This window comes from Mobula birostris, chromosome 10, assembly GCF_030028105.1.
Source record: "Mobula birostris isolate sMobBir1 chromosome 10, sMobBir1.hap1, whole genome shotgun sequence".
NCBI classification, from domain to species: Eukaryota; Metazoa; Chordata; class Chondrichthyes; order Myliobatiformes; family Myliobatidae; genus Mobula; species Mobula birostris.
In genome coordinates, this window is record NC_092379.1 from 109,551,429 (window position 1) to 109,695,607 (window position 144,179).

The 144,179-nt window shown below is 40.9% G+C and overlaps 1 protein-coding gene and 1 pseudogene across 1 annotated transcript; both read right to left on the reverse strand.

Annotated features, from left to right (window-relative positions):
- Window positions 1–10,800: 10,800 nt before the first annotated feature.
- Window positions 10,801–94,642, reverse strand: msna (moesin a). Its single transcript, XM_072270816.1, has 13 exons — window positions 94,336–94,642; window positions 59,489–59,572; window positions 43,132–43,227; window positions 36,059–36,333; window positions 32,571–32,654; window positions 28,783–28,929; window positions 23,858–23,954; window positions 22,764–22,927; window positions 22,312–22,442; window positions 21,199–21,359; window positions 20,293–20,385; window positions 14,407–14,631; window positions 10,801–12,571 (listed from the first exon to the last, which is right to left on the reverse strand). Exons 1-13 carry the CDS (start codon window positions 94,345–94,347, stop codon window positions 12,407–12,409), a joined length of 1,734 nt encoding a protein of 577 aa, XP_072126917.1. The 5' UTR covers window positions 94,348–94,642; the 3' UTR covers window positions 10,801–12,406.
- A 37,306-nt stretch (window positions 94,643–131,948) lies between these two features.
- On the reverse strand, window positions 131,949–136,152 carry LOC140203731 (craniofacial development protein 2-like; annotated as a pseudogene).
- Between the last annotated feature and the right edge of the window lie 8,027 nt (window positions 136,153–144,179).

Here is a 144,179-nt window from a genome sequence, read left to right on the forward strand (position 1 = left end):
CAAGACTCCTGACTTTCTGAGTAAGTCTATCATGAGAATACTTGTTGAAAGCCTTGCCAAAATCAATATAAACCACTCTTAGTCAATTTGTTTTGTCATTTCCCTGAAAAGCAAATCAGGTTCATGGAGAACAACCTGCCCCTTGTAAAACCATGCTGGCTATCCATAATCAGATTATATTTCTCCAAATGCTCGTAAATCCTGTGTCTAAAAATCTTCTACAGTAGCTTGTCCACTACTGAAGTAAGACTTACTAGTCTATGATTCCCCGTGTTATCCTCACTATATTTCCTGAAGAAAGATTGCCATCCTCCAATCTTCCGCTGCTACTCCTGTGACCAGTGAAGTTGCAAAGATCATCACTATTCTTTCAATTCCATAGTAACCTGGGGTATATCCTGCCCAGAACATGGACAAGTCTACCCTAACATTATTTAAAAGTTTCAGCACATCTCTTTCCTACATCGGCATGTTCCAGCATATCAACTTTTTCTATGTAGACCTCACGTTCATCAGGCTCCCTCTCACAGGTGAATATGGGAGCAAGGTATTCATTAAGGACCTCCCCTACCTTCTCCAGCTCCAGGCACATTTCCTCCATGATGTCCTCCCCTTCTGCAGCTGTGGTACTATACTTAATTAGCAATGCCACTCCCTCACCTCTTTCACCTCCATCCCTGTCCCTTTTGGAACATCCAGCAGCCATTCCTTCCCTTCTGACAATCAGGTCTCTGTAATGGCCACTGATATACCTTTGCTACAATGTGTATCATTTACAAGACACAATATAGAAACTTGCTTCAGTGGAATGTTACAACCCAACCAACTGCAACAATTAAGAATGAGGGTTACAATTTCACAGGAAATCCACAATCTACAAGCTGCCCTCCTAACCATGTTTCATTTGGAGACCACTTATTTAGAAGGACAGCACAACAGACAGATAACTTAACTCACAACCTAAGGGTTACTACTCTGAGAAGCAGGAAGCAGCAATCTGTTGACAGCGAATAGCAACAGCCGGGCTATGTGTATGTCTGAGTGTGTTTGATTAGAGGCATAGATCAGAAAGAATCTGGGAAGAAGGTGAAGGGATATGTGAGCACTGATGAAGAAAGGTTTAGGGACTAAAGTATTGAGAGTTTAATTATCCATGGGAGGTGTTGGAGGGTAAGCAAAGATGAAGCAATGTGCAAAAGCAACTCTGCCTGACCCTATATGATGGATATTCACTGTCCAGGAGAACCAGGGGCCTTTTTGCCAAGCGCAAGTCTCTAACACAGCAGCTGGCACTTCTAGAGATCGAAGAATTTTTTTGAGTAAGTTAAACTTCCAACCAATATTCTTTGTTCAGCTTCCTGTCATAACAAGGACCAGTCTTCAGCTCTTAATGTAAATATTTAGCAATAATCAGTCTGAAGTTAAAAGGAGAGCTTTGTAAACAAACAGCACAGACTGCTGGCTCAGAGCATGGTGCTGACTGTTCAAGAGGTGCAGCGTAAAACAATGGGATTATGTTAATTGGCCTGTATCAAACCAGACAACACTGTGTTACAACCTTGGCTCTCAGGAAGTAGCACAAAGGAGTCAGGCCACAACAGGATTTACAAACAAAATATATTTATTGAATTAAAGTTAAGGTGAAGGGGAAAAGGGTGATGTGTGATGTGGTAGTGCTTGCTGCAGAATGGGAGATAAAGACAGGGAGCGGCCTTGTTCTTAAGCAGTCCCCAGCAGGTGCTGGCAGTGAAAGGGTAATTGCAGGTGTCCCAGGGAACTGCAACACAGGTTAAGGAGGAACCACAGACCAGGAAATATACAGGATGTAACAACTGGCTGAGATATTTATTTCAAGGAAGCTTGCAGACTAAACTGATACTATTATTTAGCATGTCAAATAGCTGATCTATCTGTAATTGGGAGATTTGTGTACTGTAGTGAGTTAGCTTTCACAGCATTTTTGGATGTTTGCGATTTCTGTTGCCAGAAGCTTTTAGACTATCTGTGTGAAAAGGTAGCTGAAAAAAACATCACATGCTTGCGAAGTCAGCAAGTGGTGAGAAAAATTGTATAAAAACAGCAAATACAATACCTACTTGTGTTTGAATATGCTAAGCACATGTCACCTTTGTGTGTGTGTGTCAACATCCATGCAATAGTTCCTTGTTCCCTGTCACCTTGAACCTCCTTGCCACTGGATTTTAAAATCCACTCTGCTAAGTTTATGTAATTGGTGTGCAACATCTATTCAATGTTGAAAGGGAAAACGCAGGAAATTTGCTTTTCGCAATATTGAGACAGGTAATAAGACAGATATATTCCAAATAAGAGGAAAGTTTCAAAGGGAAGAAGGACCCTACTATGGCTGACAAGTGAAGTCAGAGCCAAAGTAAAAGCAAACGAGAGGGCATATAAGAAAGCCAGAGCTAGTGGGAAGATAGAGGATTGGGGAGCTTTTAAAAACTTGCAGAAGGAAACTAAGAAGGTCATTCGGAAGGAAAAGATGAACTGAGAGGAAGCTGGTGGCTAATATCAAAGAAGATACTAAAAGCTTTTTTAAGTATATAAAGGATAAAAGAGAGTCAAGGGTAAATATCGGACCAATACAAAATGATGCTAGATATATTGTAATGAGAGATGCAGAGATGACAGCGTAACTGAATGTGTATTTTGCCTTAGTCTTCACAGTGGAAGACATCTGCAGTATACTGGGCATTCAAGAGTGTCAGGGAAGTGAAGTTTGTGCAGTGGAAACTATGACTGAGAAGGTGCTCAGGAAGCTTAATGGTCTGAGGCTGGATAAATATCCTGGACCTGATAGAATGCACCCTCGGGTTCTGAAGGAAGTAGCTGGAGAGATAGTCATAGTCATACTTTATTGATCCCGGGGGATATTGGTTTTCGTTACAGTTGCACCATAAATAATAAATAGTAATAGAACCATAAATAGTTAAATAGTAATATGTAAATTATGCCAGTAAATTATGAAGTAAGTCCAGGACCAGCCTATTGGCTCAGGGTATCTGACCCTCCGAGGGAGGAGTTGTAAAGTTTGATGGCCACAGGCAGGAATGACTTCCTATGACGCTGTGTGTTGCATCTCGGAGGAATGAGTCTCTGGCTGAATGTACTCCTGTGCCCAACCAGTACATTATGTAGTGGATGGGAGACATTGACCAAGATGGCATGCAACTTGGACAGCATCCTCTTTTCAGACACCACCATGAGAAAGTCCAGTTCCATCCCCACAACATCACTGGCCTTACGAATGAGTCTGTTGATTCTGTTGGTGTCTGCTACCCTCAGCCTGCTGCTCCAGCACACTACAGCAAACATGATAGCACTGGCCACCACAGACTCGTAGAACATCCTCAGCATCGTCTGGCAGATGTTAAGGGACCTCAGTCTCCTCAGGAAATAGAGACAGCTCTGTCCCTTCTTGTAGACAGCCTCAGTGTTCTTTGACCATTCCAGTTGATTGTCAATTTGTATCCCCAGGTATTTGTAATCCTCCACCATGTCCACACTGACCCCCTGGATGGAAACAGGGGTCACCGGTACCTTAGCTCTCCTCAGGTCTACCACCAGCTTCTTAGTCTTTTTCATATTAAGCTGCAGATAATTCTGTCACACCATGTGACAAAGTTTCCTACCGTAGCCCAGTACTCAGCCTCATCTCCCTTGCTGATGCACCCAACTATGGCAGAGTCATCCGAAAACTTTGAAGATGACAATCAAGCACCTTCTGTCCCTCCTGTGGCAGAGACTGTGAATTACACATGAGCCTTGTCAGCCATTTCGGAGCCCAGAAAACTGAGGCTGCAACAATTCTTTTCAAATTTATCACTGGAAAATCTAACCTCTAGTTTTAGAGGATTCAATGATACAAGCACTTTCATACACATTTATTGAGACAATGAAGTCAGTATTCTGATTGCTGTAATGCGACTATGTTTTGTGTTGCTTGGCAACCCATTCATGCTCCCCACAAGATGGTGATACACCACAGAATCCAACATGTGGACATCAGGCTCCCCACATTTTTATTTATTTCTTTTTAGTCAGGGGTACAGTGTGGACCAGGCCCAATGAGCCACAGCACCCAGCAACCCACCTATTTAACCCTAGCTGGATCACACGGCAATTTACAATGACCAATTTGCCTACTACCTGGTACGTCTTTGGACTGTGGGAGGAAACCAGAGCACCCAGAGGAAACCCACATGCACAAGGGGAATTCTGAGTTCTGACACCACCGGCTGTAACAGCATCATGCTAAATATTGTGCTACCGTGGTGCCTCAAAATGATTCCTCAGTTACCTGGAGGGAACTTGAACTAAAGGTTTAGAAATGACAATATTCAATACAGTTTACTCCGACCCTCCAGTCAGGGTACCGAACTACTGAAGTCCGCAGGACCCATTTTGCTGAGTTTGTGCCTAACAGGAGAAGCTTTCTAATATGTACCACTTACAAAAACAAATGGATGAAAATTGATATCTGAGTGATGAATGTGACATGCTGCATGCAGAACGGAGGATGGTACAGCTGTAACAGAGCTGGCAAGTGGCAGGAGGGTGACAGGTATCTGGTGACAAGTCCAAGATTTCCCTTTGAAATATTTGGCATGAGCTCAGATATTTTCAAGAAAAAAAGCCTAGTTAGAACAATTTTCACTACTTAAAAGAAAGGGCCTGATCTGCAAAACCTTTCATCATCTTTTACAGCTATTTTGATATCTCTGCAGTTCTGTTAAGATCTTCCTTAAAACCTCTCTGAACAAGTTGTTAGTCACCTACCCAAATAATTTCTTGATGTGTTGAAGAGAGGATAATTTGATGGGGGGGCTGCAAGAACATGCTGTACAAAACTTGAAAGATAAGAGTACAAACAACAGGAATTCTGCAGATGCTGGAAATTCAAGCAACACACATAAAAGTTGCTGGTGAACGCAGCAGGCCAGGCAGCAGACCCGACGCAGACTGGGAGACCGCTTTGCTGAACACCTACGCTCTGTCCGCCAGAGAAAGCAGGATCTCCCAGTGACCACACATTTTAATTCCACATCCCATTCCCATTCTGACATGTCTATCCACGGCCTCCTCTACTGTAAAGATGAAGCCACACTCAGGTTGGAGGAACAACACCTTATATTCCGTCTGGGTAGCGTCCAACCTGATGGCACGAACATCGACTTCTCTAACTTCCGCTAATGCCCCACCTCCCCCTCGTACCCCATCTGTGACTTATTTTTATACACACATTCTTTCTCTCACTCTCCTTTTTCTCCCTCTGAATATACCTCTTGCCCACCCTCTGGGTCCCCCCCCCCACTTGTCTTTCTTCCCGGACCTCCTGTCCCATGATCCTCTCGTATCCCCTTTTGCCAATCACCTGTCCAGCTCTTGGCTCCATCCCTCCCCCTCCTGTCTTCTCCTATCATTTTGGATCTCCCCCTCCCCCTCCAACTTTCAAATCCCTTACTCACTCTTCCTTCAGTTAGTCCTGACGAAGGGTCTCGGCCTGAAACGTCAACTGCATCTCTTCCTAGAGATGCCGCCTGGCCTGCTGCGTTCACCAGCAATTTTTGTATAAAGATAAGAGTATTTGGCTTATGGGCAGAGGTCAATGAATTCCCTTGCATGGAATTGGAAGCGGCTCACAGGTTAAATAGCATCCATTCAAGCTGCAAATACGCATGATTCTTTTTGCTGAATTCCTATTGGCTTTTATCAGCAACCAAGTAATATTTATGACTTATGGTTTCAGACAATTGAAGTGCAATTTGTTTCGAAGTTAGCCCTGACAACCTAGACGTCTATCTCAACTCCATTTTTCATTTCCCCAGGGGAATTGTCTCTGCCTGTTCAGTCTTTCTTGATGATATACTCTCAATAATAACATTTCCTGTAATGTGATATTGTTCATTTTAGGCTTGAACTGTTGAAATAGATGGTGTGGCCCAACTAAGGTACTGTAAGAGTTTAACATAAATTCTCTGCTTCCTGTTTTATTTAACCAGAAATAAACCGGTTGTTATTTTACGACTTTATTCAAACAAAACCTCTCTATGTTTGAGATTTTTGTCTCTATACCTAGATCAATGTTCTTTTGCATCATTGAGATTCTTGAGTTGATTTTAATTTTTTTTTTAAATCTAAGGCAAGTCCCCTTGAGAAAGATGCCACTTTGTTTTTCTAACGTAGAAATATGCCTAGGGGAAGCATCATTGTATCATTTCCTGTTTTGGGAGTAACCAATTTAAAATTGAATTTAAAAGAAACACTTTTTTTCTAACATTATTCTTAAGAGTGGATAAATGTGACATATTGCATAAGAAGCAAAAGGAAACAGTTGAGAGAGAACATTCTGTCCACCACGGTAACTATGTGCACTGCTTTTGTTTTTCTTTCTCTGTACTTTCCTGAAGGCGCAGATGAGTTAGAGCACTGAGATGCAGCAACCCTCCTAGACTCATCCGCTGTTCTCAAGGCTCTTCTCACGCAATCTTGAAGAGGAGAATCAGCAGGCTTTCAGGCATGGAGTAGCATCCCACCCCAATCCCAGAACTGAGCTCAACTAGTCCTCACATCAAAACACAGCCTTACCACTAGGGGACAATGGCAAACTATTAACTCATTTTCTCCTTCCTAATCCAATGCACTGATACCAGTAATGGTGCTTTTTGTCACCCCTATTATCAATCAACTCACCAAACACATGCACACAAGATCTCAGATATGAGAAGATGCTTGTGTAAAAGTATGCTACTCCTCATATAGTAGACACCAAAAACATGGCCATTAATTGGTTGAGGCTCCTTTTGCTCCAATGATCCAGTTACGGCTTGTCATAAATCACCTTTTACACTTGATATGTCATTAAACATGAAGACAGAGAAGTTGGATCTAGCAGACTTTGTCATCATGCGCCTTTTCACTGGATCATCTTGAGGACATAAAATTCCATTATATAAATGCCATGCCGAATATGGATTTTCCAGATTTTATCCATATCCAAGCTCCAATTCAGCCCACAGAGGTTGTTGGAAAGTTTTGAATAATGTTCTTATCTACCATCCCATGAGCCACTGCACCCAATACATCATCCTCCACAACCTCCGCCATCTCCAAAGGAAAGGGATCCTAACCCTAAACATATCTTTACACAAAATAATCTGCAGATGCTGGGATCAAAGCAACACTCACAACACGCTGGAGGAACTCAGCAGGTCGGGCAGCATCCGTGGAAACGATGAGACAACGTTTCGGGCTGGAACCCTTCGTCAGGACTGTAGAGGGAAGGGGCAGAGGCCCTATAAAGAAGGTGGGGGGAGGGTGGGAAGGAGAAGGCTGGTAGGTTCCAGGTGAAAAACCAGTAAGGGGAAAGATAAAGGGGTGGGGGAGGAGAGGCAGGGAAGTGATAGGCAGGAAAGGTGAAGAAGGAATAGGGGAAAACACAATGGGTAGTAGAAGGAGGTGGAACTATGAGGGAGGTGATAGGCAGCTTGGGGAGGGGGCAGAGTGAAATAGGGATAGAGGAAGGCAGGGGGAGGGAATTACCAGAAGTTGGAGAATCTCTCCCCACCCCCACTGCTTTCTGCAAGGGTCACTCCCTCTACAATTCCCTCATCTATTCGTCCCTCCCCACTAATCTCCCTCCTGGTACATCCCTGCAAGCAACCCAAGTGCTACACCTGCCCATTCACTTCCTCCCTCATCTCTATTTAGGAATCTAAACAGTATTTCCAGACGTGGAAACACTTCACCTGCATTATCTGCTGGGGTCATCTATTGCACCTGTGCTTCCGATGCAGCCTCCTCTACAGGTGAAATCTGTCAAACTGGGGGATAGCTTCACCAAGTGCCTCCACTCCATCTGCCAAAAGTGGAACTTCCTGATGGCTAAACATTATAATTCCAATTCCCATTCCAACATGCCAGTCCACGGCTTCCTCTTGTGCCGAGGTGAGGCCACTCTCAGGGTGGAGGAGCAACACCTTATATTCCATGGCATATCAATTTCTCTTTCCGTTAAAAAAAAATTCCCTCCCCTTCCCATCTTCATCGATTCCACACTTTCACCTCTTCTTATCACTTGCCCCAGATCCCCTCCTCCTATAGTCCACTCTCCTAACAGATTCCTTCTTCTCCAGCCCTTTACCTTTCCCACCCACTGGGCTTCACTCATCACCTTTAACAAGCATCCTTCCCTTCTCCCCACCTTTTTAAACTCTGGTGTCTTCCTCCTTCCTTTTCAAAGCATCACCTATCTATTCATTTCCATAGATGCTGCCCGACCCACAGAGTTCCTTCAGAATAGTGTGTGCGCTGCTTTGAATTAGGATGTTGTGTTGGTTGATAGGTAGAGTATTTAGAAAGAAAGGGTTCAACAGGAATGCCAGAGCTGGATGGTTTCACTCCTCTTCCCCCACACCCCCAGAGCAGGGGTTTCCAATTTTTTTTTTTTTTTTTTTTTTTTTTTTAAAAATGCCATAGACCCATACCATTAACTGAAGGGTTAATGGATCCCAGGTTAGGAACCCTGCCCAAGAGAATGTGTAGAAAACAGTGTGCCTATTTATTTACTATGGTCTCCAGTGATTATCAGAAGAGCACTGAGTAGCCTACTGCTGAAACACTGCAGCCCAACATCTTCTGAGTTGCTGCCCTATTTTGAGAGGTCATATACTAGGCATCAGAACCGCTGTGTATTAAGGCAAGGCAGCTAGTGCCCATTCCAGGCAGAAATCCTGCGCATGCAGAAAGGGCTGTCCTCTAGCTTGACAGCCTTTGTGACTCTGAGGAAACTGCTGGGGGGGCCGGTGGGGGCGGGAGTGAGACAGCAGGATTTTGATGGTTGTAAGCAAGGGAAGAAAGCCTAATGAACAGCATTGGCACCAGGCAACAATTGAATATATTTATCTTACAAATGGCCATCCAAACTTAAAGATAAATATTTAGCCTAAATTGTAAACATGATAGCATTGAAGGAGGGTTTAACACCAAGAAAATTAATGTTTCATTCCAGGACAAAGAATGATAACTGCTTCTGAAAGATCACTGGCTGTCAAATATTTCAAACATTACATGTTGGAATTCCATAGAATTGTTTTAACCATTGTGTCCCCAACAGATAATTCAGCCTCAAGATGATTAAAGTAGCCATCACATTTATTCAGCAGTAGTGAAAACTGATCTACAATTTCACCTTCTACCACAAGGCAGCAGTAGCAAACCAAGTTTTACTCCACACTTTAAGAACATTAAATTGAAAGTGCTACAGGAAAACAGGAACAATTAGATGAAAAATAACCCATGTATGTCTGGATATTCGTCTGCCAAGTAATCACCCAATAACAACAATGGAGTAAGTGCACTTTTGTTTTTGCATCAGGATTGGATGAGGGCCTCTGCCTGAAATGACCTGTTTCGTTCCCGCCATGAGTGCTGCCTGACCAGCTGAGTGCATCCAGCACTTTGTGCATTGCTCAAGACTTCCAGCATCTGCCAAACCACCACCACTACAACAACAGTCCTTTGTGCACTGCAAGTCATTGTCCAATCCATTGAGTCTGCTGCAGAAAGCGCCTATGATCTGGGACTTTGTCCCAGCAACTACTAAACAGGGAAAAGGCTCAAATGATGATACACCACTGCGGTAGAACCCTCACTGGGGAAACAGCAATTCTGCAAAATTAGTCCAGGAAGCCACTCTAGAAATATGCAAGAGGTTTTGCAACATTCTTCATAAAATATTTAACTCTGTTCATGTCAGATACCCTTTTAAAACAATACCCTTACATGCAAGTCATGGGCTGTTCTGCTCCATTCTACTGTGAAACAAATACAGCTGAAGCTTCCTCAAATATTACGAGTCCAGATCATCCTCAAAAGCTAATTTAAGAGGGCATGTCAACTTAGTTCCATTCTAGGCACCCAGTGTAAAGGATTCTACAAGCCAAGCCATTCAATTGAACTAGTTTAAGTGAAGCATACAACTGGCCATTCTTTGATGCTATTTAGGTCTATCTTTCAAAAAGATTTTTGATACACTTCTGTGAAGGGAACTGTGCCAAACTGCAAGAGGTTGATAGGGAGGAAAATGCATACTGAATCCTAACATGACCCCATTGATTACCCAGGCAGCAGGAAGAATGAAGTGTGGTTGCTTAACACAGCAAAATAGACATTCTGTAGGCATCACTGATTAAATCATGTATTTCAGGAAGTTATAAACTGCATTTCTACCTATCGATTTCCAGTTTCAAATTAACTTGACTTTGCTCCAAGGTCAAATTACTCAAGATGCATGAACTTTGCTGTAGAAAGATCCTGTTGGCTACCTGACATGATTGTACTTTGTTAAAGACAATGATGATCTTAAACACAGGTGAGGGAAGGCAGATTAGAGTGTAAATAGCATTCCCTACTCACCACCTACTGCACTACAAATAAGGAATTATACCCATCTTTTTAATCCAAGGTGATTGTGGATACAGAGTTTAGATAAAGCTAATAAAAAAACATCACAATGTACCAAATAGAATTTTGAAAAACTGGGGATCCCAAAGATTCCTGGGCATCCCCATGTCCCAACTCCTCTGGGAGACATTTATTTCATTTAATATACCAAAGGTAGTATTGTTTTGCACGTTATCACTCCTTGAAATTATCAGAATGTGTCAATATTAGCACAAATCTCCCCCCCCCCCCCACGCAATACAAATTCCTTTTTGGATCAAATCTAAGCTCCATTAACAATATTTAAGATCAAAAGAGAAAAAATAAAATAAAAACTGTGCAGAAAATGTGAAAATTTATTAGCGCAGAAAGGACAAATTGATACAAGCTCCCCAAAACCATATAGTTTGTTACCGAGATCCCTTTGATAATTGTTAAATAGGAAGCATAATTCAGAAATAAAATTTACACTGGCCAATTTTCAATGTACAGAAAATTCAGATCACTGAAGGAGATTAAGCAGCTTTTGTCAATGAGCTGAAGAGCCCTGTTAATATTTACCAAATGGCATTGCCTACTTTACAAAGTCATTGCTATATAATCCAAAACAAAAATCAACACTGGATTCTAAATGAACAGTTGGCTCCTTAACGTAATACTGCATATTCTTATAATTATCCTGTAAAATACAAAGGTTTCATGGTTGCAAACCAATAAACCAGTTACAGAGTAAAATCTCTTTTCCTACTTTGCATAGTTATTCCAAAGTAACTACATCAAGTACGTAACACTATTTAGGAAAAAAAAGTAACCAATAACACAAGGAATGATCTTGGCTGCAAGCACATGTATTGTAACACTGAAAAGACTTTTGGCACTTCTACGTATAAAATAAAAAAGAATAACAAATCAGCACCAAAATGGTAGCTCTTAGCAATAAATTTTCAATTAGGAATAGAAAGCTCAGAATTTTATGCCTTTATAATACTTCAATATACAACTTCAAAGATTTTACTTGCAGCAAATGGTATGTTAAACCCTGATACACACCTTGGAATCCATAAGTTAGCAGATTGTAAATTACAGCTCAATTAATTTTTTCCCCAAATTAACTCTTCCTATTAACAAAGTGGCATTGCACTTGAGTGGTAGCACCTCCAGGTACCACAGCGTTACAAATACGGACTCCTACAAATTTAGCAAATGTTTTTACAAGTTTAAAATTTTAGTGCAGAACAAGTTTACACAGCTGAATTCTATACAGATTCCTTTAAAAGCCACACAGCATTTAGCCAAAATATGTGCATGTACAATACCTCAAGGGGAATTACACAAGATAAATATCGCAAATATAGACAACCATTCATGTAGTCATTAGGTGGTTTTACATGAATGGAGCTACACTTCCACTTATGAATGATCTCTGCCAGAGTATAATCTAGTTAAGGATTAGAATATTCAGACAACACAAAATAAAAATGAAAACCAGCCACAAACGTGATGACAAAAGAAAAGGATCAATTTCAAATCCATCCTTTTCACAGCTCCCAACTTTGTGACAGGAAATGTTTGAATCAACTTCATACCTAATTGGAACTGTTTTAAAGTAGTTTAATTAAATATACAGTTCAGAATATGGACACTGTGGCTCAAAATATTAATTTTAGCTCAAGCACAAAATAACAGTTGGTTTACAAAAACAGACGAACAGAGCATGGCTTTTATAGAAATCTGGCTGGTGTAATCACAAATAGAATAAACAATTTTCCAAACTCATAATCAAAGACAATGTTTTGTGCTACACAGGAACAATTTAATACATCTCTATTGCCAATTTGCATAAGCTGTATATTAAATAGAAAAGTAAGGGTTTCTCGGTAACTCCTAATGAAACCAAATTCATTCCCTTATAGTGACTTTGCAGGTCACAGGAAATGAGATTTTACATGGATTCAAATTCATCTATCCGCTGCTTGGTGTTGCCTTGTCGAATCTGCCTCAGAGTTTTGTACTTGTCTCGTCCTGCCTTCAAGTTTTCTGCGTGTAACACATCATTCCGTGTCTTTTTGGTCTCATCCCGTGCCTGGGCTAGCTCAGAAGTTAACGCCTTCAAGGAAAAAAAAAAATTCATCAGCCATTATTAAATGCTTCCTGTTAACTTCCAAAATATATACTCAGTGGCCACTTGGTTAGGTACAACTGCTCGTTAATGCAAATATCTAATCAGACAATCATGTCGCAGCAACTCGATGCATAAAAGCATGCAGACATGTTTTTAATTGTTGTTCAGAGTGAACATCAGAATGGGGAAGAAATGTGATCCAAGTAATTTTGATCATGGAATGATTGTTAGTGCCAGATAGGGTGGTTTGAGCATCTTAGGAACTGCTGATCTCCTGGGATTTTCATGCACAGGTCTCAAGAGTTTACACAGAATAGCGTGAGAAACAAAAAAATCCAGTGAGTGGTGTTTTAGTGGGTGAAAAAATGCTTGTTAATGAAAGGTCAGACCATGGCTGGACTGGTTCAAGCTGACAGTAAGGCGATGGTAACTCAATTAACCATATACAGTCAGTAGAATTTGCTTCTCAAGTGCTAATTTACTAAAAATACTCTAAGGTGCTATCAAGACAGTACAATGCCGAAGGACTCAAATCACTGACTTCAAATACCATGTCCCAAATGTTAATCATTTTTGAATGATTATTTCAAAATGCATCTATCTCACTTTCATTAACCATACCCTTCTTTGTTCTCCCCTAACCCTTCACTTAATGGGAAGCAAGGTTTTCTGGTTTGAATAGGGTAGTGTAGGCACTGAAATCAGTAGAGCTGACCACTAAGTGAATATGTAAAGAAAATATCCTCTCCATGCTAGACCGTACAACCTTCCCACACAAGATCAAAACAAGAGTTCTCGTTCAATACCGACCTTGCAGAGCAGCACACTGTTGAAATGCCCTTTTCCTATTTTAGAATGAAAGACAAACTCCACTTCCAGGTTTTTTGCATCACCCTTTTACTGTAACACTTCCAATGAGCCAAATGCCAGTTGTTAACCCACCAACCACCCGGGATTTACAACTATTCAATCGCCAATCCTTTGCCACTATTTACCTGATCAGCACCTATTTCTCAGCCCCACAATCCGAGGTACATTGTCTTTCCCTATCCCAGGGAGTAGGGAATGCTCATCCTCCTTCCCCATACCTCACTCCACCTCCTTTGACAAGGTCCTCGTTATTCCTTACCACTTCCCCTCCCAGACCATAGCAGAGGACCCAAGTATGCCTCTGGTATCCCACCACCAGAGCCCAGCCTCTGTCATCAGTCATTTGACTGCAATGGAATTACCTTCTTTTAGGTACATAAAAAAAATCATGACACCCCTTAAATCAGTAGTAATTGACGGTTTCACACATGCCTGAAATTAAAAGGGATCACAGGGATCCCACTAACTGGGCCACGCCTTCTTCTTTCAAGCTAATATTAGGCAGCAAGTACAGATGCCTATAGCCCCACACCACCAGGTATTCAGGAACAGTAGTTCCTTATAACTATCAGGTTCTTGAACAAAACCTTCACAACACTAATCCTATCTCAGGAATGGAGCACAATGGACCACCTCTTGCACTACCAGTCTGATTGCTCTTTTTTATATAAACACCACCAATATCTTGATTTTGTCTGTATAATTTACAGTATGGTGCAATTTATCTGAATCTACACGCCCATAGTGCTGCTACAAGGTCTACACATTGTCCCCCTACCTCACTGTCTTGTGCATAATACACAACTTGAGAGCCGGCTGGTGGGAGACTTACAAGCTAACTTTAGGTTTGTCATTCAAATTTCCAGGCAGCCTATTGAAAAATAAATAAGGGGAGTGAAGCTAACCACATCGTATCAATAGGTCAGGCTGAGCTGAGAAAGCACGGTTACCTGCAGCTGCTTCTGAACACGGAGGTTCTTCTCTGCCTCGGTCAGTCGCTCCTCCTCACTGCGATCCTGAACGGTCCCTTCTGAGCTGAGCTCAGCACTCGCCTCAGCGTTATTCTCATCATGCTCGTCTGCGCGCTCATCTTCAGCTTGCAGAATGGGAGGGGTTGCTGTAGCTACTTTAAGCTCCTCTTTGGTCTTTTCCAGATCTTTCTGTGCTTGGGCAGCCTGCCAGCCAACAAGTTATTACAATTACAGCCACATAACCATAAATTTCATCTACATTGAAATAAACATGAAAGTTTCATACACAAGTTTTCTGAGAAATAGTGCACATGGCACATAGTGGTTGCATCACAACTGTTTTGGATTCTGTTTGGTAACAGAAGATATAACCTTCTGAGATTCTACTTAAAATCCATCCAACAGATTTAACAATACCAATCTGGACAGAATTACCCGATTACAAATAGTCCAGTATCCCTCCTGATGAACCAAATTGCTGACTACCCTATGGGAATCAAACCAAAATAACACACTGCTGATGGCCTCCAGACTAAAACAGAAACCAAGTGGCTCAGTTTGCCATCACTAACTAACCTGGAGCCAGTTACAGACGCAGAAGTATCACAGGAGCCAATGCTCACCGCAATATTTGCCAACGTAAGTTAAATTTGTTGGGAATGCATGGCAGTAAATGGAAAGAGTGGACGGTAAAAGAAAAAAAATCTGCGATTCCCTGTGAAGTGAAGATTGGTTTCCTTTCAGATTTCCCAGGTTTCTTAATTCTGACGTGCAAGGTCATGCACAGCAGCAATGACTTACTTCTGCATTTTTCAATTTAACTCTCGCATTTCCAAGCTAAGTGACCCAGATACATAAAAGAACATTAAAGTTAGTGTTCAAATGCTTCTTAATGCAAGATATTGAATGTGCCAATGAATGCAGTACTAAAACATTATTTTATTTGGAGATACAGACAGGAATAGGCACTTCCTCCCACACCACGCAGCAACTCCTGACAGCCTCCACATGACCATGGGACAATTTACAATGACCAATTAACCCAAAGGTGCATCTTTGGACTGCGCAAAGAATGTACATGCTCCCAGCAGAATGCGTGGATTTTCTCCGGGTCCTCAAGTGCGCACCCCCCCCCCCCCCCCCGTCGAGGATGCTGGGATTTAACTCTGAATTCCAATTCCTTCCCTCCCGAGCTGTAATAATGTGCTGCCTTCTGTGCTACCGTGGCACCTCAAACCATCCAGAACTGGGCCCAGCAACAGACTGCATTTATCCAACCTCTGGGCTTTTTTTGAATGCCCCTGAACTTTACAGTCAAAGTAGTAATTACTGTTGTGGTGGAGGATATTCAATAACCAATAAGTGTTTTAAAAAAAAAATCCCACAAACAGCAATGCGATCAGATAATCAGCATGGTATAATATGTTTATAAAATTATGAAAGGCCTAGACAGGATAAACAGTTTTAAAAATTTCCCCTGGGGTAGAAGTGTCAAATACTTGAGGGCATGCATTCAAAAGATAGAGAGGGCAATATGATAATGTTTTTAAATACACATGTTGGTAGATGTCTGGAACAGGATGCTAGGGGTGGTAATGAAAGCAGATGCAATAATGACATTTAAGAGCCTCTTTACATGGGAATAGACACAGGGAATAGACGGCTGTGGATCCTGTTCAGGCAGAAGAGACAATGTAGGAGCTACGTATTGTGCTGTGAGTTTATTATGCACATTAGGTGACTAGTCACATTGATAGGGGTGTGGTAAAAGTGAAGGGAATAAGTTCCCTATTCTTGCTTATTTCATGGCAGTTTGTAGCTTGGCCGTGGTGGTCATATCTTTGCTGACCACTGAAAAAGTAGAGGAGAAGATGGCAGCACGTGTGGCCACTTCGGTGGTGATGTCTGTTACCTGTCAAGTAGGGGACCGTGCACAATTCTCATTTGATGGAGATGGACGTGAGAGTATGGAGGAACATCTGGAAAACTTCTGAAGTGCCCACTTCGCTGCCACTGTGTGGTAACCGGAATCTCCGCAGCAGAAGGCCCCAAAATCCTTGGAATTGCGTGTTTCAGCGGCCGGGGCGAGGTCAAAGGCGCTCCGCAGAGGATGGCACTCAGGAGGCTGTATCGGAGGGGCTGGTTGGAAGCTTGAAGTTTTCGGACGGATGGACTCAATGTCGGCTGCTTCCAAGGCATCGGCAGTTGATGGTGCCTGGAGGTTTATGGCAGGGAGTTTCTCCCTTTTGCCGCCTGCTATCGGGGACTCGGGAGTCGATCGACTCGGGGACTTTTAAGACTTTATTTTCCATGCCCATGGTTTGTTCTTCATCAAATTATGGTATTGCTTTGCACTGCTATAACTATATGTTATAATTATGTGGTTCTGTCAGTGTTAGTCTTTGGCTTGACCTGTTTTCTGTGATATCACTCCAGAGAAACATTGTATTATTTCTTAAAACATGTATGCATTTCTAAATGACAATAAAAAGAGGACTGAGTGTTCTCATAATCTAAAAAATAAAATTTTAAAAAAAGCTTCAAAATTGTATGTTTGCTAAATGTTAATACAGGAATCGACTCTTTGAAACAGTCATTTCATTGGAGCTGAGGGCAAGTCACGCAAGAATAACAAGTCTATCTGAGATTGCAGGCTGGTAGCAATTGTCTTGTTTTGATTTGGGATCAATTTTCCTGCTGCTACACTTAGAATTACTTGGCATTGCATTCATGCAGACTGCAGGGGCTGGAGGGCGAGTACCTGTGCTGTACTGCCACAGATGAACGGTGGAGTATTCCGACTGGTTGTATCATGACCTGGTATGGAAACGCCAATGCTCAAGAACAGAAATCCCTGCAAAAGGTCGTTCCTCACAGGAAAATCCCTCCCCACCACTGAGCACATCTATGAAGAGCAGTGCCACAAAACAAAATTAAAGCAGCAGCATCCATCAAGGCCCCCACCATCCAGGCCATGCTCTCTTCTCACTGCTGTCATGAGAAAGGGTGTACAGGAGCCCAAGGTCCCACGCGTTTCAGGAACAGTTATTATCCTTCAACCAACAGGCTCCTGCACCAACCTCACTCAACAATGAACTTATTCCACAACCTATGGATTAATTTCCAAGGACTCTATATTCATGTTCTCACGTCACTGGTCTGAGTGCTATTGGTACATGTAACCCAGTACTACCTGTCGCATGGTCGGGTGGTTGGCGACTGAACCAGCTCCCCCACCAGGCTTGCCTGGTGAGGAGGGTGGCTAGACACCCTGCAGGACGAAAAACAAGACCTGTCAAAGGGTGGATGAACCCTCTCGTAGGGTCAACAGCCATCAAGCAAACACGAGCGGTGAAGCGCAGAAAGGGCATCCCTTGCATCGAAGCTTGGTCTGGCCATTCACTGCAACAGAACTTCCCCCAGCCGTCTTGGACCCCACCGTGCCGCTGGATCCGGGATGGGATGTCGAGAGGGTGGGACTAGACCAGTGCAACCCCCTACTGACCTAAAATCCATTCACGCACACGCTGTTCCTTTCTGAGTGGGGTATAAACCCCACTAACTGAATGAGAGGAACCATCATCATTCTATGGGATGGATGGCCGGAGAGATTCATGTTCTCAGTACCATTTATTTTTTCTTTATTTGTTTTTTATTTGCATAGTTTGTCTTTAGCACATTGATTGTCAGTATTTCTGTATGTAGTTTTCATTGATTCTGTTGTATTTCCTTGTTCTACTGTGAATGCCTACAAGAAAATTAATCTTAGGGTAGTAGATTGTGACAGAGATGCACTTTGATTATAAAAACACTTTGAACTTCCGTTCTAATCTTAAATTATGTGCAAATACTGACCAGAACACTGGCAGTACATTTACTGCACATCTTGTGAAACGATACAATCTTTTATAATCTCAAGACTCAGAATGGGGTCTTGACTTAATATCTTATTTGAAAGCGAGCAACTTTGTCCAGCACGAGGTTCCACTCTAAACTGGTGCAGCAGTAGTTAAAATGGGCCTTCCATCTGGATCTTTGATTCCTGATAAGAACATGATCCTAAGAACAGTAGAAACAATGAATGGCAGAGACCTAGAGAACACCAAAGAACAGGTGTTCTTTCGCTATACAGACTTTAAAGGTGCCACAGGGGGATGGAGGTACAGAAGCTGCAAGGCATCAGATCATAAAACCCTACTGAGGACAGTAAAAACCGTCGAGGGGATCACTGGGGTCCCCCTCAATCCTATTTGTGACTTCTACTGGGAGTGTAGCATTTCGGGTAGATGGAGCTCATCAGCCTGGGAAAGCAGTCCATCTTAGAGAGGGAAAACTGATTTCAAACCTCCACTGCCTTGTGGCCACACCCACTCATGGGAAAGGATTTGGGAGTAAACCCTGAGGACAAATCTGGAGCTGGAGTCCCTAAGGCAGTCTGATGTTGCCTCCAACCTCGTTCTGGCAACTCCTGCAACGACACTGGTGCCAAGCTGTATTGGCCCTTGTCCTTCCCTTGAACAACATCGGTGTCGTGGAGAGGGGAGACTTGCAGCTTGGGCAATTGCCCGTCTTCCATAAAACCTTGCCCAGGCCTGTGCCCTGGAGAAGACTTTCCAGGCACAGATCCATGGTCTCGCGAGACTAATGGATGCCACCTATTAGCAGACAAAGGACCCAAAGCATTGTTGAGGATCTCTACCACAAACTCTTTGACGCACTACCATCAGGAAGAAGACGCAGAATCAACAGGGCAAGGACTGCCAGACTAGGTAACAGTTTCTTCCCTCAGGCTGAGAGACTAACGAACCTTCCCACCACCGTCTCGTCACTAGGACAGCGAGCTGTTTACCTGTGCTACGCTTTACCATGTGCATTTTATTATTTATAGTATAATATTTTGATTTATGTGTTGCGTGTAATACATGTTGTATGGGTGTGCACTGTGGTCAGGAGGAACATTGTTTTGCTTGGTTGTACACACGTGCAGGTAGATGACAATAAACTTGGAGACTTTCTACCCAGAGGGTGACTGGAATCTGAAGTCCAGCGTGGTGGTGTAAGCAAGCATTCTCACACCATTTTAGTTTTTAAGACAAACATAGATTATCTGGACAAAGGCTAGTAAGTGGGACTCGACTGTATGTCAAAGTGGAGTGCTCAATGCAATGGTGAAATGAACCCATTTTATCACACCTTGATAAAGCTGCATTACAAAATAGACCATTTGGGCAACCAAAAGAAGAAGCACCACAGATCACAAAAGTAAATTTTTAGTAGTTGTGCAAAATTATGAGCAGAACAGAGAATCTTTCCTCCCGTCCCCCCGCCCACCACTCCTTCAAACAAGGTAACACCCCCAACTGCTCTGGGCATTTTTGCCACCTGTGACAGGCAAGAAAACTGCAAAGGAGACACACACACATGTTAAAAACAAAGAACATGATCTACATTAATGGACAGAAAGCTAAACAACTCAAAACTGGTGTTAATTCTTAAATACTTGTTTTAAAAATTCTCATTTTAAATTTTGTTTTGTTAGCAAATTACATTTCTAGCCATGATAAGCAATGAAGTGGCCAATAATGAAATTACTCACGTCAAAGCCTGCAATGGAAAAACTAATTTTTTTCAAAATTCCATGAGTGAGGGGAAAAAAACTACCTGCTGGAAAGTAGGCAATGTGTACAGATGGCAAAAGTGTTAAATTATTCAGTGATGTTGTCAACAATCTGATGGCATCTGGCACTCGCATTCATCAAGAACTATAGTACTTGAGCACATGATTTAGATGATGGAGATATGAATCCAGTTATCATTTAGGAGAGGAATGCTCTATCAAATAACTGGGACATTACAAAGTCTTACCTTCTGCTGCCACTCGGAAGCCTCGTCCTCTTTCTTTTTCTTTGTTTCCTCCAACAGATTTATTTTGGAAGTGAGCTCTGACAGCTCAGCAGCCTAGAAGGTAATGTTGAATGTTACTTTTCTTCCACTTGTTTCTATCCAGGAGTAAAGTCATGCAAAGGACTTAACTATTATCCCATACTTCATTAAAAGAAAAGCCGTAACCACAGCCAACAGATAATTGGGAAACTACATAGCAATGTTTAACACAGTTTCAGCTTTGCTTGGAGTGAGCAATTCAGTGAAAAAAAACATCACACTAGTGTTGAGGAGCAAATTTTTCTTTCAAAATCCCTTGTACTTTTCTCCATTTTCACATAAGAACACTGCTATGAACCAGTAAAATAACTTCAGCTTTGGTATGCAATTCTTTCCCCACTATTTGGATATGCTGCAATATAACCAAGAGGAGATATCGAGCCATGAACAAGTGTGCACAAAATTGATATTCATAACAACAGTAATCTATTGGCGATGGCCAGCTTATTGAAACTGGGGAGCAAAGTCATCAAGAACACAACAGAAAACTAGTGTACCCAATTACATAGAGACTAAAGAATGACTCATGTACGCTACATGAAAATTCAGAAGATCCACTATTCTTTTGAAGACTAGTGCTAAACTACACATCATGGCAATTTGGATTGTCAGATAGGGCTCCTTAAATGTACTTTCAAAAAAAAAAAAAAAAGTTGTAGGCCTTTTCGCTAATCTAATCCTACATTGTAGAAAAATTTAATTTGAAATATGGCAAAGTAAATGGCGCGTACAACTCACAGCCCTTCAACCATTGGGCTGAAATTCCTCAATACTATACCTAAAATAACCATAGAATGCAAAATTATTTTGATACAAAAAGCCACCTACCAGTTGTTCCTGATTTTTCAGCTGGTTTTTGGATTGCTCAATCAAAGCCTGTTTGGTCTCCTCTGCAGTCCTGCGCTCTTGTTCCAGTCGTTCTGCCTCCTCCTGGGCAGATTTCCTCTCTTGTTCAAGCTCCAGTGCTTTGCGAGTTTGTTCTTCCAGTTCTGGAAGGAAGCAAATTACTCTTGTGTTAGAATTGCTGCATCATGCATCATAACTTATGCACAGCAGGTAGAGACTATGGAGATTATTTACCGTGCTACACTTTCTAGGCACACTAAATGCTTGAAAGAACAAAAGAGCCATTTCTAGTTATTGCTCCATATATTAGATGGATTTTATCCTTCTCAGTCTCTCAATTGGTCAGTCATGATAATGCAAATTGCAGACGAGCAAATCTTATTGTGAGGCCACTTCATGAGCCTGTTTTAAAAATTCAAGCTCCTCCTCCGTAACCCTAAAGGCAACTGGTAACCTTTCCAGCTCCTGCTCACTTAAAAAAAAAAAAAAATAAAAGGTACAAATCTACCAGTATTCCACTTAAGTCACTAAAATGAAAATTAATATAAAAACAGAAAATACTTGGGTCAGGCCAGATCTGTGGGGGAGGAGGCGAAAGACCCTTTGCAGAACTGAGAAGAAAACAACCATAAGTTGCAGGGAGGGCAAGAGATTTATCTGAAAAGGACAAGGTCTCTGATGACTTCAGCTTACCACAACTTCTGCTGGTTTCACTAATTTTTTGGTACTAAATAGCAGACAGTAGAAACCCTCGTGGCCAATTACTTGCTACAAAAGAAATTCAACAGTAACTCTTCTTCTATAACATTGTATTAACCCATCATACTTAACTCAGCTGAATAAAGAATTCAATTGTGATTATTCTGTTATGTTGTTCAATATTATGTGGAAGAAATTGTTATTTCAGTTATGCTGAAGCAATGGAGGCCTAATAGTATTCATGTATAGGCATAGCGTACCATGTTGCATTGGCCTAGACTAGTTTTAAAATAAATTCTAAGAAACCCCAGTTGTTTCACAGGAGCCTCATACTGAAATTCAGTGAGGTATCTAAATATGCTTCTCACAAACATCAGTCCTGTCTCCCAGTATTACCTCTTTGAGCTTTTTGAGTCTGCTCTTCAATCTGTTTCAGCCTTTCCATCAATTCCTCCTTCTCCCGTTCAATATTTTCTTTGTCCTTCTCTGCTTGCTCTCTTTTCTTTCTCTCATTTTCCAGCTGTGCCCTAGAGACCACAAAAAAAACAACACAACTGGAAATCACTTCTTCAATATTAGCATTGGTGAAAATCAAGGAAACTGCTGGAAGAATTTGGCTGGTCAGCATCTGTGGAAGGAAACGAACAGGTGGCATTTTTGGTCTAGAGCCTTCACTGTGACTAGCAACAAAGATCATGCTCTGATGCATGATAAAGGATGTAGATATAAACCCACAGGAATGCCTTAGCAGGAACTGTCTCAAGGGCCTTATGGCCATTACAGATCATTTCACCAAGTCCGCAAGTCAAAAGCCATAAATTTTCATTAAATACCAAGATACTCCTTACCTTTCCAGCTGTTTCTGGTGCTTCTCTTCTCTAGCCTGGGCCTTCATCTGCTGGACTTCAATTGTATCAGGCTTACGCCTGCGCATATACAGTTCATGGTTCCCCATACACAGTGCCAAAATGCGCTTATTAATACGGAGACGAGGAGCATAGAATACAAAATCCTATGGAAGTCAGAAAGAGAACCTGGCTTGACACATTTAATATTAAAACTGTCTCTATTAAAGAACAGGTCCATTCTACAGGCAGCAACATGCAAAGGTAACCACATCATAACACAAATCGTCAACATTTTCTCTTCTGCCACCTATCCACAAGTTTTATTTATTGCTCTTCAAGGGACTCTTCAGTTAGCAAACTAGTATAAAGACAAGCCCAAGACTTTTGTTGAAGGTGCTCTGTATTCAGCACAGACTGGAGAAACTTGCACAGTTGAACAATGGATTTATGGATGCAGTCAAGCTTAAATTGCCAGAGGTTTCATGGGTGGGGAAGATTGGGAAATCAAAGATGATTGGGAATTCAAAGATGATTGCACCAAATTCATGATAGAGAAGGCTGGGTAAATGGTAGCACTGATTAATGTCCATTTGACAGTACACTAATACAGTTAAATTCACATGCAGCAGGGTAAATCCTGATGTAGGATCCAAAAAAAAAAACCCATCAGCTTCTGAAGCAAATTATTTAAGTGCAGTTTGCATGCTTGAAGTTTGAATCCTAGTCACAACTAGATTCAAGTTCATTGGGACATGTAATCATGTTCATTGTAAAGTACACTAACACACATCACCACCATGCTGACTGATTTGGAACAAAAGTTCCCATCCATTGTTAAGAATGCCAAGTACTGGGATTGCATTACCAAATCAAAAATGCTCATATCCTCAGCAGACACAGTAAGCCATAAAATGCTCTGGTCAGGCTGCATCTGGACTACTGGAATAGAGTGGTAGAGGCCAGGATACAGACTACATGCTGCGAAGAGATGGTAGGATTGGTATTTAGGCAAAGATCAACTAAGGCAGAGGTCTTCCCCATTCAAATTCATTTTTATGACAGAATTGTGGAACAATCCGTATACAAGTACTTACTGGTGCTTTCTTATCAATTGGTTTGATGATAAACTTTTTGTCATTAAATGAAATGTTTCTGATTTCACTCCATGGGAATCCAATCTTGGGTGTCAACCTTGAAAGAATGAGAGTGTTTTGAGCTAACAACTCCTTAAAAGTCCCCATTCTTCATCCAACAATTTTAAATAACTTATTCCATCCTTTTTCAGCTGACCCACTGGAATTAATCTGCTCCCAGGTTCAACACTAAATTCCAGGCTAGACAACTATGTGAGGCATCCCAAAACAAAGGATTAACAAAAGCTTTAGTTTCAAATCTAAAAAGGAAAATAAAAAGTTTCAAGGTTCTCCCTAAACAAATGAATTGCTGGTTTCCTCTTATGTGGGAGAACTCTAATCCCAGCGAGAAAGAGTAATTGGGAGTTTGGAACAAAGTGAAAGAATGAGAAGATAGGCATGTGTGGGGTGGGGTTTGGTAGGAAGAGGGAGGTTTACATTAGTGCCAGGTAAGGCCAAGAGTGGAGCTTGGTCATATATTATGCTTTAAAAGCCTAGCCATGCACCTCTAGGCTTCCTGTCTAGTAAAGGGTACTGACTATTACATTCAGTGTCAGCCACCCTGATATTGGAAAGATGCCATTAAGCTGGAATAAGTGCAGAGGAGATTTATGAGGATACCAAGTCTTGAGGGACTAAGTTATGGAGAGAGAGTGAGCAGGTTGGGACTTCTTTTCCCCAATGGAGCATAGACGCAGGAGAGGATATTTTATAGAGGTGTGGAAAATCATGAGGGGCATAGATCTGGACCATGGTAATAATCTCTGGATTGCTGCCTGTGCCACGTGCAGTGAGGGGAAGAATAGGATGATTTGGCAGGTGAACGTCTGGCTGAGGAACTGGTGCAGGAGGCAGGAGTTCAGATTTATGGAACATTGGCATCTCTTCTGGGGAAGGTATGACCTATACGAAGGGATTGGTTACACCCGAGTCGGAGGGGGTCCAATCTCCTCGTGGGCAGGTTTCCTAGAGTTGTTTGGGAGGGTTTAAACTAATTTGGCAGGGGGATGGGAACTGGAGTGATAGTGCCAAGGATGAGGTAGTAGGTTTACAAACAAAGGAAATCTGTACTCCTAGTGAGGAGAGGCTGATGATAGGGCAAAACTGCAGTCAACAGTATGAGTTGTAATGTAAAAGGCAGACAAAATCAAAAAGGATGAATACAGGACTGATGGTGTTATATCTGAATGCACGCAGTATAAGAACAAGGTAGATGTAGCACAGTTACAGATTGGCAAGTAGGCAGCATTGAATCATGGCTGAAAGGTATAGCTAGATGCTTAATGTCCAAGAATGCACATTGCCACAAAAGACAGGCAGGTAGACAGAAGGGGTGGTGTGGCTCTGTTGGTAAAACAATGAAATCAAATAATTAGAAAGAGGTGACGTAGGATTGGAAGGTATTGAACTGTTGTGGATAGAGCCAAGGAACTGTAAGTGTAAAAATACCATATTGGGAGTTATATACAGCCCCCCAAAAAGTAAGGATGTGGACTACAAGTTACAAAAGGGAGACAGAAAATGCATGCCAAAAGGGCAATGTTACCATAGCTGTGGGGGGGATTTCAATATGCAGGTAAACTGGGAAAATCAGGTTTGTGCTGGATCCCAAGAGGGGATATTTCTAGAATGCTTATGAGGTGGCGTTCTTAGGAGATGCTCATGGTTGTGCCCACTTGCAGACCAGCTATTCTGGATTGGGTGTTGTACAATGAACCAGAATTGACTCAAGAGCTGAAGGTAAAAGAATCCTTAGGGCCTAGTGATCACAATATGATCGCATTCACTCTGGAAACTGAGAAGGCGAAGCTAAAGTCAGATGTATCAGTATTACAGTAGAATAAAGGGAATTACAGAGGAATGGAGAAGAGTTGGCCAAAATTAATTGGAAAAGAACACTGGCAGGAATGACAGCCGAGCAGCAATGCCCGTAATTTCTGGAAGCACTTCGGAAGGCACAGGATATAAACATCCCAAAAAGGAAGTAGTATTCTAAAGGCAAGGTGACACAGCCATGGCTAACAAGGGAAGTCAAAGCCAACATAAAAGCCAAAAAGAGGGCATATAATGGAGGAAAAATTAGAGGATGAGGAAGCTTGTAAATACCAACAGAAGGCAACTAAAAATGTCATTAAGGTGGTAAAGATGGAATATGAAAGTAAGCCAACCAATAACATTAAAGAGGATACCAAAAGTTACTTCAGATACACAGTGTAAAAAGAGAGGCAAGAGTGGATTTAGACTGTTGGAAAACAATACTAGAGATATAGTACTCCATAAGGAAATGAAGGACAACTGAATAAGTATTCCGCATCAGTTTTCACTGTGTAAGACACTAGCAGTATGGTTGGAGTTCTAGAGTGTCAGGGGTCAGAACTGTATTATTAGGGAGAAATTTCTTGAAAAACTGGAAGGTTTGAAGGTAGGTAAGTCACCTGCACCAAATGGTGTACACCCCAGGGTTATGACAGAGATGGCTGAAGAAATTGTGGAGGAATTAGTAATTCTCCACAATTTCTTCAAGAATCACTAGATTCTGGAATGGTTCCGGAAGGCAGGAAAATTGCAAATGCCACTCCACTCTTCAAGAAGGGAGAGAGGCAGAAGAAAGCAAATTATAGGCCAATTAGTCTGACCTCAATGGTTGGGAAGATGTTGGAATTGATTAAGGATGTGGTTTAGGGGTATCTGGAGGCACATGACAAAGTAGGTCATAGTCAGCATGGTTTCTTCAAGAGACGAATCTGTTGGAATTATGTTAAGATATAACAAGCAGGATAGACAAAGAAGAATCAGTTGATGTCATGTACTTCGAATTTCAGAAGGCCTATGACAAGCAGCTACACGAGGTTGCATACAAGTTAAGAACCCATGGTATTACAGGAAAGATACTAGCATAGATAAGGTAGTGACTGATTGACTGGAGGCAAAGAGTGGCAACAAACAGAGCCTTTTCTGGTTGACTGCCAGTGACTAGTGGTGTTCCACAGGAGTCTGCTTGGGACAGCTTCTTTTATGTTATATTCAATGACTTGGATGATGGAATTGATGGCTTTGTTGCAAGGCTCGTGGATGATACAAAGATAGGTGGGGGAGCAGGCAGTTTTGAGGACAGAGGGGCTACAGAAGGGCTTAGACAGATTAGGAGAATGGGCAAAAATGTGGCAATGGAATACATGTTGGTAAGTGTACTTTGGTAGATGAAATAAAACAGTAGACCTTTTTTCTAAATGGAGAGAAAATCCAAAAAAAAAAGGCGCAAAGGTTCTTAGGAATCCACGTGCAGGCTTCCCTAAAGGTTAATTTGCAGGTTGAGTCAGTGACAAGGAAGGCAAATGCAATGTTAGCATTCATTTCTAAAGGATGTAATGTTGGGGCCACTTATTTTAGAAACGATGTACCGGTACTGAAGAGGGTTCAAAGGAGGTTCAACAAAAGTGATTCCAGGATTGAATGGCATGTTATATGAAGAGCATTTGATGGCTTTGGGCTGTATTCACTAGAATTCATAAGAGGGGTGGCCTGATTGAAACCTATTGAACAGCGAAAGGTCATAATAGAGTCGATATGATGATGTTTCCTATGGTGGTGAATCTGGAACCAGAGGACACAACCTCAGAACAGAGGGGCATCCTTTTAGATGAGGAAGAATTTCTGTAGCCAGAGACTGGTGAATCTGTGGAAGCTGTTGCTACAGGCAGCTGTTGAGGCTAAGTCTTTACAAATATTTAAGGCAGAGGTTGATAGATTTTTGACTGGTCAAACCATGAAGGGATACAGGGAGAAGGCAGGAGATTGGGGCCGAGAAAAAAAAACATGAATCAGCCATGATGAAATGGTGGAACAAACTCAATAGGCCAAATGGCCTAATCCTGCTCCCATGTCTCATGGCCTTACGGGTCAATCTTAGAACTGGGGAAAAGTTCTAGTGTTTTAGGATGGGGGGGGGGGTGGAGAAAGACATTTAATAGAAACTTGAGAAACTTTTTCCCCCACCGAGAGTTCAGTGTATATGTAACGAGCTGCAGAGGTTGGTAATAATCACTTAAAAGGAACTTGGATAGATATGTTGAGGTTAAAGACTTAGGAGAGATATAGTCCAAACATGGGCAAATGGGACTAACCTAAATGACCATCTTGTTGTGCCAGTTGGCTGAAAGGGCCTGTGTCAGCTCTGTTTTATTCTATGACTAACCACCGTGGCAAGCAAAGGTGGGGGGGGGGGGGGCCGGGGTGTACCTTAGTACAGCACACTAAGTATTCCATACAGGTAACATTCTCAAACATTTACCCAGCCCTTCAATACTGACATTGATTTTAAAACAGTAAGTACATCTTCATACAATGTTTGGCCTTTTGTCCCACAGTTACAAGTGCCACAAAATCAATTTTATTAGGCCAGTTGCTGCTTGCCCATTGCCATGACATGATCAGTCAGGGTTGACCTACATACCGATTGGATTTGCTTATGACAGCCCTGGATTTCTATTCCAGTCGAACTAACCACAATAAACGTCATGTTCAATGAAATGTTGCTGTCTGTTTTTCACCAGTTAAACAACAGCACATATTACTTATTCTGGTAGAATTGTAACATTTAAGAGCTGTTTGAATAGGCGCATGAATGAGGAGAGTTTGGAGGGATACACTTCAAGTGCAGGTTAAGTGGGACTAGACTGGAGATCAAATCAGCGTGGACCCAAGTGCTGTGGTACTCTATTCTAAATATGCAACCACATTTTGATTTTACAGTTAATCTCATATGGCTGCAGCTATTTCAGACACAAAGTAAATTACATCAACGGCAACAGGGAAGGGCAAGGTTGCAAAGAGGTCCTTCAAAATATCTTCCATACATTGCAGGAAGATTTCCTTAATGAAATTACCTGTCATCGTGTTCATATATGTTCAATCCCAGAGCATCAACTCCAAGCCAAAGCTCCGAACCCTTTTTGTTTTTGATATTGAAATAGTTGACTCCATACATTTCAAGATCTTGAGCTATTTTCAGATATTCCATCATGGCATCCTCTCTATTAATGAAAATGTTAATTTTAAACAATATTTAAAATATCAATAAACAATATCAAAAATCTTCAGATGCTGGAAATGAGAAACAAAAACCGAAAACACTGGAAGTAATCATCTTAGGCAACATCTGTTGAATGAGGAACAGCTGCTGTTTCTGGTCAAAGACCCTTAATCAAAATGGGCAAACAGAACAGCTTCTTTCATATTTTCTGCTACATATCTTTTTTTTTTAAAAAACTGTTTGAATTAGAAGTTAAAACAAATTACATGATCCATTTAAAGCAAAGTCATTTATATATTAAAAACTTGCCTCCCCCTTAAAAGCAAATTAGAAAATGGAAAATTATACTGTTAGCTCAAAAACCTCTGAATTACCAGGATTATTTTCAGCTTTAAAACTGGTTGGATCCATAGTCCTGGTACATAATCTATTCATACAGAATGTCAAAGTGCTTGGCACTTGGTTTAACTTTTCAACAGAACTCATTTGCAATAACAAATCTGGAAAAAGACCATTGTTGATACAAGAGTTTTAGTTCGGTACTGAGTAATAAAATTGGATTTGGGCAAAAAAAAAAAAAAAAAAAAATGAAAAAAACCCACATTTTCCACTAGCCTTTATTCTCAATTGATTCAGAGCCTGAATAAAAAAAACTCAAAACCATCACTTCAAACATCAAAACAAGCAAAACACATCATTGCAAATGCATTAAAAGTGTAGAACCATTTTTACTTCAAGTACAAATAGCTTTAATTACAAACTTGGGAAATATTAATTCATTAAATCCCATCACTAGAAGGACAGACCTATAGAACAGAGATGAGGAGGAAGTTTTTTACTAGAAGGTAGTGAATCTGTGGAATTTATTGCCACATACGGCCGCAGAGGCCAAGTCATTATGTATACTTAAAGTGGAGGAAGATAGGTTCTTGATTCAAAGGTTCATTTTATTATCAAAGATTTGTCTTCTCCAGAGACCCACAGAATACAGAAAACCATAGTAGTTGAAAGAATCTCCTCCCACACAAAAAGAAACAAAAACTTGCAAACTCCAAACCTCCCCAACCCTTCCTTTGCACAATACTAATACACCCACATGGAGAAACAAGGACACCAAACCCCAAACCTCAGCTCATCAATCAGCAACAAGAAAGAATGGGTGAGAACATGCCCAATCCACAAGTCTCAGAAGTTTAATAACATCTCCAAGAGCATCGGGAACCAGTGGCCCCTCCGAGGGAAGAGACTCAAACCCAGTAGTCCCTCCAAGGGCAATATTAATGGTTAAAGAAGGCAGGAGAATGGGGTTGGGAGGGATAATAAATCAGCCATGATGAAATGGCAGGGCAGACTCAATGGAATGAATGGCCTAATTCTGCTCCTGTCTTATGGTTTCTAACATTAGCATCAATATACACTGTGGCCATTTATTAGGTACTTCCTGTGGCGACTGAGTGAATGCTTGTGGTCTTCTGCTGCTGTAGCCCATCCACTACAAGATTCAACACGCGAGTTCAAAGATGCTCTTCTGCACACCACTGCTGAAACACGTGGTTATTTGAGTTATTATCACCTTCCTGTCAGCTTCAACCAGTCTGCCCATTCTCCTCAAACTCTCTCATTAACAAGATGCTTTCAACCACAGAAATGTTGCTTACTGGATTTTGTTTGTTTTTCACAGCATGCTCTGTAAGCTTGAGTGAAAATGCCAGCAGATCAGCAGTTTCTGAAAAACTCAAATCACGCCGTTTGTTACCAACAATCACTCCATGGTCAAAGTCACCTAGATCACATTTCTTCCCCATTCTGATGTTTGTTCTGAACCTCTTGACCATTTCTGCAGGCTTTCATGCGGTGAGTCGCTACACGATTGGCTGATTGTTGCTTTCAGATAAGATGGCAGTGTGGCCGGATGTAGCAACCTCTCCGGGGCCAACCAAAGGCGTTTTTCTCTTTTTTTTTTTTAAAATATAAGAAAGTCTTTTTTTTACAACTGTAAGGCACTGCTGGACATTAAGAACTTCAAATATTGCAGGTCTACCACAACAGTGAGTTACTCAGTGGCAGAGGAGCTGGACTTGGTGCAGATGATGTTAATGCCTGCCACAGAAAGTGTCGGGAGTCAGTGCACGAAGGTAGCTTTCAGTCTAACAGTCAAGCGGTTGCCTTGGATGTCTTTCTTGTAATCACAAGACCTTGTTGGACATTGGTAGCATAGAACAGCAGTCCCCAACCACCAGGGGGTAAAGCATGTGCTACTGGGCCGCGAGGAAACGATACGAGTCAGTTGCACCTTTCCTCATTCCCTGTCACGCCCACTATTGAACTTGAACATAGGGTTGCTAACTGTCCTGTATTTGCCGGGACATCCCATATATTGGGCTAAACTGGTTTGTCCCATACGGGACCGCCCTTGTCCCGCATTTCCTATGAAACCCTTCGTGCCGAAATGGTGTAAAGTGCATAAGTAATTACCATTAATTTATATAGGAAAAATTTTTGAGTGTTCCCAAACCCAAAAAATAACCTACCAAATAACACATAAAACCTAAAATAACACTAATGTATAGTAAAAGCAGGAATGATAATGATAAGTACACAGCCTATATAAAGTAGAAATAATGTACAGTATAGTCAGGAAGATTAAGCCAAAACAGATTTGTGGGGAAAAAAAATTGGCACACATGCGCATACAGGTGCCCGTGCAAGGCTTCATGGTCATGGTAGTCTTTCCTGGGGTAAACACAAGTGTCCCAGGATTTGACTGCTACTTTTGTCCCTTATTTGGGAGTGAGAAAGTTGGCATCCCTAACTGTAAAAGACATGCTGAGGTGAGTTTAACCCTACTTGAACACCCCTTACCGGTCAGCCGATCTGCAAGAATATTGTCGATATTAAACCAGTCCGCGGTGCAAAAAAAGGTTGGGGACCCCTGGCATAGAATACTGCAAGTCCAGTTCACTGGTGAGACCAACAGTCAGTAAGCTGCTTGGCCTCGGTTCCAGCAAGGACTAGGCTGCATGCCGCGGTGTTGCCTGTTGCAGCCGCCAGGAAGGGAGCTGGTGTGGCACAATGCTGGATTGGGGGCAGGCCCCTCCCATTGGTGCTGCCCTCCAGTGTTCATTCAGTGGAAGACCAGGTAGATTGTATGTGTGTGTTCACCTTTGGACTGTTGAGAGCTTGTTCTTGCCGACAACATTCATGCTCCATCAATCTACGGGACATGTCACTTAGGGATTTGGGCTATATTATAACTTTTTGTGTGACTACATGCTTATGCCATCTCATATGTGTTCCATGTCCCCTTGCTGGGTCTGACGGTTGGCACCTTGGCCCAGAGGAATGCAGTCTCATTTAGCTGTATTCATGGGGATTCATGTATGGTTGAATGACAATGAAACTGGAAATTTGAATGGATATTTGCACTAATGAGCATCTGTACAAGTGTACCTAATAAAGTGGCCACTGAGTATATGTGCTTACCATTTTAGAACTGAACAAGGTGTTCCAGATAGTGAAGGAAATGACTACAATAGAAATTATGATGAAAGGATTAGGGAGTGAAAACTGCAGTGATCCTGACTCTATATAAAACAACTCAAATTACAATTTCAGATTCACTGAAATAGTTAAAACTAAGACCTGATCATTCCTCGGTGCTCTTCATGCCAGATTTGGATTCGATCCTCCCACTGTTCTTTGTTCAACTTGTGCTGTTCCAGGACACTGAAAGGAGAAGCAAATGGTTCACACAATTATCAGACAAAAAAAGAAGTCCCACACAAAATGGAGAACAGCTTCTGTTGTCAGTCTGTATTGGGTTTTACGTGCATAAATAGATCACATTTGGAATAAACTTTAAATCAGCAAGAGCACCGTAATTTCGAAGGAGTGGGCAGTTGAAAAACCAGCTAGCAGTTTTCCTTTTCTTCCCATTTGAATTGTGCAACAATGCAGCAGCTGTTGACTGCTGATAATTGAACTACTAATTTACTCCACACAAATCCGCAATGACAAGTAAAAGACAATTCTGTTCAGTTCAGGATGCCAAAAATTTAAGAACAAACAGTCTAAACACCACCTATATTTTCAAAATTCTGTAAATGCAGGAGAAAGGACAGTTTTGCAGGAGTTCCCTGAAGGGATAGCTTTGAAAACCAGTGGGTGAGCCAGAGACAAACTTGAAAGGCTAATTTACCTTTGATCATTACTCTAAGAACTCTCAGTTTGCAAAACCAGATAAGGTTCTAACTGGCGAGGCTACACCTTTAATGGGAAAACTGATTGAAGTGTCTGGGCAGACAATGAAAGGGGGCATGTGCAGACACAAGGACAGGCAAAGTGATGAAAAAAATTTAAGGCGTGGTACAGCCCTTAATTACTCCCAATTAATTACAATAAATTATAACTCAAAAGATATCAAGATTATTACCAAGAGGAGACAATCAGCATCTTCAACACACCGCATTAGGAAAGTGCAACCATGTCCAATTTGTACAAGAAAATTTATTCATCTGTTCAAAATCAACATATCCTAATCACTGATTAAAAGAGCCTCAGATGAACCAGGTTTGTGAAATCTTAACTCCTAACGGTCATTAAGTTGACCTTAATGTAATTGTTCATTCCCTAGGCACTCTAGTTTTCCCCTAAGAACTGTGAAACAAACCAGGTTACTTGACTGCATTTCACTTTGGGCCACACATTGGTACACCAGCTATTCCCATTTCCTTGGTGAACAACTTTAGCCCAATTAGCTTCTATGAAGTCTCTCCTTGATACGTTGTTACCTACACGGTCCACAATTCCAACAAAAGTATGTCCAATTTCCTTCATTCCATCTCAATTTGAGATTACCCAAATCTGTTGCTCATGGTCAACAACTCATACCAAATCCATTTAGTCCATCCAACATTTTGCCATTTTAAAATCTTTTTTACTTGAACTAACACATTTTCCCTGAATTTTGTTCCACCTCTGGCCTATTGACCATCAGATATACATTTCTCCAATCCTGGCATCCAGAGCATCCAAAATTTCATCATTTATGGTGTCATCTATCAAATTTAGCAACTCTGAAACACTTCAAGTTTCTCTCTACCTCGAGGTGTACTACATTAAACCAGCTAATTTTTCAGAGGATCAACTTTTGCTTTGAGGGAATAGGTTACAAGGAATTCTATTCCAGTTCTTAGCAACTTAGGGTTCACATCACTAAAGAACATTGTATTAAATTCCACAACTCCTCACATGGATTCTATAGAAAGGTGTAGCACTGAACACCAAAATTGGGAGAGAAAACTCCTTATTTTGCACAGAATGTACAATACAGAGCTTTAGGGTACCAGTATCTGGGTCTTCCAGACTACAAAGCATCTTCACACAGAGAGTGGTGAATCTGTGGAATTCTCTGCCACAGGAAACAGTTGAGGCCAGTTCATTGGCTATATTTAAGAGGGAGTTAGATATGGTCCTTGTGGCTAAAGGGATCAGGGTATGGGGTGGGGGGGGGGGGAAGAAGGCTGGTACAGGGTTCTGAGTTGGATGATCAGCCATGATCGTACTGAATGGCGGTGCAGGCTTGAAGGGCCGAATGGCCTACTCCTGCACCTATTTTCTATACCTATTTTCTATGTTTCTATCCTTCTCTACTGTAATAGAATAAAAATTTAATATAAAATCACCTGTTCATCTTGACACTGAAAAAGAGTTAAGACGTAACTTACATTAAATTTCTAAACAATCTAGGTTTATAAAAATATAACTTGTTCAACAATTAACATACTAAACAAAATACAAAGGTAATAGATTAATTGTTACAAGCAGTTAGACCACAAGGCAGAGAACATTTTCCAACACAAAGATGAGCTAAAGAAGTTATTAACCAACACAAAATCAGGACATACATTGGGCACAAGTAGCAGGTAGTAATATAATATTACTGGTATTTAAAACCAGCCAACATCAATATTATATGAAAATAATTTCATTTTAGAACAATCCATAATGCACTTCAATGTAATGTATAAAAGTTTTCAAAAGATGGTCACTTGTGTATTTAAATCAATTTTCTCAACTCTTCTATAGCATAAACTGGATACCATCTGCTCAAATGGTACCTGCAATTCTTGCTACGGGCAGCAAGTTATCCTCCTGCATTAAAAACCAATCACACCAAGATCAAATCATGTGCCCAACTAACATCTGGACAGGAATATATTGGTATCTAGGTAGTGGTCAGGAGCAAAAAAACATTTCTGATCCTCTTACTAAATCTTGAAATGGTTGCCCCAATAGAAATTTTTCATTTTACACAGCCCCCGAATTTAAAATGTTACTCTTAGTCTGTTTGAGGTTATATACTCCACCTCTGTAATAAGACTGATCTTAAGGTAGAACTCTCATTTAGTCAGATTATCAACCATATTGTCATATCGATAACTAAGCAAATTCTCAGTCTTAAAAAACCTGAGAAATGTTTTTATATTTTGCCTCTCCAATGAAACCCAGAAAAATGGCTTCCATTCTACATTTGAATCATTTTGGAACTAGAAAAAATTGTGCCTACAAGTGATCAAACATTTCCTCTGTGAAAAAAAAATTCCATGTTTTAAAAATCTTCTAACACAACCTTACTATTTTGACAGAAGTGAACTAGATGGTACATACTGAAGAGGAACAAGTTTAAAATATGGTTACTTTGAAACTTTCATTCGTAAGGCCAGTGATGTTGTGGGGATGGAACTGGACTCTCTCAAGGTGGTATCTGAAAAGAAGATGCTGTCCAAGTTGCATGCCATCTTGGTCAATGTCTCCCATCCACTACATAATGTACTGGGTGGGCACAGGAGTACATTCAGCCAGAGACTCATTCCACCGAGATGCAACACAGAGCGTCATAGGAAGTCATTCCTGCCCGTGGCCATCAAACTTTACAACTCCCCCCTTGGAGGGTCAGACACCCTGAGCCAATAGGCTGGTCCTGGACTTATTTCATAATTTACTAGCATAATTTACATATTACTATTTAACTATTTATGATTCTATTACTATTATTTATGGTGCAACTGTAATGAAAACCAATTTCTCCTGGGATCAATAAAGTATGACTATGAAACAAAGATACTCACCGCTGAGGGAGGAGGCGATCATTTGACAGGTAACCAGTTTTATGGGTCTCTTTATTGAAATCCCCATATTTGACCTGTACAGCATAAGAAGCCAGCAGCACTGCAGTTTCTGGGGGACAGTAGATGTCATCATTCAGAATACCCTCTTTCACTTGTAGAAAGAAGAGGCGCTGGGTGATGTCCTGAATTAGTTCTTCAGATACATCTTCTGGAAAGAATTTTGCTCTGAACTTGAAAAGAAGTGGGCTTTCCTTACGGACATCCTGCTGGGTTACCTAAAAAGAGAAAAAAGGAAATTTAAAAGTAAAACACAAATATTATATCCCCTCTGATGAGAGTACACACAGATTAAGATGTTAACTGTCCTGTGCTGGCACCAGTGGGATCAGCAGTTGCTCTGCCACCTGTCTTCAGGAGAAAGAGAGATAAGGAAAACAATGGAGCAGCATTTGGAGATGTTAATGAAGGGACGAAAGGAGAGCTGTCAAGATCGGCTCCCCTTTGAACCCAGAACTGTTTGAAGTGATGGACAGGCGATACCCCAGCAGGGGGATAAGAAGGGACAGGTTCGCTAAGGCAAGACACACACGACACCACGAGGTAATGAGACCCTGGAAGCGGTGCACCTCCCACAAGTCGGTGGGAGTTTTGGAGGGCTGATCGTGGGACCAAGCCATAGGCGCACAGGCTGCAAAGGTACGATCGGCGGGAACCTGGTGTTTGTCCGCCCTTGCCTGGGTGCCAGGTTCACCGCAGAGAAACGATTGTATCTGGAAACGGAGGGGTCACAGTCGGTGACCTCAGAAGACATTACAAAGGGCTCGCCCGAAAGCTGACTGCGAAGAATATTGAACGTCTGTGTGGAAGCTGTTTGAATATTCATTTGTTTTTGCTCTCTCTCTCCTTCCCCCCACTGTCCATCACCACGGCAGTGATTACTGTGAACTGAACTGAACTCAATTGAACTGAACTTTGCGTCACTTTGAAACTGGTCATTTACCCCTAGACGACGATAGAGCTTGATTGATCCTGTTATCCTAATTCTGTGTACATGTGTGTTTATCATTGCTGAACTGTTGCATTTATTATCCTTTTGATTAGAGTACTGTGTTGCTTGTTTCCTTAATAAAACTTTCTTAGTTCCAGTAATCCAGACTCCAACTGAGTGATCCATTTCTGCTGGTTTGGCAACCCAGTTACGGGGTACGTAACACCCCCAACACAAATATTATATTCCTATTCGAGCATTGCCTCAATCATAATTTAAGTGCAATTGTTTGAGGATTATAATGACCTCAGTTCAGTTTTCTGACTCTATAGAAATTGTATTTATGCAAAATGCAAATCCTGCAGCTAGCTATTCTACCAGGAGCAGCTACATGCCCAAGTACAGACAGGCGTAAGCACTAGCTGTTAACAACCCAGCAGAGTGCAAATGCTATCATTTTAACCTGTTAGAAAAGAAAGATACAACTGTGTATAAGATTGAGCACTATGATCTAGAATATACCAAAGTCCCTTTTATGACAAAGTAACCAGGTGATGCTCAATTGAAAAAAACTTGTGCTTTTCATAGAATTATATCTCAGGACATGACCACTCAGCCTTTACAGATCATTTCAGTGAGTTGCTCTCTTAAATTACTTTTACCCCACCCAAAGCAATTCTGCATTTGTTTCCCCCACAACCTCAATGTTTACTTTTCTCTTCTGAAGACTACAACCATTTTCCATTACCCAATCATGAAGTGCACTCAATAACCTTGTCTATTATTACTCAAAACAATTTCCTCATATTGCACCCATTTTCTTCTTTTTGCCAATCAAATGTGCACATTTGGATTTTGATCAGATACTGGAAAAGAGTTTTGTTGTCCAGGACAAAGCCTTTATAGATTGTAAATCAGCTCGACTTTCCATGCACCAAGGATCACTCCAGTTTCAACAGTGTATTCACACAAGTATTTCTGGAGCTCTCTGTGCCCTCTCAAAAGTCTCCAGAACAGCAAAAGAGATCAAACTAGTATCTGACTACTTGTCCTACAGCATTTTAACAGCAACACAAAAATCATGTCACATACTCAGCACAATTCCTCCTCATTCTTCCCAAAGTATCACCTTAATTTTTATCCCCCCCAATTTCATTTGACCCACTCCACCATAAAGATATTGGAACAGAATTCAGCCATGTGGCCCATTGTGCCTGCTCTGTCATTTAATCATGGCTGACTTTTTTCAGCTCCAATCTCATGCCTTCTTCCTACAACTCTTTACCAATCAAGAACCTATTGATCACTGCCTTAAATACACAGTGACTTGACATCCATAGCCCTCCATGGCAACAAATTCCAGAGACTAATCACCCTCCGGCTGAAGAAATCCGTCCACATTTCAGAGCCACTGCTTCATTTAGGGGTAGTGCCCTCTGATTTTACACTCTCTCTTAAGCCTTTGATAAAGTTCCACATAGGAGATTAGTGGGCAAAATTAGGGCACATGGTATTGGGGGCAGAGTACTGACATGGATTGAAAATTGGCTGGCTGACAGAAAACAAAGAGTAGTGATTAATGGGTCCCTTTTGGAATGGCAGGCAGTGACTAGTGGGGTACCGCAGGGTTCAGTGCTGGGACCGCAGCTGTTTACAATATATATTAATGATTTAGATGAGGGAATTAAAAGTAACATTAGCAAATTTGCTGATGACACAAAGCTGGGTGGCAGTGTGAAATGTGAGGAGGATGTTATGAGAATGCAGGGTGACTTGGACAGGCTAGGTGAGTGGGCAGATGCATGGTAGTTGCAGTTTAATGTGGCTAAATGTGAGGTTATCCACTTTGGTGGTATGAACAGGAAGGCAGATTATTATCTAAATGGAGTCAAGTTAGGAAAAGAGGAAGTACAACGAGATCTAGGTGTTCTTGTACATCAATCACTGAAAGCAAGCATGCAAGTACAGCAGGCAGTGAAGAAAGCTAATGGCATGCTGGCGTTCATAACAAGGGGAATTGAGTATAAGAGCAAAGAGGTCCTTCTGCAGCTGTACAGGGCTCTGGTGAGACCACACCTGGAGTACTGTGTGCAGTTTTGGTCTCCAAATTTGAGGAAGGACATTCTTGCTATTGAGGGAGTGCAGCGTAGGTTCGTGAGGTTAATTCCCAGGGTGGCGGGACTGTCATATGTCAAAAGATTGGAGTGACTGGGCTTGTATACTCCGGAATTTAGAAGGCTGAGAGGGGATCTTATTGAAACATAAGATTATTAAGGGATTGGACACGCTGGAGGCAGGAAGCATGTTCCCACTGATGGGTGAGTCCAGAACCAGAGGCCACAGTTTAAGAATAAGGGGTAGGCCATTTAGAACGGAGTTGAGGAAAAACTTTTTCACCCAGAGAGTGGTGGATATATGGAATGCTCTGCCCCAGAAGGCTGTGGAGGCCAAGTCTCTGGATGCTTTCAAGAAAAAGATGGATAGAGCTCTTAAAGATAGTGGAATCAAAAGGTCATGGGGATAAGGCAGGAAGTGGATACTGATTGTGGATGATCAGCCATGATCACAGTGAATGGCGGTACTGGCTCAAAGGGCCAAATGGCCTACTCCTGCACCTATTGTCTATTAATGGAAACACCTTCTCCATGTCCACTCCAACCAGGCCTTTCAGTATCCAGTAGAGATCCCCACTCCCTTCCCTGCCCCCATCCTAAACTCCACTGAGTATAGGTCAGAGACACGAAACAGTCCTCATACATTAAGCATTTCAATAGGCTATTCTTTCACAATGGTGTTTGTACATGATTTCATTGCCAGGGCCCTGGCATTCAGCTGCTTACACACCCAGATAAATGACATAAGTGTTTGTAGTACATGACCAGATTTCAAAAAGTCCAAGAATGAAATTCTCAATGCGTATGAATTGTTTCTACAAATATAGCAACTGCTCTATGTGAGTAATATACCAAATATAACAACAGGGCAACCAAATGTTGGCCAAGATAAAGGGCGTATTTCCTGTTTTTCTTTAAAGACATCATGGAACCTTAACATCCACCCTAAATATACATGCCAGACCTTGGGCATCTCACCTAATGGACACTACTTAAAAAATATTACTCAACTATTATTTTGTCCACTTCAATACCAAATTCTCAGCACTACATAAAATTCAAGAGCACAAGAGAGAATGAGTACAAAAAAGGGGATTTCCACATACTTTAAAAACAACAGAATATCCTGTTAAGCGATTACTTTATATGCTCAAAATAGTCATTACTAATTCCGGTTATGATTAAAATGAACCACCTTTCTAAACGTTTGCCAGCCACTGCAGGACAATATGTCATTTCCAGTTTATTGAAGTATGGACATTTATTAGGTCATACCAAACGGCAGTGGATCTGACATTTACTGAAGGCAGAGAAAGTCACAGAAGAAATACTTCCAGATTGGTTCACAGCTCAAAGGGGTGACCTGCTTGGCAGTGAAGAAACCTTATCACTGTCAGCCCAGTGTACAATTTAACCTCTTAATAAACAAAAAGCAAAAGGGCATTCTGCCAACTATATTTGCCCCTCAGGCAATCTGAGTGGAAATGCTCATTTATTAATGTGATACATACAAACATTTGCATGATTCAAGGGGGAAGTTTTATCAAGTCTTTGTTCAAAGTCGACACATCTTATTTTGCCAGAGGTGGATTTTCAGGAAAAAAATTAATTAACTAATCAGACAGGCATAAACAGAACAGGCCTCATGCTCAGCAGACCATTGTGAAGAAACTCGAGAAATTGCCAATATCAATAGCTTAGGGGACAGAATGCCTAAAGAGCATTAACAACAGGGCAAATTTAAGTCAAAGCTGATTGGATAATTCAAGGTTTGGGAATTCTCCATTTCTAAACCACTGTCCAGCCCCCCTAAACGCATAGAGTATAACATTAGCTCAATCTCAGTACTTCTCCAGGGATAAGCGAAGTTCTGGAAATACACTAAATATAATGAATGAAAGCCCCCAGTGCTTTTCATAGTGAACTCAAATTCATATTATTGCAATGACAAACCTGGTGGTGCATCTAGTCTGTAGGACTTTTAGCACCGAAAGTCCTGAGGACACTGAGAAGTGCAGTAGAGCAAAGGGTTCTGGGAGTACAGATCCACAATTCCTTGCAAGTGGCATCACAGATAGAAAGGGTCGTAAAGAGAGCTTTTGGCACGTTAGCTTTCATAAATCAAAGTACTGAATACAGGAGTTTAAATGTCATGTTGAAGTTGGTGAAGCAAATATTGGAGTATTGTGTACAGTTTTGGTCACCTACCTACAAGATAGATATCAACAAGATTGATAGAGTACAGAAAAAATTGACAAGGATGTTTCCAGGACTTGAGGACCTGAGTTACGGCGAAAGGTTGAATTGATTTGGACTTTATTCCCTGGAGTATAAGAGAATGAGGGGAGATTTGATAGAGGTATACAAAATTGAAGGGTATAGATAGGGTAAGTCCAGGCTTTTTCCACTGCTGTTGGATGAGACTAGAACTAGAGGTTAAGGGTAAAGAGTGAAATATTTAATGGCAACCAGAGGGGGCACTTCTTCACTCAGAGGGTGGCAAGAGTGTGGGTGAGCTGTCAGCAGAAATGGTGGATGCAGGTTTGATTGAGACAATGGCGCCCAACGACGACTTCTTTGCTTGCATCTTCGGAAACAGCTCTATTCCCATCTGTAAAACCTCTACTTTTCCCTTTCAGGGTTCTTTTGAAGACCCTGACCTGGAGTTACATGTTGACTTTGGCTCTTTGGAGGAATGGGACCCACTCTCAAGGTTTCATGACTGGCCATTATTCAACATGCCAAGGGCATGGCCTAAGCGCTCAGCTCACCTTCAGAGGGCTGAGATTTCATGACTCTGCAGATGGGCGGATTTAAGGTCAGTGTCCCGGCAGATCGGTGTGTCATGGAAGTCAGAAGATCAGGCCTAGGGACCTGAGATCTTTGGGCACAGAGCTCAGAAAAAGTGACACAATGGACTTTTAACATTGAAAACCAGCAAATTATTTGTTATGTCTCCCCTCTCGCTGTGAAAAGGAGATGCCCTTCTCTCTTATTAGGGAAAGAGAGAGCCTGTGGTATGTCATATACTGGGTGAAGGAATAATCTTTGGGGTACTGCCAGTCTGTGTCTTTGCTGCACACGAGTGCTCAGTGGTGGGTGCTGATGGTTTTGTTTTGCCGGTGGGGGGAGGGGGATCGTTGCTTGCTGCCGCTTACGCACAGGAGGGAGAGGAGCTTGGGGGGGGGGGACTTTGGGGTTCTAACATTTAACTGGCATTCATTCTTTGGGGCACTCCTCTGTTTTTGTGGATGGTTGCAAAGAAAAATCATTTCAAGACGTATATTGTATACATTTCTCTGACTTTAAATGTACCTTTGAAACATTAGAAGTTTGGATAAGTACATGATAAATATGGTCCAGTATGGGTCATTGGAAATAACAGCTTGGTACGAACTAGATGGGCCCCTGTTTTGCTCTATAAGACTGCTGGATTACTGCTGAAAAGTGCTGGCTGACTTTCAGTACACACCACTGCAAGTACATTTCAGAAAGTATAATGAAAATATAGGGCCCTTCAAAACTTCTTCTTAGAATGTCCTTGCTAAAATCACCGAGCCAGGATAGGTTGGATAAAATTTATACCAAGCCTATCCCACAAGTTTTCTAAACATGCGTTTTGTGATGCTCAACTTCAAAACATTCATGTTAGTTCTGAATTTGATACACCCCAAGTATGCAATATCCACAGGTACAGGGGGGAAAGGATGGGGGGGGGGGGGGTTCTGGGACCAGAAAGCACCTACAGGGGCTCTAATACGTTGTGGATGGAGATTACTTAATTTGAAGCCACTGACTGTAAACAGTGTGAATCAATAAATATTGTAGCATTGATTTTGCTGTCATTGAGCAAACCTCCTTTGGAAAAAGGAAATTCAATTGATAAAGATGAGGGGCAGTGCAAACTTCTTCCCTCATGTTATCACAATACTGGCAAAGTGACAACTCATTAGTATGTTATTCCCACATACCTTTTTATTGAGTTTCAACCAGGTGGAGAAACCTTTCGTATCTTGGTACTGGAGCCCAAAAAACCAAACTTCACGCAGCCCAATGGTCTTCACAACCTGTGCGAATAAAAGATTATATTTTGTGATAAACAGCAAGAACAAATGTTTCAGACAAGCTGGAAAGAATGCAGCAAATAAATACTCAGGCAACATACAAATTAACATTTCAGGTAATTGCCTAAAGGAGACAAAGAAAATTATTTCCACAGGTGCTATTGGATTTGGGCATTTACAGCATTTGTACCTGGTTGGTTATTTCTGGGTGAAGGCAGCTCTTAGGAACTAAATTCACCACTATATCTGGTGCACTACCAGTGTGTGAACACACAGTCAAAAGCATAAATCTCATATTACGCCTATTGTCTAGTAAACAGAACAATTCCAATTTACCTAGAAAATTTAAACAAAGCTGCGGAGGAAATAAGACCATAAGAGATAGGAGCAGAATTAGGCCATTTGGCCCATCAAGTCTGCTCCACCATTTTATCATGGCTAATCCATTATCCCTCTTAATCACATTCTTCTGCTTCCTCTCCGTATTTTTGCATGCACTGACAAATCAAGAACGCATCAACCTCCAGCCAATGGCATGGCCTCCACAGCTGCCTGTGGCAATGAGTTCCACAGATTTACCACCCTCTGGTGAAAGAAGTCCCTCATCTGCATTCTAAATGAACATGCCTCTATTCTGACGCTGTGCCCTCTAGTGCAAGACTCCCCCACTATAGGAAACATCCTCCCCACATCCATTCTACCTAGGACTTTCAACATCTGATGGGTTTTAATGGAATCGTATCTCATTCTTTTAAATTGCAGAGAGTCCAGCCCAGTGCCATCAAATGCTCACTGCTCACACTACTCTAAATGAGGCCTCACCAGTGCCTTATAAAGCCCCAGCATTACATCCTTGTGTTTACATTCTAGTCCTCTCGAAAGAAATGCCAACATTGAATTCATCTTCCTCACCACCGAATCAACGTGCAAGTTAATCTTTAGGGAATCCTGCACGAGGACCCAAGTCCCGTTGCATCTCTGATTTTGAATTATCTGCCCATTCAGAAAATAGTCTACACTTTTATTCCTTCTACCAAAGAATGTGACCATACAATTCCCAACACTGTATTCCATTTGTCACTTCTTTGCCCAATCACTTAATCTGTCCAAATCCTTCTGCAGCCTCCATTACCTCAACACCAACTGCCCCACCATCTACCTTTGTAACATCTGCCAACTTTGTCACAAAGCTCTCAATTCCTTTATCCAAACTATTGACATGTAATGTAAAAAGCAGTAGCCCCATCACCTACCCCTGTGGAACATCACTGGAGCCCAACTAAAAAAGGCTCCACTCTTATTCCCACTCTTTGCCTCCTGCCAATCAGCCAATCCTTTATCCATACTAGTACATTTCCTGTAATATCATGGGCTCTCATCTTGTTAAGCAGCCTCATGTGCAGCACCTTATCAAAGACCCTCTGAAAATCCAAGTACACAACATCGACTGATTCTCCATTGTCTGTCTACCCTGCTTGTTACTTCTGCAAAGAATTCCAACAGATTAGTTGAGCAAGATTTTCCCTTAAGGAAACTATGCTGACTTAGGCTTATTTTATCACATGCCTCCAAGTACCCTGAGACCTCATTCTTAAAAAAAAAAAATCAACTCCAACATCTTCCCAACCATTGAGGTTAGGATAAGTGGCTTACAGTTTCCTTTCTCCTGCCTCCCTCCCTACTTGAAGAGTGGAGTGACATTTGCAATTTTCAGTCCTCTGGAACCTTGCTAGAAACCAGTGATTCATGAAAGATCATTATTAATGCCTCCACAATCTCTTCATCTACCTGCTTCAGAACCCTGGTCTGTAGTCCATCTGGCCAGGTCACCTATCGACCTTCAGACCTTTCAGCTTCCCAAGCATCTTCGCCCTAGCGATAGCAACTGCGCTCACTTCTAACCCCCAAACACTCTTGAAATGGCGGATGAACTAAGTATTTTGCATTTATCTTCATTGTACTAGAGATTTACACAATGAAGATGGATGCCAAATACTTATTTTAGTTCATCCGCCATTTCCTTTTCCCCCATTACTCCAGGGTCATTTTCCACCTGTCTGATGTGTACTCTCACTCTCTTATTCTTTATACAACATCTGAAAACAAACATTTGGTATTCTCTGATATTATTGGGTAGTTTACCTTATCTTTCACCTTTTTCCTCCGTATGGCTTTTTTTTTTAAATAAATAAAGTTGCCTTATGTTTCCCCCCCTCCCAAAAAAAGCTTCTCAATCCTCTTTCTACTAATTTTTGTTCTATTACTTAGTTTTTAATGTTGTTTTTGACTTCCCTCATCAGCCACGATTGTATCATCCTGACTTTAGAATATTCTTTGGGATGTCTCTAACCTGTGCCTTCTGTATTTCTCCTAAAATCTCCATTCATTGCTGTTCTACCATCATCCCTTCTAACGTCCCCTTCCAATCAACTTTGGTCAGCTCCTTTCTAATGCCTCTATAATTTCCTTTACTCCACTGTAATACTGATACGTCCAGTTTTAGTTTCTCCATCTCGAACGGTAGGGTGAATTTTATTATATTATGATCACTGCCTCTTAAGCACTTTTTTTTTTTTTTTTTTTTTTTTTTTTTTTAAATATAAATAAAAACCTTAAAGGTCCCTAATCAAATCTGGTTCATGACAACATCCAATCCAGCACAGCCTTTCCCCTAGCAGGCTCAACCACAAGCTTACCTAAAAAGTCATCTTGGAGGCATTCTCCAATTTTCTCTTAGAATCCAGTACCAACCTGATTTTCCCCAATCTATCTGCATATTGAAATCCCCCACAATTATCCCAACACTGCCCTGTTGACATGTGTTTCCTACCTCTCACTGTAATTTGTACCCCAAGTTCTGGCTACTGTTCAGAAGTCTGTATACAGCTCCCATCAGGTCTTTTCACCCTTTAAATTATCAAGAACTTTGCTGGCAAAGGATGGTTAACATTTCACATCCTGACCCTACATCAGGGCAGATGCTGCTCGACTTGACAAGCTATTCCAGCAGTCTGATTTGTCTAGAATCCAAACTTCATCTGCAGCCTCTTGGATCCTCATCCGCCTGTATGCTTCAGAGACAATCTGTAGCTGACACCTCAAAGCATTAGAAAATTAGCACCAATCTTAAAATCCTCCAAGTCCAACAGGTGAATAGATGAAATAAAGAAAATTTCCGCTCCCAGGAAAACTAAAAGTTGTGGCCATGCTCAAGTAGTTCTAGTAGTCAGGTTGCATCATTCACCATCTGAATGCTGCTCTGGCAAGATTCAGACTTTAAAAAAAAACAAACACCTGGAGAATACCCTCAATCTCTTCAAAAGATGCAACACCTTCACCAACCCATGGAATTTCTGGCCGGCAACTGTTCATACTTGAATTGTAATAGCAAGAGACGGCACCAAGCTCAAGGTCTCTGATAGGACTATGCACAAATATTAAAAATACAGGGGATTCCAGTTGATTGGGACACATCAGGACACGTACATTCTGTCCCAATTAGGCAGCTGCCCCAACTAGACAAAGTTTCATGGAAATAGTTTAAAATGGTATAAAAAAGCACAAACTACCATTTAATTATATTTGTAGAACAAATTAGAACACTACCAATACCACTACAGTACTATAAAACTATCAGTTCATAATAAGGTGACATGGTAGTGTAGTGGTTAGCACAATGCTTTACAGTATAGGTGACTTGGGTTCAATTCCCACTGCTGCCTTTGTTGTACCCAGCAACATCTTTAAAAACCTTTGCAGGTATTCTATATGCACAATACACTCGAGTCTCTTTTTAAGCGCTCATCGTATCAATCTCTTATCTACTTGTATACCACCCACACACCCATTGATCTATTTTCCCATCACGTTATTTGCCACCTACCACAATCTCACCCTTTAAGTTTATAATTCTCCTAAAGCCTTTCTGCATCCTCCTTCCAGCCCACACTACCATTCAGCTTCGTATCAAAGCACCAAAACAAATGTTTGATAACGTAGAATAACATTAAAGGTCCCAGCAGGAATCCCTGCAGTACCCACTAATCATAGCCTTCATAACTAAAAATGATCCATTTTTCCCTTCTGTTCTGCATAGTAGTCAATCATCAACACATGGTATATTACACCCAATTCCATGTGCTCTAATTTCATTTAGAGACCTCACCACCTTAAAGGCCTTCTGAAAGTTAAAATTACTATAATCATTGGATCTCCCTTACTCATTTTGCTAATTACACCCTTAAAAACTTTATTTGTCAAACATAATTTGATTTAATAGAGCCATGTTAACTCTAGCCAATTCCAAGTGTCTGTCGAGTTGCTGGTGTAGAAGCCTGAAGACCTTCAGTCCATGATTCAAAAACAGCTTCTTCCCCTCCATCAGATTTTTGAACTGCAATTCATCTGATTACTCCTCCTCTCATCTTCAGCCCTCCTCTTCCTTTTTGACCTTCTGCCTGCTCTGGATTTTTTCATCTCTAACTGCTGACGGGGCATTCCCCTCAGCCCCACTGAATGCACTGGTTTCCCCATCTCCCTCTCCGCACTAATCCCAACTTTACATCAAACATGCAGACAAGTGTGGTGTGACTGTAGTGTGGCAGACTGACTTTCACTTTGCTGAGACTAAATCACCTCCTCTTACCTGAGCCAAGACCCACGGAGAAGCTTCAGGCCACTGTCTCCTGCACTTTCACTGACATTATCTCTCAAGTCCGCTCTCTACAACCTCCAGCCTCAGTTCCCCTACCCCACACTTCCTGTTTCTACTTCCTACCCATGATCCATAAACCCAAGTGGCCTGGTTTCTGCTTGCTCCCGCCCAACTGAACGTGTGTCTCTGCTTTTCAACTCCCTTGGTTCAGTCCCTTCTCAACTATATCCATGAAACATCACATGCTTTCTGCAGCTTCAACAACTTTCAGTTCCCTGGCTTTGGCTACCTCAGTTCCACCATGTCCAGTCCCTTGTACAGCTCCATACCCTATCAGGAAGTCCTTAAGGTTTTTTGATTCTTTCTTGATAAACAACTTAATCTCTTCTCCTCCTCCACCACCCTCCTCTTCTATCTGGCCTTTAACATCTCTTTTGGCTTCTTCTGCATTCTCCAAAAAGGTGTAACCATGGGCTGGGACAATCCACGTTCCAAATCTACACTGTTAACGCTCCTAAACTCTCCCTCCATGGCACTTATGACTACACTGGTGCAGCTTCCCGCACCAACGTGGAGCTCAATTTTATCAACTTCGCCACCAACTTCCAACCTGCCCTCAAATTCACTTGGTCCATCTCTGACCCTTCTCCCCCTTTACTTGATGTCTCCATTACAATCTCTGGAAACAGGTGACCTACTACCACCTTTTTACAAACCCACTAACACCCACAGTTACCTTGACCTACACCTCTTCCCACCCCTGTCACTTGTAAGAATGCTTTTCCCTTCTCCAAGTTCCTTTGTCTCTGCGCCTATTCTCATGAAGGTTTCCAGGATATCAGAGATGTCCTTTTTATTTCTTGAGAAAGGGTTTCCCCTCAAATATTATAAATGCAGCCCTCGCCCACATCTCTTCCAATTCCCTCATTTGTTCTCACCTCACCTTCCCAACTTAACAGGGAAAGGGTTCCCTTTGTCCTAGCTTACCACTCCACAAGCCTTTACATTCAACATATCATTCTCTGCAACTATGCTGTACTTCTCTACGACTCTACAACTTCTACAGTCTCCAGCAGGATCCCAGCACCATCTTTACCTCCCCTCTCTACAGGGACAGATTTCTCATGCCTCATCACTCCCCGATTCCCTCCAATTACTTATTCCTGAAATTCTGCTAAGTGTTATACTTGTTCCTATTATCTTCTCTCACACCAGTATTCAGGACCTTGAACAGTACTTCTAGGTGAGGCAGTGCTTCACTTGAGAGTCCATTGGGGTCACTTAATTCATCCAGTGTGACCACCTCTACAACAGTGAACGTGAAGCAAATGGTGTGTGGGCAAGAGCAGGACACTTGACCAAGCATCCTTGCTCCATCTGCAGTAACACCACAACCTTCCAGTAGCCAATTTTAATTCCACTTCCCATTCCCACACTGACTTGTCTGTGCATGGCTTCCTCTGTTACACTGACATGAATCACAGTTTGGAGGAGAAACTCATTATTTATCAACATTAAGTATTGTCTTCCTTTAATCTAATCTTTAACTTCTCATTTACCACAGCTAGACCACTGTTCCTCTTGGGATTTTGTATCTTATTGGATATTTACATTTGTACAAGATTATGGTATTAACCCTTCAAATGACAGCAATTGGGCAAGTGAGCAATCTGCCACAGCTAATGCCCAAGATCATAAGAGAATAGAGAAGTAGGACACTCAAACCTGCTCAGCAACTCAGTATCATGGCTGATCAGCACTGGGCCTCATCTCCACTTCTGTGCCAATTCTTCGTAGTTCTCAATTCTCCGACCTTTCAATAAAGTAATCTACTTCCTCTTTGAGTACCCTCACTGACTGAGTCTTCACAACCCTAAGACAGAATTCCAGAGATTCACCATCTTCTGAGAATTACTTATACACCTCAGTTTTAAATAACTGCACTTCATTCTCCCATAATTGGAAACACCTCAACATCTAGCCTCTTGTGCTCGCTTGGAATCATCTATTTTATTAAGAGCACCTTCACTCTTCCAAACTCCCAAGATTATGGATCTGTTTTTTACTGTTTCTGATAGAACAATCTCTCATCCCAGGAAGTAATCTCCTGAATCTCTATTGGACTACATCCAACAGTTTTATAGTCTTAGAGGGCCAAAACTGTCTCCTCATGAGTACTTTTTACCATAACATTTCATCTGAACAGCTGATTATTCAAAAAATATAAAACTGATGCAACAGTAAACTAAAAATCTAAAAAAAAATACTGAAACACAATGCACCTGTGTCTACAGACGTATTAATGTTAAAAAAACAGCACTGATGAGAAAGCCATGCTCCAAACTCTTCCTCTCTACAACTGCCAACTGATCTGCAGAATATTTGCAGCATCGTCTTTATCTTGAATATTGTACCTACCTCATGATGCTCCCCTTGCACTGTACCCTTGAGCACATTCACTGGCTAGGCTCATAAAAGAGCATAGTTGGGTGGGGTCTAGTATCCACAGAAAATACATCCAAGTGCCTCCAAAAAAACTAAAAATTAACCAGTTACTGAACATAGGTTTTGATCTACAGTTTTCACAGTAGGCACCAGAAAGTGTTAAATGCACTATTGTTTTGAATGATCTCCAATCTGTCATTCATACTGTTTCATTGCAATCAAAGTCCAATGATCTGCACAGGACTTTCATTCAGACATAACATAAGAGACTGGAATGTCTGTGGTCACTTTGGCACAACGTTAATATTCTTGGCTGAGGTAGTCAACAAGTACAAAGGCCATATATAGTCATAGAGATTGAGCTTGCAAGGCACTCCAAAGTACAAAGGCAGGAAATGCTTACTGCTTTGCAAAAAGAACACTTTTTGGATGTTAGCTAGCTGGTAGTTTGCACAAGGTAGATAATGCAAAATGCTTGAGTAAATGCATCTGCTTAAGATGCTTAGTTAGAGATATCACATGTGCAATGATCTAGAAACTTGTAAACTCAAGGCAATGCCCAGGTAACAATGCAGCAAAGCTGTCCCTGTCAACAGCCAACCATACAAAACACAGCGTGTCCAGACTTGAGTAAAATGCTAATACAAGTCAAACAGCAAACAGTGGGAAATTTAAGCACTGCTGTCAGCAAGATAAACTGGCAAGTTTCCCCAACCAATAGTGTTTTCATTTTATTCTAAGCTAAAGATTTGATAAAACAGAGCAACACAAAATGTTGGAGGAGCTCAATAACTCAGGTAGCATCTATTCTCCTCCTTGGGCTGAGATGCTTCATCAGGACTGCAGTGCACTGGAAGTAGTTTGCATGAGGCTTCAAAATCAAGCATACAGTCACTCATCAAGCTGTCTTCACTTGTTTCCTTATAAATTTTATATCTATAGAATCCCAAGTAACTTCCTATAAACGTTATTACACCCCCTTAAAAATGCACAATTTTGCTGTTAAATTTTTTATGGCTCCTAAACATTTTATGCTGAAAAGGCCTGCATGTAGAAAGAAAATAAAACATTCTACTTATGGCAAGCCTCAATAATACGACAGTGCTTAGATGGTTATGTTATTGAATGGTGGGCACTGAAATATTAATATACTCATGGTAAGCTCTCCAAGTTTCATCCCACATTCACACTAAGATTTTAACATGCAAGAAAGACACACACACAGCACAAGTTATACTCAATTGGCGTAAAGGAAAATGGAGAATTCCAACACAGTTCTGATTACATTTCTGATTTTATGATAAAGTGCAAATTCAGGTGAGCATTTAAGTCGAGACACTAGTTACACTAAACAGTCCTTCAGGATTACGACTTGCTTCTGCAATGTGGGACGAGGTGCTGATGAGGCCGATATGCGAACCACAAACTCTTTCTCAGATGGTGGAGCTCTTTCTGCTGTTGAGAGGGGACTGCACTCCTGAGGCATGGACTAGAAATGGTCTATGCCAAGACTGAGGTTTTGACCTTCAAATACTTCCCTCCACCCACCATCCCTAAACAAAGGTGCTGGCAAGTCTAATCTGCCCTTACTGAGAGATAGCTCCTGCGATATGGGAATGGTCCATTTTCAAAGGCCTTGCTACAAACCTTTTCCAACCCACTCTCCCACAAAAGGACTTTTGAGAATATTAAATACAGGGTCTGTCCTCTCACATGTCTCAATGAATGAGTCAGTGATTGCTTGGAACTTGATCCTGCAACACAGGCAGATGTAGATATCATTTACATATTGCAGTTCTGTTACTGAAATTATGGTGATCTCACCATTATACAGTCATTGTAAGCTAACCAGTTTCCCATTAATTTAAAATATCAGCCTTACTTCTAAGGGATGGTTATTAGAACTTTGAGGACTAATTTGAAGTATTGTGTGCATTCTAGTCACCTACCTACAGGAAGGGTATCAACAAGATTGAAAGAGTGCAGAGAAAATTACAAGGATGTTGGCAGGACTTGAGGAGCTAAATTATAAGGAAAAATTGAATAGGTTTATTTGCTAGAGCACAGAAGGAGGGGATTTCATAGAAGTATACAAAATTATGAGGGACATAAATGGGGCAAATGCAAGCAGACTTTTCCCACTGAAGTTGGGTGAGACTAGAATAGAAGTCAAGGGTTTAGAGTAAAAGGATGAACTGTTTAAAGGTAGGGGTTCACAATTTTTTTTTTTTAATGCCATGGATCCTTACCATTAACCAAGGGGTCCGTGTACCCCAGGTTGGAAACGTCTGGTTTAAGGGGAACACAAGGGGGAACTTCTTCACTCAGAAAGTGGTGAATGTTGCCAATGCCAGTGGTGAATGCAGGTTAGATTTCAATATTCAAAAATATTTGGACAGGTATATGGATGAGAGGGCTACGGTCTAGGTACTGGTTAGAGGTACTTGGCAGATTAATAGTTTGGCATAGATTAGATGGGCCAAAAGGCCTGTTCCTATGCTGTACTGTTCTACAGATTCCATGAGAAGGTGCAGCACTTCAACAAGATGAGCAAATGTCTGAGCAGCCTTACTGACTTCAGTATTCACCAAGATTGGATCTGTCGTGAACTCTATTATCAGGAGCATGGCTTGTATGCAATCATGAGGTAAACACAAATTGGTGATTAATTTCTCTGGCCAGTTGGAATTAAGAAATGCTCCACTGTCCCTTCTGATTTACAGAATCAAAGAGCTTTAGTAAGGTTGAGGAAGACTACATATTGCAGTAAATGCTGAGAGGGTCACTCAATTACTGCACTATATAGGCTAAAAGCAGAATGGAACCCATCAGCTTTTTACCATGATTCAATGCTACATAAAATGGCTTTATTTCATAGAAGCATAGAAAATCTACAGCACAATACAGGCCCTTCAGCCCACAAAGTTGTCTTTGAGAAGATTTGTAAAGCTACGCCACATTAGACAAAATTTCACAGAATAGCGTGATTAACACTCAAGAGTCACAATCCTTGCACTCAACAGATTCCACCTACATTAGCGGTTCACAGTGCCATTCAAAAGGTCAGAGTCAGGTTTATTATCATTGATACATGTTGTGAAATTTGTCGTTCTGTGGCTGCAGTACAGTGTAATACAAAATACTATAAATTACGATAGGAAATATTCAATTTTTATATATTTGTTTACAAGTAGTGCAAAAATAATAAGGTAGTACTTACTGTCCATTCAGAAATCTGACAGCAGAGGGGAGGTGGTGTTTATGAAACATTGAGTATGCACCTTTGGGCTCCTGTACCACCTCTCTGAAGGTAGTAATAAGAAGAGAGCATGTCCTGGGTGACAGCTGGAATCTCAGCGTTCAACAGCAGGACGGTCCTAAACTGTGCACTTTCCAAATGAGCCTTTGAGGCAGTGTACTAAGGTTCAATTAGTTGTTGTTGTTTTTTTAAGATTCATGGTTATGTACTTTGAGCACTCATGAACAATTTTTTAAACTGAAAGGAAAAAGAAAAGTTTTGGCCATATCAAAAGGGTAAATTTCACAGATGTTTGCCTTAGCATGTTTTTGGGAATAGCAGAGCCTAGTATTGTTTTAGATGGTCTAGACTTGCCGTTAGCTTTTTAGGACAGATAGGCATCACCCCTGCTCCAGGAAAGAATTTTAATTCAATAGAAATGGGTAAAACAACATTTCTGAATACATTTGGAAATTACATGGAAGAATGTTAATCAAGCTGTTCAGAATGAATACTAGCAACTGAGTAATCGAACTGCCAAATAAGACAAAATTAACAATGATTAGGTAGATTTGCACCTTCAGTGAACTGAACACGCCATGTACCAGACAGTGAAAGGCTGAATAAGTGGGGCAAAGACCTTGCACATGATCTATTTGAGAATTATTTTCTTCCACTCCCCACCCCCAAAAGGAAGATATTGTGGCATGAAAAATTGTATAAGAGGCATTACTGGTGATAAGATCTTTATAAAAGAGAAGCAACAAACGAACAGCTAGGTTTGCTTCAATCTGGAATAAAACAAAAAGACAAGTGGAAAACACACACCAATTCTCCCTTCAGCCAACTTTTGTAACATATCCCCATCTTCCATAAAGCAATGAAAAGCAAGAGCTGTAATAGAACAGGATGTTAACTTATTCACAGAAGATGAAAAAAAGATTACAATGAACATTGCCCCACTCAGCACCAAATATACCGGAAATTCTCATATCCTCTCCTTAACTGAAAGGCAAGAGGGAAACACCACTGCAAATTTAAAACTAGCAAATACACTCAGGTTTATTCGGTACAGGAGGCACCAAGTGGCCACTGAGTGCACATTCACAGTCTTCAGCTGCTGAAGCCCATCCACCTCAATGTTTGACGTGTTGTGCATTCAGAGATCCTCTTCTGCACAACACTGTTATAATGAATGAATGAAAGGTTACTTTCATTACTATCAGCCCTCCTGTCAACTTGAACCAGTCTGGCCATTCCTCTCTAAACTCTCTCATTAACAAAGTATTGCTCCTCACCAGATGCCTTTTGCATTTTGCACTATTCTCTGCAAACTCTACAGACTGTTGTGTGTGAAAATCCCAGGAGATCAACAGTTTGAGATACTCAATCAACCTCATCTGGCATCAAAAATCATTCCATGGTCATTTCACTTAGATCACATTTCTTTCCCATTCTGATGCTTGGTCTGAACTACAACTTAACCATGGTGTCTATGCATTGAGTTGCTATCATATAATTTGCATAAGAGAGCAAGTGTACGGGTGTACCTAATAAAGTGCCTACTGACACATTTAATATCCAATCATTCCAAATCCAATTTAGGAAAGGCAAGAGCAAAATAACCTGAAGTTTGGTAGTAACACACACACACACACACACACACACAGTGTTTCTGAAGTCTGGTAGAAAAGACAATTAAAACGCGCCTTTGCTGTGATCCAAGGATTCACTTCCTGCACAGTGCTGCCCTTTTTAATGAAACTCGTGCAATTTTGAGATAGAATATAGATGTGTGTAGTGGTTCTGAGGAAGTACAGGCAAATGATAAGGAAAAACTTCAGTCAGTGATGAGTTAAAGGTGTAACCGGGAGACCATATCAATAAGAGTGATAAATATAGGAGTGAAGATGCTATATGTGAATGCACACAGCATACAGAATAAGATACTTGATCTTATAGTGGAGTTTGAGAATGGCAGGTAAGATGTTGTGGGCATTGATGAGCCATGGTTGAAAGCTGATCATAGTTCAGAAGTTAACATCCAAGAAAGATTGTATCAGAAAGATCAGCAGGTAGGCAGAGAGGGTGGGGTAGCTATTTTGGTAAAAAATTATATCAAATCCTTAGAAAGAGGTGACATAGGGTCGGAAGATATAGAATCCTTGTGGAGTTAAGAAATTACAAGGGTAATGAAAAACAAGAGACCCTGAAGGGAGTTTTATATAGGTCTCTGAACAGTAGCTAGCATGTTATCTACAAACTACAATAAGAGATAGAATAGGCACATAAAAAGGGCAATCTTGTGATAGTCATGGGGGATTTCAATATGCAAGCAGATTGGTAAAATATATCAGGTTGGTGCTGGATCCCAAAGGAGGGAAGCTGTCGAAAGACTACGAGATGTCTAGTTACAGCAGCTTGTGGAAAGGCAATTCTGTATTGGGTGTCAAGTAATGATCTAGATTTGATTATGGAGCTCAAGTTACAGGAACCCCAAGGAGACAGTGATCATAATATGACAGAATTCACTGTGCAGTTTGAGAAGCTAAAATCAGATGTATTAATATTAAGTGGAATAAAGAGGAATAAAGAGAATTAGAGGCATGAGAGAGGACCTGGTCAAAGTTGATTGGAAGGGAACACTAGCAGGGATGATGGCTGGAGATTCTGGAAGCAATTCAGAAGGTGCAGGAAAATACATCCCAAAGATGAAGTATTTTGAAGGCAGGAGGCAACCAAGTCAAAGACAGCATGAAAGCAAAAGAGAGGGCATATAATATAGCAGAAATTAGTGGGAAGTTAAAAGGTTTGGGAAGCTTTTAAAAAACCAACAGAAGGCAATAAAACAAAAAGCCACTGTGAAAAAATAAAATACATGGTTTAAACCAGCCAATAATTTAAGAGGACACAAATCAATTTTTTCAGATATATAAAGAATAAGAGAGACAAGAGTGGATATTGTACTGCTGGAAAAGTATTGATGGGGGTGAGGGAAATAATGGACAAACTTAATAAACATTTTGTATTTGTCTTCACTGTGGAAGACAAGCAGAATGGCAGAAATTCGTGAGTGTTGGGGGCAGAAGTGTACATCTTTGCTATTACTAAGGAGAATAAGGTTGGGAAGTTGAAAAGTTGAAGCTAGATCAGTCATGTGAACCAGATGAACTACAACCTAGGGTTCTTAGAGGTAGCAGAAGAAACTGTCGAAGCATTAGTAATAATCTTTCAAGAATCACTGGATTCTGGAATGGTTCCAGAGGACTGGAAAATTGCAAATGTCCCTCCACTCTTCAAGGAGGGAGGCAGTAAAAAAGGAAATTACAGGCCAGTTAGCCTGCCCAGTGGTTGGGAAAATGTTGAAGTCCATTATTAAGGATGAGCTTCTGGGTTACTTAGAAAAGAAAAAGATAAAATAGGCCAAAATCAGCATGGTTTCCTTAAGGGGAAAATCTTGCCTAATGAATCTGCTGGAATTATTTGAGAAAATTACATGTAGAATAGACAAAGGAAAGTCAATGGATGTTGTTGAATTGGATTTTTCCCACAAGGCCTTTGACAAGGTGACACATGAGGCTGCTTAACAAGATCAGAGCCAGTGGTATTATACTGTAGAAAAGACACTCACATGGATAGAAATTTGGCTAATGGGCAGGAGACAAGGAGTGGGAATAAAGGGGACCTTTTCTGGTTGGCTGCCAGTGACAAATGGTGTGCCACAGGGGTCAGTTTTGTGACGGCTTCTTTTTATGTTATACGTCAAGGGTTTGGCTGAAGGAATTCGTGGTTTTGTGGCCAAGTTTGCGGATGACACGAAGATAGGTGGAGGGGCAGCTAGTGTTGAGGAAGCAGAGTGCCTGCAGAAGGACTTGGACAGATTAGGAGAATGGATAAAGAAGTGGCAGATGGAATATAGTGCAGGGAAGTAAATGGTCATGCACTTGGTATAAGGAATAAAGGTGTGGACTATTTTCTAGACGGGAAGAAGATTCCAAAATAAATAAATCAGAGCTGCAAAGCGACTTGGGAGTCCTCATGCAGGATTCCCTAAAGGTTAACTTGCAGATGGAGTATGTGGTAAGGAAGACTAATGTGATGTTAGCATTCATTTTGAGAGGTCCAGAACAGAAAAAGCAAAGGTGTAATGCTGAGACTTTAAGGCATTGGTCCGACCAGTACAGTCAGCAGTTTTGGGCCCCTTATTCCAAGGAAAGATATGCTGGCATTGGAGAGATCCAGGAGGTTCATGAGAATGATCCCAACAATGAAAGGATTAACATACGAGAAGCATTTGACGGCTCTGAGCCTGTACTTGCTGGGGGTGGGGGGTTCTCATTGAAACAGATCAAATATTGAAAGGCCTAGATAGAGTGGAGGTGGAGGGGATATTTCCTATAGTGGGGGGGGGGGGAAGAAATGCTGTTTTGTTACTTCAAAACATTAAAGTAATTCAAAGACAGACGCAGAAGTCCAAAGTGAGAGTCAAACTTTGTGTTTACCTTAAGTGAGGTACGCATGCATCAATTAATTATTTAAATAAACTTAAACTATATTTTAATACATACACAACAGGAGAGTCTAGGAACAGAAGGCACAGTCTCAGAATACACTTCGAGTAGAGATGAGAGAAAAACAAAATACTTTAGCTAGTGAGTGGTAGAATTCACTGCCACAGACAGCTGTGCAGGTCAAATCATTGGGTGTTTTAAGGCAGTGGTCAATGATTATGTGGAGAAGGCAGGAGAATGAGATTGAGATGGATAATAAATCAGCCAGGATGGAATAGTGAAGCAGACTCGATGGGCCAAATGGTTCAATTTTGCTCCCAAGCCTTAAGGTCTTACAATATGCCATAAAAAGAGCATGGAGAATAGCAGTCCAGAAGCAGAGTTCCAATAGGTTACATAACCAATAAATTAACTATCACAAAATTGCTCATGAACAAAATTACATACTTGGCCATTTGTAACATTGAAAATTAAGATTTAAAAAATTAAATGCATTATTCACCACTTTAAAACCGCCCATCTCTTAAACATGACAACTAAGAATTTACAAAATCTTAACGCTGGAGGACGAAGAGGCAGGATTGCCTCACTTCAGAATCCTGGCTGAATACATAAAATTACTTTACATCTTCTCCCAAAGTAAAAAATGTAATTATGCAGAAGAAATTTTGCTGGCAAGGATGTTTAGGTACAATTTTGCAACAAGGGAATACTTTGTTTACCAAGCATACTGATTTGAATAGGGAAATGGCTTTTCTGCCACAAAACAGTAGAAAGTAGCACATTAAAAAAAAAACTTAATAACAGCCAAAGTCTGGAAAACCAAATCGATTCAACATAAGCAACACATAAAAATTGCTGGTGAACGCAGCAGATCAAGCAGCATCTATAGGAAGAGGTACAGTCGACATTTCGGGCAGAGACCCTTCATCAGGACTAACTGAAAGAAGAGATAGTAAGAGATTTGAAAGTGGGAGGGGGAGGGGTAGATCCAAAATGATAGGAGAAGACAGGAGGAGTAAAGATCTCTTCTTTCAGTTAGTCCTGACGAAGAGTCTCGGCCCGAAACGTCAACTGTACCTCTTCCTATAGATGCTGGCTGGCCTGCTGCGTTCACCAGCAATTTTTATGTGTGTTGCTTGAAATTCCAGCATCTGCAGATTTCCTCGTGTTTTCAATTCAACATAAGCCAGCTACTTCTAATTATTGAATATATCAAGCATTGCATGCTCGGGGATTTGGTGAATATGAGATGGAACAGCAAGTGTGATTTGAATTCAGATGAAACTGGAATGATAAGTTTATTTTATTATAGTTTATTCATTATATCATGGATGCAATCCATCAAACCTAGCAACATTCTAGGATAAAAGTTAACCATGTTTTAGGCAGAACAAGATACAAAGTTCAACATACCTGATCAAACAGCTGCTTGCCAGTGGTGTTGGGCTGAATAGCAAACTCCAGCTCTGCATCCATAGTGGTAACCCGAACATTGATCTATTGAAATGAAAGAAATTTGCATGAGCCCCATAAAAAGGAACAAAGCAAAATCAATTTCATATTAACAGACCCAACTAATTCATTTATGTGAAAATTCCAGCACTGGAACAGATTCAGTTGGGGAAATCAACAAGGCCCCAAGCAAAAGCCATCTTTCTAGCGGATGTGTCCAGTTACAGAAATCAGGATATTGCTCACCAGTGGAAAATTGCTGGAAATACTTCACTTGGCTTTTGTAGACTCAAATGCCAGAGGACCGTTCTTGTATTTTTGGTTTGGAATTCTACATGAAAAATGGTTACTTCAGTAAAGCCTAAATAATTTTTCAAACATTGGACATCAGAAGACAAAATGCAGAAGTATAGCAAGCATGCTATCAGTCAGCTTTCTAAGCAATAGTCTTTAGAAAGTGAGATCCTTCACGTGGGTTCAAGATTAAAAACCTAGGGAGAGTAATGTACAGGATTAGCAGTCTGTAAACAACAGTGTCAACAGGAAATCAGTAGAAATATCTATCCTGTTGAGTATAGGGATAAGCTAGATGTAACTATTTAACCTGCAGAAGGTGATCAAGTTGAAAAAGCCAGAGCAAGTAGTAGAGGCAGGTACAATCATGACATTTAAAAAGGGATTTGGACAGTTACGTGAACAAGGAAGATTAGACAGGAACCAAATGGACACAAATGGGACTAGCTCAGTTTGGGAATTTTGATAGCACAGATTAAGGGACTCATTTCTGTGCTGTATAACTATGACTTTATAACTTCAGTGCATCTTAAAAATGATTAAAAATGGTGTTTGCAACTTGCAGTAAAGTAGTACTATTTACATTTATAAAATAATTATTCTTAATGAAATTTCCTCTTCTTTGTCCAGTGAATGCCAGTTTCAAACTAAAACCACTGCCCATTAGCAAGAGAGTATAATCATAAATATAGCAGTGCTAGAAAGTTTGTGAATCCTGGAGAATTTTGTTTTTGCATAAACATGATTCAAAATGTGATCAATCTTCACACAAATCCAAAAACTAGATAAAGAGGACCCAATTAAACAAATAACACAAAAACATTATATTTGTTCATTTATTTGTTAAGAAAAATGATGCAATATTACATGTATTTGTTGGAAAAAATTATGTGAACCTCTGGGGTAAAGCTATTTGGAGTCAGATGTCCCAATCAACGAGATATGATTGGAGGTGCCCTGCCCTATGAAAAAGACGCACAAAGTCAGCTTACTGGCAGAGCCTATTCTCAAGAAAGATTTGTTTATGTGCACCATTCCCCATAACAAGTTTCACAGGACCTTAGAAGAATTGTAGAGATGCATGAAGCTGGAAAAGGCTACAAATGCTTTTCTAAAGACCCAAGTATTCATCAGTCCACAAGAAAAATTGTTTACAAATGGTGGAAGCTCATTACTGTTGCGAATCTCCCAAGGAATGGGTATCGTGTAAAGATCACACCGACAGCACAACGTGCAATGCTGGAGGAGGTGAAAAACAGCCCAAGGGCAACAGCAAAAAACCTGCAGAAATCTCTAGAACTTGCTTATGTCTCTGTAAATATGTCCACCATAAGAAAAATGCTGAACAAGGATGGTGTTCATGGAAGGACACAATGGAGGAAGCTAATGCTCTAATAAAAACAACAATGTTGCTGCACATCTCAAGTTTGCAAAAGACCACCAGGATGTTCCACAGCACTTCTGGGACAAACCTCATCCCAACTATGAAGCACGGTGGAAGCATGGTTGGGGGCAGCTTTGCTGCCTCAGGGCCTGGACAGTTTGCAATCATTGAGGGAACAATGAATTCAAATTTGCATCAAGACATTTTACAGTAGTGTCAGGGTAGCAGTCTGATACCTGCAGCTTAATAGAAGTTGGATAATGCAAGAAGACAATGATCCAAAAGATAGGAGTAAATCAACAACAGAATGGTAAAAAAAAGAAAATTAGTGTTTTGGAATGGCCAAGTCAAAGTCCTGACCTTAATCCTATAGGAATGTTGTGGAGGACCTGAAGCAAGCAGTTCATGCAAGGAAGCCCACCGACATCCCAGAGTTGAAGCAGTTTGTGAGAAAGAACGGCCTAAAATTCCTCCAAGCCAATGTGGAAGGCTGATCAACAGTTACCGGAAACGTTTAGTTGAAGTATTTGCTGTACTGGGGGTGGGGGGGGGGTCATCACACCAGTTACTGAAAGCAAAGGTTCACATACCTTTTCCAATACATATTGGATAATTTTTCTCAATAAACAAGAATGTTTTTGAATTATTTATTTAATTGGGTTTTCCTTATCTAGTTTTAGGACTTGCAAAGATCTGATCACATTCTAGGTCACATTTATGCAGAAATAAGAAAAATTCTACAGAGTTCACAATATTTCTAAGCTCCACTATAGGTCCCTAGTAGACATTTCCAATCAGGTACTCTTTCCCCAGGTGTACAGCTGTTCCATCTTGCTGAAGTCAACCAGGTTCATTTATTTATCACAATACATTGAAACAAAGTGAAATGGGTGGCTTCCAACAACCCAATGATGTGCTGGGGGTAAGTACCAGCACACATTCAAGTACCAACTTAGCATGCCCACAATGCTTACATGCAACTAAACAACCACATCAAAATGAGCCCCTTTCCTACCTCCCACATGGACAGCCCTCCAACCCAGAACAGCCCTCGGACATTGGGTTCTGAATTCTAACTGACCTTCAGCACCAACCACCAGACAAGTTGACCATGGGACCCTGAGCTCCAGGCTTGCCAATCCTTGTGCCTCCTGCTTGCATGGACATCATGTCCTGGGATTCACTAACCCGGGAAAGCTCTTCATATACATGTCCTTCTCCATACTCACGTTGCTGGCCTTTAAATGCAGAGCGGAGGCCTAAACTCTGACAACCTCTAACACCTCTATATCTGTCCCCAAATCCTAATCTGATCACTAACTCTCTTCTGTCCCCCTAATCATCCTTACAAACTTAAAACTAAGTCTGAGCCATGATCTTGACGGAGACTGCATCTTGACCAAATTGACGCCATTCTTCTTTATAGCAGACTTGTTTTTCCATTACTCTCATACATGATGTAATTTACATGTGATATTCCCAAACTATCAAGTAAATTGCATCTTGTCCTCAGAATGTTTTGTAAATGATTTGCTATTAAGATCCAATGAAAGCGCTCAAGGCAAAATCTTTAGGAGTAGGCCTTCAGCAATTTGCTGTGTTAATGTGCAAAGCTGAAAGAGCTTATGTTTTGTACAAATCTCCACAAGAATGTGAAATCTGTTCACTTCAATTAATTTGGAATTTCAGCTTCCTAGGAGTTTGTTCAACGACAAAATAAAGTGTAGGAAAATCCAATGCACTGATCAACACTGCCATAGTTACTAAAGAAATCAGGGACAAAAACAGAGTAAACACCTTTGTTCTTTGTTACATAGTGATTGTTGCCAAAGCTTTAAGATTGTTCGAAACTGTTGGATTAGTATTAAGTTAGTATTCTGTTGTACACACAGAATCAATGCCACTGTTCTCCCCATGATCTCCCACTACCACAGGATTGAGGTGTGCAGCAGGTCAGTGGGATGAAAGAGAGAACATGCAATGGCCCCAAAAGAGAACACTGGACATCCAAGTGAATAAAGAGGGAGAGCAAAGATACATCATCAGCCATCATTCAGGATGTGACACAGTGGTAGAGATTAGTCACAATGGAAAACATTTTAAAGAAAAACAAAGACACTTCACAGGCTTCACACTCTACCTGACTTAATCAGTGAAGATGTCAATCAAATAGATGTGCACTATTTCAAGCCACTGCACATGTCCAATGGCCTCTACATTACCATGCACACAGAAGTGCCATCAACATTAGCCAAGTTTTCTGTTCCAACATGTAACTGGTTTCCCACCCGCATGCATTAACCTCCTGCCAAGTTCCAAATATTAGAGCAGCTCTGCTCTAAAGCAGTGGGTGAACTATGCTAGAAGTACCAGTGAAGCCTCTACACATTTTCATGATTCAATTCTACAAAGCTACTTTACAAGCTGTTAATACCCAGGTGATCGCCTATTACAAGCATTGCACAAAAGTAGTCTTGGGGAAACTATATTCACATTCAGTCATACTTTGAAGGGCTTACGTAAATTTTTGAATGACAACTTTAGCAATTAAACAGCTCACAAACATTTACAGGTTATGAACGGTCAGTTTGAAACAATTGTTAGCTAGGACATTAGATAACACAGGGTCTTCAAATTAAGCAACAACATTCACAAAGTGAAGCGATATAATACTTGGCTCCCTAAAAACCTTTTTTTTAAAAAAAAAATCAAATGACGTGATTAATGTATTAAAACTGCCTTCACGTTAATCATACTTTTTAAACAGATTATTTGAGACCCAATTTTAAAATTAAAATTACCCAACACATTCCAGAACTACAAAATACCCAAGGATATTCTAGCTCATTTTTGGTCATTGGAATATTCTCTGCAAACCTACCATCAACAATACCCTATTCCCAGTTTGATTACAGCAAAGTTCAATTGGTCCAAATTTAACTTATTTTGAAGCATTTTTCTCCCCAATTATCTTACAAGTATAAAGTGACAGTTCCTACAAGTCATACTGAATTACAGGCCTGTGTACATAAATTAGAGTGGAACTTCAAGTAGTGACATCAATGAAGTATTGATTAGCCAAACTCCAATAAGATAGTTTATATAAAAAAAAACCTGATTGACAAGAAGAAATTTCATCACACCCCAAATAAAAAGCACTTTCAAATCAGATAGAAAAGTGGAATCAGTTTAAAAATCAATAGCCATATGGCTCACAGATAATTGTTCTCTGAAGTTGTAATAAAATTGTTTGAAGAATATGTAGAAAAGCAGAATACAAGGGACAACTGAGACTAGCAAGTTTCACATCATGACCTCGCAGGTGTCTGCAGAGGGACTTTGCCTCCACTCCCAAAGGCTACCATTTCCTTTCACATTCTCAGCTTGTCAATTTCCTTTCTGTTTTCAAGATTAACTTAGGCTGAGGAAATCATTTGTAGCCATCATATGCAAACAGGAAGTAAAAACAGTCAGGAGCTTTTTTTTTGCTGCTAGTTACCAAACTGCAGAGAACTCACAAAAACCTTCCGTTGTAGGCCTGCTGGAAACACAATGTGCATTTTTAAAAGTAACACCAACAGTGGAACAAAACAGCTGCATCTATCTACAGTGGAAATATGATGATTAATTTATACACAATTATAAAACATTTCATACATTTGATGTCAATTGGTGAAGCAATTTTTTTTAAAAAAACTCTCCCACACTCTTCTGATAGGCAAATACCCAAGATAATCAGTGTGTCTGTGCACAACTACATATATATTAAATAAAAGCACACATGCAGGAGATGGTTTTACCTGGCATATTAACATTGCAGTGAGAGACAGAGAGACAGAGAGACAGAGAGACAGAGAGACAGAGAGACAGAGAGACAGAGAGACAGAGAGACAGAGAGACAGAGAGACAGAGAGACAGAGAGACAGAGAGACAGAGAGACAGAGAGACAGAGAGACAGATCAAAATGTAGTGCTAAGGACTGGGGTGAGGAGGGGAGAAAAAGAAAAGGAGGAAATCGTTGCTCTAAAAAGGGATGGATCCATACATTACACTTCTTCCCACCTTAGATTAAAGCAACATAAAATAATATGTACAAAACATTCAATTTCCCTTTCGTAAGCCCATATTCCAAATAAACACATTTTCACAAAAACAGTCCATAACTTCACAGTTCTAAAGGTTCAGTCTGTTCCTTTCAAGATAGCGCCTCTGGTCCTGTGGAGTGGCATCAGGTTTGGTAAGCGTCTTGTCCAAGATGACGTTCTTGGTTGTTGGTGTCCATTGCTGTCAGTGACATCATCACTGAGAGGCAAGTCCAGTGACTGTAATGTGTCCATCTTGTTGGATGCAGTCTACTCTGGAGTGTTCTTTGGTTGAGCATCCAGTGTCTAGTTCACATGACAACTTCATGTCTGATCTCCAACATCCATTCTGTACATCAATGGTCCAGGTCTTGTTGCAATCCTACCAGATGTCCACTGGTCTTCTCAGTAATAACCTACTAGGACTTCCTGTCCAATCTCAAAGCTCCTTGCTGCCTCACTTAGCAACTGGCTGAACCGTTTCAAGATGTCTGTACGAGATCTCAGTTTCCTGTTCATGAACAGCATTGCAGGTGTTTGATTTGAGCTCCGATATACAAGAAGTTGTCCACCTTATGCTGTAGAGAAATGTCCTCCTGGTCCATCACTTAATGGACTTCTTGAAGATCTGGATAAACTCAGCTAACCCATTCATTGCTGTGTGGTGAGGACCTGATTTGAAATGTCTGATGCCATTTTTCTTCACGAACAGTTTAAATTCTTCTGATGTGTTCTGTAGTCTGTTGCCACTCACAATTTGTTTCAGTAAGCAGCTTCTGGTGAAGATAGTCCTCAGAGGGGAGACAGTCTTTGCTGAGGTGGTTGACTTCATTGGTATAACTTCCAGCCACTTCAAATGAGCATCCATAGCAATCAGAAACATGCCTGGCAAAATCAATATGGATTCTTTGCCACTATGACGATGGCCACCCCTACAGCTTTAATGGTGCCTATGGGGGTGCATTTTGAACTTTCTGGCATCACAAACCATTTTTGGTCAAGTCTTCGATTTGTTTGTCTATTCCCTTATCAAACACCTTCCCATTAGCATTAAACAGTTGTGAAAGCCTCTGATTAGTGCTACCATTTGGGCTGCAGTTGCCTGCTGGTGCCACACTGACAGCTTTGATTGAATGCCAGTCTAGTTGGATTTTTCTCAAACTTTTGTGTCTGAAAAGTGCCGATCTTCCACTTTTCAATACATAAGGCTTTAACCTTTGTGTTTGGCCTCCATAAGTCACATTTACTTTGTTTGCGTTGGGAGACACTTTTTCACCTGTGTAAGTCTTTAGCGTCACTCTGGTTTTCTCTAACAGTATCTTAGAAAGCAGTCTGCTGTAGTCAGCCTCTGGAACTGTGGACAAAGCTGACCCTGTATCCAGCTCCATTTTCAGTTTTTGTGATCCATATTATATTGTGACCTGCTTCAGTAATATTCTGCAGTTCTAGGAATGGACAGTTCACCTTTCTCAGACTCCATGTTGTGTGATTCTGTTTTACATTCAGTCGCTTTATGAATTTGCTTAGTTTTGCATTTGAGACTTTCACTTGGTTGTACTTTTTGTCTGCCTTGCATATTCTCTCAATGTGACCTCATCTGTGACACTTTCTACAGACTTCTTCTTTGAACCAACAGTCATTTGCATCATGTGAGGGTGCATGAACATCTTTGGCTTTTGGCACCACTCCGGGGCTTTCTGTGCATTTCCAACATCCTTTTCTGTAGTTCTGCTGCATCCTTTGCTGCTGTCTCTAACGATAATACTGGCAATGTTTGTGCAGTTCTGCAATGCATTCAGAAAGGCTGTCATCTTTTGACTGGTTCCCTTTATCAAATCTAAATCTCTCAGCTACTGCCAGTGATTTAGGCCTCACGTGATTTTGTAAGATTGTAACAATTTTGTCAAATGTCTTACTTGCTGGCTTTGTAGGAGTTACTAGGTCATGCAAGAGACAGTACGTTCGTGGGCCCCATTAAGCTAACAAGTGCAGGGGCTTTCTTTTTCTCCTTCACATTATTGTTTGCATTACAATACAGTTCATCCCTCTTGATATATGACTGCCAGCCTTCATTAGTGCTATCAAATTCATCAACTTTCCCGACTGAAGCCAGCGCCGTATTATTTTCACTTTAAATTCAGCGCGCCTTTCACTGTTACTCCTGCACGTTAGCGTCTGTGATGGCTTTCTCGTATTATTTAACTCTCACCGTTTCATCCTGTAACTGTCGGTGCAGTTTGTGATATTTTCTGATATTCAGGTTCGTTGCTGTGTCTGTGCAGAAGTATATTAAAATATATGCTCGCACACAGGAGATGGCTTTAACTGTAAAGGACAGAGAGAGAACCACGCACATGTATAGACAACAGATCAATACATAGTGCTGGGGGGGGGGGTTCATTGCTCTCAAAGAAATAGATCCATACATTAAAGTGCTTTGTGCAAACGTACTTCATCAGTAAGTTATCCTAGGCCAATGAAGGCCATCTGTGTCAATGAAAGTAAAGAGGAAATAGCAAACCTACTTTTCACTAAATCACACCTTCCTCAAACCAAAAGTCAAATCTTCCTGGAGTGGTGAAAAACTACTACTCATTATCAGCTAACGTTTGATATACTAACAAAACTAAATGTAGCTTCTTGGTTTTAAATGAGCTATAAAAAAAAAAATTCTGACGTGAAATGTAGATCAGAAATCAATTGCAATAATTGTTCAAATAGCTTTCAGGGAACTGCAGCCAAGCTCATTTGCATTTCTCCTGCCATGCAGAGGGAAGTTCCCATAATTTATTGCAGTTTCACTTTGTTTCAGTAAAGGAGTGGCTTTTTGACCCTTAACTCAATACAATAGTCTGCAAAGGATGACCAACTTCTAGCTTAAAGCAAGTGAACCCCACATATTAAAAATAACATCACCCAATTATAGAATCCAGTACAGTAATCCCTTCCTTCCATAATGTTGGCACCAAATATGGTGCCAAATTAAACTATTCACTTCTACCTGTACATGTCCCATATCCCTCCATTCCTCACATTCATGCATCTAACAGCTTCTTAAACCCATTACATCTGCTTCCACCTGCCCAACACCGCTACCCTCACCCCAGCAGCCCGTTCCAGGCACCTGCCAATGTGTAAAGAAAAACTTGCCACACACTTTCTTGCAAAATATTCCCCCTCTCATCTTATATGCATGTCCTCTAGGCCTTGCATTACTGGGAAAAATATTCTGACAGTCTATCCCATCCATGTTTCTGATAATCTTAAATTACAAGACAGAGGGCAGATGCTGGAAAAACACACAAATTACTAAATGAGAGTACTGAAGCCTTTAAGGCTCAAATAGGAGAGTACATTATTAACAGCACAGTTTGCAAATACATACTGTGTATTTTAGTTGTACAACTGTGGCCCCATCTTTCAGTATTTAAATTGCTCTAATGAGCATGAGATCTGCAATCACTATTCTATTAAAAGTTCAGGGAACAAGGTTCCCAGGCATCTTCTTTCAAAAAGACAATTGAAATTTGTTACTTTGTTTTTACAGAAGTATGGTCACAGTTCACCAAAATTCCAGTTAGCCTTTTCTTTTAAGCAATACAATGGCCAGCAGGGTTTAAGATCTGCACAAAGTGAAAGCAAAATGTTGTCCCTGTTGGCTGGTTTCCACATTGAGTCAGTCGTTCAAAGCCTTACTGACAGTCACAATGTCTGCTTAGGATCCTGCAGAGACACAGCATTAATGGTATATCTGTTCCGAGGTGCCTCCTAAATACATTTGTATTACCATCCCTGATTCAGAGTAAAGAGTAGGATAATTTTTGCTTATTAGATCAAAACTAGGATAGCTTGTGATTTTCAGACATAAAAGGTACATTGGCACATTGATTAAATTCATCATCAGCTTCACATGTTTGCCCTAACTGACTGAGCAGTGATACTTAATCCAAGATCTCAATCATCTTAATAGTTAAGGGATGATGTGGTAGGATTTTGTTCATGTAAAACATGTCTGTGGGGACGACAAATCTCAGGGTTGTATACTACATACACACTTTGATAATAAATGTACTTTGAATTAGTAGATGTTGATAAAGCAACATCAGCAAATGTATCCCAGACATTTTCATGTTTGCCAACACTAAATACCCTCTCTACTTTAGTCTAGTTTCCTTGCCTTATCAAAAGCCCTTTGTATATTGTTTTATCTTCAAGTATGCAACCTGTTTTGCATTAGCAAATTTCAGAACTATATAAAACAAATACATGTAAAGCTGAATCTACTAAGTAAATGTGGCTCTCGAACTGAACCCCAAGAGAAACGTAATCAATATCACTGCTCTGAAAAATACTTCACCAACGATTCCTCAATGCAGTTTACCACCTTAATTCAACTCCATGAATTTCAAAACCCATTGCACTTCTATCTACATAAACAAGCTTTATATTATTTGAGATGATAAGCTCTATCTTTGCTTTTCAAAATCACCCCTATTCATTTCTGTTCATTTTGTTTATCATTCCCTGCAAGTACACAGAAGCTAAAATTTGAGTCAACGCAAACATCAGGAGGCAGGTTATTTAGCACAACTACATGCCAGAATGTTTACTCAACTATTCTTGGGATCTGGATTCTTATTATCCATCCCCATTTGCCCCAGACTGAGAAAGCAATTAAGAATCAACCCCATGGTGGGCTGTGCACTTAGCCCCTTGCTCTACTCACTTAACACCAATGACTGTGTGGCTAAGCACAGCTCCACCACCATATCCAAGGTTGCTGATGACACCACTGTTGTGGGCCAAATCAAAGGTGGTGATGAATCAGCATACCGGAGGGAGACTGAAAATTTGGCTGAGTGATGTCATAACAACAACTTCTAACTCAATGTCAGCAAGAGCAAGGAACCGAATGTAGACTTGGAGGGAAACCAGAGGTCCATGAGCCAATCCTCAGAGGTGGCGAGGGTCAGTAACTTTAAATTCTTGGCTGTTCGTATCTCAGGTCTAACGCAGTTCCTCTATCATATACGTTTGTAAATATAATTGCAGAGATTTGGCATGACATCAAAAACTTTGACAAACTTCTATAGATGTGTAGAGGATAGTGTACTGTCCGGCTACATCACAGCCTGGCATGGGAACACCAATGCCTTTGAACAGAAAATCCTACAGAAGTAGTGGATTCAGCCCAGTCCATCACAGGTAAAGCCCTCCCAACCACTGAGCACATCTACACGAAACACTGTCACAGGGAAGCAGCATCTATCAAAGATTCTCACCACCCAGGCCATGCTCTTTTCTCATGCTTTTTCCTCTTTTTTGAGGTAGAAGGTACAAGAACTTCAGGACTTGCACCACCTGGTTCAAGAACCATTACTAATCCTCAACCCTCAGGCTGTTGAACTGCACTCATCTATTCAGAAGTTCCCACAACCAAATGTTCTCAATTTAAGGACTCTATTATTATTTCATGCTCTCATTATTTATTGTTATTTATTTAAATTTGCATAGTTTGTTGTCTTCCATTCTCTACTTGAATCCTCATTGATTCTGTTATAGTTACCATTCTATAGATTTGCTGTGCATGTCCACAGGGGGGAGAAAAATTTTCAGGTTTGTATGTGGCAACATACATGTACTCTGATAATAAAAATTTACTTTGAAATCATATACAGGTTAGACAATAGCACTCACATCTACTGTGATGAAGTGCTTTCAGATGTTGGTCATGGCCAGAATCAACTCCTACTCAAGCAAGGACCTGGATCCGCTGCAATTTGCCTATCACCACAATAGGTCGATAGTGACTTAAATCTCACTAGCTCTACACTTGTGCTTGGATCACCTGGACAATAGTCATACCCATGTCAGGCTGTTATTTATTGACTACAGCTCAGCGTTCAATACAATTATACCTTCAGTTGTGACCAAAAAGCTCCAAAACCTGAGCCTCTGTCCCTCCCTCTGTAACTGGATCCTCGACTTCCTCATTGGGCGACCATAGTTTCTGCAGATCAGGAATAACATCTCCTCCTCGCCGACAATCAACACTGGTGTACCTCAAAGATGCAAGGTTAGGCGACTACTCTCTCTACACCCATGATTGTGTGGCTAGGCACAGTTTAAAGGCCATCTATAAATTTACTGATGACGAATATGGTTGGCAGAATTTCGGATGGTGATGAGGAGGAGTACAGGAGTGAGATAGATCAGTAGGTGAAATGGTGTCACAGCAACAACCTTGCACTCAATGCAAGGCCAGGTAATTGACTGTGCACTTCAGGAAGAGACCCACACAAACACCCCTCCCCTCCCATTGAGGGATATGAAGTGGAAAGGGTGAGCAGTTTTAAGTACATCTGAGGATCTACATCTGGCCCAATAATTGATGCAATTATAAAGGTGGCATGACAGCAGCTACATTTCTTTAGGAACAAGTGAAAATCTGCAGATCGATCACGATCACACACACACAACCCCACCCCCCAACCTGGTGGAACTCAGCAGGCCAGGCAGCATCTATGGAAAAGAGTACAGTCAACATTTCCAGCAGAAACCCCTCAGCAGGATGCTATCTGACCTGCTTTCTTTAGGAGTTTTGAGGCAACTCAGTAAGTTACCAAAGACCATCACAAATTTCTACAGATGTGCTGTAGACAGTATTCTAACTGGTAGCACCACCATCTGATAGAAAGGGGCCTTCTGGTACACAACATTGGAAAAAGCTGCAAAAAGATGTAAACTCAGCCATCTCCATAATATACATTAGCCTTCTCAGCATCCAGGACAGCGCAGAAGGCGACGCCTCAGCAAGGCAGTATCATTAAGGACCCCCATCACTGAGTGCTACCATCAAGGTAGCGGTACAGAAGCCTGAAAACACAGACTCAATGTTTCAGGAACAGCTGCTTCCCTTCTGCCATCAAATTTCTGAACAGATAAGGAGCCCAAGAACATCATCGCTTTTTGCAGAACAATTTTTTTATATACTGTATATGTACTTGTTGTAACTTGTGTTTTTGTTAAAAAAACATGTTTTGTAATGTAGTGCAGCTGCAAGACAACAAATTTCAGACCCTATGCCAGTGATAATGATCTAGATTCTGATTCTTTTTCCCCCCTCATCATTAATTGAACTCTTCTGGGTCTTTATTTTATGGTTCCCGACGTTGAGCGGATAGTACTTTCCCAACGGTCTTCCAATCAATGCCAGCACCATTGTTTATCATTTTCATAAATTTTACAGAGAAGTTCTATTCTCAGCACCAGAAAAGAAACAGCATTTCTCCAGTCCATTCCCCGGGTCTATTAAACTGTGTTCTACTAAAGTTATAAATGTTTTGATGTTCTACTTTTTAAAATCTGTCAGCAGCTTTAGTTCTTTTACCATCAAGACTTCTGGTTGGGCTTCTTATCCATTTCAGTTGGAAGAAATTCTGTTCCTTTATTTTAGTTTCTCTTCTGGCCAAAATTGAAATACGCAGCAGCCAAAACCATTCACGACTTAAAGTCCCTAATTTGCATATTTTCTGCAGATAATCCATATTAGTATAACTGCTCTACACCCGCTATTTTTCATCTCATTGTTAGTGTTACATTTTTTAATGTTGAGCCACACAACCACATCTAACAGGATTTCTGAAAATAAAAACAATGGGTCTAGCAATTTACTCCCATAGAATGCTTCCAAGGTTTTAGAGCCACCTTTCATTTAACTTCCCAAGAGTTGTGTTTTTTTTTTCAAAAAAATAAGGATTTCAGAACATATCTTGGTCCATCTTTCTTGGAAATATCAATCCCAATTATCTACTTTTTTGATAAATTAACTTCTGACCTCTCAAAAGATTGTAACTTGCCTTAGCATTCTTTTACCAGGGGCAGATTTTACTGAGAAATGCCATTAGTTTCTACAAAAGTGGCAGAAAGCTCAAAGCTGCCATGCAAGCCTGTAGAATATTTGAGATGCTTGCCAATAGGCCACTTAATATGTAGTTTTTTTCTCCCAACTGAGGAATTTAGCCACAAATCCAGTGCAGGTTAAACTTCACTATTCAGAAAATAGCTCAGAGTGAAATAGGTAATTATTAGGTAACTTACTACACATTCCCTTTAACTACAGTTTGTGATTCACTTTCAAAAATGTGATTATATCGCTTGAAAACCAAGCCTGGATGCAGCAACGCAAAAGTTCACTCAACATTTGCGGCTGGAGCTTGTAAAGGGACCATCCGAATTATGAGTGGAAATCCCTGCTCATTTTACAGGGCCTAAATGACAAGTTTGACCCAGCTTTATGGAAGTTCCCAATTAAAAACAGATGCTGATTTAGCACATAGATAAGCTGGGAGACTGAGTAGCTTGATTCTGCAAAGAAATGCCAAACTGCTATATACAACATTCAACTCTTTCCTCTACCGACAACCCATCCTGCCTTCCCCCATTCAATCATTGCTATGTTTGATTACCAGAGATGGCAGTAGTGAAAGCCAGGGGATATTCACTTCTTTGCTGCAAGTGTGTTCCAAGACAAAAAAAAAAACAAAATTATACTTTACCAAACATTAGGTTTGCTTGCTCTTTTATTCTCAGAAAAACACAAGCTTACACAGCAGCTGAGATCTCAAATTAAGTCACATGAAAAAGCTTTCAATTTTTGTAAGGATTATATACAATTAAAACCATGCCTATTTTGGCTTGATTTAAAAACTATTCATTCCTACAAATCCAAACCAACAGAAGGATTCTGCCAGACACAACCCTCTTTGGATAAAATATACAGCTTCCAGCAGCACTTCTGAATGCCTGTCTATACAGAACCATAGTTTGACAAGTCTTCATTGTCCTTTGTTGCAATTGAAAGGAGGTCTTAATAACAATAATGGAAGTCCATATAAAGGGCTCATGGGCCACTAAAGAATCATAAAGCAATTCAGGGAGGCAACAACAAGATGGAAGGAGGAAAAAGCAGTAAAAGCTCAAACAAAACTGATTCCATTTCAACTAGTAGAGATGAAGGCTTATTAAAAACTTCATCTATAATAATTTTATGCATTACATCCTGAAATGAAGAGCACGTTGCTACAAGGCAAGAGGTGCACAGGCTTAAACTATAAAATTTACAAACTGATCAGGTTAAATAAAAGCTGAACATTGATGGGATAAAAACTACTAAGGCAACATTCTGATTTTCAAGCACCACCTAGGCTGATGGATGTAGCAACTTTTAACCTTTTCTTTTAAAAAAAGCACACTCCTCACTATTCTAACTATACTTCAAGTCCCTGCTGTTTTAAAAAAAACACAATCTTTGTTGGCTGACACCTTGATACACTGTCTGGTTACATCTTCATCTGGTATGGAGACGGTAATGCACAGGATTGGAAAAAAAACTGTCGAGGCTTGTAATCTCAGCCTGCTCCATCCTGGGCACTAGCCTCCCCAGCACTGAGAAAAGTTCCAAAAGGCAATGCCTCAAAAAGGACCCCCCCAGCACCTAGCACATGCCCTCTTTATTATCACCATTAGGGAGGAGGAACAGCAGCCTGAAGACACACTCAATGTTTAAGGAACAGCTTTCCCCACGCCCTCCCAATCAGATTTTTAAATGGTCCATGAACACTACCTCAATATCTTGACCTTACTGCACAACTTGTTATATATTGTCACTTGTAATAATTTTTATGTATTGCACTGTACACATTTCACAACATAAATCAGCAATGATAACCCCATTCTGATCAGATTCAAAGTTTAATATTAAAGTTTTTATTTAAGTGCATCCCAATGGAACAGTGACTGTATGAAAAACATATCTGAAAACTGATTGTGGTCTATACAAGTCTAATCAATTCATACAAATCAGTGATCCAAACAAACTCAATGAGCTCTGCAATGTGGAGTCTATTCTACTTTTACTGATCACTATTACTTTATACACTGAATCTCTTAGGATTGAAGAATTATTTATTTTGTTCAAATTGGATGGCATGGTAGCATAGTGGATAGTGCAATCACCTTACAGTACCAGTGATCACTGATTGGGGTTCGATTCCTGCCACTGTCGAAGGGGTTTGCACGCTTTCCCTGTGACCACGTGGGTTTCCTCTGGGTGTTCTGGTTTCCTCCCTCATGTCAAAGGCATACGGTCAGGGTTAGTGAATTGAGTGCATGCTATATTGGTGCCAGAAGCGTGGTGAAGCCTGTGGGATAGGTTGCCCCCACAGAAACCTCAGTCTGTGTTGGTTGCTGACACAAGACAGCATATTTCACTGTATATTTTGATCGACATGTTACAAATAAAGCTAAAGCTATTTATTGTCACCTCGCTACAAAAGGCATCCAATTTTCAAGGTACAAGATCCCCTGGGGTGTTTTTCAGAACAAATTTCTTTGAAATTAAACATCAGCCTGTTCCTCATTGTACTTGTCAAACTTTACAATGGTTTGTGACCTGCAGCAATAACTTGGTGACACAAGTGTGGTGCACCTGACCTGGACAAGGCATTAACATAGTAGGTTATACTGTTGATGCACATCCACAGGGCTCACTTTTGACAATGGCAGTTGAGTGAAGTTTGCATGTTTTTCCTTGTAGTCAAGTTGGTCTCCCCAAGGGCTCCAGTGTCCCCTCACATCCGACAGAGGCGTTGGCAGGTTAACTAGCTTGTGCAAATTGCCTCTTGCATGGATGAGTGGTAGGAGAGTCACGCCATGTGACAGAAATAAGCAAGAGAATGAGTTAGGGAGGCTCTGGCAGCATGAACAATTGATCCAGTGGAATAAAAGTTAGTAAGATACCACAACTGCACTTTTTGGGCATAGCTTCATCACAGCCAATGTACCATTTTGGTTGTGTTATTTGTTATTCTTGTGACTGCAACAGATTTTGCTCTACTTTAGCTGGCACCCCGACTTTAGGGCAAGACGGAGTCTTGGGGTGGCTTCTACACCATCCCTTTGCTTCTGATGCATGTGTAATAAATGGTAAAGAGTTGTATAATGTCTTTAAATATCACACAGTTATCCTACAAATCAGTTGCCACCTCACACCTTTTTGTTTGTTAAGACACAAAATGAGGTTCCATTTGCATTATTCCAGTGGCAATATAGTTTTATTATACTTATGGTAGCTGAATGCAGAATACATAATACAAATTAACAATGCAAACATGTATCTCAGACCCTTTCTCCCCTCCCAGCACTCAAATGAAGATGACCTCACAGATCCTTTGTGTACTAGTGACAATAAATGCTTTATGTCATTATATGATTGGAATTTAAAGCTGTTAGTATTCATGAATTTAAAATAATTCTGACAGAAAGGTCTTCAACCTAAAACGTTAACTGTTTCTCTTCCCAGAGTTTAGTGTTCATGCAAACTATGGCTTAACAAAGCAGCCTTTAAAAAAAACAAAGAAACCAAAAGATAGTAATGTAGAAGTGACAATAGAAGCCATACTTTTCTTGGGGGGGGGGAAATGGGGGAGAACAGGGAAGAGGGAGGAACGAAAATCAGACCCTTTACCCAAATCCCATCCTACAAAAAGTAGTAACATCCTTTTAAGAACAAAATTCAAACATGTTGCATTCAATGTTGGATTCAGGATTCTGATATTGAAAGTGGCACCCAATGGTCAGCATGGACATACTGGGCTGAAATTTCCATTTTGTATGCCTTATTAATGTCTGCTACAGAAAAGCAGATCTGAGTAGCACAATGCAGTGTAGCACAATATTACACATCATCAGAAATAATCTTACAGTAAATGTCAGTCAACAGGCTAGACTGGGGAAGAAAATAACTCATTTTAAAGTGTTAAAACTTGACAGCCACAGTCTAGACAAAGTACCAAGTACATCACATATTTCATCAGCCTCAAAATAGTTTTAAGACATTGATTCAAAACCCAACATCCTAATAAATGTGCCCAGAAACAAACTGATTAACTAATCATTTATCTTGGTTAGAGCATCAGAACTTATTTTAAAAGAAGCAATTTACTGACTGAAATGCAGTGGGACTTCCATTGAAACCATACAAATTTTTAATAGGAAGCAAGGCCAACGCATGACCTCATTAGTCTCAAAGTTTGGCCTTAAAAACGGAATGTGTGAGATTATATGTATGTATATATATATATATATATATATAAAAAAATCTACAGAGAGACAGAGAGAAAATAAAACTATGTTAGGTCAATGAACCAAAGCTGTTCAACAAAGGTCCTAGGAAAGATCACTGACCTACAGTGGCTTGCTCTCCACAAATAGTGCTTGACTGGAGTGTATACAGTATACGATTTGAAACCCTGCCAATTCTCTCTTTTACCCTTCTCCAAAGTGCAGATTTGTAAAACTCAGACCAGTTCCAAATTAAATCCAGCACACAGGTTAATCCTTCATGTAATACTGTGGTCTGTTCAATAGTCAAACCACAAATCCATTAAATGCTTGAAAACAGCAGCAGTCCATTATGATATCCAGAATGTATGTAAATATTGTGCAAAATACTATTGTATTTAACATTTAAACTTCTTACAGCAACTTTATTCATAGAAATAACTCAATAGGAAGTTGTAATGGGGTCCATTTTTGCTTCAGCATACAACTACCACCTTGGTGCAAAACACTTGGGGAGGGAAAAAAACATTAAAAAGCTGGAATTGTCAAAGGTAATTTATACCCCAGACTGAATAGTAATTCTGTATACAAGCTTTCAAAAAAAAAAAGCTTTAATTTTTAACTGGAAGTACCCCCATGAAAATTAAAGTCAAAGTCAGTCTTTCAAATACTTTGTTATATACAGAGTACTAATCAATAGCACAGTATCATTTCACTTCAAAAGTGAAAACAAAGCAAGATTGCAAATATCAGACTGTACAGAGAACTCCAGCTTTGTAGGCTCTGGGTGTGCAGTTGGCAAATATTTTGAGCTCCTAGAGTTAAGCTCTTCTAGTTTCCTTAGGTGTGCCAAGTAACAATTTATTGCAAGCAGTAGTCCTCTTTTGCCAAAATCTCCAAATAGCACAGTGTTACTGCTTATTCAATGCAAACCACCACTGTGGCACTGTTTAATACTACTTCATGGCTGGTCTAGCCAACTAGAACTACTGCACATCCCCAAAATTACTTCACTTGCTGCTCCTTGCATTAATTTAAACCCTTGTACAGGACCAAACTACACAGACAAGGTGCTAAAATTAATAAAATCAAGATGCAAGTGTAATCATGTAGAATTTTCCAAATTACCTATCCAACAAAATAATTTGCAAGAAAAATCTAAGTGGAAGTTCAATGTCACTGTTCGCAATGTGTTACTGGATGGCAGAACAGCTGCTTCAGTCAGATGGTAAATTCATTACAACATATGCGGTTCTAACAATTGACTCCCTTGAAAGAACATGTGTGATGGTTGAGGAATGTTGGACACATGGTTTCAGCAATTTAGTAGAATCCTTGCCCTGCTTCTATTTATTCATATGGTAGTTCTTAGAGCAAAGATTCTGTTCCATTGTACAAACAATGACATCAACAGAAGAAAAAGGAGTCTGCAACATGTAGAGTTCTATTCCCTAAAGATAAGATTCAAAGTTCAGGCTTGGTGCTTTAGTTAAATCTGATGTAACAGAAACAAGCTGCACATTAATCTGTTTCTGTATCAAAAGGGCAAATAAAATTTATTGGTACACTTTAACAACTTTTATATGCTATTGAGCAATAAAATAGTAAAGACCAGGGTTTCATGAGATTGCACTGGGGGGAAAAAAAAAAAATTGCTTTTTGAAATTCGCACTGTGCGATGCCTGCACTCACAGGGGCGCACAGTGACCGAGCAGCCCCATTCACAATCTTGTTACAGGTCTCCCAGTCCAGGACGGCAGTGCACAGTAGGACTGTGTTTATTCTCAGTTTCTGACACGTGATAATTGGTGAGCGCTGTATCGCGCGGAGGGGAGGATGGTCGGCTGATGAGCAGTATAAAATGCATTTTCCGAGCATTGAATAGACTTGCTCAACCTGGGCTGTGATGTCAGCCTCTCCCACCAGGATCATCTCCCTACAACATCCCCTTACATGCCACTGACTAACTTATGGAAGCAAACAAGCTCTACTGGTGGATTAGAAACTGGGAAATTTTCATTCTAGAGAAGGAATATTTTCATGCCGCAACTTAGCTGCTGGCCTGCCGCTTTGCTCTTACAAACATTACAAAAAAAGGTGGATTGTGTAGGCTAGAAGTGAATTGTACTATGAAGTGTTCATTTTTTTTTTTGCAGTTTTCTCATTCAGTTATTATTTAAAAAATATATTTTAATGAACTCCTATTCTATTGTGCCTAGCCTATGGCAAACAACTTACAAATGCAGCAATGGCTCCAGCAAAACTGTAAAGAAACTTAACTTCAAAAAAAAAAATCACAGCCATACCGCACGTAAAAATGCTGATTATTTTAAATGGCTGTTGGAATCTCAAAAACAGTAAAGCTTTTAATTAAAATCAATTTACAACCTTTGTTTAGATTAAATCTACCTAGCCCACCTTTAGAAAAATTAAATCCCACTTTTGGTTGAGCATGTTATTTAACAGAAATTTATTACGTTTTCCTTATGAGTTTTTATAATTTATAAGGGAAAGATTAATTTCCAGAAAAGTAAGCTAAGCATAACTACCTGCTTTACTGCCCCCCCCCCCCAAGAATGATTGACTAAGGCTTTCAAGAAAGGTTCTCCACTCAAAAGAGCATTGAAATTATTTTTAAGATTATTATATCTACAACTTACTGATCATGCTAACGTACTGTGAGCTGTAGCTACAATTTATTTTTATTTTCTTTTTTCTTTACACAAGGGTTCCCCGAGACATGAAAATTATTTCAACGGTTCCTCCAGGAGTCCAGGGCAAAAAGTTTGAGAAAGGCTGGTATAGAATAACAATATTTCAATAACTAGCCTAGCCTTTGAAAATCACATCTATGAAACATAGTCTTGTCAACTGTTTGAAATACAGCTTGATTTGTACTGATAACTTGTTTATCTTGTTAGCTTAATATGTAGTGTACCCCTCCTCACAGTCCCCCACCCTGCTCTCATGACTATACCCCTTCCTCACATGAAACCACCACAGGAACAGGTGAGAAGACAGCTGAAACGTCCCAACCCAAGCAAGGCTGCAGGACCGGATGGTGTCAGTACCAGGGTGCTCAAGCCTGTGCCCCTCAGCTATGTGGAGTACTTTGCCATGTATTCAACGTGAGCCTGAGACTCCGGAGGGTTCCTGTGCTGTGGAAGACTTCCTGCCTAGTCTCTGTGCCAAAGACGCCGCGCCCCAGCGGCCTCAATGACTACAGACCTCCCACATCATGAAGACCCTGGAGAGACTTGTTCTGGAGCTGCTCCAGCCTATGGTCAGGCCACACTTAGATCCCTCCAGTTCACCTACTAGCTCCGACTAGGAATTGAGGATGCCATCGTCTACCTGCTGAACCATGTCTACGCCCACCTGGACAAGCCAGCGAGCACAGTGAGGGTCATGATTTTTGACTTCTCCAGTGCGTTCAACACCATCCGCCCTGCTCTGCTGGGGGAGAAGCTGACAGCGATGCAGGTGGATGCTTCCCTGGTGTCATGAATTCTTGATTACCTGACTGGCAGACCACAGTACGTGTGCTTACAACACTGTGTGTCCGACAGAGTGATCAGCAGCACTGGGGCTCCACAGGGGACTGTCTTGTCTCCCTTTCTCTTCACCATTTACACCTCGGACTTCAACTACTGCACAGAGTCTTGTCATCTTCAGAAGTTTTCTGATGACTCTGCCATAGTTGGATGCATCAGCAAAGGAGATGAGGCTGAGTACAGGGCTGTGGTAGGAAACTTTGTCACATGGTGTGAGCAGAATTATCTGCAGCTTAATGTGAAAAAGATTAAGGAGCTGGTGGTAGACCTGAGGAGAGCTAAGGTACCGGTGACCCCTGTTTCCATCCAAGGGGTCAGTGTGGACATAGTGGAGGATTACAAATACCTGGGGATACGAATTGACAATAAACTGGAATGGTCAAAGAACACTGAGGCTGTCGACAAGAAGGGTCAGAGCAGTCTCTATTTCCTGAGGAGACGGAGGTCCTTTAACATCTACCGGACGATGCTGAGGATGTTCTACGAGTCTGTGGTGGCCAGTGCTATCATGTTTGCTGTTGTGTGCTGGGGCAGCAGGCTGAGAGTAGCAGACACCAACAGAATCAACAAACTCATTCGTAAGGCCAGTGATGTTGTGGGGATGGAACTGAACTTTCTGATGGTGGTGTCTGAAAAGAGGATGCTGTCTAAGTTGTATGCCATCTTGGACAATGTCTCCCATCCACTACATAATGTACTGGGTGGGCACAGGAGTACAGTCAGCCAGAGACTCATTCCACCGAGATGCAACATCATAGGAAGTCATTCCTGCCTGTGACCATCAAACTTTACAACTCCTCCCTTGGAGGGTCAGACACCCTGAGCCAATAGGCTGGTCCAGGACTTATTTCCTGGAATAATTTACATATTACTATTTAACTATTTATGGTTTTATTACTATTTATTATTTATGGGCAACTGTAACAAAATCCAATTTCCCCTGGGATCAATAAAGTATGACTATGACAAGAGCCAAGTGATACCAGTAAACTCAATGGGGATCTCAGAAACAATATCAAGAGCAGGAAGCCTGATCAATGCACATCCAGTATTTTAAATTGCCAGAATCTGGAAATCAATATCACTTTATCCCCTTTTCCATCCAATACTCAAGATTCGGAATTGAAGACTTCTGCTCATCAGATCTTGAACAGAAATTAAAGTGTACATTAGTAAGTCAAGATTTAAGTAATACGCAGTTTAATATAGAAATAGAACAATACCTTGTCAAATATGCTTGTCAGAAACAAAATGTTTCCCACTCATTTCAAACCTTTAAAAATATTTTGCAACATTTAATGCATGATCACAAGCTCAAGCTACTTCACAAGAGTAAAAAGCATTATTTTACTTTAAAAGGAAAGCAATACGAAAATTCTTGGCAAGAAGGACATGAAGAGGGATGATTACTGAGGTTATATGCAAAACGTATCAACCAGGGAAAAGATTATGTTCCAGGTTGCTCAAGGAGGTTAAGAATGGGGAACCAGAAATTGCAGGGCCAACAAGGGATTGCAGAAAAGGATCATGACAGGATTTTGAAAACAAGATTTAGCATTTGACAAATCTAACTTTGCTGGAACAGAGGCTGTACTTTCAGACAAAAATCTTTATTGTAGCAATGAATATGGACACAAGTTCATTTTGTAACAAAATGAAAAGTTAAACCAAAGAGCAGAATAATAGAATTGATAATAAAATGGCCACTTTATTAGGTACCACGTGTACCTATCCACTTCAAAGTTCGACATGTCGTGCGTTCAGTGATGCTCTTTGGTGCACTGTTACAACGTGTCGTTATTTGAGTTACTGTCACCTTCCTGTCAGCTTGAGGCCAGTCTGGCCATTCTCCTCTGACATCTCTCATTTACAAGGTGTTTTTGGCAACAGAACTGTCGCTGATTAGATTTTTTTTTTCTTTGCAGCGTTCTCTGCAAGTTCTAGAGACTGTTTTATGTGAAAATCCCAGGAGATCAGCAGCTTGAGATACTCAAACCACCCTGTCTGGCACCAACAATCATTCCATGGTCAAAGTCACTTAAATCACATTTCTTTCCCATTCTGATGCTTGGTCTGAAGAGCACTGAACCGCTTGACGGTGTCTAAATGTTTCTTGTGCATTGAGTTGCTGTCACATGATTGGCACAGGTGTGTACCTAATAAAGTGGCCACTGAGTGTATCATACATTAATTGGATATCAGCAAGATTCATGTGGAAGAATATGAAGCTTGATATGTATGGAAAATAACAGCGAGTCACATATGGACAGGAAGCCAGCAAGGAGGAGCCAGGGATTAACTTCATAAGATTACACTGCAAATTGAAGGTAATTCTGCATCTACAATTTGATTGAGGGGAAAAAAAATTAGATCATGTTAGAAGATTGAATTGATACGAAGTCAGCTGTTAACCGAAATGCTACATTGTGACAATTGTATTTGGAAAGAGCACTACAAAGCTTATTTCTCAAAGTTATGTGCTCAAATTCTGTTTCTGAGTTTACAACTATTAAGCTTCAGAAGGAAATTGTGTTCCTACTAATATTAACAAAAGCTAAAGCCGCTGAATCTAAAGCTTCCATCAAAGAAATGACGACTTTTGCATTTAGCCAGATTCAAAAAGATAGTCCAAGTTTGAAACAAGAAAATTTAATATGGTATCAGGTCATGGCAGCACAAAGAAATCACACTTGGACATTCTTACTTTTGCTGTTATTACAGTATAGAATAACTAGGATTTCATCTGTGTTATATAGTTACATGCATCTTCCTGACAAAATTTTAGTACAAGATTTCTAGTATTATTTTGGTAGATGGTGAGATTATGATGCCATGTTCACCTATCTAGTAGGTACAGAAGGGTGTGGCTGAAAAATAAAGTATGAGAGCAGCTGGATAAGAAACCTTGCAAAAAGGATAGTCAAAAGAATGGCTGCTTATCCTGGTGCAACAGCACTCCTCCTGGGCTGGAGCCCATCTTTACAGTAATACAGGAGGTGCACAACTCTGGGAGATGCCATTTACAGTTCAAACTACTTCTAGGGCCACTTGATTGACCTGATGTGCAGGTCAGCCAATAAAAGCTAGCTCCTAAAAGCTGCACCTCATTTGAGCTGGAGTTTTAAAAAAGCCACGTTATTCATCCACTGAAGAGTACTATGACAGCTACAGCAAGAAAAATCTGCTCCCCAAAACATTCTCTATTGCAGCCAAGCTCTGATACCAAAATTTTAGCGGCAACGGCAGTTTTGTTTCATCTCTCGAGAATCAAAATCTTAGCGAAATGCAGTTTTTCCAAATCAAGATATAAAACAAAAAAAAATATAGAAGCTTGATTGGGAGGAACAGGTGATAACATTCAGAAGCATTCTGCAATCCTGATCACGTTCAGAAATATCAGCAGTAACGTGATTACATAGGAAGAGAGGGGGCACGGCCTTCTGCCTTCGGTTCATAATTGGATGAAATTTCTGTTCCGTTGTTAATATCAGATAGCAAATCAAATTCCACCACCTCTACTCAAATCTACACCCTCTAAGCCTAAAGACTTGGCAGACCAGAAATTAGATGGTGCAGCTGCGAATCAAGACAGCATGTTATTACACTGTACAAAGATGAAACTAGGGTTAGGAAGTGATCACAGATGGCCATAGGACTCAATAGCTTACAGTCAGCAAGATTAAGAGGAAGAAGCAGAATAATTATGTTGGGGGCTTACAGGGAGGGGGAAATTAGAGGGCAAAGAAAGCAAAATGCAAGGCTAAAATCAGAATGAAAAGACATTTGGTATCATGGCAAAAAAAAAAAACACACACACACCCAAAAAAATATTTCTAAACCCATGAATCAGGAGCAGAATTAAGCTTCTCACTCATTTGAGCAAGTGCTGTCATTTAATAGGATCACGAGTAATCTAGTCATAAAGCTTTAGCTCCATATTCCCACAGCAGCTTCTCACCACCCCCACCCATCGAGAATCTATTCAATTCTGCCTTAAACGCTCATTATGGACTGGGATGCATGACCAAGATTACTGAGAGGCAAGGATGTGCGATAAAGAGTTACTCATAGGAGGAACTGCAAGGGGCAGGGAGGAGGGACTAATGTGAAGATTACTGATAACAGTCACAGTATTGCAGCTCCGGGGAGAGGAAGTGGATGTATGCACACACATAGGCAGGGAGACTTGCATGGGAGGAAGCTGGAGAGTGGGCCCACAAAACCCAAATTTTCAAAGCTGTATTAAATGATCGGCCTCTTTACTCTCCTTCTCCCCCACCAACCTCAACCCAGCCCCACCCAGTGAGCAGACTGCAGGTGCTGCACAGAAGGCAAGAGGTAGCTGGTCCTTTGGCAAGGTCACACAGTCACCACTAGTATCGGTGATTTGCACAGGAAGGAAAGTAAGATCAGAACCATCAGGCTCCAGCAACTGCAAACAGGAAGGTCTTGTGGTTACTGCTCAAAGAACCTTTCAGATATTGTCAAATGGTAGGAGGAGGAAATTCTGGGCCTATTTTAGTTACTTATGCTACAGTGAAAGAGGGGCAGCAAGTACTTAGGGAAAGGAAATGAAAAGACATGGGAACTGAAGAAGCAGGTATGATAACCAGAAGGGCAGCGAAGATAATGCGTATAGATAAACTTAACTCTCAAAAGAGAAAATGCAAATAAAGTATGTTACTTAATCACAGGACAGGACAATCCCAGAGTGGATACTTGGCATTTTGTTGAGTCCTGGAAATAAGATCAGAGCTTAATAATACTCTGCAACCCAAGACTAGTTTCCAAAATGGAAGATACAACTCCCGTTTTAATGAAGGCCATGTCAGGTTTCATTTAAAAAAAGTCTTTAGGGAGTCCCAGTAGGTAGTTTGCATACTGCAATGTACATTCAGTGGCCAATTTATTAAGTACACCTGCTTGTTAATGAAAATATCTAATCAGCCAATCATGTGCCAGCAACTCAATGCATAAAAGCATGCAGACATGGTCAAGAGGTTCAGACTAAACATCAGAATGGGGAAGAAATGTGATCTAAGTGACTTTGACCATGACGAAGGGTCTCAGCCCAAAACATCGACTGTACCTCTTCCTAGAGATGCTGCCTGGCCTGCTGCGTTCACCAGCAACTTTTATGTGTGTTGCTTGAAATTCCAGCATCTGCAGACTTCCTCGTGTTTGCATTTTTAAATTTGACATGGATATTAGTTTTCATTAGTAACGTACCAATGGCAAAATTCTGTGCAATGGACATTAAAGCCTTCACATTTAAAACAATGAGTTAGTATAATGACACATAACCTCACATCCCCAATCAAAACAAATATCTTTCAGCTAACACCAAGTTCAAATAAATATAGAATTCTTCCTCCCTCACCATCCAAAATTGCATTAATTTCCCCATAAATTAGCAATTAATGATTAATTTTAAAAAATTTTCCTCCAAGCTTGCTGTCCCACTTTATGGGCTTCACACCTGAATGTCTGGGTGAAAATAAAGAACTTAAATGTCCCAGCATTAGCTATCTATACTGTAGGCAAGTCATTGAAATCAAGCAAACACTTGTGTGAGACGAACAGCGCTTACTGTACTTGGAAAATAGTTTCTTTGCATTCACCACAAAATAGAAGGGCAGCAAAGCTGATGTCAGAGACAAGTAACTTTATTCCAATCTAGCACAAAAAATTTAAATCAAACATAACAAAAAATTATACAAGTCCATAATCACTACAACTAGTGAAAAAAAGGCAAAAAAAAGCGACAAGAGTTGAAAGATAAAGATTCACACTATTCCCGATGTGAGCTATACAAATAACATCAAAACAGATTCATCAGGAATTTACCTTGCAATAATTTAGGAAGATATTTACCTACAAAATTTGAATAGGCAAATTCTTTGGTTCAATGTGGATAAAGATATGAATGAACAATATTTCCAAAATGTAAAGTTGTAAATAAAATTCTAATTGCTGCTAGTCTTCCTTCATTATTCAGCCCTACACTAAGTTCAGACTTGTGCTCTTCTGATCCACTCTCGATACCTCCTGTTCCATGTAGAAAGGGAGAGTTTTGAAAATATTGCACTTTACAAGTTCAAATTTATTGTGTGTTAAATAAACAAAGAATTTTTGAAATGCATTTATTGCTATCCTGAGGCATGGTTGCTCACTTTTTGTTTCACTCTTTTGGCTGGTGTTCTATGTACAAATGGTCAGAAGATGGGTGAATGTCAAGTTCTTCCAATGGGAGGTTTGATGTGAGTTTCTACTGTGCAATCAAGCAATTACATTAGGCATTCTGAGGTAAGGGTGGAAGGGGTAGAGATACATCTTTACTAAAGGAGGTGTAAGGTGCTCCTTCCCTCCGCTAGCCAGCAGTTCATCCTTGGGCAAGGTGTAGCACCTGCTTAGCTCCCTTCCACACACCCCCAATCAGCATCATGTGAAGCCATGGGAATAGGTGGTGGATGACTGTACAAGCAGCTAGTGCACATCACAAGTTCTAGTTATGTGACCATTGATCTCAGACAGACAATGGCTGGGGTCACCCATCTTGTAAAAAAACACTACCCAGATGGCGGCAATGGCAAGCCACTTCGATAGAATTTGCCAAGAACAATCATGGCCATAGATTTTCCATGTCAAAAAGACACAGCACATAATGATGATTCTGAATAGTACATGGAAGGAGAACAAAAGATGACTGTGTTTATAGTCAAACACAGTCAATTAAAATAACTCAATTATATGCCCATGATTAAAAACATACAATAAATCAATAGGAATAGTTTAATTTTTACTTCAATACCACCAAGTATCAATGTTTTTAAAATAAATAAATAAATTTCTCTCTCTTCTCCCCATCTTCTTCATCCCAACATTTGAGGATAATATACCTAATTTTATCTGGTTTCATAGACTTAATACAGTTAACTACAAAACTAAAATTTGCCCATGATATATCCAGGGCTCCAAAACTTCAATTATACTCAGACTTTTACCACAACTCCAAATTCCTTAGAGAATTTAATGAAATGGAATCCTGCATTCCTGAACAGCTTTAGACTCAATACCAGCAGGTTATATGGTGGAAAATTGATGCACAGCAAGTGCTTCCTGGATGCCTTCAGGTTCTTGTCTGGAGTTGAACTGTGCTGACTAGGAAGATCTCATCATTACTTAATTTCAAGTGTGCTGGTGTCAGATAAGATAGTATTAACTCTAATGTTTGTGGTCGTTCTAGGATGTTATCCTTCAATGGAAAAAGCAAAACAAAGTCAATCTTTTAACTGGAATATCACAAAGAATAGTGGCTCCTGACATGCAGGTCTCAGTATCTGCAACTTTCAAATTAAGATTATTTACCACCACACTGGTAAAGAAACGTTATACAGCAAGTTATCTCCACAATATCTTGCAAATCTGATTTGGTTAACAGCAGATACACAGGATGTTCAGCATGTTGGTGACGCAGCTACAGAGCTGCTCACACCTCCAAATGCTTTGGGTTTATTCTGATCTCCCATGGACTCCGTGAAAATTCTCATGACTTTAGGGATCTTCCCCCACATCCTAGATTTGGATATTAATTGACCACACATAGTATAGATGGGATGGGAATTTAGTGGAGGCAACTGGCATTTTCCTCTAAACTAGTGTAGATTTACTGAGTTGAATGCTGTCTTTCAAGAGACAAAGAAATAAATAACATGCACAAGCCAGTTGCCTTGCACGCTATAAAATAACAGCTTATACATCCGCAGACAAATTAGTACCAGACATGAAACTGAATTGTAAATGAGCATGTTTATAACTTGTTTAGGAAGTTTCATATTGTTACTTAATTATTTAAGCATATACAACTGAACATGGAAATATCTACAGGAGGGAGACACAGCGATAAAAAGCTATGACTTAATTAACCATAGAATAAAGAGTGATTTTAACTGAATAAGAAATTTTTAACCCTATCATATCCCAATGTTAACTTCATGTTGCTGTAATCACAACTTTTGATATGCTCACTGTCAATTATAAAAGCATTGGTTTTTAATTGAACCACTATATGACATCTAAATTTTAACTGAAGTTCTTTAGTATATTGCACAAAAGACCAATACTCCAACAATGGTTATTTAGTTCAAATGTATTGAAATTGGGCACCAAAGAGAAAGAAATATTGTCAGACTGTTTGGTGTTGATAATGTAGACCATGGATGATTGTATGTTTGGTAATTCATTGGTTGAATGTTCTGGTTACAAATTTACATAGAAAAGTGGGGAAGTGCATGTTAATGGCCAACATTCAAATATACCACTTATGTTCATTTTGTTTATATTACTCCACAAGAGACTGAGATGGAAATTGGTGAAGCATAAAATATTTAGAGGAAAGGTTTAAAGGAAAAGCAGCAAAGAGATAACAGTTTTGGCTGCTATGCAGTGAATTGACTTCAGTTATGAAGTAAACCCATTAGAATTACACATTGGATTTCACTGGGATTTATGTCAAACTTAAATTGGGTATACACCTGGAGTGGCTTCACAGACAGTTTTTTAATGTTGGATTCCAACCTCAGACAGATAACTTCAACACCAGTTCAATACAGAATCAGATTTAATATCATTGGCATATGTTGTTAAACTTGTTTTGTGGCAGGAGTACATTGCAATACATAAATTATATATACTTTAATATAGTTATTAAAAAGTAGTGCAAAGGAAAAACTAGTGTTTATTTGTTCATTGTCCATTCAGAAGTCTGATGGCAGAAGGGAAGAAACTGTTCCTGAAACATTGAGTGTGTGGCTTCAGGCTCCATTACACCTCCTTAATGGCAGCAATGAGAAGTGGGCATGTCCAAGGTGATGGCATTACCATCTGAAGGTGTCCTCTGTGCTGAGGACAGTGCCCATGATGGAGCTGGCCAGGTTTACAACTTTCTGTAACTTTTTGCCAATCCTGTGCCAGAGGTGATGCAACTAGTTAGAATGCTCTCCATGGTACATCTGTAGAAATTTGCCAGAGACTTTGGTGACATACCAAATCTCCTTAAATTCCTAATGAAATATAGTCTCTGTTACGTCTTCTTTGTAAATGCAACAATATGTTGGGCCCAGGCTAGATCTTCAGAGAGGCTGACACCTAGAAACTTGAAACTGCTCAGCCTTTCCACTGCTGACCATTCAATGAACACTGGTGTCAGTTCCCTTGACTTCTTCCTGAAGTCTACAACCAATTTCTTGTTCTTACTGACAAGGTTGTTGTTGTGGTGATACTACTCAACCAGCTGCTGATCTATCTTGCTCACTATGCCTCCTCATCATCTGAAATTCCGCCAACAATAGTTGTGTCGTCAACAGGTATGTGTGTCGATGTCATTTGAGCTTTGCCTAGCCACACAGTCGTGGGTGCACAGTAGTGGGCTAAGCATGCATCTTTGTGGTGAGCCAGTGCTGACTCTCAGTGAGGAGATGATATTCTTTCCGATCCAAATAGACCATGGCCTCCCCGTGAGGGAATCAAGGATCTAGTTGCAGGACGTAGAGGCCTAGTTTGTTTTTTTTTTTTTTGAGCGTGTTGATTAGAAACAAGGGTATGATGGTACAAAACTAAGGACACCAGATCGTAAAATTACTGTGAAGTTATAAACTTCATTATCAGACCACAGACACTTCAGTTTGTGGACACTGTGTAATGCTGGTAGCAAATTCTTACCTATTTTCTACCAAATGAGGGATACCAAGTACCTCAGAGTGCTCTTCAGCAAACTCTAAACCCTGCTTCCAACCCAGCCCCACTATATCAAGCAAGGTCACAGAAATTACACTGACCTTTCATCTGTGTTTATGTAATAAATTATACATAGAAACATAGAAAATAGGTGCAGGAGTAGGCTATTCAGCCCTTCAAACCTGCACCGCCATTCATCTGGCTGATCATCCAACTCAGAACCCTGTACCAGCCTTCCCTCCATACCCCCTGATCCCTTTAGCCACAAGGGCCATATCTAACTCCCTCTTAAATATAGCCAATGAACTGGCCTCAACTGTTTCCTGTGGCAGAGAATTCCACAGATTCACCACTCTCTGTGTGAAGAAGCTTTTCCTAATCTTGGTCCTAAAAGGCTTCCCCTTTATCCTCAAACTGTGACCCCTCATTCTGGACTTCCCCAACATCGGGAACAATCTTCCTGCATCTTATATAGGGTATTCACATTCCACCACTGAACTGGACAGTTTCAGGATTCTTGTTATGTACTTCATTGATGACAGCTAAAACAGCAGTTGAGGCCAAACCTGAAAATATTTCTGAACTATGTCAGGAATGTACAGTGTTGCTACCCTAACTTAGCATCTCATAAATTCTGCTGGACTGGCATGGATAAACACCTTCAGTCAATGATCAGGGGCTACAGCAAATTGATACTTATTTTTGACTAAAAGCATGCAGAGTAAGGAATAGGGAAACAAAAACAAGTAGCATCCTATATTTGCTTTGTATCCTATAAATATTAAATAAGGCTCGATGGCAAAATATACCACATGACCATTACTACTTGCATACTGACAAGTTAACATAATTTAAGACAAATAACAGTACTAATCAAGAGTTTTAGAGAGATGATAAATTCTGGTACTCTGCCTAAAAGTATTTATAACTTTTCCAATAGTTTCTATACAATACTTAAAAAGCACTACTCCAAGACACCAAGACACTGAGCAATTTTAAGGCCACTTGGGAAAAGGGAAAATTACCACTTGATTGTAACTACCACAAATGATAATCTTGTGCCAAAATTCCAATGGGATGATTTCATACTACATTTCAGGTGCAAAATTAAAAGCTCTTATTGAACTTGGATGTTAGAATCCCACTGATTCTCAGCAAAAGTGTTGACAATTTAATAGTTTGGCTTGTCTGTTTGGGATACTGATTGCACATTACTAATGTATAAAGCACACTAACTAGCTTGTGCTGAGGGTGAGCAATGAGATGGGAGCCTCTAGTATAAAAAAAAATTTGCTGCAGGTTTGAAAAGTGCTAGATAAGGCCTCATAACAAGCTAACACCCTCTCCCAAATAAGCTAACATGCATATCTGAAGTATTTTGTAAATGATTCATGAAGTAACTCAGACATGACCCTTTTGGATTGAAATCAGCAAAAAGGAGCACCAAAGTGACTTAAGCAGCCAGGAATTAGGAGAAAAGATAACAGTATCATCTCTCAAAAGTAAACTTTGCTGGTACATACATGAATCAAACCACTCCTGTTTTTAATTCTTAATTACACATCTCATGGTTAAAAAGCCTGCAAGAAAATGATGGAATCTTGCTCCAGTGCCACAAATGAGCAGCATTACACAGTTTTCTGCAGTGTCTGATATTCAATTCCATTGACTGCAATTAGGCAGTGTAAAATGGGTGGCAGATTTAACATTGACTCTTTTGCCCTACCACCAGAAACATTTGTTACTTGCAAGAGTTTCAAACTGAAAATTAGGAACAAAGTAACTAGGACTTCTGGAAAAGCAACTTAAAAGACACCAGCAGATTTTGGAGTTGTGGAAGAACTGAAAAAAATACTAAAAAGGCCACTGATCTTAGAGTTTCTAAACTATCTGAAGTCAGCAGCTTTTCAATTTGTACATTTGGGTGTGTCACCAAAGACTTCACCATTCAGTGTTAAATATGGAAACCATTCAAAAGGTTATTGAGGGTAGTGCAAGCTGGAGGGGGAAAATATGTTAATTAGTGGATCAGCAACTCACCATTTGCACCACAACAATAAAAGTTCAAAAATACCCGCTATGCCATAAAAAGGACTGAAAGCTCCAGGGCTGGTATAAACCAAGGGCAATTTTGAAGATCAAATAGACTAAAATACAGAACATTTAGATAAAATCACGAAGACTCATTTAAAAAAGTGTTCAACTGGCCTGCTAGGAAACCACTTTTGATCCTATTTTTGCTACCAACTAAGTTCAGCTATTAAACAAAATAAAGGGAATTTTCATGGGACGGGCTCTTTGGGCGGAGGCAGTCATCATCCTCCATGGTACTGCTTCCACCATGAATCAGCACCTTTCGAAAATGTATTGAAGAAGCCCATCAATAGGCCCATCAGGCGGTGATGGAAATACGAGAAAAAATATCTCTGGTGCACAGGAGAGCACGATAGTCGATGGTCACCACAACCACAAACTCCGGTACAACTCGTACCGGGACCACAGCAAATATTCCACATCACCCCACCATCCGAATAAAAATCGTGGGTATGAAAGACTGGTAAGTCAACTAAAAAAAATACAGGAAGCCTCTGTTAAAATGTCTGCTTTTGAATTTCCTTTTGATAAATCCCTGATTTTCATTGGCACTTTCAGTGAACGCATGATTAAAAAGGACCCGAGATCAGTAGGTTGCATCACTTAAAATTAACTTTCCGAAGTTAACCTTATTTAGTCGGAAACACTTCATAAAACCGTGCACGTTGCCAATATTAACCAAGACCAAAAAAAACTGAAGTGAGAGTGGGTGGTTCATGAGAAACTGCCCTGTTGCAGTGAAGCCTGGCTTGAGTAAACTGACTTGCCGAGGGTGGGGAAGCAAGACGGAGAGAATGATTAAACCAAGCTAGACTCAGATAAAACAGCACCATTGTCCCAAGACTGTGACCCTACAGCGCAAGAACAGACAGAATGCCAAATAAGGCTTCCATCACCCACCAGACTACTGTTAGGAAAGAATCCCATACATGACGCAGTTCAGGAAGCTTTGAGTCATTTGAGTTCCGTTACAAGTTGGACAACAGCCAATGATAGAATTAAGAGCTTTGTTGAAATATTAATGCACTTCCCAAAAAGCGGGAAATTTCCAAGCAAAGGGAAATGCATGTAGTAAAACTGCACTAATTACTAAAGATTTAAAATTAGACTGACCCCAAGGGTCGTTAGGAATTAACCGGTGCACTTTGTGAAACTGTCAAGCCACAGAGGGAGCGCTAAACCACGTTACAGAAGTAGCAGTGTACTCCACTGTTGCCCCTCTAGTGAATGATAGCCGGAACTGGCATTCACTGGGAGCTGCACCGATCCACAGCGAGGGCGCGGGGCGGACCGGACCGGACCTATGCTGGCAGGCAGGCGGCATCGCTCCAAGTTGAACAGCAACGGCGGAAGCTGAAGTTTCAAAAAGGTCTATACAAGTGAGGGGGGGGGGGGGCAAGAAACTTACAATAAAAACGACGAACAAAGCTCAGAAATGCATAAGAAAACATATTCCGGCAATACTGACGGGAGTAAAATTAACACTCAAACACAAGGCAGTAAGCACCGATGTCACATTTGTACAGATGATTGTCTACTTACCGTTTTGGGCATTTTGCTTTGTCGTACTATCGGGCCACTTCCAACAGAGACTCAATTTTCTTTTGTACAAATTGCCGCTTTTTGCTTAAAGGCAGATGTTCGCTCCGCCCATCGGCTACTCGCCGCTCTGCTGCGATTCAGAAATGGCAACGCCAGCACAAACCGATCAATTAGGCGCCTTGGAAGCAAGCACTTAGGAAAGGAGATCTTGAGCTACGTTAACTACACTCTGAGAGCAGTCACTACTTTAACTTTGTATGAAGCACAACTCCAACTTCCTGCTAACGGAACTTGACACCACACCCAGGAAAATGTTCACATTTTAAGCAATGAGGAAACAGACCCCGCCTCACAATGTTGCAACGGGCACGGCTACTGGCGATAGCAAGCAGTCCAGATCACTTTTTTTTTGTGCACGTGAACAATCTAAGAATATCTAAGGTATATATGAGCACAAAATATTAGATGAGTAAGCAGGCTTTAAGGAGAATAAGAAAGCATAATAGATCCAGGCCTATCAACGCGCTTAAAGAAAACTGGAGTACTTTTAAAAATAATACATCTTAGAAGTACTAATAATAATTTGGGGAGGTAAGAGAAGAAATTTAATGTTTCCCAATCAGGCCCAATCGGAGCAAGGGACTCCTGGAGCAAAGGACTCCTGGTTTAGCCTCTTTGGATCCAGCCATGAATTAATATTGTTCAAAAAATAACGAAAAGAAATCCCTCATTCAGGAAGGAATATATAAACAGCTAGAAAATACATAAAGTTAACAAAAGCGCGTCTCCACGTTTTTGACGCTCAACCAGCCATTAATATTACACAAGGAAACTATTAAACCGTCTGTCAAAACTCAGAGCCAAAATATTTAGTAGTATTAAATGGATAGATCTACATAATCTTCTCGCAGAAATTTAGGATTCGATGAGGAATGTAAAATAATCATTTACACCTACACTGAGAAAGAACAGGAGGTAAAATTACACTTTCTCTCCTATGGTATCATAGAGAAATAAAACACTACGGCACCGAAACAAGCCCTTTGGCCCATTAGTTTATGCCAAACTATTAATTTGCATAATCCCATTGGCCTACACCTGGACCATAGCCCTCCATATCTTTCTCATACTTGTACCTATCCAAATTTATAATAAATGCTGAACTCGACCCCACTTCCACCACTTGCACTGGCAGCTCGTTCCACACTTGCCCCCGCAGTGAAAAAGTTCCCCCTCATGTTCGCCTTACACATTTCACCTTTCACTCTTAACCTATGACCTCTAGTTGTACTCTCATTCACCTCCAGTGAAAAAAGCCTACCTGCATTTACCCTATCTACAACCCTCATAATTTTGTATGCCTAATCCATCTCCCCACAATCTTTTTTTTTTACATTCTGGGGAATAAAGCTCTAACCTATTCAATATTTCCCTATAACACAGGTCTCAAGTCCCGGCAACATCTTTGTACATTTTCTCCAAACTCTGTAATCTTATTTACATCTTTCCTGTAGGCAGATGACCAAAACTGCAAAAAATACTCCAGATTAAGCACTAACAACGTCTTATACAATTTCAATATAACATCCCAACTCCTGTACTCAGTACATTGATTTATGAAGGCCAATGTGCCAAAAGCTTTCTTTACCTGTCTATCTACCTGTGACGCCATTTTCGAGGAATTATGGATCTGTATTCCCAGATCTGATCGTTTTATTGCACTCCTCAGTTCCCTATCACTTACCAAGTAAGACCTACCCTGGTTTATCCTCCCAAACTGCAACACCTCACACATGTCTGCATTAAATTCCATCTGCCATTTTTCCAACTGGTTCAGATTCCACTGAAAACTTTCAGTCTTCCTCGCTGTTCACTACACTCCCAATCTTGGTATTAGAACATAGAACATAGAATAGTACAGCCCATTACAGGCCCTTCGGCCCACAATGTTGTGCTGACCCTCAAACCCTGCCTCCCATATAACCCCCCACCTTAAATTCCTCCATATACCTGTCTAGTAGTCTCTTAAACTTCACGAGTGTATCTGCCTCCACCACTGACTCAGGCAGTGCATTCCACGCACCAACCACTCTCTGAGTAAAAAACCTTCCTCTAATATCCCCCTTGAACTTCCCACCCCTTACCTTAAAGCCATGTAGTTCCGCTATTTAAGAAAGGAAGGAGGCAGCAAAAAGAAAATTACAGACCTATTAGTCTGACATCGGTGGTTGGAAAGATATTGGAGTCAATCCTCAAGGACGAGGTTATGAAATACCTCGAGGTGCATGACAAGATAGGCCGAAGCCAGCATGGTTTCAAGAAGGGAAGATCCTGCCTTACCAACTTATTGGAATTTTTTGAGGTAATCTCGAATAAGATTGACAAGGGAGAGGCTGTGGACGTTGTGTATTTGGATTTTCAAAAGGCCTTCTATAAGGTGCCACATATGAGGCTGCTTAATAAGATGAGAGCCCATGGAATTATAGGAAAGATATTGAAATGGGTGGAGCATTGACTGATAGGCAGAAAGCATAGGGTGGGAATAAAGGGATCCTATTCTGATTGGTTGCTGGTTACTAGTGGTGTTACGCAGGGGTCAGTGTTGGGGCCACTCCTTTTTATGATGTATATCGATGACTTGGATTCTGGATTAAATGGTTTTGTGGCCAAGTTTGCGGATGACACCGAGATAGGTGGAGGAGCAGGAAATGTTGAAGAAACGGAAAGGTTGCAGAGAGACTTAGTCAGTTTAGGAGAGTGGGCAAAGAAATGACAGATGAGATACAACGTTGACAAATGTACGGTTGTACATTTCGGAAGAAGAAATAATCGGGCAGATTATTATTTAGATGGGGAGAAAATTCAAAAATCGGAAGTGCAAAGGGACTTGGGGGTCCTCGTGCAGGGTACCCTAAAGGTTAACCACCAAGTTGGATTGGCGGTAAGGAAAGCGAATGCTATGTTGGCATTCATTTCAAGAGGAATAGTGTATAAGATTAAGGAGGTGTTGATGAGGCTCTATGGGGCATTAGTGAGACCTCATTTGGAATACTGTGTGCAGTTTTGGGCCCCCTATCTTAGAAAGGATATATTGATGTTGGAGAGAGTTCAGAGAAGATTTACAAGGATGATTCCTGGAATGCAGGGGCTAACATATGAGGAGCGTCTGTTGGCTCTTGGATTGTATTCATTAGAGTATAGAAGAATGAGAGGGGATCTCATAGAAACGTTTCAAATGTTGAAAGGGTTGGACAGAGTAGATATGGAAAGGTTGTTTCCCTTGGTGGGTGAGCCCAGGACAAGAGGCCATAGTCTTAGAATTAGAGGGTACCCAGTTAAAACAGAGATGAGGAGAATTTTTTTTAGCCAGAGGGTCGTGGATTTGTGGAATTCGTTGCCACATACGGCTGTGGAAGCCCGATCATTGAGGGTGTTTAAGGAGGAGATTGACAGGTATCTAATTAGTCAGGGTATCAAGGGATATGGGGAAAAAGCCGGAAATTGGAACTAGATGGGTGAATAGTTTAGCTCATGGGGGAGCTGCAGAGCAGACTCGATGGGCCGAATGGCCTACTTCTGCTCCTTTGTCTTGTGATCTTGTGATGTCCTCCAGTATTGAGCAGTGGTGCCCTGGGGGAGAGGCACTGGCTATCCATTCTATCTATTCCTCGTATTATCTTGTACACGTCTATCATGTCTCCTCTCATCCTCCTTCTCTCCAAAGAGTAAAGCCCTAGCTCCCTTAATCTCTGATCGTAATGCATACTCTCTAAACCAGGCAGCATCCTGGTAAATCTCCTCTGTACCCTTTCCAATGCTTCCACATCTTTCCTATAGTGAGGTGACCAGAACTGGACACAGTACTCCAAGTGTGGCCTAACCAGAGTTTTATAGAGCTGTATCATTACATCGCGACTCTTAAACTCTATCCCTTGACTTATGAAAGCTAACACCCCATAAGCTTTCTTAACTACCCTATCTACCTGTGAGGCAACTTTCAGGGATCTGTGGACATGTACCCCCAGATCCCTCTGCTCCTCCACACTACCAAGTATCCTACCATTTACTTTGTACTCTGCCTTGGAGTTTGTCCTTCCAAAGTATATTATCCACAAACTTGCTGAACCAGTTTACACATTATCATCCAGGTAATTGATGTAGGTGACAAACAACAATGGACCCAGCACCAATCCCTGAGGCACTCTACAAGTCACAGGCTTCCAGTCAGAGAGACAACCATCTACAACCACTCTCTGGCTTCCACGAAGCCAATGTTTAATCCAATTTCAAGCAAAACAAAATCTGCAGATGCTGGAAATCAAAGCAATTTTTGCGTGTTGCTTGATTAATCCAATTTACTACCTCATCTTGCACACCAAGCAACTGAACTCTTGAGCAAGCTCCCATACAGGACTATTTGTCAAAGGCCTTACTAAGGTCCATGTAGACAACATCAACTTTCCTAGTAACTTACTTGAAAAACTCCATAAGACTGGCTAGATACGAATTACGACATACAAAGCCATTTTGACAATTGCTCAACAGTCCCTGTCTATCCCAATACTTATATATCTGGTCCTGTAGGATACCTTGAAATAACTTTCCCACTACTGTTGACAGACTCATTGGCCTATAATTTCCAGGGTTATTCTTAGACCCTTTCTTAAACAATGTAACAGCATTAGCTATTCTTCAATGCCCCGGCATCTCACCCATGGTTAAGGATGTTTTGAATATCTCTGCTAGGGCTCCTGCAGTCTCTGCACTAACCTCCCACAGAGTCTGAAGGAACACATTGTCAGGCCATGGGGATTTATCCACCCTAATTTGCCTCAAGGTGCAAACAGCTACTCCTCAGTAATCTGTATAGAGCCCATGAACTTACTAATGCATTGCCTCACATCTATAGATTCTGTGTCCATCTCCTGAGTAAATACAGTTGCAAAAAATCTATTTAAGATCTCTCCCATCTCTCTCAGCTCCACACATAGATTACAACTCTGATCTTTCAGAGGACAAATGTTATCCCTATCTCCTGGAAGCCCTTAGGATTCTCCTTCACCTTGTCTGCTGGAGCAACCTGATGTTGTCATCTAGCTCTCCTGATTTCTGTCTTAAGTCTTCTCTTGTATTTCTTATATTCCTCAAGTACCTCATTTATTCCTGGCATACGTTGTGGAATCGACAGTACCATGGGAAGATGGTGTCGAAGAAGCTTATGAGAGGAAAAAGATCAAGTACTCTGAACTGGCAACTGAAGCTGCACAGAATGGCTGGAAGACCAAGATTTTCCCTATAGAAGTGAGATGCAGGGGATTCGTTGATACATATAAGACCAGTCTATTGAAGAAGATGGGGGTGAGGGGTCACTCCCTCCAACATGCAGTCAAGTCCTTGTCAAATGCAGCAGAAGAAAGCAGCAATTGGATTTGGATTAAAAGGAAAGAAAATAACTTGGCTGCAAGATGAAGACAGGAGGGTATGGAACTGAGGGGGGTGTATCTGGGACGCCAGGTAGCACCATTGAGCCCTCTGGTGACGTCGTGGGCTTATCAACGAAACGTCAAAGAAGGAGGGTGCCCACCTGATGACGTACCTACCCTCCCTCCTTGTCACCACTCCAAGCCCACTGCCAACATCGAGAGTGCCGACTTACCATAGGGATTGAAACATCAAGTCCTAGTAGCTCTACTACCTGCCTATACCTGCTATGCACCTTCTTCTTTTTCTTAAACAGGGCAATTGCTCTTGAAAACCAAGATTTCCTAAACCTAACCGTGCCTTTTATTTTGACAGGAACATACAAACTCTGTACTCACAAAATTTTGCTTTTGAAGGCCTCCCATTTAGCAAGTATACCTTTGCCAGAAAACAACCTGTCCCAATCCACATTTGCAAGAACCTTTCTGATACCATCAAAATTAGCCATTCTCCAATTTAGATTCTCAAACCAAAGACCAGACCTATACTTTTTCATAAGAAAGATGGATGAGCTTAGATCATGGATTGATACCTGGAAATATGATGTTGTAGCTATTAGTGAGACATGGTTGCAGGAGAGGTGTGATTGGCAACTAAATATTGCTGGATTTCGTTGCTTCAGGTGTGATAGAATCGGAGGGGCAAGAGGAGGTGTTGCATTGCTGGTCAGAGAAAATATAACAGCGGTGCTTTGGCGGGATAGATTAGAGGACTCGTCTAGGGAGGCTATTTGGGTGGAATTGAGGAATGGGAAAGGTGTGGTAATGCTTATAGGGGTGTATTATAGACCACCTAATGGGGAGCGAGAATTGGAGGAGCAAATTTGTAAGGAGATAGCAGATATTTGTAGTAAGCACAAGGTTGTGATTGTGGGAGATTTTAATTTTCCACACATAGACTGGGAAACCCATTCTGTAAAAGGGCTGGATGGTTTGGAGTTTGTAAAATGTGTGCAAGATAGTTTTTTGCAGCAATACATAGAGGTACCAACTAGAGAAAGGGCAGTATTGGATCTCCTGTTAGGGAATGAGATAGGTCAGGTGACAGAGGTATGTGTTGGGGAGCACTTTGGGTCTAGTGATCACAATACCATTAGTTTCAATATAATTATAGAGAAGGATAGGACTGGACCCAGGGTTGAGATTTTTGATTGGAGAAAGGCTAACTTTGAGGAGATGTGAAAGAATTTAGAAGGAATGGATTGGGACAATTTGATTTATGGGTAGGATGTAATAGAGAAATGGAAGTCATTTAAAGGTGAAATTTTGAGGGTACAGAATCGTTATGTTCCTGTTAGGTTGAAAGGAAAGGTTAAAAGTTTGAGAGAGCCATGGTTTTCAAGGGATATTGGAAACTTGGTTCGGAAAAAGAGAGAGATCTACAATAAATATAGGCAGCTTGGAGTAAATGAGGTGCTCGAGGAATATAAAGAATGTAAAAAAAATCTTAAGGAAGAAATGTTTTGGTCGGCTATGTGCGGAACCAAAGGAAATGGAGGAGATCTTAAATAGGTTTTTTGTGTCTGTATTTACTAAGGAAACTAGTATGAAGTCTATGGAATTAAGGGAAACAAGTGGTGAGATCATGGAAACTGTACAGATTTGAAAAGGAGGAGGTACTTGCGGTCTTGAGGAAAATTAAAGTGGATAAATCCCCGGGACCTGACAAGGTGTTCCCTCGGACCTTGAAGGAGACTAGTGTTGAAATTGCAGGGGCCCTGGCAGAAATATTTAAAATGTCGCTGTCTACAGGTGAGGTGCCAGAGGATTGGAGAGTGGCTCATGTTGTTCCGTGTATAAAAAAGGATCGAAAAGTAATCCAGGAAATTATAGGCCGGTAATTTAACGTCGGTAGTAGGTAAGTTATTGGAGGGAGTACTAAGAGACGGAATCTACAAGCATTTGGATAGACAGGGACTTATTAGGGAGAGTCAACATGGCTTTGTGCGTGGTAGGTCATGTTTGACCAATCTATCGGAATTTTTCGAGGAGGTTACCAGGAAAGTGGATGAAGGGAAGGCAGTGGATATTGTCTACATGGACTTCAGTAAGGCCTTTGACAAGGTCCTGCATGGGAGGTTAGTTAGGAAAATTCAGTCGCTAGGTATACATGGAGAGGTGGTAAATTGGATTAGACATTGGCTCAATGGAAGAAGCCAAAGAGGGGTAGTAGAGAATTACTTCTCCGAGTGGAGGCCTGTGACTAGTGGTGTGCCACAGGGATCAGTGCTGGGTCCATTGTTATTTGTCATCTATATCAATGATCTGGATGATAATGTGGTAAATTGGATCAGCAAATTTGCTGATGATACAAAGATTGGAGGTGTAGTAGACAGTGAGGAAGGTTTTCAGAGCCTGCAGAGGGACTTGGACCAGCTAGAAAAATGGGCTGAAAAATGGCAGATGAAGTTTAATACAGACAAGTGTGAGGTATTGCATGTGGGAAGGACAAACCAAGGTGGAACATACAGGGTTAATGGTAAGGCACTGAGGAGTGCAGTAGAACAGAGGGATCTGGGAATACAGATACAAAATTCCCTAAAGATGGCATCACAGGTAGATAGGGTCATAAAGAGAGCTTTTGGTACATTGGCCTTTATTAATCAAAGTATTGAGTATAAGAGCTGGAATGTTATGATGAGGTTGTATAAGGCATTGGTGAGGCCAAATCTGGAGTATTGTGTTCAGTTTTGGTCACCAAATTACAGGAAGGATATAAATAAGGTCGAAAGAGTGCGGAGAAGGTTGCCGGGACTTGAGAAACTCAGTTACAGAGGAAGGTTGAGTAGGTTAGGACTTTATTCCCTGGAGCGTGGAAGAATGAGGGGAGATTTGATAGAGGTATATAAAATTATGATGGGTATAGATAGAGTGAATGCAAGCAGGCTTTTTCCACTGAGGCAAAGAGAGAAAAAAACCAGAGGACATGGGTTAATGGTGAGGGGGGGAAAAGTTTAAAGGAACATTGGGGGGACTTCTTCACACAGAGTGGTGGGAGTATGGAATGAGCTGCCAGACGAGGTGGTAAATGCAGGTTCTTTTTTAACATTTAAGTATAAATTGGACAGAGACATGGGTGGGAGGTGTATGGAGGGATATGGTCCGTGTGCAGGTCAGTGGGACTAGGCAGAAAATGGTTCGGCACAGCCAAGAAGGTCCAAAAGGCCTGTTTCTGTGCTGTAGTTTTTCTATGGTTTCTATGGTTTCTAAATTAGAAAAGCTAAAAGAAGATATGAGGTTGCTTTGGCAAGTAAGGTGAAAATAAATCCAAAGGGTTTCTACAGTTATATTAACAGCAAAAGGTTAGTGAGGGATAAAATTGGTCCCTTAGAGAATCAGAGTGGATGGCTATGTGCGGAGCCAAAAGAGATGGAGGAGATTTTGAACAATTTCTTTTCTTTGGTATTCACTAAAGAGAGAGATATTGAATTGTGTAAGGTAAGGGAAACAAGTAGGGTAATTATGGAAACTATGATGATTTAAGAAGACGAAGTACTGGTGCTTTTAAGGAATATAAAAGTGGATAAGTCTCCGGGTCCTGACAGGATATTCCCTAGGACCTTGAGGGAAGTTAGTGTGGAAATAGCAGGGGCTCTGACAGAAATATTTCAAATGTCATTAGAAACGGGGATGGTGCCGGAGGATTGGCATATTGCTCACGTTATTCCATTGTTTAAACAGTGTTCTCAGAGTAAACCTAGCAATTATCGGCCTGTGAGTTTGACGTCAGTGGTGGGTAAATTGATGGAAAGTATTCTTAGAGATGGTATATATAATTATCTGGATAGGCAGGGTCTGATTAGGAACAATCAACATGGATTTGTGCGTGGAAAGTCATGTTTGACAAATCTTATTGAATTTTTTGAAGAGGTGACTAGGAAAGTTGACGAGGGTAAAGTGGTGGATGTTGTCTATATGGGCTTCAGTAAGGCCTTTGACAAGGTTCCACATGGAAGGTTAGTTAGGAAGGTTCAATCATGAGGTATTAATATTGAAGTAGTAAAATGGATTCAGCAGTGGCTGGATGGGAGACGCCCGAGAGTAGTGGTGGATAACTGTTTGTCAGATTGGAGGCTGGTGACTAGTGTTGTGCCTCAGGGACCTGTACTGCATCCAATGTTGTTTGTCATATATATTAATGATTTGGATGATGGGGTGGTAAATTGGATAAGTATGCAAATGATACTAAGATAAGGTGGAGTTGTGGATAATGAAGTAGGTTTTCAAAGCTTGCAGAGAGATTTAGGCCAGTTAGAAGAGTGGGCTAAAAGATGGCAGATGGAGTTTAATGCTGATAAATGTGAGATGCTACATTTTGGTAGGACTAATCAAAATAGGACATACATGGTAAATGGTATCATGCCATCTTGCCATCTAAGTTGCATGCCATCTTGGACAATGTCTCCCATCCACTACATAATGTACTGGTTGGGCACAGGAGTACATTCAGCCAGAGACTCATTCCACCAAGATGCAACACTGAGCGTCATAGGAAGTCATTCCTGCCTGTGGCCATCAAACTTTACAACTCCTCCCTTGGAGGGTTAGACACCCTGAGCCAATAGGCTGGTCCTGGACTTATTTCCATCTGGCATAGTTTACATATTATTATTTAATTATTTATGGTTTTATATTGCTATATTTATACTCTATTCTTGGTTGGTGCGACTGTAACGAAACGCAATTTCCCTCGGGATCAATAAAGTATGACTATGACTATAGTAGGGCATTGAAGAATGCGTAAAACAGAGGGATCTAGGAATAATGGTGCATAGTTCCCTAAAGGTGGAATCTCATTTGGATAGGGTGGTGAAGAAAGCTTTTGGTATGCTGCCCTTTATAGATCAGAGCATTGAGTATAGGAGTTGGGATGTAATGTTGAAATTGTACAAGACATTGGTAAGGCCAGGTTTGGAGTATTGTGTACAGTTTTGGTCACCGAATTATAGGAAGGATGTCAACAAAATTGAGAGAGTGCAGAGAAGATTTACTAGAACATTACCTGGGTTTCATCTCCTAAGTTACAGAGAAAGGTTGAACAAGTTGGGTCCTTATTCTTTGGAGTGTAGAAGGTTGAGGGGGGACTTGATAGAGGTATTTAAAATTATGAGGGGGATAGATAGAATTGTCATGGATAGGCTTTTTCCATTGAGAGTGGGGGAGATTCAAACAAGAGGACGAGTTGAGAGTTAGAGGACAAAAGTTTAGGGGTAACATGAGGGGGAACTTCTTTACTCAGAGGGTGGTAGCTGAGTGGAACCAGCATCCAGCAGAAGTGGTTGAGGCAGGTTCGATGTTGTCATTTAAAGTTAAATTGGATAGATATATGGACAGGGAAGGAATGGAGGGTTATGGGCTGAGTGCAGGTTGGTGGGACTAGGTGAGAGTAAGAGTTCGGCATGGACTAGAAGGGCCGAGATGGCCTGTTTCCATGCTGTAATTGTTATATGGTTATATGGTTATAATTACCTTGAAACTAATGGCATTATGATCACTAGATGCAAAGAGTTCCCTTACGTGAACTTCTGTCACCTGCCCAGTCTCATTCGCTAAGCGGAGATCTAGTATTGCACTCTCTCTAGCTGAGACTTTTATGGAAGCTTTCCTGAACACACTTGACAAACTCTTTCTCATTCAGCCCTTTTACAGTATGGCAGTCGCAGTCAATATGTGGAAAGTTCAAATCACCTACTAACACAACTTTATGTTTCTTGCTACAGTCTGCAATCTCTCCATAAATTTGCTCCTCTAAATCCCATGGATTATTGAATGGTCTATAATATAATCGCATTAACATGGTCATACCTTTCTTATCCCTCAGTTCCATCCATCAAACTCGCTAGACAAGATTTTCATTCTGTTCTGACCGAGCACTGCCGCGACATTTTCCCTGACTAGTAATGGCACCCTTCCCCTTTAACCCCTCCCGCACCATCACATCTAAAACAACAGAACCCCAGAACATTGAGCTGCCAGTCCTACCTCTCCTGCAAACAAGTCTCCCAAATGGCTACAATGTCATAATTTCACATGCTGATCCATGCCCTAAGCTCATCCACCTTTCCCATATTACTCTTTGCACTGAAATATAAGCAGCCCAGCCATTAGTCCCACCATGCTCGATGTTTTGATTCATAACTTTTTATGTAGGCTTAACAACATCTTTCTTCACAACCACCTCACAATCTGTTTTGGCACTCTGGTTTTCATTCCTCTGCAACTCTAATTTAACATACCCGCCCCCCCCCCCATGCATCAACATTGAAAATATTGGGGAATTAAGGGTAATGCAGACATCCCACCCTGCAAAAACTCATTTCAGGGAGGTATCACCACCATTTCAAGGAGGTAGCACCCCCCCCGCCCGCCCCGTCGACATCCAAGGGAGTATATAATACTTTGTTTAGTGATTTTGTATATAATACTTTGTTTAGTGATTTTGTCGAATCTGTAAACCAAGTTGGGTATATGCAGCAAATGTGACATTAAAATATGTACTTATATTATATTATCATGTTTATTCTATTACAACTTTAAGCAAGTCTACAGGGAGTTTGGCCTCATCACGTAGGACATCAATAGCGTAGCTCCTTAGCAGCTCGCCAGCTGGTTTAAATAACGTTAGCTATGCTGTAATGACACCTGTTAAACTCACCTCAACATGTCTTTTACATTTTAACCCACCATGGGCAATAGAAAAGTCACTGTAGCAAACAGTGCAGCGAGCAACACTGTCATTATTTTTGAGGTCGACTGTAAAGCCCACCCACAGAAAAAACTGATAGGTCTACTTAGCAGGGGTCCCCAACATTTTTTGCACCACAGACCGGTTTAATATTGACAATATGCTTGCGGACCGGCTGACCGGGGGGTGGGTGGTGTTAATCACGACCGGAATATAGGTGATAAGTCAATAACATCATAACATTTTAAGTAACATTTGGATATTAAACACACAGCGCATATTTTCCCTGTATGAACATATAAAATCATTACAACACACCAATATCGCTGAATCAGTGCGAGCCCTGGGCTTGTTTCCCTTCAACAAGACGGTCCCTTCGAGGGGTGATGGGAGACAGCGATACTCGAAGGGGGTTCTTTATGTCCAGTCTATTCCGCAATTTAGTTTTCGTTGCATTCATTGCAGAAAACTCCGCTTCGCTGCGATATAATGTTGGAAATGGAAGCAACGTTTTCAGTGCTTTCGTGGCTATCTCAGGATACTTAGCCTTACTTTGATCCAGAATGCCAGCAGAGATGTTACGTCAAACATACTTTTCAGCCTGCCGTCATTAAGGTAATGACCTCGTGTGCGTTCAAGCTCAACAGTGGGCATGACAGGGAATGAGGAAAGGTGCAAATGACTCATATCATTTCATATCACCAAATCATATTGTTTCCTCACGGCCTGGTGGTTGGGGACCACTCTTAGCACGAAGAGAGACCAATCAGGACGCTCGCTCTCCCTCTCAAAAAAATCTATTTCCGGGATATTGTATATAATTTCCGGGCATCAGGGAGCCACTATCGATATGTGGGAGACTCCCGGATCTTCCGGGAGAGGTGGGATGTCTGGTAATGGAGAACATGATGAAAAGTAGAACTGATTCCAGCCATAATACCAAGTGGTGGAGCAGACTGAAGGGGTCAGATAAATGTTTTAAAATTTGTTTTTGTGTATGGTCAAGGCAACCTGAGCTAAATATGATTTTTTGGGTTTTAAAACAGAGCTCCTCTAATTCAGTGCACATGAAAAACAATGCTGGCTAGATAGTTCAGCCCAGAAATAATTCTACCCAGAAAAAATGAAGCTAGCAACCAGAAGAGAATTTTTCATTTCAAAACCTGACTTAAATGAGGTACTGAAATGACGATGCCATTTATATTTAAACACACTGAGAGCTTGTGGTACATTTTACAGAAATATGCATTTGCAGCGTTGAAGAGGGGATTCATTAGTTGTTCATTTTATTCTACTGCTGTTCTTATGAGTAGCACTTTTACTCACGTCTTAGCAAAGATGTGGTTGACTGAAATATTTGAAGTGTGAATTCATTCAACTTGTATTTAACTGTATAATAATTGGTTTACTTAGGGTTAGTCCCCATTAACTAGACTGGGTCTATCAACACACTGGAATTCTTGTTGCTTTATTCAGGTATTTTACCTTTAAGGACAGCTAAAGGCAAAATTCCTAAATTATGCGTCCTTTGTAATCCTTGAAAGAAACACAGACTAGGGAATCCAATTCTCCTCTTGCTTGCAGAAGTGATCACAAAATGTTTCTGCCAATGATAAGATCACTTGCACATTTTGCAAAATTCCTTCTGGAGATGGGTTCATTATAATTAGTTTGATTGGTCGTACTCAAGGAGGTAAAAATGAGCCAGTGTTTCTTTTTCCTGGTTCTTATTCAGAGATATTTAGAGGAAAGCTAACCAGTGAAGATGATACATTTTGCAGTGATATTTTCCACAGATGTTCATCAGCACACTTCTCTGGGTTCTTAGATGAAGAACAGGCAGTCCAATGAAATACTGGAAACCATACTATACACAAAATATATCTTAGTAAGGTAAAAGTTCTGGGTAACACAAGCAAAATGCTAGACAAACTCAGCAAGTTAGACAGCATCTGTGGAAGAGAATAATGTCAATGTTTCAGGCCAAGATCCTTCATCAGGACTGGAAAGGATGGAGGAATAAACAGAATATGTTGGCAGATGATAGCTAAGACCAGGTGAGTGGGAAGGTGGGTGGGTTGGGAAGAAGGGATGGAGTCTGAAGTTGGGAATGATGGATAGACACTAGAGGGAGGTGATGGGCAGGTAAAGAGAAGCGATGAGAGGGTAACCAGAATGGGGATTGGGAAAAGGGGAAATTTTGAACTTTTCGTTTTGACTCAGGTAGCATTCTCCACTCAGTAACAAAAGGAAGTGATTTTAAGTCCCATTACAAAGACACACACCTGGCAGGGATCACTCTAATTATTAAATGCACTGCTTTTCACAAGTGATATCAAACCTAGATCATGTTTGCTCACTCAGGAGAACAAAGATAATTCTCCAGCACTGTTGAAATAAGCAGAGTTGTTTCTCCCTATAACCTGGCTAACTTTTGACCCTGACTGAAAAAATTGCAAAGCTGAATACTTATCCAATTATATCACTTCTATTGTTGGTAATTTATTTTATAGACTGCCAGCTTTGTCCATGCTTCAAGATGATAATTTAAATCAAAAGTTTTTAACTGGCTAAAAAGTGCCTCAACGTTATCCTGAGGACCTGAAAGTCTGTAAAGGTCTTCATTTTTTTTTACAAGTAGTGAAATTAGTGAATAGGGTTTTCACATGTGTTGCTAAAAATGTACTCATTTACAGTACTCAAATTCATGATGGTCCCCACCTTTAAAAGCAGCATTATTTAAAAGGCGAAATACATGTCATGCTGGTACAGAAGTCTTTTTACATGGATCTCTCTTGCTGGTTTCTGTCGGAAGTGAAGACGTAGAGTCTGTGTCAGGTTGCTGACTTAATTCTGCCTGTTAGGTGAATTGACTCAAAGCAAACTTTTCATATAAAATGTGTATTCAGATTGAGTTCTTGTGATTTGAACAATGTGTAGTTACCATAGTATCAATAATATAAACCGAGCCGTACTTTTAGAATTACAAATGGATTTCCATAAAAAACTAAGACTAAGACTCTTTGTTTTCTAGTTTTGGAGAGAGTGCAAATAAATTATTTTTCATTTGATATATCAATCCTCATTCAAGTATGGGAAACTTTCAGAAAGCTTTTCTTTCATTGTGGTATTTTCTGGGGCCTAACTGGAGCTATACCTCTCTTTGCAAATTGTAAAAATTTAAGTATCTGTGCTTCATGCAGTCCTCAATTTGCATCATCCCATTCTTGGTTTAGGGCCTAATTTCTAGAATTCTCATTCCAAACATCACCATCTGCTATTCTTCTCTGTTTATTCTCTTTTAAGAAGGATTTTAAAACTTCCTTCTTGGATAAAGCTTTGTTCATAATTCTGTGTCATCTCTGCCCAATTACACTGGTGGCAATAAGAAGAAGAAAGAAAAATAACTGAAACAATATTTTCTTGTGTTAGCAGCGGAACTTCTTCCAGCATTTAATGACCTGTCCAATAATAAAATGGACCTCCATAGCCCCAACTTCCTAATCTTCTGTAGTTGCCCTCTCAGACTTAACATATTACTGGTTGTATTGACTTCTGAGTCACCACGTATTATACTAATCAAAGGTTGACAAACTGCAGTAGGCAGACATTCAGGACTTGAATCTCATTGGCATTATGGAAATGTGACCTTATTTTAAAATGGCCTAATGTAGAATTTCAGGAACATAAATTAGTAACCCTCAAAAGAAAACATCTGCAATTAACAAGCCTTCAGCATCCTCTCCGAGCTCTTACTATGTCTATTGATGACATTCAGTCTCCCTTGTTCTCCAGCATTTCACAGGCATTTTCCCTTGTTCTGCCAACTCTTCCCATTCTCTGCAGCTTTAAACATTGACCTGAAGAATTAACACAGTCGCTTTGCCCCTCCAGATGTTGCCTAATCTGCTGAGTATTTCCAGAATTTTATGTTTTTAATTAAAATGTAAAGCATCAACGGTCTTTTGCTTATTTTGTTATACTTTGAGGATTGGCAGCTCAACTGAACAGTTTGCCAAGAACGCACCCAGATGTTAAAATCTACTCTTTAGTCTGTAATCTCCTTCTGAAGTGTCAACATTGATTTACGTTCCTTTTAGCATAGTGTTTCATTAACACAAGTATAGTAAATTCCTACTCATACAGTTTCAGCAACGTCATCAAACTGTTTAAAGTGGCACATTAACTAGTTTGCTGAGAAAAATGCAAATGAAATTAAATTGCTTCCTTCCATTTTATTATCCATATCATTTATAGTACTCCTCTGACCTTTCCTGTCCCCTGTAAATTACAATTAGTCTTGCTGCTTTCTGCACCCTCATTGCATTGCAGAGCAACAGATTCTTAATCAGTCTGCCCAAAACTGAGCACTTCTTTACTCTGGACTTTCCTTCCTCCCACAAGAAGAAATTTTGGTCCCAAGATTGGTACCACCCAATTTGATGAATTGTGTCAACTTTTAATAGGGTTTGTTCTATGTAATTTCATACAAACTGTTTAGCGCTACCTTTTGATTTACTTTGCCAACATTATAGATTCCGAATTTCATTAAAGAAAGGGTTTATCACTAGCCTTACAGACCCTCATTGCCACACATCCTGCTTCAGCCAGGAAGACGGAGATGCCTGAACAACAGTTATCCCTATATCCTTGCAAATACACCTCTGTCGTCCAAAAGGCACTGCCATTTTTAAACAGACCATTTCCTGTTATTGTCATTTTAAAAGGTGCCAATGTATGATTTCCAGCTTTTAAACTACAAATCCAGACATGGATCTTATCACAAACAAAACATTTCCTTTTTAAATTAGAAGAGTTGTGCTGCATTTGAAGCACAATTTATGCATCTACTGCAAGTTCCAGCAGGAAGCATGGTAGTTTTTATATTTTAAATCACTGTTTGAAGCACATGTTCTTCGAATAAATTCATTCTTGAAGTGGTATTCTAATTAATCTTGTATGTAGAATTATGAGTTTGTGTATTTAAATTGTTAAATTTAGTTTCCATTCTGTGGAAATCTTTAATTAGAAGGCTTTAATCTGGTTAATTTTGACATCCATGCATTATCTAATTTGAGGAATTTCTTACTTTTAATAGTACTAATATTTTATGCAAAGTTATGTTTTTCTATGTTCTATACTGATGCAGTAATTCCTCTATAATTTAGATACAACCTTTAAAGTCAATCCAAAATGAATTAAAGATATGATGCTATTGTAACTTAAAATGTTCTGTAAGTATTTTTTTTCAGTCCCATTGATGGTTCCTCCAAAGGATTCTTCCTGAATCTTCACATATCATATATTTTCTTGCAATAATTTAGCCCAGACAATCATGTTCCTTACTTCTGAAATGATTTTTTTCTCCTAAATTCTAAAATATTTTATTAATCTGGATGTTTGCATAGGAGGGGAATTAAGGGTTAAGGGGAAAAGGGTGGAGATGAGTCCATGGCCAGATCAGCCATGATCTTTTTGAATGGCGGAGCAGACTCGACAGGCCCAATGGCCTACACCTGCTCCTAGTTCATATGTTCTTATGTTTGATATCCAGAGCATAAAGTTACTCCATCTAATTTAGGTGCTGACATTTGGAAGCAATAGAGCCACAGAACTTAGAACATTCCAGCACATTATAGGCTCTTCGGCCCACGATGTTGTGCCAACTTTTTAACCTACCCTATGATCAACTTTACCTTCCTACGTAGCTCTCCATTTTTTCTGTTATCCATGTGCTTATATAAGAGTTTCTTAAATGTCCCTACAGTATCTGCCTGTACCATCACACCTGGCAGGGCATTCCACTCGCCCATCACTCTCTGTGTAAAACCTTACCTCTGACATCCTCCTTATACTTTCTTCTAATCACCTTAAATTTATGCACCCTCCATAAGACCATAAGACATAGGAGCAGAATTAGGCCATTCAGTCCATCGAGTCTGCTCCACCATTCCATCACGGCTGATTCCGGATCCCACTCAACCCCATATACCTGCCTTCTCGCCAAATCCTTTGATGCCCTGACCGATCAGGAAACTATCAACTTATACTTTAAATATACCCACTGACTTGGCCTCCGCCACAGTTTGTGGCAGAGCATTCCACAGATTCACTACTCTCTAGCTAAAAAAAAATTCCTCCTTACCTCTGTTCTAAAAGGTCACCCCTCACCTCTAGTTCCAGGTACCCCCACCATAGGAAACATCTCCTCCACATCCACCTTATCTAGTCTTTTCAACATTTCGTAGGTTTCAATGAGATCCCCCTGCATTCTTCTAAATTCCGGGGAGTACAGGCCCAAAACTGCCAAACGCTCCTCATATGTTAACTCCTTTATTCCCAGAATCACCTTCATGAACTTCCTCTGGACTCTCTCCAATGACAACACATCCTTTCTGAGATATGGGGCTCAAAACTGTTGACAGTACTCCAAGTGCAGCCTGACTAGTGTCTTATAAAGCCTCAGCATTATCTCCTTGCTTTTATATTCTATTCCCCTTGAAATAAATGGCAACATTGCATTTGCCTTCTTTACCACAGACTCAATCTGTAAGTTAATCTTTTGGGAGTCTTGCACGAGGACTCCTAACTTCCTCTGCAGCTCTGATGTTTAAATTTTCTCCCCATTTAGATAATAGTCTGCACTATTGTTCCTATTATAAAAATACATTATCATACATTTCCCAACACTGTATTCCATCTGCCACATTTTTGCCCATTCTTCTAATTTGTCTAAGTCCTGCTTCAATCACATTGCTTCCTTAGCACTACCTACCCCTCCACCTATATTTGTATCATCCACAACCTTTGCCACAAAGCCATCAATTCCATTATCTAAATCACTGACAAACAATGTGAAAAGTAGCAGTCCCCATACTGACCCCTGAGGAACATTGTTAGTCACTGGCAGCCAACTAGAAAAGGCCCCCTTTATTCCCACTCGCTGCCTCCTGCCTGTCAGCCATTCCTCTATCCTTGCCAGTATCTTTCCTGTAATGTCATAGGATTTTATCTTGTAAAGCAGCCTCATGTGAGATACCTTATCAAATGCCCTCTGAAAATCCAAGTAAATAACATCCACTACCTCTCCTTTGTCCGCCATCCTTGTTACTTCCCTGAAGATTTAATGGATTTGTCAGACAAGCTTTCCCTTTACAGAAACCATGCTGACTTTGACTTATTTTATCATTAGTTTCCAAGTATCTCGAAACCTCATCCTTAATAATAGGCCCCAACACTTTCCCAACCACTGAGGTTAGGCTAACTGGCCTATAATTTCCTTTCTTTTGCCTTGCTCCCTTCTTAAAGAGTAGAGTGACATTTGCAATCTTCAGTCCTCCAGGACCATGCCAGAATCAAGTGATTCTTAAAAGATCATGACCAATGCATCCATTATTTCTTCAGCAGGACTCTGGGGTGTAGTCCATCTGGCCCAGGTGACTTATCCACCTTAAGATCTTTGAGTTTGCCTAGCACTTTTTCCTTTGTAATAGCAATGGCACTCACTCCTGCTCCCTGACACTCACAGGCCTCTGGCACACTGCTAGTGTCTTCCACAGTGATGCAAAATACCCATTAAGTTCATCTGCCATTTCTTTGCCCACCATTACTACCTCACCAGTATCATTTTCCAGAAGTCCAATATCAACTCTCACCTCCTTTTTACTCTTTCTATAACTGAAAAGTCTTTATATTATTGGCCAGTTTGCCCTTATATTTCATCTTTTCCCTTCTTATACCTTTTTTAGATGCCTTTTGTTGTATTTTAAAAGCTTCTTAATCCTCCAACTTCCCACTTACTTTTGCTACCTCATATGCCCCTTCTATGGCTTTTATGCAATCCTTAACTTCCCTTGTCAGCCACGGTTGGCTACCCTTGCCATTTGAGAACTTCTTCTGTGGGACATACAGTATTTATCCTGTACCTTGTGAGCTACTCCCAGAAACTTTAGCGACGTCTGCTCTGCCTTCATCCCCAACAGTGTCCTCCTCCAATCCATCTGGGCAAGCTCCTCTCTCATGCATTTGTAATCCCCTTTATTCCATTGTGATACTGATACATGTGAGTTGTGCTTCTCCGTCTCAAGATGCATTATGAATTCAATCATATTATGATCACTGCCTCTTTACATTAAGCTCCCTAATAAGATCTGGGTTATTACACACCAGTCTAAGACAGCCTTCCCCCGAGTAGGATCAAGCACAATCTGCTCTAAAATGCCACCTCATAGGTATTCAACAAATTCCCTCTCTTGTGATCCGACACCAACCTGATTTTCCCAATCACCTTGCATGTTGAAGTCCCCCATTTAGTATGTCATTTCCTGGGAGGAAGTGTCTGGCTATCCACTCAATCAATGCCTCTTATCACCTCTCATCTTCCTTCACTCCAAAGAGAAAACTCTCGCTCTCTCAACCCATCTTCATAAACATGCTCCCTAATCCAAGTGGTGTCATGTCTACGGAGCGGCACGGTAGCGCAATGGTTAGCACAACACTTTACAGTACCAGCAACCTGGGTTCAAGTCCCGTCGCTGTCTGTGAGGAGTTTGTTCATTCTCCCCATGAACACATGGCTGCTCTGGTTTCCTCCAAAAGATGTACTGGTTACTAGGTTAATTGTCCCATGATTAGGCGAGGGTTAAATGGGGGGGGCGGTTACTGGGTGGTGCAGCTTGAAGGGCTGGAGGGCCTATTCTGCATTGTATCTCAATAAAGAAATAAATAAATTAATTAAACTAAAAATCTCCTCTGCACCCTCTATAAAGGTTCCCCATACTTCCTTTAATGAGAAAGTATTCCAAGTGTGATCTAAACAACACACAAACAAAATGCTGGAGGAACTCAGCAGGCCAGGCGGCATCTCTTGGAAAAAGTATCGTCAATGTTTCAGGCCTAGATCCTTCGGCAGGATTCCTGTCGATGTGTCTCAGCCCAAAACGTCGACTGCACTCTTTTCCATAGATGCTGCCTGGCCTGCTGAGTTCCTCCAGCATTTTGTGTGTGTTGGTTGGATTTCCAGCACCTGCAGACTTTCTCTTCCAAGTGTGATCTAAACTGTTTTTTATAGAGCTCTAACATTACCTCACGGCTCTTGAACTCAATCCTCTGACTAATGAAGGCCAACACACTATACATCTTCTTAACAACGCAATCAACTTACACGGCAACTTTGAGGGACCTAAAGACATGGACTCCAAGGTCCTTCTGTTGCTCCACACTACCATAATTCTGCTATTAATTCTGCATTCTGTCTTAATCGTCCAAAAGTGAATCACTTAACACTTTTCTGGATTGACTTGCCACTTCCCATCACAGCTTTGCATCCTGTCAACCTCCTCTTGCAACGTACATGAACCTTCTGCACTATCCACAACTCCACCTACCTTTGTATCATCTGTAAACTTACTAACTTACCCTTCCACTTCCTCAGCAACACATAAAATGCTGGAAGAAATGCAGCAGGTAAAGCAGCATCTATGGAGAAGAATAAATATTCAACATTTCAGGCTAAGACCCTTCCCAATTTCCTCATCCAAGTCATTTATGAAATCACTAACGGCAGAGGTCCCTGAGGAACATCAATGGCCACTGACCTATAGGTGGAATACGTTCCATCTACAACTACCCTCTAACGTTTATGGACATGCCAATTCTAAAACCACACAGCCAAGTTTTCCATGCCTCCTGCCTTTCTGAATAAGTTTACCATGGGGAACCTTATCACAATGTGCTTTGTCACATCATCAAATAATTCAATCAGCTGGTGAGGGATGACCTGTCCCACTCAAAGCCATGCTGACTATCCATAATACCAGAGTTTATAGAAACTTTGTCACTGCACATCAAAGGGTGATTTGAGTCTTGTCTATGAATGGAATTCACATGTAGTTAGAACAGCTTTGTTGCTAATTCTCCCCGGATCCAACAGATGCTTTACTGGTTCACATTGTCAAGTGATGAAATGAACAAACAGAAAAGACTCCCGCCCAAAGCTAGTGGGGTCCATTTCAGGTTTCTGACGTGTTATAGAATCATAGAAATCTACAGCACATTACAGGCCCTTTGGCCCACAATGTTGTGCTGACCATGTAACCTACTCTAGAAACTGCCTAGAATTTCCCTACCGCATAGCCCTCTATTTTTCTAAGCTCCATGCACCTATCCAAGAGTCTCTTAAAAGACCCTATTGTATCCGCTTCCACCACCGTCACTGGGAGTGCATTCCACTCCCCACCACTCTCTGTGTAAAAATCTTACCACTGACATCTCCCTTGTACCTACTTCCAAGCGCCTTAAAACTCTGGCCCCTCGTGTCAGCCATTAGCCGTGGTGTTATGACCCAATGCAGTGGGGGTTAACTTAGCAGCCTGGGCTGGAAATGGCACTTGTCCTTCTCATTAATTTGGTTGTATGTACGAGTTTCTTCTTTTATGTTACTGCTAAGGCTAATAAAATGGCTTCTTTGTTATGTTATAATAAAATGGCTTCTCTGTAACGTTAACTGCTGAGTTAACAGTAGCAACTTGTTTGGGTTATAATTACTGATAATGAGAATTGTATTCATTTGGTAACCAATTGGGATAGATGTTATTCTTTCTTGTGTGTCTGTAACCTATTGTTTTCAGAGGCTTTGGGCAGAAGGCGCGATGGGTATAGAGGGGAGACGTGATGAGAGAGATGCTGTAAGCTGGGCGATGGAACACACATTCTTTCTCCCACTCTCCTTTTTCTTCCTCTGTCCCTCTGACTATACCCCTTGCCCATCCTCTGGGCTTTCCCCCCCTCCCCCTTTTCCTTCTCCCCGGACCTCCTGTCCCATGATCCTCTCATACCCCTTTTGCCAATCACCTGTCCAGCTCTTGGCTCCATCCCTCCCCCTCCTGTCTTCTCCTATCATTTTGGATCTCCCCCTCCCCCTCCCTCTCCCACTTTTAAATCTCTTACTAGCTCTTTCTTCAGTTAGTCCTGACAAAGGGTCTCGGCCTGAAACGTCGACTGTACCGCTTCCTAGAGATGCTGCCTGGCCTGCTGCGTTCACCAGCAACTTTGATGTGTGTTGCTTGATATTCCAGCATCTGCAGAATTCCTCATGTTTGCGACAATAAAAAGTACATTGTTTCCTGAGAGTGGTGTCACAGGTGGACAAGGTGGAAAGAAGGTGTATGAGATGCTTGACTTAATGAGTTAAGATTCTGAGTACAAGAATTGTGATGTCATTTTGCAGCTGTACAAAATGTTGGTGAAACCACAGATGGAGTATTGTGTGCCGTATTTGATGGCCGTACTATAGGAAGGATATGATTAAGCTGGACAGGGTACAAAAAAGATTTTAGCATCTGCAGTCTCTTAGGCACCTTGGTCAGTATAGACAAGTTGGGCCTGGTTCCTTGCTGCAATTCTCTTTCTTTCTTTTTAAATCTTTTTATTGAGTAAGTATACAAAAAGGTAAGCCATATAGGCACTAATACACTGTTAGAATATAATAAAATTACAGGAGATATTAATACAAAAAAAATGATACAAACAATGTAATTTAAACATAACGTACCAAGGTAACATAATAGTATACTAATTTTTATATATATATCAATAGAGAAAAGGAACCCCCCCCCAAAAAAAACCACCATGCAACTAACTAAAAGCAAAGCAAAGCAATGGGCTAACTTGAAACCAAACAGAGTTAAAAAACTTAAAATCACGTCCTCAATCCCGACCTCCATTAAAAACAGTAAAAAAAACAATAAGTGTATATATTACATTAAATGAAAATATTGAATAAAAGATCTCCAGGTCTGTTCAAATTTAAATGAAGAGTCATAAAGATTGCTTCTAATTTTCTCCAAATTCAAGCATAATATCGTCTGAGAAAACCAAAAAAAGGTAGTTGGAGCATTAAGCTCTTTCCAATGTTGTAAGATACATCTTTTCGCCATCAAAGTAAGAAAAGCAATCATTCTACGGGCTGAAGGAGAAAGATTACTGGAAATTTTAGGTAGTCCAAAGATAGCAGTAATAGGGTCAGGAGAGATATCTATATTCAATACCTTGGAAATAATATTAAAAATGTCTCTTCAAAAAGTTTCCAGAGTAGGACAAGACCAAAACATATGAGTTAAAGAGGCTATCTGCCCCGGACATCTATCACAAAAAGGATTAATATGAGAATAAAAGCAAGCTAATTTATCTTTGGATATATGTGCTCTATGAACAACTTTAAATTGAATTAGGGAATGTTTAGCACAGATAGAGGAAGTATTGACTAATTGTAAAATCTGCCCCCAGTCATCCACGGAAATAATAGATCCCAATTCTTGTTCCCAATCTGACCTAATGCTGCAATTCTCTGTGACTTTTTTTAGCCTCAGGTTCCATTTAGCTATCAAGTTGCAGACATTAAGTAGTAGTGTACTGCCAAGGCATCATTAAAGATTGCGACATGGACATGTAATGCAGAAGTTGGGCTTGTCCCATATCGGATGTCCATGCAAGCAGGAGGCATGAGGGCTGTAGAGTTGGTGAGCTGGGAGTTCGAGGGCTAGAACGTGCAGTTCCATCATTAGCTAGTCCGCGGGTCGATATTGGAGGTCCAAGCCTGAAGGCGATCAGAAATTCAGACATTGTGCGAAGGATGAATACTGGGGGGCCAGGGGCCTGCCCTGGGGTTGGAGGGCTGTGCATGCATATGGGTGGTGTGGGATGCAGGAAAGGGGCTTGTGTGCTTTTGTTGTTTTGTCACTTATGTTCTGTTTCGTTGTGCTCCGTGTTGTTCTGCTGAGCATTGTGGCCATGTAATGTTGCCACTAGAATGTGTGGCAACGTTTCTAGGCTGACCCCAGCAGGTTTTACGTTTGTGTTGGTTGTTAACACAAACAATGTTTTGACATACAATGTTACTGTATGTTTTGACATACATGTGACAAACAAATCTGAATCTGATTCTGATTATCAATCATCTAGCATCATTTGATTAAGTCATAAGGAGAGTGATCCAGGAAAGGAACTATTGGGAGGAGGGATGATGTGGAAGGAGTTGAATGCTGGGTGATATGCATCGGTCATTTAGGCTTCTGCTGTGGCAAGAGGGTTTGCTGCAAGGGTTGCGAGAAATGTTTTGGGTTGGGAAGGTACACTGTCTCAGGACATTATGAACAGAGCAATTGGGAATGGAGATAGGAAGAGAAATTAGGGAGTAAACACCCTGAATTTGGAAGGTACAATCTTCCTGCTCCCAACTTTACATACAAGTGTATTTTAAAATCTTATATTGGTTACACCTTGAAATAGAAGGTATATCTGGCCAATTATCTTATCATTTACTCAGGCTTTCTAAGGCCAAACATATAACCCTTATTGCATCTTGGGTGTGACCTGTTAACTCAGCAGAGAACAGGAAATGGAACTGCTTGTTCAGACATACATAGAATTGATTTTCCTGAGCTACTATTTATTGCTTATCCCTTGTAACCTGAGATCATTGACAGAAAATAACATTAAATTTAAAATATAGAAAAGTTGGGTGAGAGTAGTGTCATTTTCTTCTCTGTATTTGTACATCATCTGGTGTTCTGCATCATATAGCCATAATAATTAACCTGACTTTCAAAATTTACTACTCTAAGATTTGAACTGATAGCCTCTAATTTTACTAAGCCAGTCCCAGAAACACTGCAAAACTACTGGATATCCATCTTCTGAATGATACTCCATCCATTCATTGCTGACTTGGAAAATCTTCTTGTATATCTTCTATCATATTGTATCAAATTATGAAGATCATCTACCCATTGTAGTAATAATCGCTAAGGTTAATTTCCTCCCATTTAGTTTTCTTTTGTTTAACATGTCATGGGCCCTGCGGCGTGGGTTTTTGAGCACCCTGTATTTACTAATTGTTATCATAACTAGAGATGTTAAGCCCTTGTGTTTTCAGTTTAATCTTGTCAAGTTAATTGTGGCCGGCATGTGGTGCCTGAATTCTTTGATTATATAAACAGGACTCTCAGGCTGCCTTTCAGTGAAGAAGCAATCACTATCCCTTACTCACAAGGATTCAGGTTAAAATAGAACAAAATGTAGGATCTAGAGTGTCAACGTGGAAACTAAATAAGGCAGAGTGGGAGATATTTCAAAAAAGAAGTGAAGTAAGATGCACAAAGATTTTAGATGAAAATATATCAGATATAGAGAAAACGAATGATAAATTGGTCACAGCAATTATAAATTCGGCTGAAGAAACAATTCTGAAAAGTAAAGGTACAGGAAAGAGGAAAATGTTCCATGTGGAATTGTGAATGTAGTAGAAGTATAAAAGCAAAATTAGATTAGATTAGATGATGAGGACACGCAGTCCACTTTTATTGTCATTTAGTAATGCACGCATTAAGAAATGATACAATTTGCTCCTCCAGAATGATATCACAGAAACACAAGACAAACCAAGACTAAAAAAAACTGACAAAAACCACATAATTATAACATATAGTTATAACAGTGCAAAGCAATACCGTAATTTGATGACAAACAGACCATGGGCACGGTAAAAAAAGTCTCAAAGTCTCTCAAAAGTCCCATAATCTCACGCAGATAGAGAAGGAAGAAAAACTCTCCCTGCCATGAGCTTCCAGCGTCACAAACTTGCTGATGCAGCATCCTGGAAGCACCCGACTATAGTCCGATTTCTGAGTCCGTCCGAAAACTTCGAGCCTCCGACACCGAGCACCATCTCTGCCGAGTGCTTTGACCCCGGCCCCGGCAACAGGCAATAGGCAAAGCTGAGGATCTGGGGCCTTCCCCTCCGGAGATTCTCGATCGCACAGTAGCAGCAACAGCGAAGCAGGCATTTCAGAAGTTTCTCCAGATGTTCCTCCATGCTTCTCACGTCTGTCTCCATCAAATCAGGATTGTGCACGGCCCCTATTTAACAAACACGATATCGATTCGGAGCGGCCGCATTTAAAATGTTAAAAAGACAACATTCAGTAGAAACATTAATACAATATAAAAGAGCACAAGCAGAATTTTGGAAAACAATCAGACAAGCAAAGCGAGCATTTTGGAGACAGTACTGTAACAAAATTGGAAGAGAAACTCAACTGTCTGAAATATGGGGTATGATAAGGAAAATGAATGGTATAAGAAGTAGTAAAGAGATTGCTGTGCTAAAAAGTAAGGACAAAATGGCAATTAACAATGTAGAAAAAGCAGCAATATTGGCAAAAACTTTTGTAAACATACATAGCTCGGAGAATTTGACGGTCGAGGCTAGACAGCAAAGGGAGGAGAGGCTTAAGCAAAATTCAGGAATTACGGACAAACGAGCAACATCAGAAGTAGTGCCGGATACACCTATTAGCATAACAGAAATAGAAACAGCAATTATGAGTGCGCGGCCAACTTCTCCTGGGAAGGATCAAGTATGCGGTATAATGCACTTATCAAGAAGTGCACTTCCAGTTCTACAGAGACTGTTTAATAAATTATGGGAAATAAGTAAACTACCAACTGCATGGAAACATTCTGTTATTGTTCCAGTATTAAAACCTGGTAAAGATTCATCAGACCCAACAAATTATAGACCAATTGCACTAACTTCACTGTTAGGTAAACTTATGGAACGAATAATAACTGATAGGCTTACATACTTTCTAGAAAAAAGAAATTTTATTTCTCCCTACCAAAGTGGTTTTCGTAAAGGAAGAAATACAGTAGATTCAATACTTAGCTTGGAATTTGAAATTAGGAAGGCTCAAACAAATAAAGAAATGGTCCTGGCGGTATTTTTTGACATAGAAAAGGCATACGATATACTCTGGAACGAGGGAGTGTTAAATAAATTGAAAGACTGGGGTGGAAGGAAAATTATATAATTGGGTTTTAGACTTTCTTTTTGGTCAAACAATTCAGGTCAAGGTGGAAACAGAGTACTCCAGGACATATTTGGTTGAAAATGGAAAACCACAAGGTAGTGTCTGCAGTCCATTAGTATTTTCCATAGTGATAAATGACATATTTGTGCAGGTTGAACATAGTGTGGGGAAATCCTTATATGCAGATGACAGGGCTTTATGGGTGAGGGGAAGAAATTTAATTTATATACAAAGGAAATTGCAAGATGCAATAAATAAAGTGGAGGAGTGGGCAAATAAATGGGGTTTCAAATTGTCTGCAAGTAAGTCGCAAGTGATATGTTTCTCAAGAAGTCACAAACCAGTTTCCGTGAAATTATATGAACAACAATTAGAGCAGGTAAAGGTAATTCAGTTCCTTGGTTTGTTATTTGATGAGAAACTTACATGGAAAAAGCTAATCGAGAAAATTACAAACAAATGTAAAAAAATAAATAACTTATTGAGGGGTCTTGCCGGACAGGACCGGGGTACGAGCAGGATATCGCTATTAAATATGTTTCAAGCTTTAATGAGGGCTACATTGGATTATGGAAGTGTAGCTTACACGTCAGCTGCAGAAAGTAATTTAAAAATGCTGGATGTTGAGCAAGCTCAGGCCCTCAGGATATGTAGTGGTGCATTCAGAACATCACCTATATCAGCTCTTCAAGTCGAAATGGGGGAAATGCCATTAAGACTTAGAAGAATAAAGCTAATGCTAAATTACTGGATTAACATCATGGGACATAACTACTTACATCCAGCTAAAGCTATATTAAAAGACTGCTGGGAACATAATAAGTCAAGTTATAATAGCTTTGGATGGATTGGGGATGCAGCAGCACAAAAACATGGTCTACACAAAATGGAATATAGCTCTACAGTTCCAATATCTGATGTTCCTCCATGGCTCTTTACAATGCATACAGTAGATAAAAACCTGCAACAAATTTAAAAAAGACATCTAACTATGGAATCAAACAGATAGTACAAGAATATATAGACTCGCACTTTAGAAATGAACTTGTAATATTTATGGATGGATCAAAAGACTCTAGATCTGGCCACACAGGTATTGCAGTCTACATTCCTCAGTGCAAAACTAGTATCAGGAAAAGAACATCAAACCATTTATCAGTGTTTACAACAGAATTAATGGCAATATTGAGTGCATTATCTTGGATGGAAGAAAATAATATCAAAAAGGCTGTAATCTGTTCAGACAGTTTATCTGCATTAACCTCGATCAAATCAAGAAAATCAGAAAGTTGACAGGATATTTTATTGGAGATTTTATGCAAATTATATACACTGACTAAAAATGGGGTAGAAGTAAGCTTTCTTTGGGTTCCTGCTCATTGTGGAGTGGAGGGTAATGAAAAGGTGGATAGTATAGCTAAACAATCGCTCAATTCGTCTATAATAGAGGCCCAGATCCCTCTTAGCAAAGCAAAAGTCAAGTGCATTGTTAAAACACGTATTGAGGAGACATGGCAGAAGTATTGGGATGAGGGTGAAACAGGGAGACAACTGTACAAAATACAGAGGCAAGTCAGATACAAAAGATTGTCAAGTGGATATAGAAAGACAGAAGGGATTATCGGTCGTTTGAGAACTGGACACATTAATCTTAATTATACATTATACAAAATAGGGAAACATCCAACTGGGTTATGTGAATACTGTAATCAACCAGAAACAATTGAACATGTATTGATAAAGTGTAAGAAGTATCAAAAAGAAAGAGTGAAGATGATAGGAGCGCTTAAGATAAACAAAAAATCTGATGTGGGTATAGAAGACATTTTAAGTGGGAGTTCAAAAGAAATACAGATCTGTATCATGAAGTATCTGAAAGACTCAGGTTTATTATACAGAATATAAGGAATGCAATTCTTTTCCCTTCTTCTGTTTATCCAATGATCCACACTCCAGTTTAGCAGGTGGCGGTAATGTACCTAAAAGCTGTTTGCCAACCGCCATAAAACAACACAAGAAGAAGAAGCCTTTCAGTGAGTGAGTTGGAGAGGATAAATTATCTTGTGATGTTGCTCCTCTGATTCTGATGTTTAATCTCTTGGTCTGGCTCATCCTAGGGATCCTGCTGTCCCACTGCACCTGGCTCTAGTCTTCTGAGTGTTCATCATGACAGAATGATCCCACTGCTATGGACCCAGTGGAGGTTCTGAGCATCTCTGGTATATGCTCAAGACTTTTTCTGATGTCCTCTATGTCAACAGGGTTTGTAAGGTCTCTTGTGTTATACTTTTTCCCTCAAGTTGTATACTGTTTCTGAGTTGTGCTATGTTTCCAAGTGAAATGAAATATCTGAACTAAATGATCTTGCTATGCTTCCAAGTTATATGCAATGTTTCTAAGTTGTATGTTGTGTTTTAGAATCAAATGCTATGTTTCCAAGTTGTAGGCTATACCTCAAGCTGCAGGTCTACCTTATGTTTTTTTTCCCCAAACCTGTCTTGAGAGCAGCCATGAGCTACAGGTCTGTCTGTGTGTGTGTTGTGTTTTTGTTTTGTTTTTTTTTTCAAACCTGTCTCAAGAGCTACAGCCCTGTTCTGGATTTTCCAGCCCTGCCCCATCTTTCAAATCTACCATGGGAGCATCTGAATGGTTCTGGATTTCCCAGTGCTTCCTTGAGCTCCAGGTCTACCTTGTAGTGTTGTGTTTTTTTTTTCTCTTTTCAGCCCTGCCTTGAGAGCTCCCTTGAATTCCAGGTCTGCCCTGTTCTTGTTTGGGCCTGCCTCAGGAACACCAGATCTGCTCTGGATTCCCAAGAGCTCCATTGAGCTCCAGGTTTACCTTGTGTTTTTCAGGCCTGCCTCAATGGTCTCAAACTCCAGGTCGACCTTGTATTTTTCCGACCTGTCTTGAGATCTCCTTGGACTGCATGGTGCTGGCCTGGTGGCTGGGGGGGGGGGGGGGGGGGGCGGAGGTACTGTCATGAGCCCTGTGGCTTGCCATAAAGCATTGTGCTTCTAGGGTTTTTGAACACCTGTATTTACTAATTGTTATCTAAACCAGTTGTTTAGCCCTTGCTTTTTCTGTTTAATCTTGTCAAGTTGTGGCCAGCATGAGTTTCCCACAGTGATTATTTAAAGAGCACTCTCAGTCAGTGACTCAGTGAGGTCATTGTATTGGAGAGGATGAATTGCCTCAGTGTTACTTGGTTGCCTCTCTGAGGCTCTGATTCTGATGTTTAACCTTTGTTTCTTCTGGTGATCTCGCCATTCCTCCCCACCTGGGCCCAGTCCTCAGAGAGTGCACCATGACATAACATCTTTTTAGCAACACTTGCAATCCTTTCTTTACTGTTTCCTGAGTATAGTTTACGTATTCCTTTGTCCTTTTGAAGTCACCATACTTGCATGAAACTGATCAGCTCCAATAGATTTCGCAACTATGGGAAATATCTGACTGAATTGTTCGTGTATACAATGCATTTCCAATGGGTCTCTGAATAAGAAATTCAAAGTATCTCCAGCTAATTATTTTTTTTGACCTTGGCTTACTAAGGCCAAAAATATCCCCTTTATTGCCTCCTGGGTGTGACCTGTTAACTCAGTAGACAGGAAGTGGAACTGCCCTGCCTGACTCAGCTACTGACTTCCAAAAGCAACTGAGCCATCAGAAGACTCCTTCCTTTCTGCCCTTCTGTGTGTGAATTGTGCATTTAAATGGAACTTATTTCCTACTCAGCAGAAAAAAAGAAGTTCCTCTATAAAGCTAAATTTGAATTGTAACATTCAGTGCTGTAAAAATTCAGGGTTCAAGCATTATGGCAGATGTTTTATTCAAACTTTCACTGAACTGTTGATGAGAAGTGTTTTTTTGACTCACTGGTTGTAATTTGTATGGGTGCAATAGCAGTGAGGAAAATTTACTTTTACCAGCACCTAGCAGAAAATGGCTATTAAACTCAGTCTAAGTGTCCTCATGATGGTATCTTGTGGTCTGTGGGTTTAAATTCAGAATTCTAATAATCCTTTGAATCTCTTCCTCTGAGACAACTTCCTGTCAGGTATTTCCTTCATAAATGTACAGCATAGGAACAGGTCCTTTGGCCCACTATGTTGTATTGAACAATTAACAAACTAATTAAACAAATCAGCTAGTTCCTTCTACCTACACAGTCCATATTCCTCCCTTCTCTACATATTTGTGCATCTAAGAAAACCTAAAACATCGCTTCCGTATTTGTCTCTACTACCACCCAAACAGTGCATTTCAAGGCACTAGCCACCATTTAAAAAAAAACTTGCCCTGAACATCTCCTTTAAATTTATCCTGTTACACCTCGTGCATTCCTCCTAGTGTTAGATACTTCGACACTGGGAAGTTACTGACAGTCTACTCTAATTATGCCACTTACAATTTTATGAACTTCCATTAGGTCTCCCCCGGGACTCTGCCACTCCAGAGAATACAACCCTAGTTTGACCAACTTCTTGTAGCATATGGCTAATCCAAACATGAGAGTCTACAGATGCTGGAAACCTTGAGCAACACACACAAAATGCTGGAGAAGCTCAGCAAGTTAGGAAGCATCTATGGAGGGGAATGAACAATTGACTTGTGGGACAAGACCATTCAGCAGGACTGAAAAGGAAGAGGGTAGAAGCTAAAATAAGGTGGTGCAGAGATGGGTGGGAGTGCAAGCTGACAGGAGATGGTGAAACTAGGTGAGTGGGTAGGCATGAAGTTAAAAAGCTGGAAGGTGATCCTTCAGCCCCTTCCCTCTTCCACCTATCCACCTCCCAGCTTCTTACTTCATCCCCTCCACCGCCAACCCGTCTTCTGCCTCACTTGGTCTTGCCAACACCTGCTAGCTTGTACTCCTATCCCTCCCTGTACCACCTTATTTTGGCTCATGCTCCCTTCCTTTCCAGTCTTGTTGAGGGGTTTTGGCCTGAAACATTGACAGTATATTCCCATCCATAAATGCTGCCAGACTTATTGAGTTCCTCCAGCATTTTGTGTGTGTTGGCCACTAATCCAGATAGCATCCTGGTAAAACTTTCTGCACGCTTCCCAAAACCTCCACATCCTTCCTATAATGGGGCAGCAGAATTAAATACAATACCAGAGGTTTATAAAGCTGCAACATAGTTTTGTGACTCCTGAACTCAGTGCCTTGACTAATGAAGTCAAGTATTGTATTCTGTACCTTTATCACCACCCGACCAGCCATTTTCAGTGAGCTATGGGCTTTGACCCAAGATCCCTCTGCACATCAACACTTTGAAGGATCTTGCCATTAACTGTGTAATTTCCCTTTATACTGTATCTCAAAAAGTTCAACACTTCACACTTTCCCTGGATTAAACTCCACTTGTCACTTCCCAACCATATCAGCAAATGATCTATATTCCACTATATCCTTTGGCAATCTACACACCACCAGTCTTTGCATCATATGCAAACTTGGCATCCAACCCGTTCATGCCTTCATCGAAGTCATTTATATATTGTATATTGCAAACAGCATAGGTCCTAGGACAGATCCCTGCAGAAAATGTTGAGTCATTAACGTCCAGCCAAAATTAAGACTTATCACTATCTACTATGGATAAGGTAAATCTGAATCCAAAAACTAAGTCACTGTGGGTCCTGTGCATCCTAATCTTTTGAATGAGGTTACAATGTGTAAGGCTCTCAATCATTTTGTTTCCTCACATAAATCCTAATTTGATCAGTTCCAGTCAAATGATCGCAAGAAAATAATTGCTTACTAGAAACCTATTTTCTATTTGATATTGCCACATCTGTATGCTATTTTAAAGATATGGAAAAAGTAGAATTCTTTTGACCATATGAAAGCACAGTGTAATTCTTTACAGTAGACAATGAAGTCCCAGATTTAGGATAGTGCTTTTTGATGGTTAATCATGCACAATAAATCTAGGAATGTTCCATTTTACGCTTTGAGCTAACTAGCCAGAGATGGCACTGTGAACCAGCACTTATTCAAAAGGATGTCAATAAAAAAAATTAACTTCAAGCTTCTCGTCACCTTTGTTCTAACGAAAGGTCTTTGACCTGCGAACAAAGATCTCAGGTTCTACAAATGCGGCCTGACCAGCTAGGTATTTCCAGCATTTTCTATTTTTATTTTAAATTTACATGATGAGGTTTTTCTTTTAATTTTCACTTTGTTTTATGTTTGTTGGTGAGCAAAGATGCTTTAATGAAGAAGACGAGACTATCTATTTTTAAATGAAAGTGTGTCATGGTAGGACCTTTTTTTCTCCCTCATAGGAGTGAATTGCTGAAAGACATTGGGCTCCCACATTGGGAAACTGCATGGATGTGGTGTGATGGGAGAGGGGGGAGGAGACAATTAAGGATGTGTATTCATAGAATTGGTAAGGTGTAATGTTAGAAGATAGCTGGTCATGATATGATATGGGGTAGGCCTGATGGATCAACTAATCTTCCTGTGCTCTACATGATGATGGCCTCAATATGATCTTACAAGAAGGAGTGATTAATTTTGTATAATCCAGCTTATTTTCTTACTAGAACATATAACCATGATCTAAAACAAAATAAACTAGCAAACCTGATTCATTGTTGACATCTTATTAGCAAGTTTCTGACTCCCAGGAAAGCTCAAAGTAATTAAAATTGGCTTCCTCTTGTTTCTGAAAGTAATGTTTTCCACTGGAAAACATTGGTTTGGTATGAGAAATCTGTATTGAGCTTCAGATTTTTCTTAACATCATTGGTAAAATTACAGGGACATTGGCAGCTAATCATATTTTCTAGCAGTTACAAGGTAGCTGCTGCTGAAATGGCTGCAGACAGAAGTTCATTCAAAGATGAGGAGTGCCTTCAGACATTGAAACTCTGGCAGGGTTTGCAAGAAATTACTCCTAAAAGCGAAACCCAATAGCATGAATGGCAGTGATGCTTCACTACCAGATGAACTCAATGCCTTCTATGCCTGCTTTGAAAGGGAGAATATAACTACAGCTGTGAAGATCCCTACTGCACCTGATGACCCTGTGATCTCAGTCTCAGAAGCTGATGTTAGCTGCCTGTAAAGAGGGGGAGGTGGGGCATTAGCGGAAGTTAGAGAAGTCAATGTTCATGCCGTCAGGTTGGAGGCTACCTAGACGGAATATAAGGTGTTGTTCCTCCAACTTGAGTGTGGCTTCATCTTTACAGTAGAGGAGGCCATGGATAGACATGTCAGAATGGGAATGGGATGTGGAATTAAAATGTGTGGCCACTGGGAGAGCCTGCTTTCTCTGACAGACAGAGTGTAGGTGTTCAGCAAAGCGGACTCCCGGGTCTCGCCAATATATAGAAGGCCACATCAGGAGCACCGGACGCAGTATATCACCCCAGCTGACTTCCGCTAATGCCTCACCTCCCCCTCGTACCCCATCCGTTATTTATTTTTATACATACATTCCTTCCCTCACTCTCCTTTTTCTCCCTCTGTCCCTCTGACTATATCCCTTGCCCATCCTCTGGGTTCCCCCCCCCCTTGTCTTTCTCCCCAGGCCTCCTGTCCCATGATCCTCTCATATCCCCTTTGCCAACCACCTGTCCAGCTCTTGGTTCCATCCCTCCCCCTCCTGTCTTCTCCTATCATTTTGGATCTACCCCTCCCCCTCCCACTTTCAAATCTCTTACTAACTCTTCCTTCAGTTAGTCCTGACGAAGGATCTCGACCTGAAACGTCGACTGTACCTCTTCCTAGAGATGCTGCCTGGCCTGCTGCGTTCACCAGCAACTTTGATGTGTGCTGATTGAATTTCCAGCATCTGCAGAATTCCTGTTGTTTGCGTCCCAACATATCAATGCAGTTATAAAGAAGGCAAGACAGTGACTATACTTCATTAGGAGTTTGAAGAGATTTGGTATGTCAACAAATACACTCAAAAATTTCTATAGATGTACTGTGGAGAGCATTCTGACTGGCTGCATCACTGTCTGGTATGAGGGGAAGCTGCAGATGTTTGTAAATTTAGTCGGCTCCATCTTGGGTACTAGCCTACAAAGTACCCAGGACACCTTCAAAGAGCAGTGTCTCAGAAAGGCAGCGTCCATTATTAAAGACCTCTAGCACAGGGGTCCCCAACCCTTTTTGCACTGCGGACCGGTTTATTATTGACAATATTCTTGCGGACCGGCCTACCTGGCGGGGGTGGGGGGGGGGTGGGTAGGGTTGCCAACGGATAAGAGGAGCAGTCAAATACGTTGTGTTTACCCCGAGAAAGACTACCATGACCATGAAGCCTTGCGCAGGCACGACCGGAATATAAGTGATAAGTGATACGCTCAATTTCGTTTCTAAAAGGGTTTCTCTAACAAATTTAATATTAAACACACAGCATATATTTTCCTCGCATGAATAAAGCGATAAGTCAATTATCAGGGGAGGACAGGGGAGCTTGAAGTAAGTGTTGAACGAACTTCCAGTAGAAGTGGTAGAGGCAGGTTCGATATTATAATTTAAAGAAAAATTAGATAGGTATATGGACAGGAAAGGAATGGAGGGTTATGGGCTGAGTGCAGGTCGGTGGGACTAGGTGAGGGTAAGCATTCGGCACGGACTAGAAGGGCCGAATCACCTGTTTCCGTGCTGTAATTGTTATATGGTTACATAAGTAATCATAACATTTTAAGTAACATTTGGATATTAAACACACACCACATATTTTCCCTGTATGAACATACTAAATCATTGCAACACACCAATATCACTGAATCAGTGGGAGCCCTGGGCTTGTTTCCCTGCAACAAGATGGTGCTATCGAGGGGCGATCGGAGACAGCGATACTCGAAGGGGGTTCCTTATGTCCAGTATATTCTGCAATTAATTTTCGTTGCATTCATTGCAGAGATATGTTGGAAATGGAAGCAACGTTTTCAGTGCTTTCATGGCTACCTCAGGATATTTAGCCTTGACTTTGATCCAGAATGCCAGCAGAGATGTTATGTCAAACATACTTTTCAGCCCGCCGTCATTTGCAAGCTCGAGGAGTTGATTTCCTTCCCGCGCTGACATGGATGACGCGCGGGTAATGACCTCGCGTGCTTTCAAGCTCAACAATGCGTGACATGGAATGAGGAAAGATGCAGCTGACTCATATTGCCAAATTATATCGTTTCCTCACTGCCCCGTAGCACATGCTTTGCAGCCTGGTACCAGTCCGCAGCCCGGTGGTTGGGGACCACTGCTCCAGCACCCTGGACATGCCCTTTTCTCACTGTTACCCTCAGGTAGGAGATACAGACGCCTGAAGGCACAGTCAGCGATTCTGGAACAGCTTCTTCCCCTCTGCCATCCAATTCCTAAATGGACATTGACCCCATAAACACTACCTCACTTTTTTAATGTATTATTTCTGTTTTTTTTGCACAATTTTTAATATATTCAGTATAAGTATACTGTAATTGATTTACTTATTTATTTTTTTTTCTATATTGTGTATTGCATTGAACTGCTGCTGCTAAGTTAACAAATTTCATGACACATGCCGGTGATAATAAACCTGAATCTGGTCATAGTCTGAAACAGCAAAAGACTTAGCTGATAGATTTAGGTCTCTGCAATTGAATGGATGAGCCAAAAAAACATTTGATATTGAATTTTTGAGTCTCATTGTTGTCAAACTATTATGAATGTCATTGTGATACACTGAATTTTCTATTGACTGTGACAGTTCAGAAAGCCACCGTAATCTCTTGACATGAGGAAGACACTCCAAGGTTGCATGAATTTCTCAAGAATGGGAAAGACCAGGATTCAGTGAGACTATTTTACTTGTCTCCCTTTTAAGGCAGGATTGGAAGTAGCTTCTTGTTTAGACACAGAAGACATTTGATATGCAAAAGCCATGTCAATGATAAGAGCGACACACAAAATGCTGGAGGAACTCAGCAGGCCTGGCAGCATCAATGTATAGTCAACGTTTCAGGCTGAGACCCTTCATCAGGACTGGAGGAAAAAAGATGAGTCAGAATTATAAGGTCGGGGGAGGAGAGGAAGAAGCACAAGGTGATAGGTGAAACCAGGAGGGGGAGGGGTGAAGTAAAGAGCTTGGAAGTTGATTGGTGAAAGAGATACAGGGCTGCAGAAGGGGAAAATCTTGTAGGAGAGGACAGGCAACCATGGAAGAAAGAAAAGGATGAACAGCCCAGAGGGAGGAGATGGGCAGGTAAGGAGATAAGGTGAGAGATGGGAATGGAGAATGGTGAAGGGCCGAGGGGGCATTACTGGAAGTTCGAGAAATCAATGTTCATGCTATCAGGTTGGAGGCTACCCAGGGAGAATATCAAGTGTTGCTCCTCTATCCTGAGTGTGGGCTCATCATGATAGAAGAGGCCATGGACTGACATGTCAGAATGGGAATGGGAAAGGAATTAAAATGGGTGGCCACTGGGAGATCCCACTTTTCTGGCGGACTCCCAATCTATGTCAGGTCTCACCGATACGTAGGAGGCCACACCGGGAGCGCCAGATACAGTATATGACCTCAACAGACTCACAGGCGAAGTGTCGCCTCTCCTGAAAGGACTGTTTGGGACCCTGAATGGTAGTGAGGGAGGAGATACAGGGGCAGCTGAAGCACTTCTTCACTGGAAGACTGAGGCCCCAATCCCAAAAGAGTTTGTGTTGTAACTCTTGACTGAATTAACAGCATGTTAAGATGACTACTACTACTATGTCAACTCAGGCCTAGGGGGCCGGCGTCGGGCACGATGACGGACTCTCCACTTCTCCCTCTCCCTCATCAGTGTGTTCAGTTCATCTACATTAGCCGCGCCGCTGTCTTCTAGGAGTGTGTTGACCATAGTCTTGGGAGGGCGCCCAGGGTTCATCCTCCCATGCTTGAGCTCCCATATGATGACTAGGCTGGCAGGTAGCTCGGGGTGCCCCACTAGTTGCAGTCTTCTCGCCTCAATTTTGGTGGAGAGCATTGGTAGGTCGTTATAGAGCTCAACGTTCGTCATGTGCTGTTGCCAACTCACATCAAGAGCCATACGGAGCATTCGTGTATAGCAACCATCTAGAGACTTTCGCATCGTCTTGGTGACTGTCCACGTCTCACATCTGTATGTGAGAATGGACTCTATGACTGCGATGAAAATCCTCTTTTTAAGCCCTCTGGTCAGGTTTGACTTCCAGATTTCCTTCATGTCATTCATAGCCCTCCATGCCAACGCCTTCCGTATCTTTATGTCCTTCTCCGAACTCATCATTCTTGACCCAATGTACTTGTAGTCAAAGACTTTCTTAATGGTATCATTCTCTACAGTCTTGAGAGTACCTTCATTGCAGTTAAACGCCATGTACTCTGTCTTTTTAGCATTTAGGTGAAGTCCAACTTTATTGCATTCTATTTCCACTTTTGTCAGTAGCTGCTGTGCTTCCTCCGTCTGGTCAGAAAGCAGGGCTATGTCATCTGCAAAATCGAGATCTGTGAGTGTAACTGGTCTGACCCTTTTGGTTCTTCCTGGTTTTATGGTAAAACCGAGCTTGTCATGATCTTTGGTAGCTTGTCGCAGAGCATAATCAAGGATGATTATAAAGATGTAGGGTGCCAGAGTGTCTCCTTGCAGCACTCCAGCTAGGAGCTCGAACACTGCTGTTTCTCCATCTGGTGATACAACGTTCGCCATGGTTTTGGTATAGCTGGACTCTATTGCTCTCAGTAGATGGTCTGGCACTCCGTAAGCTTTCAGGATCTTCAGCATTTTACCTCGGTGAATGGAGTCAAAAGCTTTGCGAAAATTGATGTAAGTAAGCACGGCTGGTAGGTTGTTCTTCTTGACTTCCTCGATGATCCTACGGAGAGCAAGTATTTGCATTACTGTTGTGCACTTCTGCCAAAAACCATTCTGATTGAATCTTAGCTTAGGGTCAATGGCGGTGCGAATCCTGTTCAAGATCATCCGATTGTGTAACTTTGCTAAGATGCAGGTCAAGCTGATACCGCAATAGTTATCTGTCTTTGTGAGAGATCCAGTCTTGGGGACTGGGATAATGTTTGAGAGTGACCACTGTTCTGGTTTGTCGCCTTTCATCAGTGCTGTATTACATATGTCCAGCAAGATGTCGTCCAGGTCGCAGTTCTTCAGGACATCTGGTGGTACCCCATCTGGTCCAGCACTCCTGCCCTGTTTGAGTGCATATTCGGCCTTCTTCAGTTCCTCAATGGTGAATGGGCAGTCATCGATGTCAACTTGCGTTAGTATCGTGGGTATGTCCTCTTCTTCCTCCATGATCGTTGGAGGGCTTCCCAGCAGATTCTTAAAGTGTGTAAACCATGTCAGGACACGGTCCTCTGCCGTTTTACCACTTATTTGACCTAATGGGGACATCTTCCGTCTAGTGATCTCATTGACTAGGCGCCATGCTTCTCCATGCTGCATGTCTTCATTAGCAGCTTCTATCTCTCTAATCCCCTCAGCTAGTTCCTCTTCCTTCAGTCAGTCGTAGGTGGCAAAGAGATCCTTCTTTGCTGTCTTGAACTTGTCTCTTAGCTCTTCTGTTTTGCTCCTTCTAAGTTTGGCATGACAAGCATTGACCACACTTCTTGCTGCGACGACGTCAGGATGTTTCGAGATCCGACTCTTCTTGATTCGCTTCACAGTAGGCAAACTCTTTGTTGCATCTGTGTGTGCGTCTATGAGACGTTGATAGCGGTCGGTGGTAGTCTCTTCCTCCCCCCTTTCCAGTGGGCCGAAGCGATTTCTCACCTCCACTGTGTATTGGGCTTGAAGAATAGGTTGTGAGGAGAATGCCTTCCAGTCTACCTTCTCCTTGGGACCTGTGGCTTTGGGTTGCCGCAGGCTCAGTCTCACTTGCATTGACACTGCTCTGTGATCAGAACTCACCGAGTTGAAGGTGCTGTAGGCTTCTGTGTTGATCACACAATTACGTCATTTTGTTCTTATGAGGATGTATTCGAGCTGTTTTGCTGTAGATGGAGGCTCTGTTTTCATATGTCCACAGTTTACCAGCTCGCTTCATGAATGGTGTGTTGGCGGCAATGAGACTGTGTTCCTGGATGAAATCAACTAGGTATTGTCCATTTCTGTTGGTAAAGTCTTGGTGTGAGTATGGAACATCTTCCAGTCTGGCCTGGACATTAAAATCGCCGAGCACAACCAGGAAGTTATGTGCCGGTATTGAAGTGACAGCTTCGTGAAGTTTACTGTAGAAGGCCTCCACCTCCTTCTCTTCACTGCAGTTGTGCGGGGAGTAACAGATGATGACAGAGGTCGCTGGGTTTCCGTCAAATTCCGCAGTAAGGATTCTGTCACTGACTGAGACTACGCCCCTCAGTGCCTCCTTCGCCTTGTGGTTCAACATCAGCCCTACTCCACCTTGTGCTGACATCGTCGTCAGCTCTCTCCATGTGGACGAGGTGATGAGGTGCATCCCTTCTACCTCTGTGAACCTTATCTCTTCGTCAGGCTGTACATGATGGTGTTCTTGTATCTCCAGGATGAAGATCTTGTATCTGCTTGCCTGTGATGCCAACTCTGTGCATCGAGGCAAGAGGCGGATGGTGTCTGCGTTGAAGGTTGAGATGATCGTTTTTACCTTACAACGCAAAAGAGGCGCAGTTCGCTCGGCCCCCCTGTCGGACTCAACCCTCCCCGTGGGGTTTGAGGTTGCATCTTCATACTGCCTGTCTAGGCCAGGGTCTGGGTGTTCCGCAGAGTTCCTGAGCACTCCCGGCTCTGGAAGTATAGGGTTTGTTGGGTTGTCTGTCATCATAGTGCCTTACAAGGCGCGAAACGGAAGACTGTGTGGTGCGCCACTCCTCACACAGACAGTAGGTGGCTGTTGACTCACAAAGAGTTCATCCGCCCTTTGACAGGTTTTGGTGTTAGTCCTGCTGGGTGCCTACACACCCTCCTCCCCGGTTAACCGAAGTGAACCAGGGGGTGTGCCGGTTGAGTCGTTGACAACCCGACTCGGGACAGGTAGTACTGGGCTACGTAGTGCCAGCAGCAAGGCAAGGCCCTGACCTGGCCCAATGAAGATGAAGTTAAGATGAAGTTTTAGGATAACATGGGAAGCTTAAGGGATAATAGTATTAATCATTTGGAATGATCTTGCCACAATGGAAGGCTAAGTTTACCACAATTCACAACGTTAGTGATAATGCAGAATATTAATATCTATTTTGCAAGGAGTTATTTACTATAGTACCTACATAGTGATTATGTTCACAGCTTTCCTCTTTGAGAACAAATAGTAGAATTTTACTGGTTAGCTTAAAGATAGTCTGAAGACAAAGTGAAGACTGAAGGGTGTTATTGTAGTACATAGATTGTACTCAATGTTTCTAAAGCTGCTATTAATCTGCCCAGCGCACACACTACTGCTCCTGGCAGGCCTATGTCCAGCTCTTCTGTTTTGGAACTGAACTTTCTCTCCTCATTTTTTTAAACTTACTCTGGAATTTTAGGTATTGACCAAATTATGCAATACCTTTAAAATCCTTAATGAAATTGCAGAATTCATTCTCACCCTCCAGGAATTAGACACAGGCTTTGAGATAGCCAGTGATACATGCTCCATAATAATTCTGGACTCACTGACTCCCTGTTCTTGGGTTGATTAAAATAAAGTCTTTAAAGGGAGTTGAAGCAGGAACCTCTAATCATATCGCTTATGGGAGGGACTGCCTAAGAATATATTACTCACGATAGCTTGTGATAATATGCTTGATAACATCGCTAGCATTATCTTTTAGTTTCTGGGAAACCAAAATATCTTTCCATTCATTACATCGAAGGAAAGTTTACTTAAAACCTTAACACCACTAGATTTTACTATAACTTCTGGTGCATAAGATGTTGGACACTCAGGATGTTGAAGAGTCTCTATCCTGCTCTTACTGCACGGCTAGGTCTATCTGAAATTAACCTGCAAACATACCCAAACAACGCCTCTGTGACATGCTTAAAACCACAATGAATTGCTCACTGATTCATCTCCCCAGAGCCTGGAAGAATGGATCTGACTGCAAAAAGGTTATTTTGTGTGCTATAAAAGACAAAAATGGCATCAAAGTTATAAGGAGAAAACAGGAATAATGCATTATAATGATCAGCATGCTTGTAGCAAATATTAGAGCAGGATAAGGCCAATTTTCCTTTTAAGAGATTAAATAGCCGCCTTCTTCTACTTACCATGTATCTATCTTATGGTTGTGTTTCTAGCTGTGAACCAGACAGTGCTTCAGGTAAAAGGGTGTTAGTCAGGTTCAAACTGTTGGTGTTTGAGGTAAAAGTAGAACTCTTGTATGTTCCTAATTATATGGGCCCTTCAGGGCTTGCAGGCCCAGTGCTAGGAATGCTTTTGTGTCTGGTATTTCTCTTCTCAAAGGTTACATCAATCTCCTCTTTAAGCCACTATAATAGCGCAATCTCCAAAGAAAAATGCATTTGTTCACCAGGCACCAGCTTCTCAGCAGGTTTTATAGGGCGTTATTAAATGCTTTGTGATAGTGGAATTCCCAAGTACTTTTCAGATTCTTGGTCTTCACGTCTGTGGGTCAGCACAGAGCTTAGAGCTGTCTCTTTCGTGAGATTTTCTGAAGTACTGAGTCAGCAGAAAAAAGGTTGTGAATGACTTCAGCAACATGCATGATTTCAGCAACTAAATGACTGTAACAGTGGGGTCCTCAAAGAGAATCAATGAAGCTATTGTTAGGAGCTAAAGTCACTTCATCCCTCCTCTGGACAACTTCTACAATGAGTGCACTAATTCTACATGAAAACTCCAGGCCTGAATGCCAGGAGGCATTTCATCTGACCCTGCCCTCAAACAATTTTTGTGTACTGATATCACAAGGATAAAGTCAAAAAATCCAACGTTAGACCAACCCAAACATATACAATTCAGCAGTATGAAATTTCAATCAGTGTTACCAAGAAAACTATAATGTTTCACTTAACCCATCATTTCCCTGCTGTTACTAACAATTAGCAATAGAAAGCAGGGAGTCATACAGCACAGAAAGACCCTTCAATCCTCAGTGTACACTAACCATCAAACACCCAGGTGCTATTTTCTTAGCAGTGCTCAGAGACTTTAAACGCAAAATTGTTCTTCTTTGTATATCTCGCTGTTTCATAGAGCAATACAATTAAATCTTCAGGAAAACATTCCTCCTGGAAAAGTAAATACATTAATACCTAATCTTTGCACCTGCTTCCTACATATAAACATGCAAATGGAAAATGCAATTACTGGATGAATCCATGATCTGGAATAACCTGCATGTTAATTTTTTTAATCTGGTCTTCGCTGATGACACCACTGTTGTGGGCCATATCAAAGATCGTGATGAATCAGCACAGAGGAGAGAGATTGAAAATTTGGCCGAGTGGTGCCATAACAACCTATCACTCAATGCCAGCAAGACCAATGAACTGATTGCAGACAACAGGAGAGGGAAATCAGAGGTCCATGAGCCAGTACTCACTGGAGGATCAGAAGTGGAGAGGGTCAGTAATTTTAAATTCCTGGGTGTCACTATCTCAGAGAACCCGTCCTGGACCCATCATATAAATTTAAGTGCTAAAAAAGCATGACAGCGCCTCAACTTCCTAGGAGTCTGTAGAGATTTGGCATGACATCAAAAACCTTGACAAACTTCTATAGATGTGTAGTGGAAATGCATTGACTGGCTGCAGTACAGCCTGGTATGGGAATACCAATGCCTTTGAGTGGAAAATTCTACAAAAGATAGTGAATTCGGCCCTGTACATCAGGGGTAAAGCCCTATCAACCATTGAGCACGTGTACATGAAACATTGCTGTAGAAAAGCAGCATTCATCAAAGGTTCATTTATTATCAAAGTTTACCACTCTGAAATACTTCAATTCTCCAGGCAGCCATGAAACCAAGAAAGAAAAGAAAGGCAGCATGATCTTTAACCCCCCCAATCCCACCTCCCTGCAAAAAAAAAGAACAGAAATGGAACAGGCACATCAACCCCCTCCTCCCTCCTCCCACACAAAAACCGAGCAAAATGGATCAGACACATTGACCCCTAACTTCCTCATCTCACACAAAAACCAAGCAAAACATATCAGGCACATTGACCCCATATCCCTCCTCCCACCCAAAAAAACAAACAAAACAGATCAGGCACATCGACCCCCCCCCCCCCCCGCTGCCAAATCCTTCCTCTCACATAAAAAAAACAAACAAAATGGATCAGGCACATCAACCACCCAAATCCCTCTTCCTGCAAAAAAAATGAGCAAAACAGATTAGGCATATCGACCCCCAAATCCCTCTTCCCACACAAAAAAAACAAGAAGATCGAGTGAAAAATCGCAGAATATAAAAATCAGATTGAAAAATAGAGTCTATAGTCCAAAGTCCACATCCAAAATGCAGCAAAATACTTGGGCAACACCCTCCAGGTACAGCAGCAGGCTCTCCCCTCTCTGGTACACAGCAACTGTTCAAAAGACAAGTAGTCGGCACTCATCCTCAGCACTCGCTTTGATGCGTCAAACTCCCTTGTCACTTTAATTGGTGAACAATGGAGGCTTTAATTGACGAAATGGGGTCCTGGCCAGAAACATCATAGATCCTCACCACCCAGGCCATGCTCTTTTCTCACTGCTGCCGTCAAGTAAAAGGTACAAGTGTGTCAGGACTCGCACCACCAGGTTCAAGAACAGTTACTACCCCTCAACCATCAGGCTCTTGAACAAAAGGGGATAACTACACTCATTCTATTTCTGGTGTTCCACAACCAATGGCCTCACTTTAAGGACCCTTCATCTTGTTATTTCATGCTGTCATTATTCATTGCTATTTATTAATTTTTGCATTTGCAGAGTTTGTTGTTCATTGATCCTGTTTACAGTTACTGTTCTATTGATTTATTAAGTATGCCCACAGGAAAAGGAATCTCAAGTTTGTATGTACTCTGATAATAAATTTTACTTTGAACTTTGTTACACTTGTTTTTGATCACCCAAATATTTCCCCCAATAAAAATTATATCTAACACTGAAAATCACTAAACATACAGCTCTATCTGATTGATATGAAATAAATTCGTCTCTGGTGGAACACTGCTATCTACTGAATTCATTGCAAATTGATAATTTCATTTCTAATGGAAATGTGAAGCTCTGTCAAATAAAATCATAGGATTAAGCGCAAACCATTTGAGAAGGTGAATCAAAGTATGAAGAAAGAACTGAATTTAAAACAATCACATTCTGCAGGGTTTTCAATTACAGTATATGATGATTCTAAAAAGTGCTGTAAAGATTGGAATCACCATCCAATAAACAAAGTAGTACAGGGACGTACATCTTTCAGCAGTACCTGTCAGAAGGTTGCAGAAGTCAGAACATAGAAAGGCACAGGAACAGGCTATTCGGCCCACAGTGTTGTGCTGAACCCGCTAAAAAGCAAATCAAAACCCCCAAACACTAATCCCTCCTACCTACACTATGCCCATATCCCTCCATCTTCCTCACATCCATGGGCCTATCCGGACGTCTCTTAAAAGCCTCTAATGCATACCAGAGAGCATATTACAGGCATCCACGACTCTCTGAGTGAAAAAACTTACCCGCACATCCCCCTTAAACCTACCCTCTCTTACCTTCAATGCATGCCGTCTGGTATTAGACATTTAAACCCTTGAAAACAGACACTCTCTGTCCACTCTATCTATGCCTCTCATAATCTTGTAAACCCCTATCAGATCTCCTGTCAGCCTCAGCAGCTCCAGAGAAAACAACTCAAGTTTATCCAGCCTCTCGTGATAAACCAGGCAGCATCCTGATGAACCTCTTCTGCACCCTCTCCAAAGCCTCCATATCCTTCCTAAAGTGGGGTGATCAGAACTAAAACACAATACTCCAGATGCAGCCTAACCAGAGTTTTATAAAATTGCAACATAACCTCCTGACTTTTGAACTAATGCCTCAACTAATAAAAACAAGCATTCCATAAGCCTTTACACAAAGGTCAGTGGCATTGTGGATATTGTACAAGGTTGCCAAAGGATACAGTGGGATATAGGTCTGCAGCAGTTATGGATGGAGTTCATTGATCCTGTTTACAGTTACTGTTCTATAGATTTGCTAAATATGCCTGCAGGAAAAAAAGCATCCCAGGGTCGTATGTGGTGACATGTATGTACTCTGGTAATAAATTTTACTTTGAACTTTGAAATGGCAGATGCACTTTGGGAGATCAAATGTAAAGGGAAAGTATACAGTTAATGGCAGGACCCTTAGCAGTGAGAATGAACAGAGAGATCTTGGTATCCAGATCCATAACACCCTGAAAAAGTGGCCAAACAAGACGTACGGCATGCTTGTCCTTATCTGTTGAGGCATTGAGTTCAAGAGTTGGAAAGTTACATTGGGGGTTTATAGAACTCTGTTTGGAATATTGCATTCATTCCTGGACTCCCCATTATAAGAATGATGTGGAGGATATGAAGAAGGTTCAAAAGAGATACACGAAGGTTCTGCCTGGATTAAAGGGCGTATGCTATTAGGAGAGGTTGGACAAACTAAGGCTGTTTTCTCTGGAGCAGCGAATGCTATGGGGAGACTTGAAAAGAGTTTACAGATTATGAAAGGCCTGAATAGTCATCGAGTTATAGAGTACTGCAGCAAAGAAACAGGCCCTTCAGCCATTCCAGTCCATGCCAAGCTGTTACTCTGGCCAGTCTCATCTCAGATCTCATCCCTCCCTTGGCCTCTTTCCCCTTTCAATAATGCAAATTCTGAATTGTGTCAATAATATTTTGTCATTTTTTTCTTCATCTTCTAACAAATACATTGCCACATTCATCCCCTTTTCTGACATATGATCCACCCATCCTTCAGTCAGCCCAAGTGAACAAGGCAGGGGTGACTAGGCTCAAATGTCCCAATCATTCCAAACCACCTATCCCTGATTAGTCAAAACTCTTAAGTTTGCACAGGGCTCCAATGTCTAGTCCTACTGACCCTAGAAACCCCTCAGGACCCACCCTGAAATCATCAACTGATTCTTTAATAGCTGGCAAACACCCCACAAGTCACTGCTCAGTCCTTGTTCTGACTGATGACAGCTCTCCCCTCAGAGCCCAGTCCTGTTAATGCTAACCAGCCCACAAACCCTATCTTGATTGTTAATCCCACCAATTCCTAAATCATTAATTGCTGGCTTTTGCTTTTCTCTCTACTCCTGTCACTCATCCCAATCTAATCCAACCTCAGTCTCTGATGTTATATTTTTCTTTGCCCTTTCCATATCTCTTGGCACAACAACTCTGTAATGTGTCTGTACTGGTTGTCTACATTTTCTCTGCCTTTGCTTCTGACATCTGATTGGCATGAAATGGAACTTGAATTCTTTGGGAGAAGATTGGCAAATCATTACTATATCTAGCGAGACTACATTAGGTACAAGTGTGAGTCACCTTAATAACATATCCAGTTAAAAGAGGGAATTGTTACAGAAATAACTACAGATGAAATGCTGCAAATGCCTCCGGGATTGTTTTACACTGGTGTTGATCTGGCTTAATATCTCTTTAGGTTGCTTGGCATCAATCTTTGTTTGTTAATTTGTAAATTACTGGGTGATTTTTTTGACACCATATAACAGACAATTGTTGTTAAGAAGTCTTAAGAGAAATACTTCTACTTCTAAGGGCCATGATCTTTCCTCTAGAATGTCCTAAATTAAGACCATTAGACATAGGAGCAGAATTAGGCCACTTGGCCCATCGAGTCTGCTTGGCCATTCTAGCATGGCTGATTTATTATCCTTCTCAATCTCATTCTCCCTTATTCTCCGCGTAATGTTTGACACCCTTACAAATCAAGTACCTATCAACCCCTTCTTTAAATATACTCAATGATTTATACTCCAAGCCATCCATGGCAATGAATTCCACAGATTCACCACCCACTGGCTAAAGAAATTCCGTCTCATATCTATTCTAAATAGGGATCCCTCTATTCTAAGGCTGTGTCCTCGGGTCCTAGACTCTCCCAATATAGGAAATATCTTCTCCACATCCACTCTCTCTAGGCCTTTCAATATTTGATAGGTTTCATTGAGATCCCCTCTCATTATTCTAAACTCTAGTGAGTACAGGCTCAGAGCCATCAAATACCCCTCATATGTTAACCCTATCATTCCCAAAATCATACTCATGAACTCCTCTGGGCCCTTTCCAATGCCAACACATCTTTACTTAGATAAGGGGCCCAAATCTGCTCACAATAGTCCAAGTGTGGTCTGACCAATGCGTTATAAAACCTCAACGTCACATCCCTGCTCTTATGTTCTAATCCTCTCGAAATGAATACTAACATTGCATTTGGCTTCATTACCACCAACTCAACCTGCAAATTAATCTTTCAGGAATCCTGCATGAGGACTTCCAAGTCCATATGCACCTCTGATTTTTGAAATTTTTTTTAGATTAGATTATGAGAACACTCAGTCCTCTTTTATTGTCATTTAGAAATGCATACATGCATTAAGAAATGATACAATGTTTCTCCAGAGCGATATCACAGAAAACAGGACAAACCAAAGACTAACACTGACAGAACTACATAATTATAACATATAGTTACAGCAGTGCAAAGCAATACCATAGTTTGATGAAGAACAGACCATGGCACAGTAAAAAAAAGTCTCAAAGTCCCAAGTCGATCGACTCCCGAGTCCCCGATAGCAGGCGGCAAAAGGGAGAAACTCCCTGCCATAAACCTCCAGGCACCGTCAACTTGCCGAT

Excerpts from the sequence above, each read along its gene's own strand:
- msna (XM_072270816.1), bottom strand. Across the intron at positions 28,930-32,570 it reads GAGCACCGAGGAATGATCAG|AGAGGATGCCATGATGGAAT; the intron begins GTCTTAGTTTTA and ends TTTCATTAATAG. Across the intron at positions 22,443-22,763 it reads CACCAGAAACAGCTGGAAAG|GGCACAGCTGGAAAATGAGA; the intron begins GTAAGGAGTATC and ends TGTGGTCTCTAG.